Source organism: Hibiscus syriacus, unplaced genomic scaffold, assembly GCF_006381635.1.
Source record: "Hibiscus syriacus cultivar Baekdansim isolate YM2019G1 unplaced genomic scaffold, ASM638163v2 tig00110163_pilon, whole genome shotgun sequence".
NCBI lineage: Eukaryota > Viridiplantae > Streptophyta > Magnoliopsida > Malvales > Malvaceae > Hibiscus > Hibiscus syriacus.
Genome location: NW_024062610.1, coordinates 1,178,207 through 1,322,385, shown reverse-complemented (window position 1 = coordinate 1,322,385; position 144,179 = coordinate 1,178,207). Strand labels below are relative to the sequence as shown.

General features: G+C 35.4%; 11 protein-coding genes, 1 long non-coding RNA gene, 3 other non-coding genes and 4 pseudogenes across 16 annotated transcripts in view; 12 read left to right on the top strand and 7 right to left on the bottom strand.

The window, feature by feature from the left end:
- The window catches only part of LOC120216623 (putative HVA22-like protein g), a 2,919-nt gene extending 1,333 nt beyond the window's left edge, over positions 1-1,586 (top strand). For both annotated transcript variants that reach the window (XM_039213981.1, XM_039213980.1), the window contains 6 exons: positions 1-35; positions 127-225; positions 321-377; positions 454-517; positions 620-818; positions 1,128-1,586. The exon at positions 1-35 is cut by the window's left edge. In XM_039213981.1, the coding sequence (XP_039069912.1) occupies positions 4-35; positions 127-225; positions 321-377; positions 454-517; positions 620-818; positions 1,128-1,567 (891 nt within the window). In that variant the 5' untranslated portion in view covers positions 1-3 and the 3' untranslated portion in view covers positions 1,568-1,586. The remainder of the gene's footprint in view (positions 36-126; positions 226-320; positions 378-453; positions 518-619; positions 819-1,127) is intronic.
- Positions 1,587-10,025: 8,439 nt separating this feature from the next.
- On the top strand, positions 10,026-10,378 carry LOC120216778 (auxin-responsive protein SAUR50-like). The gene has a single exon (XM_039214110.1). The coding sequence runs from the start codon at positions 10,058-10,060 to the stop codon at positions 10,376-10,378; it is 321 nt and encodes a 106-aa protein (XP_039070041.1). The 5' UTR covers positions 10,026-10,057.
- Positions 10,379-17,587: 7,209 nt separating this feature from the next.
- LOC120216690 (filament-like plant protein 4) lies at positions 17,588-21,598 on the bottom strand. Its single transcript, XM_039214043.1, has 5 exons — positions 21,289-21,598; positions 20,900-21,119; positions 18,410-20,792; positions 18,224-18,281; positions 17,588-18,115 (listed from the first exon to the last, which is right to left on the bottom strand). The coding sequence occupies exons 1-5, from the start codon at positions 21,430-21,432 to the stop codon at positions 17,699-17,701; spliced, it is 3,222 nt and encodes a 1,073-aa protein (XP_039069974.1). The 5' UTR covers positions 21,433-21,598; the 3' UTR covers positions 17,588-17,698.
- A 4,708-nt stretch (positions 21,599-26,306) lies between these two features.
- Positions 26,307-26,951, top strand: LOC120216777. Its single transcript, XM_039214109.1, has one exon. The coding sequence runs from the start codon at positions 26,307-26,309 to the stop codon at positions 26,949-26,951; it is 645 nt and encodes a 214-aa protein (XP_039070040.1).
- Positions 26,952-42,435: 15,484 nt separating this feature from the next.
- On the bottom strand, positions 42,436-42,889 carry LOC120216776 (annotated as a pseudogene).
- A 5,102-nt stretch (positions 42,890-47,991) lies between these two features.
- On the top strand, positions 47,992-48,067 carry LOC120216807. Its single transcript, XR_005525084.1, has one exon. It is a non-coding gene; the product is annotated as a small nucleolar RNA snoR64a (small nucleolar RNA).
- Positions 48,068-48,108: 41 nt separating this feature from the next.
- Positions 48,109-48,198, top strand: LOC120216810. The gene has a single exon (XR_005525086.1). It is a non-coding gene; the product is annotated as a small nucleolar RNA R38 (small nucleolar RNA).
- A 134-nt stretch (positions 48,199-48,332) lies between these two features.
- On the top strand, positions 48,333-48,418 carry LOC120216811. The gene has a single exon (XR_005525087.1). It is a non-coding gene; the product is annotated as a small nucleolar RNA R38 (small nucleolar RNA).
- A 1,908-nt stretch (positions 48,419-50,326) lies between these two features.
- Positions 50,327-51,517, top strand: LOC120216746 (annotated as a pseudogene).
- Positions 51,518-51,543: 26 nt separating this feature from the next.
- On the top strand, positions 51,544-53,843 carry LOC120216748. Its single transcript, XR_005525082.1, has 7 exons — positions 51,544-51,674; positions 51,772-51,936; positions 52,387-52,497; positions 52,592-52,692; positions 52,816-52,869; positions 53,294-53,400; positions 53,592-53,843. It is a non-coding gene; the product is annotated as an uncharacterized LOC120216748 (long non-coding RNA).
- A 571-nt stretch (positions 53,844-54,414) lies between these two features.
- LOC120216775 lies at positions 54,415-60,114 on the top strand (annotated as a pseudogene).
- A 359-nt stretch (positions 60,115-60,473) lies between these two features.
- LOC120216629 (kinesin-like protein KIN-7J) lies at positions 60,474-61,131 on the bottom strand. Its single transcript, XM_039213984.1, has 2 exons — positions 60,931-61,131; positions 60,474-60,789 (listed from the first exon to the last, which is right to left on the bottom strand). Exons 1-2 carry the CDS (start codon positions 61,125-61,127, stop codon positions 60,474-60,476), a joined length of 513 nt encoding a protein of 170 aa, XP_039069915.1. The 5' UTR covers positions 61,128-61,131.
- Positions 61,132-61,318: 187 nt separating this feature from the next.
- Positions 61,319-63,533, bottom strand: LOC120216774 (kinesin-like protein KIN-7I). Its single transcript, XM_039214108.1, has 5 exons — positions 63,511-63,533; positions 63,280-63,391; positions 63,011-63,135; positions 62,593-62,929; positions 61,319-62,484 (listed from the first exon to the last, which is right to left on the bottom strand). Exons 1-5 carry the CDS (start codon positions 63,531-63,533, stop codon positions 61,378-61,380), a joined length of 1,704 nt encoding a protein of 567 aa, XP_039070039.1. The 3' UTR covers positions 61,319-61,377.
- Positions 63,534-63,555: 22 nt separating this feature from the next.
- On the bottom strand, positions 63,556-64,573 carry LOC120216773 (kinesin-like protein KIN-7G). Its single transcript, XM_039214107.1, has 3 exons — positions 64,393-64,573; positions 63,994-64,094; positions 63,556-63,873 (listed from the first exon to the last, which is right to left on the bottom strand). The coding sequence occupies exons 1-3, from the start codon at positions 64,571-64,573 to the stop codon at positions 63,646-63,648; spliced, it is 510 nt and encodes a 169-aa protein (XP_039070038.1). The 3' UTR covers positions 63,556-63,645.
- Positions 64,574-115,830: 51,257 nt separating this feature from the next.
- LOC120216743 (protein SHI RELATED SEQUENCE 5-like) lies at positions 115,831-118,004 on the top strand. The gene is made up of 2 exons (XM_039214089.1): positions 115,831-116,954; positions 117,416-118,004. Exons 1-2 carry the CDS (start codon positions 116,390-116,392, stop codon positions 117,781-117,783), a joined length of 933 nt encoding a protein of 310 aa, XP_039070020.1. The 5' UTR covers positions 115,831-116,389; the 3' UTR covers positions 117,784-118,004.
- Positions 118,005-123,103: 5,099 nt separating this feature from the next.
- On the bottom strand, positions 123,104-123,593 carry LOC120216637 (22.0 kDa class IV heat shock protein-like). The gene has a single exon (XM_039213990.1). It carries the CDS (start codon positions 123,557-123,559, stop codon positions 123,104-123,106), a length of 456 nt encoding a protein of 151 aa, XP_039069921.1. The 5' UTR covers positions 123,560-123,593.
- A 2,400-nt stretch (positions 123,594-125,993) lies between these two features.
- On the bottom strand, positions 125,994-127,776 carry LOC120216689 (cysteine protease RD19A-like). Its single transcript, XM_039214042.1, has 4 exons — positions 127,279-127,776; positions 127,065-127,184; positions 126,583-126,829; positions 125,994-126,480 (listed from the first exon to the last, which is right to left on the bottom strand). The coding sequence occupies exons 1-4, from the start codon at positions 127,744-127,746 to the stop codon at positions 126,212-126,214; spliced, it is 1,104 nt and encodes a 367-aa protein (XP_039069973.1). The 5' UTR covers positions 127,747-127,776; the 3' UTR covers positions 125,994-126,211.
- Positions 127,777-133,121: 5,345 nt separating this feature from the next.
- On the top strand, positions 133,122-135,162 carry LOC120216688 (protein WALLS ARE THIN 1-like). The gene is made up of 6 exons (XM_039214041.1): positions 133,122-133,369; positions 133,469-133,531; positions 133,653-133,769; positions 133,857-134,262; positions 134,490-134,641; positions 134,788-135,162. Exons 1-6 carry the CDS (start codon positions 133,146-133,148, stop codon positions 134,981-134,983), a joined length of 1,158 nt encoding a protein of 385 aa, XP_039069972.1. The 5' UTR covers positions 133,122-133,145; the 3' UTR covers positions 134,984-135,162.
- Positions 135,163-137,054: 1,892 nt separating this feature from the next.
- LOC120216687 lies at positions 137,055-139,885 on the top strand (annotated as a pseudogene).
- The last annotated feature ends 4,294 nt before the right edge of the window (positions 139,886-144,179 follow it).

Here is a 144,179-nt window from a genome sequence, read left to right as displayed (position 1 = left end):
AAAATGATTGGATCTTTTCTTACCAGAGGACTCGTGTATGTTTTACTTTACAACTGATTCTTTTTCTCAGTTTAGTATTATTTTATTCCCTTCCTTGAAATTAATCTTTTAGTTTTAATTTGGCAGGATGGTTTTTGGCTATGCATATCCAGCATACGAATGTTATAAAACTGTTGAAATGAATAAGCCTGACATTGAGCAACTGCTGTTTTGGTGCCAGTACTGGTAGGTCTTCATTTGGTATTCTTTTAAAGGCTGTGCTAATTTTATTTATGTTATAACTTTTCTTTTATTCCCACCCTTTTCTTCTCTGGTTTCAGGATATTGGTGGCTGTTTTGACAGTTAGTGAGAGAATTGGTGATGCTTTTGTTTCTTGGTATAGGACCTTAAAATAGTATGTTTTTCATGTCTGCTTTTCGATTTCTCACTGTTTTTTTCTTCTACTTTTGAAGGGTTCCAATGTACAGTGAGTCTAAGTTGGCATTCTTCATATACCTGTGGTACCCTAAAACAAGGGTACGCATAATTAGTTGTAAAGAAGCAAGTAAAATTTACTTGACCATCTACACTACATGTTGATGTTTACTTTAACTGCCCTTATCTTTTCACTTTTTCCAGGGAACTTGTTATGTATATGACTCCTTTAGACCTTATGTTGCAAAGCATGAAAATGAAATTGACCATAACTTGATGGAACTAAGGACTAGAGTTGGAGATATGGCATTTCTGTACAGGCAAAGAGCTACAAGCTATGGCCAGACAAGAATTTTTGAGATCCTGCAATATATTGCTTCACAGTCAACTCCAAGACCTGACTGTCCTCAGGTAATTACGAGATTATAACCAAAGTTAGTTTTTGCTGCCATTACCTCCTCTGTATGAGTTTTATGCAACAAACTTAGTTTTTGATGAAACCATGAAATGGGATGTTTTGTAAAAATGGATAAAAACTCTGTACAGTGTACAATCTTTAGTTTTAATATAAAAAATCGAATGTCTTAAGTAATTGAAAAGTAATTAATCTTTCCAAAAAAGTATTCTGGTTTGTCTTTTTCTATGCACACGATTATACCATATTGAAGTTTGTTTTTCTTTTCTCCATAACTCTAATTTTCTCAAACACAAGGTGTTAGGGCTCGCCAACCCTCTGGTGTTAGAAGCCGTCAATCATCTAGTAAAGCACAATCAGCAGAGCCCGAGGCTGAAGAACCACCTTCACTGACATCTAGCACATCCTCAACTCAACACGAAAAGGAAGTAGGAGAAGAGGTGGGGACTTCGAAGGTGCCTTCACAGGTGGCTAAACCAACTACCCCTTCAACATCCTCAAATGGACAAAAAGCTGATACTGTATCCGAAAGAAGTAGCCAGCCTGCAGAAACTGAAACAGAAGCAATGCAAATTGAATCAGTGCCACCTCCCCGTAATGAAGACACAAACTCTACCCCGAAAGAAACTCTCATAGAAGACAGCATTCGACTCACACGTGGTAGATTGAGGAAAACCGCTCTGCAGCCCATTGAAGTGATGGTGTTAATTCCATTTCTTTTTAGTTTACTGAACTAGCACGTAAATGGTAGGGTGTAAAAGGTAGGATGTGACTAATTCATTGTAATTAATAAATAATAATAATAATAGATAAGAGAAAACTTCTCCATGATTTCTATCCCATATATCAGCGAAATTGTAAGCAACTAAAGAGCGTTATTTTTGTTGGTTTTGAGTTTTAACAATCGTGTTTAGGGCTGTAAATGAGACGAGAAATATCGCGAGCTACTTGAGATTGACTTAGCCAAAGCTTGATAAATACTCGGATTAAATGGAATCAACTCGAGTTCATAACGAGTTAAAACGAACTACTTGCTACTCGATATAAAAAGCTCGTGAGTAGCGCGAAAATATAATATATTAAGATTTTATTTTTTAAATAAATTATTAATAATATTGACATTTGTGTTGATTTTTAAAAAAATATATATAGAGTAAGGTTTTCATACATTTAAGGTTCATGTTCGAGTTTGAGTTTGAAATCGAGTTAAGTTTAAGAATTTTTTTCTTCATTTTGAGCCTTTTCGAGCTGCTCATGAGCTTCAGTTCAGAATTTCAAGTTTGAATCGAGCTTGAAAATTTTAAGCTCACGAGTTTTCGAGTCGAGTCGAGCTCAGCAATACTCGAGCTCGACTCAACTTGTTTACACCCCTAGTTGTGTCTATAATATGTATGTATGTAGTTCATAATTCAAAAAAATTATAAATATAATGAAGAAAAATTATAAATGGTAAAATAAAATAGGCGCTACCTATTATGTTAAAATATCTACTGATTTGTTTAAATTTTACTAATAATGTAAACAGTAAAATAAAATAGGCACTACCTATTACGTTAAACTGTCTACCGATTTGTTTAAAGGTTACTAATAATGTAAACAGTAAAATAAAATAGGCATTACGTATTACGTTAAATTAGCTACCAGTTTGTTTAAAGGTTAATAATAATGTAAACGGTAAAATAAAATAGGTGCTACATATTATGTTAAATAAGCATTACATATTACGTTAAACTAGCTACCGGTTTGTTTAAATGTTAATAATAATGTAAACGGTAAAATATATACAACTTAACCGTTTGAAATATTTTTTTAAAATTCGAAAGTATGGAATTTTACTCTAAAAGTATAGATACTCTAAAGGTTAATAATAATGTATCCATACTTACTCTAAAAATATGAATATTGTTTCGACAGTAAGCATTGTCCAACTATTGTCTTGAAAAAGTATCCAACATATCTTGTATGTATCGATACTTATATTTAAAACTTAACTGGTTAAAATAAAATAGGTACTACCTATTATGTTAAACTATCTACCGGTTTATTTGAAGGTTACTAATAATGTAAACGGTAAAATAAAATAGGCACTACCTATTAAGTTAAATTATTTACCGGTTTGTTTAAATACTACTAATAATGTAAACAGTAAAATAAAATAGGTGCTACCTATTACATTAAACTAGCTACCGGTTTGTTTAAAGGTTAATATAATGTAAACGGTAAAATAAAATAGGCGTTATCTATTATGTTAAATAATTGTTTCTTATTACGTTAAACTAGCTACCAATTTGTTTAAAAGTTAATAATAATTTAAAGAGAAAATAACCTCAGTGACAAAAAATCTCAGATAATATACGATTTTGACCAACTTTTTTTGGATTTGCGAAAATGACCAACAAAATCGCAATGCGATCTCTAATTCGCATTGCGATCTCCACTATCGCAAATTCGTGCGATTTTTCATTTCGCGTTGCGATTTTTCATTTCGCGTTGCGATAATTGCGTTGCGATTTTCCAGTTCGCGTTGCGATAGTTGAAAATCACGTTGCGATTTTCCATTTCGCGTTGCGATAGTTGAAAATCGCGTTGCGATAGTTGAAAATCGCGTTGAGATTTTCCATTTCGCGTTGCGATAGTCTACAGTTGTCGTTGCGATTTTCCAAATTCGTTGCGCCTTAATTCAGTTGTTTTAAGGTGCATGATTGTTAATTGTTTCCTGAATAATCACATTGTATTGGAAACAAGTGTTGGTAATGCTCAATCCCACATAGTATTGGAAACACTATTGGGAATGGTATTTAAGGCTTGGCTTTCCCACTTTCTTGTTGAGTGATAGAGAACAAAGGGGACTCTCGCGCGCCGCCGCCGCCGCCGTCGTGGTCGTGGTAATACGTGTCTTTGACACGTCCGCGCGGATACTATCTTTTTAGAGAAAATTCTAAAGAAACAAAATCTTTTTTTAACTATCGCAACGAATTTGGAAAATCGCAACGACAACTGTAGACTATCGCAACAACAACTGTAGACTATCGCAACGCGAAATGGAAAATCGCAACGCGATTTTCAACTATCGCAACGCAAAATGGAAAATCGCGTTGCGATTTTCAACTATCGCAACGCGAAATGCAACGCGAATTTGCGATAGTGGAGATCGCAATGCGAATTAGAGATCGCATTGCGATTTTGTTGGTCATTTTCGCAAATCCAAAAAAAGTTGGTCAAAATCGTATATTATCTAGGATTTTTGGTCACTAAGGTTATTTCCTCTAATTTAAAATGCTCATAATGTGCACAGTAATATATTGATAATATTGAAAACAAATCAAGTAATTAATCTATTTTGTTATTGTCGGATTTCTAAGGCCCCAACAACTTTAAAAAGGCGCTACTTATTACGTTACATAAGCGCTACTTGTTATGTTATTATAGTTGATAATGTTTCCAGTAATTAACATATTTTGTTATTTTCGGATTTCTAAGGCTCCATTAGCTTAAACTTTGGTAACATTTTAGGCGCTAGCTAATATGTTGATAATATTGATAACAAATCAAGTAATTAACCTTGTAACATCCCAAAATACGGGTTAGTGACCACAATTGTAAAATTTCAGAATATGATGATTAAAGTATAATAGTTTAATAGTTTAATGATTTGTTCGGAAATATTTCCTAAAAGTTTATAGTAATTATCCAAAGAATTAAAGGGCAAAATGGTCATTAGACTTGAAAATTATAATTAAATGATATATATATATGGATAAGGATGGGAGATTTTCCAGAAAAATCTCTTCTCTCTTTTCTTCTTCATTTTCTCTTCTCCACGTGTGAAGCCAAGCAAAGGTGAGTTTTCTTTTGAACTGATTAGGTGCTGAAATTTAAGTTTAGTTTTGATTATTAGATGCTAAGTAAGATTAAGGAAGGATTAATTTGCTTTAAAACAACAAAATGAAGAGTTTATGAGGATTTAAAGATTTGGAGTTTTTGAATGAAATATCGAAATAAAGTTTATATTGAGAATTGAAAGTTGAATTTGACTTGTCATCAAGTTAATTAAGGGATAGGAAGTGTTAGAATAGGAATTTGAACATGTTGCAAAACTAGTATAATTTTTGAGATTACATAGGAATGACTAGATTTGAAGTTAAAGAAGTGATTATGGAATAGAAATAAGTTTAAGTATGTGTATTAAAGTTAGGAGTATTAAAGGAAGTGAAATAAGAAGGTTTGAGTTGAAAATTGATGATTTTCGAGCTTAGAATACAATTTCTGGGTAGAGGGAACCGATACCCTATGAATGGGAATCGATTCCCCCTCTTGAACGAAAAATTCCAGTATGTACAGGGGGTATCGATTCCCCTGGGGGGGTATCGATTCCCCCCTAAATGAAAATATAGAATTGATTCATTAAATCGGTTTAAGTTATTAACATCAAGTTTAAAGTTTAGGCTTCTGATAGTTGTTTTGAAATGATATATTTATGTAGATATTGAGCCTAAACAATTTCCGGAATAATCAAAGGATTATAATCGAATCAAAGCAAGGCTAAGGTGAGTGCAATTTAAATTGTACTTATGTGATTGATCAAACATTGGCTTGCGATGAGTCAATGATAGAGTTACTATGGTAAGAGGTAAATTATATAATGTTATGTGATTACTCTGTGTGCATTAGTACATAGAAATGGATGTATGTTTATATGTTACATGATTTACATGCTTACATGAAAATGCAACATATGATATTAGATATGTGCTTACACATACATTTGATATGTGATAGAAGAGAAGGAATATGTGATTATGATATCAAGGATTACACGTACATGTGATACGTGACTGAAAAGAAAAGATATGTGGTTATAAGAGAAAGAATATGAATAAGTAATGTGAACGGTCATAAATGATAATGCCCATGTTATGTGATATGAGAGCTAGGGGTATAGTTGGCATGCCAAGGGTCGAGGGTTACCTATGTTCTTCGGGACATATGGACTGTTTACCTATGTTCTTCGGGACATATGGACTGTTTACCTATGTTCTTCGGGACATATGGACTGTTTACCTAGGTTCTTCGGAATCTATGGACTGGTCCTTCGGGACATTGATCGAGCTGTGGTGACAGCATATGTGTGCACAACCTCAATATACTCACATACCTTAAGTTCTCAAAAGTATACATGGGCGAATACATGGTCCTTACAGAGAGTAAATAAATAAATTGATTTGTTACTATGTATGTTTGGTTGTGAAGTAGTATATGTGTTCCATGGTATGTAGAGAAAGGTTCGATATATGTATTTATATGATAAAAAGGTACTAAAAGTACTTGTATTATCTCATGTTATCATGTATACTGAATTATATGCGACTCGATTGAATGTTTATATTTATGAGAAATGCATTATTATTATGTTTTTGCTTCACTAAGTCTATGACTTAGCGTGTAAGTGATTTACACGTAGGTACTGAGAAGCAGAAGGATCAAAGCTAAGTTCATAGTAACAACATATCTCTGCTCAAAGACCAGATCAGAAGTAAATTACACAGTATGTATTATTATGTGATAAATAGGTTGGCATGTAAATAAAGTAGGTAAATTAGGTATTTATGCTCTGATCGAGTTTTGTAATATTCTAAACATATTTATATAAGTACAAATGCAAAGAAATGAACTGTTAAATTTTTACGAGTGTTATGTACAATTTACGAAAATCACTGTAGCAGGTTACTGTATTACTGTTCATATAGTATTTCACCGTTCATAAACACGTTTTTATCTCCAAATTTTATACCAAACATAATTGAATAATACATGATTGTATTTTCTTAACATCAATTCAAATGTCCAGTTATTTTACAAGAATAAAGGTTTTGAAAATGTCAATGTGACATCTCGGACTCGTATCCAGGTCGGGTATGGGTTGGGGTGTTACAAACCTATTTTGTTATCGTCGGATTTCTAAGGCCCCGTCAGCTTTAAACAGACGCTACTTATTATATTAAATAAACGCTACTTGTTATGTTATTATAGTTGATAATGTTTCTAGTAATTAACATGTTTTGTTATCGTCAGATTTTTAAGGTTCCAAAGCTTAAACTTTAGTAACATTTTAGGCCATACCAAATATGTCGATAATATTGATAACAAATTAAGTAATTAATCTATTTTGTTATTGTCGGATTTCTAAGTCCCCATCAACTTTAAAAAGGCGCTACTTATTACGTTACATAAGCGCTACTTGTTATGTTATTATGGTTGATAATGTTTCCAATAATTAACCGGTTATGTTAAATTCAATATTTTTTGGCGCATTTTACATACGACGATAATATTCCATATTATTACCATTATTATTACTAACACAAATAAAATTTCCGGTGAAAACATATAACATTTTCGATAGAGCTTTTAATTGGTCACCTATTTAATCAGTCACGCTGATTTTTAGACGTATATTAATCTGACTCACAGTAGAACCTCCCACATGTTGCACTATCTTTAGTCTTGAAGTCGGTTTATTTCATATGTTGCACTATGTTTATTTGATCTCTTCGTTTATTGGTTTAGGAGCTAGGCTTTACTAAAACCATGTAAACGTTAAGGAGCGTGCTTTGTTTTCAATTACATTCAATTGATGCATGATATTTAAACTCAATTGAGTTGTTTTTTTTAATGTACACATAATAATTTAATTTAAATATGACATCTCAAAGTGGTACCAAGACTTGATATTATGATTTATTTATGGATTTTAATGTTTTAGAATTAATATTGTGATTTGAATCTTGATATTTGATATTTTAATATTGTGATTTGAGTTTTGATGCTTTAATATTGTGATTTACTTATGAATATTATTTTTAAATTTTCTATAAAATATTGACTTTATTTCTGACTTTTTACTCCTATTTATAATTTTAAATTTTTTTATATGTCGTACTCTTGTCGTTCTCGAACCCTGTAATTTTAGAAATTGTCGTTTCCCTTCCCCGTATCAGTGCAGCATAGCATAGAACTACATTTCATGAAATCCGCAGTTGAAATGTAAGATGTTTTATGAATTCTGGTCACGGTCATAACTTATAGCGATTGTGAAATTGTGAAGTTGGTGTCTTGCTTTTTCTTGGCGGTTTGGAACATGCTTGTAATTGCTGCTAGTAAACGGTCCATCCTTTTTCCCTGCAATTTGCTTGTATGGGCACTTCGCAGGTAAACGGTCACCTCAAACCGTGAGGCAAACCTTCAAATGCCAGAAGCAGATAATATCTGGTAACGAACACAGTTCAATAGTTCTTGCATTCACATATAATTATGAGTTTTGAGCTGATATCAGATGGACCTCACTGTTTCGTCTTGAGAAGTTCTTGGAGTGCAAAACCTAACATGACCTTAATGTATTTGACCTTACGTTAAGTCATTTTCATCCACCCGAGATTTAATATTTGCCTGCCTCAAACCTTAATGAAAATAGTCACCATCTCTCGCTCTGTGCTTTCGGTGGAATATTTTGGACCCACCTTAGTATCAGTATCTGCTGTCAAGTTTTCATCTTCCATTCAGTAAACAAATTAATTTCTATCACAGAACACGGTGTGGCCAATGAGTTCTGCCTTCTTTTCGAGTACAAGCCCTTCAATGCAATCCGTCGAATCTGTTGACGAATTACTATCAGTTATTATGATCAGATTCACCCCACATCCACCCTTGTTATACTGCTGTTAAATAGGTACACCGACTAAATATTAAATTATACAGAAGCAGAAGCTTGTTCGGGGAAGTTGGGAATACGAGGAGATTATACAGGTATGCATACACGATATTTGTCTTGAACATTAATTAAACAACCAAATTCAGGTATTCAGGTACGATCGATGTACTGGTACATAGTTAATGCCATAGCTACCAAGTAAAAACATCACTACTAATGATGACATTAGCTACATGCACTTTTTGGTTAAAATGGAACGGAAGATTTCCAAAAGGGTACAGGACAGTGCAAGACGTACGTTCCCGTAACAAAGCATTAAACTGGGCATGACGTGGGGGAAGAAACTGCGACCACCTGTGGCTCTTTCTGGACCTTAGAACATGGGGAAATTAGGGGGGGGGGGGAGAGAGTGTCGTGCCATGGGTGTTAAGGAAGGGTTGGTATAGAAGAGAAAGTTGTTATTATTTAAGTTAAAATTTATGATCTGATTATGAGTATGCTAATAAGTGGTTGTTCGATCTGCTAGCCTAGCTCAAGGACCACCTTTACCAAAGTCCATAAATTTTCATATACCAATAGAACTTCCACAAAAAGAAACTCTTTCTGGTTATTTTCTTGATGCATGATTAAATGCAATTGGAAGAATGATAATATCAGATTCACATGTGCTCAAATTATATCGAACAACCACACGTGCTACTCAAAGTTTTTACTAGTATTTGGGGATTACGTTAGGGACAGGCAATGTCTTCTCTCTTCATCTGCCCGTATCTTTCAACACCACACGGTCCAGTGTGGCCGTTTCTGTGCTCCCAATCTCACCCTTCTTTTTAATTGCTAAGGCGTTTTGTAGAATGCGTGTACATCAAAAAGTATTCTTCAATTTTGGTAAACCAGTTTGCTATAGCACATCGGCAGCTAAGGTTGGGAGTTCCCGACATTCATTGAAACTCCGCACCAATCCCCAAGTAATAAACAACAATAAAACAGACATCAATAGATTCAGAAATTTTTTTAAGATAGATCTAGGTATATTAACAACATAAAAATAAATAGAAACAAATAAAATTTTAAAATAAGTACAACTAATAAAATAAACAATTAATTAAAGAAATCAAATTTTAGAATTTACAATTTCTCAGTCTAAATGTAAGGTGGATCGGCGCTGAAAACAGGGAAGGTTGAAGCACGAGAGATGGACCATGGTGTCCTTCGGGAGGGCAACAGCAAAACAAGTTGGGGGTAATCCCAATGAGGTTGGGTTGAGGGATGTCCTGTTGGCTCACTCGCACAAACCCCAAAAACACCCGTGGTCTGTTCGTTGTCCCCACAAGGCCACAACCTCACATGTCTTTATTTCCATCCTTTTCAAACTCTATTACGGTATTACCTAACCATATAAACATATGTGCATACATATCCCCTCCCTTTCAACCTTCATCACAACTCTCTAAACTCGTCTCTCTTTCTCCAATATTCCTCTCAAATCTAAACCCCCATAATTTTTACGCAAGCAATTATGGCTATCAGGAAATCAAACAAGTTGGGTCAAACAGCAGTTATAAAGCAAATCCTGAAAAGGTGCTCCAGCTTAGGGAAGAAACAAAGCTACGTCGATGAGGAAGGACGACTTCCTTTGGATGTCCCGAAAGGCCATTTTGCGGTGTATGTAGGTGAAAACAGAAGCAGATACATTGTTCCCATCTCTTTCTTGAATCGAACCGAGTTTCAAAGCTTGCTTCATCAAGCTGAGGAAGAATTTGGGTTTGTGCACGAGAGGGGACTAACCATTCCTTGTGAAGAAGATGTTTTCCAGTCTCTGACATCCATGCTCAGCTGATATATATATGAAAAATGCTTTGAGGGAATAATAATACGATTAAGATGAAGCTGCTTCATTGCTTCTCTGGTTCGAAGTATCTCATTGTCTTCTTTTTCGCTTTTTTAACTCTAACACGAAACCCCATAAATATTATTTAATGTATGCGGGTTTTAGACTTGTATATCAACTGCCAATGTACCCTGTGAGGGAAGGGAACTAATATCAAGGATATTTGGCGTTACCCATTGGCTCCCCTATCTTGTTTTCCTTGTATTTTTTTTTATTTTCTTTGCATCTTGGTTCTCGGATGCTCTCTCGATTCTCTCTTTTCAGGATCAGGCACGAGACCGCCAGTTTCCAGGGTTTTGTCTCCTGCTCTTGGGTTCCTTGTTTATTTTATGTTTCTGGTTAACTTAACACTCAACAGTTAAGCCGTTAACGACTGTTAAAATAACTATAACCAACAGACAGACAGATGTCATTGGAATGTTTTGGCAGAGATCATGAAACCAAATTAAAAAGCTAAAAGCAAAGGTAACAACTTGATTTGTTTTGTTACCGCACAAGTTTAGGTTAGCTAGTTTTGATCGATTCTCGTTTCTGGTTTTCCAACTTGCAATCCTAATTGTATGAAGATCATTTGATCTGTACATCTTCTGTTTAAACAAAAATCAGCGTTCAACGTCGATCTATATTGCCCACAAAGAAGAAATCTGGTATATTATATGCATATCTGCTGTTAAGTAATGACTCATGACCTAACGGTTAGGATTGCAGATGAAACTTTGTACAGATATAACACAGTACCACAATGTCAAGATCATATTCTCATGCTTAAGGTGTCCCGTTACAATGCATTCCCCTCGTTTCTGGTCCATCCTCTAAAATATGTAAAATCTCAATATTTTTAAAATTGTTTTATTATATTTGTTGCATTGGACCACCTTTTAAAAATTACTCTACTACCGTGCATTATTGACCAGACACTACGATCCCTAGATGGTAATAGACAGACATCAACCGATGCCACTTTCAAGCTGTTTCTGCCTTTTGACTCTCATTACAGAAGTGAACTGAATTCAATTCTTTTTTATCGATTGGAATTCGATTATTTTGAAAATCATTTTGATGATCAAATATTAATCACTTGAAATTTGAATATATTTAGTAATGGTATAGTTTACTCTTATACGTACTTCTGCAGTGTGGTTGGTTGATGTAAATAGTTTTGTTTATGAGACTAGGCTTCATCTATGCGGTTGGTTGAGTGTTACGGAATTTATTATTATAATACCTAATCATCCATGCAAGTAGGTTAAAATGTTTTGATTTTGTATGTTTTTATGACATGATTTTTTTTATTGTTATGATAGTTTGACGTTTCATGTTGCACTCTAAACGACACATCTCCTGATTAATAAAGGTCGATGATCTTTTATAGTTAGATACCTTTTACGATTGGTTATCGATACGTCCAGAATCGTTCGTGGAGCAACCTATCAGATTGATTCTTTTAATCTTCATGTTAACATCAATATTGTGTCTAGTTTTTTTAAAAAAGAAGAAGAAGAAGATGAGATTATTGATAGTTATTAGATTTTTTAAGAAGAAGAAGCATGTATTCAATGAATGGTTTTGATTTTATTTCCTTCACGTCCTTTGGATTCCATATTAATTTGTGTAGTCTTAATTGTACTTTTTCTTTTTTATTTAATGAAAAATTAATTTTTTTATTTTAAAATTAATTTGATAATTTTTATATAATTTTTATTTTAAATTAATTTGATATTTTTTATAAAATCCTAAGAATCAAATTATAAACTCTATTATAAAATTGCTTTTTTTTCCTGGCATAAATTTTGATTTATTCATAATTTTCTCTCTTTACAAGAATCAAAGACTTGTGGTGATGGCGGGTATAAGATGAAATGGCAGGATTGGCTATCCGAAATGAGGAACTGCAACAAGTTAGGGATATGAGTCTATAAAAGTTTTATACGAACATTTTTTTATGAGTTCTTTTTATGATTCAATTAAAAACTAAGCTATTATATATATATTTTTATTTCATGTGATATGTTTTAGATGAATGAAAAAATCGAAAATCTTTCATGAAATAACGAGTTTCATTTTGAAATTTTCAAAAACGAAACTGAAAAAATATTAAATAAAACAACAACAACAAAACCCTATTCCCATATGTAATGGGGTAAGGGGGTAGGGTAGTAGGCTGCTCCCAACGCCATGTTGAGAGCAGTTTCCGTGGAAGACCTCCGGCAGTCAGAAAATTAAAAATAAAGATAAAATACAATGCATGTATAAATAAATATATAGTTGAACAATCTTTATATACATTCTTCATATGCGCATATGTAATGGGAAGTAATCCCTGCAAATAAATCCCTGCGTAAAAATCTCTGCATATAGACAGAAACGTAAGACCCGACTAAATTTAAAAAGATGGAACATGAAAAGAATGATACACATAAATCAACGATAGCAAGCTACGAGAAGGAATAAAGTCAGTTGGTAGAGCGCTAGGCTCTTAACCTTGTGGTCGTGGGATCGAGTTCTACGGTGGGCAATTCATGATTCTGACTGCCGGAGGTTTTCCACGAAAGCTGCTCTCAACCTGGCGTTGGGGGCAGTCTACTACCTTACTTCCCCCTCACCCCATTACATATGGGAATAGAGTCAACTAATATTAAATAAAACATATATATATATATATATATATATATATATGGGTGTGTATATATATAATTTAAGAAGTGTTCAAAAAATATAAGATCAAAATAATTAAAGAAAATGCTATTTTTCAGTTCAAATTAAGAGAATATGCAAGTAAAAGGAGGAGTTTCAAAATTCAATCATAATGACGTGGATAAATAAAGGCCTTGTAAACCTAGATTTAGAAACAAAGTTTGCGTGGATGGCTGATATTATTTTGGTGGATCCATCGCCGCCGCCACATTGTTTTGATGTTGGCTTCTCCCCTCGATGTTGTAATTATTTCACTGATTTCTGTTGTGTTTCTAAAAGTATTCTAAAATTGTAGCAAGTCAGAGCTTTAGGGCAGGGAAAGGCAGCCACTTAAGTTGGGAGGTGGGCAGCACTGTATCCTGCAGGTGTAGGCCTGACATGCTGTGTAATTGGTTCAACGATATGTAGGATTTTTGAAGGGTTTTTTTTTCATCCATCCATCCATACACCATGGAAAAAGCCTCCCATTCCTACCAACAAGGATGGTTCAAAAACATCCTTCCAACAAAATATCTTGCGAGGAAACGGAACATGCCTTATTCTAAGTCTGTGTCCTCCTATTGGTGGATATATGATTGTTTCGACCAACACAAAGAAAAGGCCTTTGTTGGGGTTGCTGCACTTTTCTGTCTCCCGGAATTGGAGTGTTCTAATTAACAGCTCAAAGATTGAAAACAAGCAGGCATATGTGTATGATACATCCATGGCAGGATTAAGATTCTAATACTTAACAATGTACTTTTTAAAACTAAATGAAAGCGATCAAAACCAAAACAAGTTTGAATAAATACTTGTTGGTTGCACGCCTGCTTTTGCTTCTTTCTTTCCTTCTTTTTTTGCACTTTACGGAGTTTCGGTGCAAGTTGTCTATGCCCATTGGCCGTTGCTTTAGCTGTCAACAATTGAGCAATGCTGAACTGGAATCTTGAAGTGCGAGCCCAAGAGGACAGACGGGGACGGAATCTCTCTCATCCATGGATTATCCGACTCATTTGGGTTTGCAATAAAGCTTACTAAATCTTCGTATTAATTGTCTGTTAACACTTTTGTCGACAAAACACTTCATAAATTTGACTGGAAGGCGGGATAATAATGGAGTCTCTCTGTCGATGAAGACACAATTTAGAGAAAAAAAAGGGTTAAATACATAATTGATCAATTTTGTTTATGTTTTATCTAACTTTTGTCACTGAATTCAAAAAACATAATATTTAGTCATTTTCTTTTTTATTTAATTAAGATGTAATTACTTTCGTTTCTATTTAACTAAGATGTGGTCAACTGAGAGTTAATTATCATTAGATTTTTGAAGGATTGATGATGCGTTACGATGAATATAAAATTAAAAAGGTTAAACTATATAAACAGTCACTAATATTTGAGTAAATTTTTGTTTTACCACTAAAATTTTAAAATTAACAAATTGGTCACTAAATCATCAAATAATTTCTTATGATTCTTCTATTATCTATCTCCGTCATCTATTAACCTAGAAAAATGGGTTATAGAAATTTGATGAAGTATTTCATAATGATGGAGACAAGAATTCAAGGGTGGGAAAGTTTGAAAAATTTTCAATTCAAAGGTGTATTTTCTTTCTTTCTTTTTCATGACTTATATTTTTCTGGGCATTCGGGGATGAAGAAACCTCTTAGAGGGACATATATCAGAAAATGGTGTCGATCAATTTTTTATTTTAAAAACTTTAGCAGAAAAATAAAAATTTATTCAAATATTAATTACCATTTGTATAGTTTACCCTTTTTAATTTTATATATTTTCTGTCAAATCAACAATTTGTTAAAAGAAAACTAACTCTCAATGACTACATCTTAATCAAATAAAAACGAAATTGATTATATTATGTTTTTTAAAATCAATTAATAAAATTGGACAAAACATAAACGAAAGTGATTAATTATATAGTTAACCCAGAAAAAAATTATATGTTTCACTTCTCAGTTCTTTTGTTGCTTAAAATCATCAAACGAAATAATATTTTAAATAGGATAAATTATTCCTTTTACTACGTTTTAGTACTTAAATTTTATTTATTTTAAAAAAATTTACTTAATGTTTAGTTTAGATTTCATTATGATACTCCCACCATTAAAAAATTAACATAAGCATTTGTTTTTTGTAATGATGATACATCATCATTATTAAATTTTTGACAATGAGATACCAAAATGAAATATAAACTAAATGTTAGATGTAATTTTTGAACAAAATAAAGTTTAGATAATATGATTTTGAAATAAAATATAAAAACAAAACAAAAGTGATAGTTTGGGTTATAAACTTGGAGTTTACCCTTTTAAATATTATGGTTTAATAAAGAGAAAATAACCTCAGTGACCAAAAATGCCTTATAATATACGATTTTAACCAACTTTTTTTGGATTTGCCAAAATGACCAACTAAATCGCAATGCGATTGATAATTCGCAACGCGATCTCCGGTATCGCAAATCAGTTTCCAGATTCACAACGCGAACTTCGACTATCGCATTGCGATTTACATATTCGCATTGCGATAGTCGAAGTTCGCGTTGCGATTTATTCCAAGTTCGTTGCGATAGTCGAAGTTCGCGTTGCGATTTATTCCAAATTCGTTGTGATAGTCCAAGTTCGTTGCGATAGTCCAAAATCGCAATGACGGTATTGCATTTGTTTCTTAAGAATTTTCTCTAAAAAGATAGTATTCGCGCGGACGTGTCGAAGACACGTATTACCACGACCACGGGACGGGACGGCGGCGCCGGCGGCGAGCGAGAGTCCCCCTTGTTCTCTATCACTCAACAAGGAAGTGGGAAAACCAAGCCTTAAATACCATTCCCAATAGTGTTTCCAATACTATGTGGGATTGAGCATTACCAACACTTGTTCCCAATACTATGTGGGATTGAGCCTTAAATAGTAATATTATTTTTGAATGTTTTGCTTAAAATTGCAATAATCGCGATTGATTGTAGATTGACTTTTAATTATGGCATATTTAATCGTATAATACTAATGCAATTGGTTGTTGATTCAGTTGTTTTAAGGTGCATGATTGTTAATTGTTTCCTGAATAATCACATTGTATTGGAAACAAGTGTTGATAATGTTCAATCCCACATAGTATTGGAAACACTATTGAGAATGGTATTTAAGGCTTGGCTTTCCCACTTCCTTGTTGAGTGATAGAGAACAAGGGGGACTCTCGCGCGCCGCCGCCGTCTCGTTTCGTCGTGGTCGTGGTCGTGGTAATACGTGTCTTCGACACGTCCACGCGAATACTATCTTTTTAGAGAAAATTCTTAAGAAACAAATGCAATACCACCAGTCGTTGCGATTTTGGACTATCGCAACGCGAACTTCGACTATCGCAATGCGAATATGTAAATCGTAACGCGAACTTCGACTATCGCAATGCGAACTTGGACTATCGCAACGCGAACTTGGACTATCGCAACGCGAACTTCGGCTATCGCATTACGATTTACAAGTTCGCATTGCGATAGTCCAAGTTCGCATTGTGATAGTCGACTATCGCATTGCGATTTACATATTCGCATTACGATAGTCGAAGTTCGCGTTGCGATAGTCCAAGTTCGCATTGCGCTAGTTGACTATCGCATTGCGATTTACATATTCGCATTGTGATAGTCGAAGTTCGCATTGCGATAGTCGAAGTTCGTGTTGCGAATCTGGAAACTATTTTGCGATACCGGAAATCGCGTTGCGAATTATCGATCGCATTGCGATTTAGTTGGTCATTTTGGTAAATCCAAAAAAAGTTGGTTAAAATCGTATATTATAAGGCATTTTTGGTCAATGAGGTTATTTTCTCTTGAATAAAACCTCAAACTCAAAGCTATCACACATTCAATAAACAATTACACTGAGAAATTGAAGAGTTAGAAGGGCTAAACTCTCGAGATAACGTTCTCGAACAAATTATTTCACGAGATAATGCTCTCCCAAGATTAATTGCTCAAATAGGGTGAAATCCAGTGTTGGCCGTAAGTCGCCCTTCCGGGCGACCTACTACGTGGCCAACCATGCACGTCCCCAAGCATAGGTCGCCATGCCCTCCGGGCGACCTTGTAGGTCGCCATGTACTCCGGGCAATCTTGTAGGTCGCCATGCACTCCTGGCGACCTTGTAGGTCGCCATGCACTCCCTCCTGCTCCTCGCGTGATTCCTCTTGCCCTCGGATGCCCTCGCATAGCTCGCTCGGATGGCCTCGGTCGGATGCTCTCGGTCGAATGGCCTCGGATGCTCAGCGTGTTGGAACGTGCATGACACATGCAATCTCTCTCATAGCTTGCTGGGAAGACATGACGACCTAGTAGGTCGCCCGGATGACATGGCGACCTATGGTCAACACTGTAGATTTCATCCTATTTGAGCAATTAATCTTGAGAGAACATTATCTCGTGAAATAATTTGTTCGAGAACGTTATCTCGAGAGTTTAGCCTTAAAAGAAGAACAATAATAACACGGAACCTAAGAAACGATTTCAATTCCTCCAACTATTTATCAAGAGACCTCTTGGATCAACGAGTTTTATGCCAATAATTCTCAGGATTAATGACTATTCTTCCCTTTGGAGGAAAAGAATCTGGTAAAGCCTCGTGAATGTTTCTCCGGAGTTGGGGTAGAAGACAAAGATGAAGGGCTTGACATTGTAGGCCTGGGTTCTGATCTCGAAGGACTTGCTTCCGTGACGGATGGGCTGCTGAATGACTGCCCGGGGGACTCTGCCCCGTTTGTGCTTCCAATGCCAGAAGCAGCAGCAACACTGTCCATCTTTTTCTGATTTAAATCCTGAAAGTTGATGCCACTGGTAGAGGTATCATCGTTGTCGAAACTTTCACCCTTTTGGCTTCTCTCATCGTAGGGTGATCCCAATACATCCGTCTGAGGACGGAAAGCTTTCAACTGTTTGCCGAGAAGGAATATGGTTCCTTGACATTCTGCTAGTTTCTCAGCTAATTCTTTCTCCTGTGGAAAAAATTTACAACTTAAGAGGAGGAATGACTTGTACTAAAGCAGAAAATTAAGTGATGGAAAACAGAATATTAAGGGGAAGAAAAACAAATATAGCCTCACCTGCTTGCTCTTGAGGTCATTATCTGCTGCTGAAGAACATACAGAACACTTCTCTTTCCTAAAACCGATTGAAAACAGTTACGTTAGACATGATTTTACATAAATAAACTGTCCCGTATACTCGGTCTCACACAGCAATTAGTTGGTAGTAACTCTACATCGTACCAAAAAGAATCCAATGCTTACCTTTGCAATTGCTCTTCTAGCTCCTTACATCTGGCAAAAGCATCATGATGACATCTCTTTTCATCTTGAAGCTCATTTTCCAGAGCTTCTGTTTTTACCTGGAGAAGGTTCACCTCGGTCTCCAACTCATTTGCACGTTTTTCTAGTGATCTATAAGATTCCGTCATGCACTTGAGCTGTGTCTCAGCCAAGCTGTTTGACCTTTCAGCATTAACCAATTGAGATTTAGCTTCTGCTAGAAGCTGCTTGGTTTCATGTAATTGAGAATTGGTCATCTCCAGATTTTCAGCGCATCGAGAAAGATCCGTTGCCATGTTTTCTTTCTCCAACTTCAATTCCTTGAACTCTTCAAAAGAGAATTCATTCGATTGTTTTGGTTGATATTCCAAGGCCATGTTTCCATCATCAGGAACCTCCGGATTGGATGGATTTGAAATGCGGGCACTGTTATTTTGATAGCTTCCACCTGATGAATCCTTTGGGTTTACCTTTTTCTCTGGTAACGCAACCTTATCAATGCAATCAGGACTACTAATTTCCACTTCATTACCCTCGTAGCCAAGCACATTAAATCTTAGTTCACTGGCTTTGGCTAAAACAGCAGAAAGGTCAAACACGAAATCATCTACACACACTTTGCTGCTAAAGGCCTTACCGTAGGTAACCAAGAACTCATCAATTTTGTAGTTTAATCCCTTACCATCAGAAGATATGTCATCAATTGCCCTCGCTTGTTTTCCCAAGAATCGTACAAAGTCATGAATATGAGAAAATGCAATAGCTAATTCTTGACTCATAGTACCAAAAGTCACCTTATCACCTGGGGACAAGGGAATTTTTTTCTCTTCAGTTAAGCTACCATCTCCGAGATAGTCCTGCCCATTGCATGTGCCATCAGATACATCATTAACATAGTGCTGATTCAGGGTTTCACTTGCATAGTGCACAGCACGTTTGATGTCCTCCACAATTTTACGCATATCAGCATCTCTAGACGTTGATTGAAGAACCTGTAAGAGCCTTGCTCGAAGCTTCGAGACAGACAATTTGTCTGCGTCTGGTATATGATTTGTTGGTGGTGATGGATCATGCAGCTTTTCATATTCCTTGAAAGAGATCTCTCCTGAAGCATCACCATCAACAGTTTCAGATATCTTATCATTGGTACACCCTGAAATAATGATTGCACCATTTGCAGATGGATCATTTGAAGAACTAGCCAACTTCTCCATCTCAAGAAAATCGTCCATAAGGTCCAGGTGCATCGCACTATCAGTTTTGTTCGACCTTTCAGTGGTATTTTCTTTCTTAAATTGAGAGACTCCAGATATCAAAGCTATAGCCGACGATTCGGAACAGCTTATGTCATCCTGGTTTCCATATTCAGACAAAGAAGTCATACTTGGCGGATTGCTAGCGATTTGACTAGAGTAAACTTCTGTAGGAATCTGAACAATTGCTTTTGAGGGACTTCTTTGTTGGTTGTTAATGGCAAGTTGTGCTTCTAAAGTTTGGAGCTTGCTAGATGTCTTCGCACACAGATTCCTAGAAGCCAATAGTTCACTGTTAAGTATTGCCAAAGCTTCTTTCAGCATCTTTGTTTCTTCCTCCATTGCCAATATATGTTCTGCAAAACACTCATGCTCTTTATGGGATTTCTGTGCATTGTCAAAGGAAAAATCTGTCACTGTGGACAGGTGTGGAGTAGAATGCCGGAGAGGAGACCTCTTGAATCGAGTATCTCCATAATCCCGTTCAAAACTCTCAACCTCTAACTTCATTTGGGCAAGTGCAGCAGGGCCCGGCAGCTTTTTCCGCACAAGACCACGTAGTCTTTGGCACTCTGCTTCTAGCTTTGCTATCTTTTTGACACCCTCCTTATGCTGCTTGTTTGCAGCTTCTGCGGACCTCATGCTCATATTCTTTTCTTCATTACGAATTTCTAGCTCTTTGGAAAGTACATGAATCTCATACCTGAGCGAATTTATTTCCCTTTCACACGAGTCAATGTTACCCTTCAAAAGCTCGATCTCAGCCTCAGCTCGTGACTTTTCTTCACTAATCTTGATCAGCGTGCTAGAACGTTCTTGCAGAGACCTTGAAATTGCATCATTGTCAGCTTCAACCTTGAGGAGCTCTTGGTCTAAATTAGCTATCTTAGCTTCAAGCTCAAGCTTAATCTTTTCGCACTGCTTGTTTTTGCTAAGAACCACATCTTGCAATTTCTGCTCGTGTTCTTCCTTCAGATTACGGATTTGCCACATGCACTCTTTAAGAGCATCATCCAAATGTGATGCCTTATCTTCAGCAGTGAGCTTTGAAAGGGTAACAGATTCAAGATGATTTTTCAATTCCAACGCCTCTGCTTCAGCCTTTTCCCAACCTACATCAAAACCAGCACCACATGTAGAGAGAAAACGCCGGATTAATCGGAGGTACCTTAGTCTTACATTAGATCATTAGACTCGGAACATTTGAACGTATACTAACCCGAGACAGCTTCTTCTGCAACTTTAGTGTGCTGTTTCACCAGGTCTTCCTTGGCAGTGATCTCTGAATTGGCCGCAGAAAGTTTTTCATTCAAGTCATTTATCTCATTCTCCAACGCCTGAACTTGTTCCTCGTATGTTTTCACTTGATTTTCCAAGCCAGTAAGACACGAATACGATTCTACGGAATTTTGAACATACTTTGGTTTTTGTAAGGAATCCTATTAAAAAAAACCACAAAATTGATGTAAGATAAAATAGCTCAACGGTTAGACCATAAGCAGATCCAAATGTGTGCTCCAATTGAGATAATGTACTATGAATTAAAAGCCCTGAAAATTCTCAGAACAACCATGTGTTGACGTGTTTTAGTTAGGTGGGAAAAAGTACCTGATCGCCATGGGATGCAGCTGGAGATAAAGTGGCAGCGTTATCAGATGATTTTTTCTTCCAAGGCCAACGGCGATCCATTGCTGAGAGAAGACGACCGAATGATTCGTTAAGAAAAATATGCAGTGAATCAAACTGAGACATTTACATCTTAACTCCAAGTTAAGCGGTTATAGCGAAAAAGTAGAGACATGGCAGCCTTTCTCCGACCAAAAACCCATAACATATGACTAAAGGCTACATATTGCAGCCACCTGATTTAGGTCAGGTTAGGAATACTACTCTTGAAAGGATTTCCGGACCCAAATGGAAATAATTCTCACATCAATTTCAATTGCCTTAAAGGGTCATTCAAAGATCATAGACAGAAACAATGTCTGATTTGCCTCATATATTCAGTCTGGAATTGGACAACACACAAGAGTTTGAGCAAACCAAATGTCTTCACTGTTCGGATTTCAATTATTTTTTCTGGTTTAAAATTTACTTTGATCCTACATTTCCTGAGCAACCAAACAAAACATAAAGCCGGGGTAAAAAAGGCTTGCGACTACAAAATTCTCAAAGCAGGAGTTTGCAGCGATTGGAACTTATACAAAGGGAAAGGCATAGAATAAACGAATGGAGTCATATCCAATACCTTATGTATGATAAACTTAAGGCCAATGCTTTGGACTGAAAGTTTCAAACAAGTAAGATCCTTTGAATCAGATGAGAAGGTATTTTCAAGCCAGACAAGTTCATCATTTCAAATGTGTAAGATTAAATCAAAGAGGTAAAGATGTTAGAACCAAAACGTGTTTCATAATAATTAAAGGATATAAATTCCGATTGAAAACATAGAAGCAAAAGAAAGAAAGAACTGAAAGCAAAGGAAATTACTTAGTGTATTTAGATTTGAAGGAATGGAGCTGAGGAAAAGAGTGATCAAATCCTGGAACTGGAACAAGTAATAACAGAATATAGAAAAGGCTTGAAATGGAAGAAATCCGGAAACAAGAAACTTCACCGACAGAAAAGATAAAATAACAATATCAAAGGAAACATTGTACTCTGCATAAAACTGACAACTGTCTTCCGATCGAAAAACCAAACAAAAACAAACTTACTGCGCAAGTTTAAAAAAAAAAGTCCAATTTCCCTTCACTCAACTCTCCACGCTCTCACCACCAACATTCATAGTTAAACAAAACAAATCAACCCAGCGAATTAAAAAAAAACAAAGAAGAGAACAGAACTTTGAGAAATTCAGCTTTCCACAGGATGGTTGAACATTAACGTTACGAGAAACAGAGAGAAATGGCAGCAAATGGTAGGGGAACTGGTGATGTGGTGGAAAAATATTCTGGATTAAGGTGTCTTTTTGCAAAAATTCCGAAATCAATCAACTTTTTTTCTCTTTTTCCTCAACATGGAGAATATTTGGATATTTTTGAAGTTAAAAAAATGACTGTACACTTTGTTGATATGAAACCGGTTTCCATTTGTGTTTTTAGATTATGGATGTAGTCTTGTAGATAATTTTGGGACCATAGTGAAGTCGATTAGACGATATTACCCATACAGGAAGTTTCTATTCTCTCGTGGGATCTGAGCAGTCAGGGACCACGCTCCTCTCTTTTTGATAATCCATACATCCCTTATCAATGTATAGACAGCGCTACCTCTTGAGCACAGGTTTAGATTAGACCTCGATCAAAAAATAAAATGGAGCACCTAACAATGTATCTTCACAGACGTAGAACTACGAGATCGTCCCTTTCATTTTGGGGTGGCGGAGGGATCGTACCATTCGAGCTTTTTTTTTTTTATACTTTTCCCTGAGGTCTAGAGAAAAATACAATCAATAAGTCTCTCGAGCCTCCCTTCCCGAAAGGAAAAACATGAATTTATTTTTCTTTTCTGCAGGGACTAGGAGATTGGATCTAGCCATAAGAAGAATGCTTAGCTGATAAATAATTCAACATGTTTAACTACGATTTGTAATAATCAATTTTTCCTAAAAAAATAATTGTATTAAAACATTCAGAATTGAATTTAAAAAAATAAATTCAATATTTTAAATGCAAAATTATGATAATATCACCTCAGCCTAAAATAAATATTTTAAAATATTATACAATAAAATATTACAAACATATTTAATTATTATATATTGAATTATAATTTAAAATTTTAAAGTTACATGTAATATAATCACTAGCGTAAGTATATATAAGAAATATTTTTGACATAATATATAATATATATTTGAATACTATCAGCATAATTAATCATTATAGAAAACAATTGAATTAATAAAAAAAATTATCTAGATAAGAATTATATGATAGGACTTAAACTATAATAAAAGAGAAGAGTGATTATTTACTTAAATTTATCATTTTTAATTAATATAATTAACGAATCATATTTTATGCATGAATCAACTTATCTCAGTGGTTAAAGGAATTATTGTTGTTTTTAGAGGTCATGAGTTCGAGCACTAGCAATTGTAATAGGGATGATTGAATATTTATTGTCAAATAGTTGAGAGTAATTATAACATATATTACTATGTAATCATATTTTATGATTTTAATTTCATTTAATTTTTAATTTTTAAATAAATAAATTTATTCATATTTAAGAAATTAATTTATCATTTTGGAATACTTTTATTTTTTTTATTTACTTGTTTGAAAGGGTTATAAAATAATACATATTCAAAATCTTTTTAGTCATTAGCAACCCAAATAAATCCTGTAAATAAGGTTATTTAAACTTAATTTTTTTAAAAATTAACAATTCTTTTTCATTGATGTCCCTTTATGAGTTCTTAATTTAATAATTTTTATAACTTTTAAATATATGTAAGCACTGGCGGATGCATGTACATCCTAAAATTTTACTAGTTGTTCATTTTACTGAAGGTGTCAACCCTAAAATTTTATTATACTGACCATGGAATCCAAATTTCTTTATATTAGTTATTCATTTTACTGAAGGTGTCCACCTTAAATTTTTTTTTTTGTGTCTGCTCCATACAAAATATTTTTAATATTAATGCATATGTGACCACCCTGAAAAATATTTTTGGATCACCACTGTATGTAAGAATTATTTTTTTGGAAATTTACAAAATACATATAAAATTTTCAAATACTTGTTATTGATAAGGATCAATTGTGTATTTGAAAACAATCAAGTATTCAAATGTATTTTAAAAACATTGTAATTTGATTTATTAGAATTATTAATTTCTACACAATCTGAACTTCAAAAAAAATCTAAGTAACTTTATTAATTTAATTTGGTTATTTTAAACTTTATAAAATTCATATCATTGTTTTTAATTTAATTTTTTTTATTTTAATCAAATTTATATTAGAAACTCATAAAAAACTTATATTTCTCAGGGTTCAATCCGGTGATTAAACTAATGTCTCTTAACTAGGGATGGATATGGGTAGGGTGGGGTTGGATTTTTGTTCCACCCGAAATCCGAAACCCGAGAACAATGATTCATCCATCCGAAATCCGACCTGACCCGCACAATATATACCTTCCACCCGACCCTACCCGACTCAACTTTTTCAAATAAAATCCAAACCCGACCCGACTCAAAATAATAAAAATATTATTTTATTCAATAAAAATAGTTATTTAATTGAAAAATAATAATATATATAGGGGTATTATTATAATTATTCTTAAATATATAAGGTAAAATTATATTTTTTGGGTCGGGTCAGGTATTTTTCACCCTAAACCCGAATCTGACCCGACCCGAACACTATCTTTAAAAAATCTTGACCTGAACCCCATTTTTTTAACAAACCTGACCCGACTCGGATAGGGTTGAAACCCGTCAGGTTCAGGTCTCATTCCCATCCCTACGTGTAACGTTGAAATTCAATTATCGAAACAATTAATAACAAGGGAAAATTAATGTAAAAATATAACTTTGGAATGAAAATTTCGTATAATATAATTTGGGTAAACTATGTGTCTAGTACTTAAACTATCAGTTTTATTCCAGCTTAGTACTTAAGCTTTTAAAATTTTTAAAATTACTCTTAATGTTTAGTTTTGTTTCTTTTTGGCACCCGTTAAAAATTTAACGTTAAGTTTTGATTTTTTTTATTGAAAATTTAGATACTAAAACCGACAAGAACTGATAGTTTAGGTATTAAATGTTAAATTTGTAATGATAGAGTATTAAAATAAAATGCAAACTAAACATTGGATATGATTTTGAAAAATTAAAAGTTTAAATACTAAAACGAACAAAAAGTTTAGGTAGTAAACACTGAATTTACCCTATAATTTTGGAATAAAGAATACGATGGGCAATGAGTGATAAGGTAAATGTGTCCTGAAACCCAAATTTAATCAAAAGCAAAGCTCAATTGAAGTCACGTGCAAATTTTTTCTTTTATTTTTTTTGGAATTGTTTCAAAATTCTATTAATGAGAAAATTACATACCAACTCTTTATTGAATCAACAAAAACTTTAAATAAAAGTAATACTTTTTTTCTTTAATGGTAAATGGTGATTTGTCAGTCTCATTATTGAAGTTGTGCCTCCTCGTCTTTCACAAGTCTCATTACATGCAAGGGGTTGCATTGCATTTTAAAACACAAGAGCTAATTAATATATATTTTACGTGATAATAACGCTAATATACTTTTTTACTCTATTAAAATTGTTACTATTTAATTTTAGTGATCAACTTTTTAATTTTAACTATAATTATAAAATATACATTTAAAAATACTTACTTTAAAGTTTTAAAATATTTTTGACATATTTAAAATATATTTTAAAGTTCCTGTCGATAGTAAATTTTAAATAATAAAATATATTATAAAAACCTTGATAAATGACAATTTTAATGAGATGAATAAAATAGTTATGAATTAATCATCTCGCTGATATTAAAGCCAAATAGCTAACAACGTAGGTAGGAGAAAATAAAGAATGGGAAATAGAGAATAATATGTATAATTTGGGCAAGAACTCTGATTTTTGGACTATGGAGGCTAGGATCAATACAAGCTGGAGCTTTTGCAAATTGCTAAGTATGAGGAATCAAGCTGCCTCCATTTTTGCTTTTGGAACACAATCAATCAAAGACATATGGCATCACATTCGTAACAAAGATGATAAGGTTACTTGGCATAAGCTATTCTGGCTTCCTCTTCATGTTCCTAAGTATAATATTATTACTTGGATGGCTTTTCTTGACAGATTACCAACTAAAGATAGGTTGATTCGAATGGGGTTCAACATTGACGGTATCTGTGTGCTTTGTAATGAGGAGATGGAAACTAGAGACCACTTGTTTCTACATTGTACTGTGGCAAATTCGGTATGGAGTTCTGTTTTGAATCTTAATGGCATTTGCAGAGGAACTTGTTCGTGGAGTGCTCGCATTTCATGGGCTTTTGCTTCCTGGAAAGGAAAATCATTGCTCACTGCTATTATGAAGCTAGCTTGGACTACTTTTACTTACATTATTTGGGAGGAGAGGAACAAGAGAATTTACCAAAGACGTTCAAGAAATGTTAATGCCTTACTCCTTGCTATTAAAGATTCTGTTGGTATTCAACTTAAGAGTAGGGAAATAAATAGAAATGACTATGTCAATAGTGCTCTTTGTATTCAATGGGGGTATTGAACATTGATATTTATGTTCTGATGTATAGTGTTGTAAGTATAGATTTTTTTTGTAAGAACATGTTGTATTTTGAAGCAGATTCCTACTCTTTTGGATATAAAATTGATTTATCAAAAAAAAAAAATAAAGAGGAAGGGATATAATTTTGGGTCGTTTTGTGCTATTGACTTTTATCCCTTCTTTTGTTTGCGTCGTGTACATTGGAAAGCGAAAGCTAAAAATTTAAATATTTATATTATTAATAATGTCTTTTTATTAAACTATTGTAATTAATTAATTTAATGTTAATTCAGTTAAAATTTTGAAATATCGTTCATTATAAATTATTATTATTATTATAATCACTATAAATCATTTGAGTCTTCTTTCAATTCGAGTTTCCATTTCATGTTTTGAATGATTCAATTTTTTAACTAGATTTAAGTAAATATATTTATAAAGTATACGCACATTATGAGTAATGGTATATCATAATCACTATAAACTATTTTAAGAAAATGTCATAATTTAAAACAACGTAACGGTATGCTTTGATGCGGTGGTTTTCTCCCAAAGGAATGCAGTGGATGTCCTCACAAAGAATTAATGTAAGGATTAAGCAAAGTCTGGGTGTTTTAATAGTTCATTTACTTTTTTTAACTTTTCACTGATCTGTTGAAGCAGAAGCATGACCCACTTGTTTTATAGTACATTATTCAGCAAATTCTTATCTCTCAATCAATTCCGAGAAAAGTTTCCACTTAGAATTGCCATTGAAATAATAAACCAACCACTGAATTCTTAATGAAGCAGCTTACTACCTCAAAATATGTAATATTATCTGAAAATGCTTTTTCTAATTCATGAAGGAAAGAAGGGCTCAAGGGCACAACCATAAACGTCATGTCCAGCATAATTTAACAAAATTATATGTATGGCATGCAATAAAAACAACTGTTACGATACATAATTACTACCTTAGTGGGAATTTTCAAAACCCTTTTGTATTTCTGTGAATGGGAATAGGATGAAGAACAATACCACTTGACTTTACCAGCGGACCCACATCTTCCCACACTATATATATTGACAGCTTTATTGCACCTCTCTACCCTCTCTCCTTTCTGTAAAAGCTTAAATTGATTTCTCTTTGGATTCTGTATTTCTCAAGTTATCACCTGGACTTTTCTCTCTCTTTTTGGGCTATCATCATCCCTACTTAACCATATACAGGGTGGTTATCATTATCGTCATCTCGGATGCTTCCTTTCGATTGTTATTAAATTTTGTCTTATTAACCTGCTGCTTTCGGTGCAGGTTATTCTCCCTGAAGATTTAGTTACTATTTACAGGAAAGACCTGACGAATTCAAGCTTGAAGTTATTAGTCTTCACTACGTACTTTTGTTTCCTATATACACCATTACGGTGTTGTAATAATTTATGCATTATCGGTAAAATTTTAAATAAAAATTATAGAACTTTTTTGCTCTATGATTACCTGAAAATATTGCCCGTTTGAGTACAAATAAAACAATCAAGGATCACAGTTAACGGTATAGAATTGGATTTTCAAAACTCTTGCTTTCATGTAATAGTGAGAAAAAGGTTGTCCGTGAGTTTTCTGCAACATAGAATCTGGAGGCAGCGTGCGTTGTGAGAAGCCATGAGCTTTTCCTAGTCACGTATTCACTTTTACTATGTCGTTCAAGTATTGTTAGCCATTCGATGGTGGGATGTTTTCGTTTCCTTCTCAACCAAAAATAGCAGAATATCATTGCAAATTATAGAGGTGGGTCACTCATGTTATTGTTAATCAAAGCCAATTATATCACTTCTTTATCACCATCGTTCTTTCCTAGTAATAATAACGCTTTTAACGTCTTCTTTGCTTTAGGTGCAAAAGTTTTGAGGTGATAAACTGATATTGGCATGGAAAGATTATTTTGATGATGGGAAATCATCATTAGAGAAACTATTATTAATATTAAAATTTACTTAAGAAGTAACAAAAGTAATTAATAACCTCCGAACAAACCAAGTTCGGTAACCAATTAAAGGCAAAAGGAATTCGATTTACATGAACGTATTATTTTTAAAAAAAATCCTTGCTTTGGAGACTTCCTTGCTTTGCTGAAAATATAAACAGTAATTAAAAAGAACAGATTCGTAAACCGTGTCGTGGTATAACCACTGTCTTAGAAACGAATTCGCCCCGATGTGTGTAATCGCTGCAGTAGGTGGACCGTCCCCCGAGGTTAACACGGTCGCTCCGAATTCCGTACACCCGAAATCGGAGTGGATTGCCGGTGATATTGCTCTTCTTTTCGAAAAGCGCAGAAAGAATAATTGCAGAAAACACTTTGAGAGTGAATTGTGAATTTTGAGAGTGAATTGAGAAGCTGAATATAGCCCTCTATTTATAGGCTAGAAATAGAGTTAAAATCGTCCATAAAATTTCAGGATTAAATCTCTTCTTTTGTAACAGCTGAAACGTCTTAGATGAACCTGGCTCAAAAATAGTCCAGGTTCATTGCATCATTTTTCAGCCGTTATAACTCCCGAAATTATATCATGTAACCCTTGGAATTAAATCAAATAACTCTTGTAACTCCTGATATTAACAGCTTGTCCCCTCTGTACAAAGCTAGAAATCAGTCCAAATACATCTTAACGTTTTTTGATTTAATTTAGGAAAAGCTGTTTAATTTCTGATAACTCTCATAAACCAGCTGTTATCATTTTAATTTAAACAGTCCTCAGCAGCCTATAAATATCAGTTGAAATCTTTCACATTTTTCCATTTGTTTCTTTCAAAGAGAAATTCCTCAAGAATTTTCTCTAAAAAGATAGTAGCTGCACGGACGTGTTGAAGAAACGTATTACCACGACCACGACCACGAGCCGTGCCGAGCTGAGACGAGACGGACGGCGGTGGCGGCGGTACACGAGAGTCTCCCTTGTTCTCTTTCACTCAACAAGGAAGTGGGAATTCCATACTATAAACACTCATTCCCAATAGTGTTTTCAATACTATGTGGGATTGAGCATTATCAACATTCCCCCACTAATGCGAAAGAATTCTTCTGAAACTCGAAAACAAACTTTCCAGAAGAGCAATAGCGAGATTAGTTGCTTAAGCACTAGTGAACGTATCTGGAACTAGTACATAGTGATGATGAGCAATCATTCTCTTAGATAAGTGAAACTAGTCTGAAACTTTCTAAGATGGGGGTAAACTCATAGCACACAACCAACCCCTTCATCCACCTAAGTCCTCGATGTGTAAGATATATATATACAAAAGTATATATTTGGCCATCTTACCTCAGGATTCTAGTAAGTGTGCTAGAAAAATGGCCCAACATTTTTCATAGAAGGCGGCTAACCCTTCTCACTTACATAGGTTATCTCATCAAGTTTATCTCGATATAAACCACCCTTAACAGGAATATGAAATAATTAAGAGCTTTTATAAAAGCTCAACCTCACAAAGGGTAATGGTGACTTTCTTCAAGTTCATTATAAATGAACCACCCAAACTCTGGGCTAAGAGTCATTAAGAATAAATATTCAACCTCATTTATCAGTAAATTCAATAAGTCCTTCTCACTAGAACCATCCAAATACTTGGATTTGAATTTATTAAGGGTTTAACAAACTCAACCTTTCTGTCGGTAAGTTCATCATTTCTTACCTACTCACTATGGGTTATGAACTTATTAAGAATATATATTCAGCCAAAATCGGTAAATTTATCAAGTCTTTCTCACTAAGACCACCCAAAGCCTGAGGTATGAATTTATTAAGAGCAATTAAGCTCATCCTGGGCATGCACATTATTCATCATAGGGATAGGCAGTAGGAATGTGCACTACGAGTCTTTCCATGGTTTCGTTTGACCTCATGGAACTTAGATAACTAAGTTGGGTATCCTCCATGAATTCCTCAACCAATGGGCTTTAGACCCATCCCCTCGACGAATCTAGGACCAGCTTCCGACTTAACCCTTTGGTAAGCGAATCTGCTAGGTTCCTTTCTGACTTCACATACTCTAAAGAGAGCACTCTATTCTTTATTAAGTGTCTGACTGATTCATGTCTTATACGAATGTGTCTTTTCTTACCATTGTAAGCTTGGTTCTTAGCCACACATATCACAACCTGTGAATCACACAATAATGAAACCGGAGGAGTCGGTCTTCCCTACAACGGAATATATGCTAACAAGCTTCTGAGCCACTCGGCTTCTTGCCCAGCTAGGTCAAGAGCTATAAACTCTGACTCCATGGTAGAACGAGCAATAAAAGTCTGCTTTGATTATTTCCATGAGATTGCTGCTCCACCCAAAGTAAAAACATACTCGCTCGTAGAGCTTACCTCATCATTATCAGAAACCCAGTTGGCATCACAATATCCTTCCAGTACCGCAGGAAAGCCAACGAACTCAAGTTTCCAATCCAAAGTACCCTTAAGATACTTCAGTAAGCGTTTAAGAGCAATCTAATGTTCACCACTCGGATTATGAGTATATCTACTCAGTCTACTCACAGCATAAGCAATATCAGGCCGAGTATAGTTCATTAAGAACATTAAGCTTCTGATTAATTTAGCATATTCAGTTTGGGAAATGCTACTTCCTTTATTCTTAACAAGATGTATGCTAGGGTCATAAGGAGTTCGAACAGGGACGACATCAAAACTATCAAATTTCTTTAGCACTTTCTCTATATAATGTGCTTGACTTAAAGAAAATCCCTTTTCAGTTTTGGTAACTCTGACTACTAAGATTACATCAACTTCTCCCAAATATGGCATCTCAAACTTAGTGGACAAGAAACTCTTAACTTTGTTAATGGACTCGATGTTAGAACTGAAAAATCAATATGTCATCAACATACATGCTTATGATGACACATTTAGTGTCAAATATCTTCGAATACACACAAGCATCCGAACCATTCACAACAAAACCAAAACTAAAAATAGTTTTATGGAATTTATCATACCACTGTTTAGGAGCTTGCTTAAGTCAATAAAGTGACTTTTTAAGTCTACAAACTTTCCCTTCCATACCAGGTGCTTCAAAACCTAGTGGCTGCTCCATGTAAATCTCCTCAACTAGATCCCCATTCAAGAAAGCAGTCTTAACATCCATTTGATGTACCTGCAACTTATGAATAGAGGCTAGCGCAAATATAATGCACAAATCGTTGAGATTTTCGTAACAGGAGAGTATGTATCAAAGTAGTCTAAACCAAACCTTTGAGTAAACCCTTTGACGACTAACCTTGCCTTGTACCGCTGAATCGAACCATCTAGCCTTAGTTTCTTCTGAAATACCCATTTGTTGGAGATTGGTTTGAATCCCTTAGGCAAGTCAACTAATTCCCAAGTATGATTAGACATTATCGATTCTAGTTCATCATTAACAACGCTTTTCCAAAAACTAGCATCGATAGATCTTATAGCTTCTTCAAAAGTTTTAGGATCCCCATCTAACAGAAAAATTTGAGCTATAGGATCTGAAATGGAGTCTAAATCATTTATCTCAGAAATAAAGGAAGTAATAAAGTCTGGTCCAAAAGAGGTTTCAACTCTTTGCCTTTTACTTTTTCTAGGCTCAAAATCAATTTGTTCAGAAGACCTAGCAGGATTACTAGAAGAAGTTGATGGAATATATTCTATTTGTGTTTCGACATTTAATCTAGGTTCATTTAAAGGAAAGGTATTTTCAAAGAAAATAACATCTCTTGACTTACAAATAGAATAATCTTGTAAAAGCATGAATCTGTATGCAACACTATTCGTAGAATACCCTATAAACATTGCATCAACGATTTTAGGTCCAATGGTGGACTTCTTAAAGTCTGGCAAACCCACTTTAGCCAGACACCCCCCACACTTTCAGATATTGTAAATTAGGAGCGTATCCTTTCCACAATTCATATGGGGTAGAATCTAATTTCTTATGATGAACTCGGTTCAAGATATGAGTTGAAGATAGAATGAATTCTCCCACATGTTATCTGATAACCCTGAACTTATTAGTAAAGAATTCATCATCTCTTTTAAAGTTCTATTTTTCCTTTCGGCTATACCATTCTGTTGAGGAAAATAGGGGGCTGAAGTTTCATGAATTATGTCATTCTTTTCACAAATATCTTTTAAGAAATTAGATCCATATTCACCACCTCTATCAGATCTAACCCGTTTGTTTCTCCTATCTAACTGATTTTCAACTTCTGCCTTATAAATAAGAAAGAAGTTTTCAGCTTCATCTTTAGTCCTTAGGAGATAAACTTTTGTATATCTTGAATAATCATCTATAAAAGTTATGTAGTAGTGTTTTCCTCCTTTACTTTCAGTGTTTCTAAAATCTGCTAGATTAGTATAAATAAGTTCTAACAACTCAGTCTTTCTATTAGAAACAATCTTAAAGTGAGGTCTAGTATGTTTAGCTTCTACACAAATTTCACATTTGTTAAAGCTAGTTGTGTCTAGTTTAGGTAGAACATTCATATTTATCAATTTCTTTAAAGCATGAATATTCACGTGTCCTAATCTAGCATGCCACATATAAATGGATTCAACAATATAAGCAGAAGTGATAACTTTATTTTCATTAAATTGAGTTTCTATGAAAAATAAATCATTGCTTAAAAACCCTTTCCCAACATAATCACCATTTCGGGAAAGTACAAGTTTATCTGCCTCAAAAACTAACTTAATGTCTGCCTTATTCAGAAGACCACCACTTATCAAATTTCTACGCAAGGCAGGTACATACAAAACATTATTTAAAGCCAGAGTTTTACCAGAGATCAGCTTGAGTAAAACCTTGCCTTTGTCTAGCACTTCAGAGCTGCTAGAGTTCCCCATGTACACACGTTTACCTTCGTTCCCATCCTCAAATTCGGTGAAAAACTCTTTCCTTGAGCAGAAATGCTTTGAAGCGCCAGTGTCAACAACCCATTCCGAACTATTTTCCACCAGATTGACTTCTGAGACCACCGCAGCAATGATCTCGTCATCTTCTTCTACAACGTGCATCTGTGGCTTGTTGTCATTTTGGCGGTCTGAGCGGTGTTGGCATTGGTAAGCTTTGTGGCTGGGTAAACCGCAGACATAACACTTGAGTGTCTTTCCTTCAGGTTTGGCCTTTCCTGACTTTTTAAAGTTGGTAGCCTTCTGAGGTTTCGTCTTCTTGTCTTGATTCCAACGTTTCATGATCTTCTTAAATTTAGACTCAACCAGGTTAGCTCTAAAAGGTAAATTACTCATAGAATTAGTAAGCTTATCTTTTAAACGGTTGGCTTCTTCAATCTTCATATGGCCCACAAGCTCTTCAAGAAAAATTTATCTCTTCTTATGCTTAAGAGAGTTGTAGTAGTCGGACCATGACTTGGACAGCTTCTCAATGAGAACATTGGCTTGCAGCACCTCGCACATTTGCATCCCTTCGACGATGATGTCAGCGACTAGGTTCTTATAGTCATGGACTTGATCCGTTATCGGCTTGTCGTCTGTCATCTGGAATTTGAGCCATTCACCGATAACGTACTTTTTGATGCCCGCATCGTCCGCACCATACTTCTTCTCGAGAGTGTCCCATATTACCTTGGCACTCCTTTCTCTAAGGAACATATCAAATAACTTATTTGACATCTGAGAAGATGTCCTCACACCATTTTATCGTCTTTCTCGTACTTCTTGTAGGTAGCAAGAGTGGCGGCGGCAGTTGCTAAGGCATCGTCATGAAGGATCGCATCAGTATCATTACTGGCAGCAGGGGTTGGCAGCATGGTAAGTGGTTACTTGAGCAGCACGTAGTCAAGATCAAGCTACTCAAAGAAAATCAGGATTCGCTGGGACCACCTTCTATAATTCTTTCCATCAAGTGCATCGATTTTGGAAAGATCGAGAATAAGCTTACTCAAAGGTGTTGACATGATTGCAGTATATCGAATTCGTTTCTAAATTATTGGATATATAAACTGTAAAACTACACCGTTAGCACTGATTGGAAATATAAACAGTAATTAAAAAGAACAGATTCATAAACCATGTCGTGGTATAACCACTGCCTTAGAAACGAATTCACCCTGATGTGTGTAATCGCTGCAGTAGGTGAATCGTCCCCCGAGGTTAACACGGTCGTTTTGAATTCCGTACACCCGAAATCGGAGTGGACTGCCGGTGGTATTGCTCTTCTTTTCGGAAAGCACAGAAAGAATAATTGTAGAAAACACTTTGAGAGTGAATTGTGAATGTTGAGAGTGAATTGAGAAGCTCAATATAGCCCTCTATTTATAGGCCATAAATAGGGTTAAAATCGTCCATAAAATTTTAGGATTAAATCTCTTTTTTTGTAACAGCTGAAACGTCTTAGATAAACCTGACTCAAAAATAGTCTAGGTTCATTGCATCATTATTCAGCTGTTATAACTCCCAAAATTATATCATGTAACCCCTTGAATTAAATCAAATAACTCATGTAACTCTTGATATCAAGAGCTTGTCCCCTCTGTACAAAGCTGGAAATCAATCCAAATACACCTTAATGTTTTTTGATTTAATTTATGAAAAGCTTTTTAATTTTTGATAACTCTCATAAACCAACTGTTATCATTTTAATTTAAACAGTCCTCATCAGCCTATAAATATCAGTTGAAATCTTTCACATTTTTCCATTTGTTTCTTTCAAAGCGAAATTCCACAAGAATTTTCTTTAAAAAGATAGTATTCGCGCGGACGTATCGAAGACACGTATTACTATGACCACGACCACGATCACGACCACGAGCCGAGCCAAGCCGTGACGTACGGTGTCGAGACGAGACGAATGGCGACGGCAGCGGTGCGTGAGAGTCCCCCTTGTTCTCTTTCACTCAATAAGGAAGTGGGAATTCCATACTATAAATACACATTCCCAATAGTGTTTCCAATACTATGTGGGATTGAGCATTATCAAAATTACCCCACTAATACGAAAGAATTCTTCTGAAACTCGAAAACAAACTTTCCAGAAGAGCAATAGCGAGATTAGTTGCTTAAGCACTAGTGAACGTATCTGGAACTAGTACATAGTGATGATGAGCAATCATTCTCTTAGATAAGTGAAACTAGTGTGGAACTTTCTAAGATGGGGGTAAACTCATAACACACAACTAACCCCTTCATCCACCTGAGTCCTCAATGTGTAAGATATATATATACAAAAGTATATATTTGGCCATCTTACCTCAGGATTCTAGTAAGTGTGCTAGAAAAATGGCCCAACATTTTTCATAGAAGGCGGCTGACCCTTCTCACTTACATAGGTTATTTCATCAAGTTTATCTCGATATAAACCACCCTTAACATGGATATGAAATAATTAAGTGCTTTTATAAAAGCTTAACCTCACAAAGGGTATGTTGACTTTCTTCAAGTTCATTATAAATGAACCACCCAAACTCTGGGCTAAGAAGTCATTAAGAATAAATATTCAACATTATTTATTGGTAAATTCAATAAGTCATTCTCACTAGAACCATCCAAATAATTGGATTTGAATTTATTAAGAGTTTAACAAACTCAATCTTTCTGTCGGTAAGTTCATCATTTCCTATCCACTTACTCTGGGTTATGAACTTATTAAGAATAGATATTCAGCCAAAATCGGTAAATTCATTAAGTCTTTCTCACTAAGACCACCCAAAGCCTGGGCTATGAATTTATTAAGAGCAATTAAGCTCATCATGGGCATGCACATTATTCATCATAGGGATAGGCAGTAGGAATGTGCACTATGAGTCTTTCCATGGTTTCGTTTGACCTCATGGAACTTAGATAACTAAGTTGGGTATCCACCATGAATTCCTCAACCAATGGGCTTTAGACCCATCCCCCGCAACGAATCTACGACCAACTTCCGACTTAACCCTTTGGTAAGCGGATCTGCTAGGTTCCTTTCCGACTTCACATACTCTAAAGAGAGCACTCCATTCTTTATTAAGTGTCTAATTGATTCATGTCTTATACGAATGTGTCTTTTCTTACCATTGTAAGCTTGGTTCTTAGCCACACATATCGTAGCTTGTGAATTACACAATAATGAAACCGGAGGAGTCGATCTTCCCCACAACAGAATATCTACTAACAAGCTTCTGAGCTACTCGGCTTCTTGCCCAGCTAGGTCAAGAGCTATAAACTCTGACACCATGGTAGAACAAGCAATATAAGTCTGCTTTGATGATTTCCATGAGATTGCTGCTCTACCCAAAGTAAAAACATTCAGAAAACCCAGTTGGCATCACAATATCCTTCTAGAACCGCAGGAAAGCCAACGAACTCAAGTTTCCAATCCAAAGTACCCTTAACATACTTCAGTAAGCGTTTAAGAGCAATCCAGTATTCACCACTCGGATTATGAGTATATCTACTCAGTCTATTCACATCATTAGCAATATCAGGCCGAGTATAGTTCATTAAGAACATTAAGCTTCCGATTAATTTAGCATATTCAGTTTGAGAAACGCTACTTCTTTTATTCTTAACAATATATATGCTAGGGTCATAAGGAGTTCGAACAGGGACGACATCAAAACTGTCAAATTTCTTTAGCACTTTCTCTATATAATGTGCTTGACTTAAAGAAAATCCCTTTTCAATTTTGGTAACTCTGACTCCTAAGATTACATTAACTTCTCCCAAATCTGTCATCTCAAACTTAGTTGACAAGAAACTCTTAACTTTGTTAATGGACTCGATGTTAGAACTGAAAATCAACATGTCATCAACATACAGGCTTATGATGACACATTCAGTGTCAAACATCTTCGAATACACACAAGCATCAGAACCATTAACAACAAAACCAAAACTAAGAATTGTTTTATGGAATTTCTCATACCACTGTTTAGGAGTCTGCTTAAGTCCATAAAGTGACTTTTTAAGTCTACAGACTTTCCCTTCCATACCAGGTGCTTCAAAACCTAGTGGCTACTCCATGTAAATCTCCTCATCTAGATCCCCATTCAAGAAAGCAGTCTTAACATCCATTTGATGTACTTGTAACTTATGAATAGAGGCTAGCGCAAATAATGCACGAATCGTTGAGATTTTCGTAACAGGAGAGTATGTATCAAAGTAGTCTAAACCAAACCTTTGAGTAAACCCTTTGACGACTAACCTTGCCTTGTACCACTGAATCGAACCATCTGGCCTTAGTTTCTTCCGAAAGACCCATTTGTTGGAGATTGGTTTGAATCCCTTAGGCAAGTCAACTAATTCCCAAGTATGATTAGACATTATCGATTCTAGTTCATCATTAACAACGCTTTTCCAAAAACTACCATCGATAGATCTTATAGCTTCTTCAAAAGTTTTAGGATCCTCATCTAACAGAAAAATTTGAGCTATAGGATCTGAAATGGAGTCTAAATCATTTATCTCAGAAATAAAGGAAGAAATAAAGTCTGGTCCAAAAGAGGTTTCAACTCTTTGCCTTTTACTTCTTCTAGACTCAAAATCAATTTGTTCAGAAGACCTAGCAGGATTACTAGAAGAAGTTGATGGAATATATTCTATTTGTGTTTCGACATTTAATCTCGGTTCCTTTAAAGGAAAGGTATTTTTCAAAGAAAACAACATCTTTTGACTCACAAATAGAATAATCTTGTAAAAGCATGAATCTGTAACTAGTATTATTCGTAGCATACCCTATAAACACTGCATCAACGATTTTAGGTCCAATGGTGGACTTCTTAAAGTCTGGCAAACCCATTTTAGCCAGACACCCCCACACTTTTAGATATTGTAAATTAGGAGCGTTTCCTTTCCACAATTCATATGGGTTAGAATCTAATTTCTTATGAGGAACTCGGTTCAAGATATGAGTTGACGATAGAATGACTTCCCCTACATATTATCAGATAACCCTGAACTTATTATTAAAGAATTCATCATCTCTTTTAAAGTTCTATTTTTCCTTTTGGCTATACCATTCTGTTGAGGAAAATAGGGGCTGAAGTTTTCATGAATTATGTCATTCTTTTCACAAATATCTTTTAATAAATTAGATTCATATTCACCACCTCTATCAGATCTAACCCGTTTGATTCTCCTATCTAACTGATTTTCAACTTCTGCCTTATAAATAAGAAAGAAGTTTTCAGCTTCATCTTTAGTCTTTAGGAGATAAACTTTTGTATATCTTGAATAATCATCTACAAAAGTTATGTAGTAGTGTTTTCCTCCTTTACTTTCAGTGTTTCTAAAATCTGCTAGATCAGTATGAATAAGTTCTAACAGCTCAGCCTTTCTATTAGAAACAATCTTAAAGTGAGGTCTAGTATGCTTAGCTTCTACACAAATTTCACATTTGTTAAAGCTAGTTGTATCTAGTTTAGGCATAACATTCATATTTATCAATTTCTTTAAAGCATGAATATTCACGTGTCCTAATATAACATGCCACATATAAATGGATTCAACAATATAAGCAGAAGTGGTAGCTTTATTTTCATTAAATTGAGTTTCTATGACAAATAAATCATTGCTTAAAAACCCTTTCCCAACATAATCACCATTTTGGGAAAGTACAAGTTTATCTGCCTCAAAAACTAACTTAATGCCTGCCTTATTCAGAAGCCCACCACTTATCAAATTTCTACGCAAGGCAGGTACATACAGAACATTATTTAAAGCCAGAGTTTTACCAGAGGTCAGCTTGAGTAAAACCTTGCCTTTGCCTAGCACTTCAGAGCTGCTAGAATTCCCCATGTACACACGTTCACCTTCGTTCCCATCCTCAAATTCGGTGAAAAAATATTTCCTTGCACATAAATGCTTTGAAGCGCCAGTGTCAATAACCCATTCCGAACTATTTTCCACCAGATTAACTTCTGAGACCACCGCATCAATGATCTCATCATCTTCTTCTACAACGTGCATATGTGGCTTGTTGTCATTCTGGCGGTCCGAGCGGTGTTGACATTGGTAAGTTTTGTGGCCGGGTAAATCGCAGACATAACACTTGAGCGTCTTTCCTTCAGGTTTGGCATTTCCTGACTTTTTGAAGTTGGTAGCCTTATGAGGTTTTGTCTTCTTGTCTTGATTCCCACGTTTCATGATCTTCTTAAATTTAGACTCAACCAGGTTAGCTCTAAAAGATAAATTACTCATAGAATTAGTAAGCTTATCTTTTAAACGGTTGGCTTCTTCAATCTTCATATGGCCCACGAGCTCTTCAAGCGAAATTTCTCTCTTCTTATGCTTAAGAGAGTTGCGGTAGTCGGACCAAGACTTGAGCAGCTTCTCAACGAGAACATTGGCTTGCAGCACCTCGCACATTTGCATCCCTTCGGCGATGATGTCAGCGACTAGGTTCTCATAGTCATGGACTTGATCCATTATCGGCTTGTCGTCTGTCATCTAGAAATTTGAGCCATTCACCGACAACGTACTTTTTGATGCCCGCATTGTCCGCACCATACTTCTTCTCGAGAGTGTCCCATATTACCTTGGCACTCCTTTCTCTAAGGAACATATCAAATAACTTATTTGGCATGTGACTGAGCAGATGTCCTCGCACCGTTTTATTGTCTTTCTCGTACTTCTCGTAGGTAGCAAGAGTGGCGGCGGCAGTTGCTAAGGCATCGTCATTAAGGACCGCATCCGTATCATTACCGACAGTAGGGGTTGGCGGCATGGTAGGTGGTTGCTTGAGCAGCACGTAGTCAAGATCAAGCTGCTCAAAGAAAATCAAGATTCGTTGGGACCACCTTCTATAATTCTTTCCATCAAGTGCATCGAGTTTGGAAAGATCGGGAATAAGCTTGCTCAAAGGTGTTGACATGATTGCAGTATATCGAATTCGTTTTCTAAATTATTGGATATATGAACTGCAAAACTACACCGTTAGCACTGACTGGAAATATAAACAGTAATTAAAAGGAACAGATTCGTAAACCGTGTCGTGGTATAACCACTGCCTTAGAAACGAATTCGCCCCGATGTGTGTAATCGCTGCAGTAGGCAGACCGTCCCCCGAGGTTAACACGGTCGCTCCGAATTCCGTACACCCGAAATCGGAGTGGATTGCCGGTGGTATTGCTCTTCTTTTCGAAAAGCACAGAAAGAATAATTGCAGAAAACACTTTGAGAGTGAATTGTGAATTTTGAGAGTGAATTGAGAAGCTGAATATAGCCCTCTATTTATAGGCTAGAAATAGAGTTAAATTCGTCCATAAAATTTCAGGATTAAATCTCTTCTTTTGTAACAGCTGAAACGTCTTAGATGAACCTGACTCAAAAATAGTCCAGGTTCATTGCATCATTATTCAGCTGTTATAACTCCCGAAATTATATCATGTAACCCCTAGAATTAAATCAAATAACTCCTGTAACTCCTGATATTAACAACTTGTCCCCTCTGTATAAAGCTGGAAATCAGTCCAAATACATCTTAACGTTTTTTGATTTAATTTAGGAAAAGCTGTTTAATTTCTGATAACTCTCATAAACCAGTTGTTATCATTTTAATTTAAACAGTCATCAGTACCCTATAAATATCAGTTGAAATCTTTCACATTTTTCCATTTGTTTCTTTCAAAGAGAAATTCCTCAAGAATTTTCTCTAAAAAGATAGTATCCGCGCGGATATGTCGACCACGACCACGAGCCGAGCCGTGCCGAGCCGAGCCGGACGGCGGCGGCGACGGTGCGCGAGAGTCTCCCTTGTTCTCTTTCACTCAACAAGGAAGTGGGAATTCCATACTATAAATATCCATTCCCAATAGTATTTTCAATACTATGTGAGATTGAGCATTATCAACGATTTATAATAATAATGTTATCAACCACTAGAGATTTTGGTGCTTTTTTCAGCCGAAAGTCCCACAAAATAATGAGAGAATGGTGTGATTGCAAGATCAGTAGTGAGTAAGAAGTAGCCAGAAAGTGGGATTCAATATTTATATTAAGGCTTTAATTTCTTGAATTCAACAACCGGTTGTTGTGATGAATATTGTTTTGATTTGGTTTTCTTTCTTTTCATGGCTAGGAAAACGGTAGCCAATCTGCCCATTTAAAAAATGATTTGTTTTTCTTTTATGCGAAGAAAATGATTAAATGGTGTTGCCAATTTGACTCACCTCCTCCAATTCCAAACGCCCCTGGTTGAGATTGAGTTAGTGAGTTAGAACCCATATTGGTAACCCGACATCTTTATAATGGGCTTTCTTGCGGGTGTTTTCGTATGGATTTGGATTCATGATTGGAACTCGAACATCGAATATGGATAAACTATAATCCAACATTGGACTTTTTTTGTTTAACAATCACTTGGTTTTATTATCATTTTTCTTTCATGAAGTCAGCCTGTCAGTCTTTAACCTTTTTGTTTTGCGTCCATTACGATTTGAACCGGGACGACTCAGCGGATAATTCACCCGCCTTTTCAGCCATCTCCATGCGTACGGCTAATTGTTCGCTCCAGCTTTCTAGAAACTCAAGAAAGAATCAAAGCCATTGCCTCTCTCTTCCCACTATATCTTTAAGCCCACAAAGCAAAGGTGGAGATTCTGTCCACAGATCGAACTTACTCCTTCCTACGTAGTTACCTTTTAAGTCCTCGGTCTTCACGAACTTACCAGGGTGACCTGAGTCCGAGCAAGATATAAACCGGATCACTTCTTCGAAAACGGACTCGTCGCAGGGAATGGCCAATGGACCTTGGTTAGTAAAAACCATACTATTCCTCGACTTGGACAAGGAGTTTCTCAATGACCGGATGGTTCAGGTAGGTGGCGACCACCACGAATCTTCTGCAATTCGTCCCAACGCAAACTGCAACGTGTCCACCTGGAACATCGTGTGGGATTCGGCCGGCAGACATGCGAGACTTGCTCCTCCACCGCCGCAGCATTTTTCGAAGCCTCAGAATGTGGCGGATTTTACTGCACAACGCGGACATTTTACCGGGAAATTAACAGAGAAAAAAGAGAGTAAGTCTCTGCCTGTTTGAGATTGGCTTTGTTTTGAGATTACAGAAAAAATAGGCTACTGTAAAAGGGAGGAAGGAGAATTTTATAGAATAATGAGTGAGAAAAGTGACCTTCAGGCGTGTGATTATGGCAAGGCAGAGTGTCTGCTGCTGTAGATGGTTGCCTGGTTGGCAAAACAACGTAAGATCCCAATTTCCAAATGTCTTTGCTGACTATATAAAGATTACGTAAATATTTGTAGCATAATAATGGTGAAACAAACGACAAATCCCATAATTTTGTTTCAATGTATATTTTGCTTTTGATACATTGAACTCTATAAATGTTGATGTGAGCGTCATTAATTTAAAAGCCAATTTATAATTGCTTTTTTTTTTATCAATGTTACTGGACAAAACACAAGATTGATATCTTGAAATTTTTTTAATCATTGTTAAAAAGATTGCATTACAAGTTAAAAATGAGCATTTACCGATATATATGCTTATTCTAATAGTCTTTCTCTGTCTGTAAATATATTTATAATACAAGTTTAATCCAGTTGTTCACACCGATGATCTATGTCTAAACACACCACATGCATTGGTGTTTGTTTCTAAAACTAGTTGTTGAGTCAATTAAAAGATGCTTTCTTACCTCAAACATAAATAAATAAATAAAATTTGAGAACTCCATTTTGTATTCTGACCAATCCCCACGTGCGGGGGATGCCCCATCATTCCTTTTAATTTCCCAAAACCAAACTCATTGACCCTAATTAAACCCACTTAATAACTAACCATCCACGTTAATGCTTTTAAATGTGACAAAATAAATCAATCCTGATAAAAGAGCTCATCCATTCATGGGTCCACGAGCAGGTAGGTAGGGTGCATCCCCCAAACCACAAATCGATAAAAACAAATAAGAACCCTCGCTTGCATATGTCTTTGAATTTCACTGCATGCATCCTCAATGACATTGTAAATAACAATATTAACAACAAATTAGCTGAGCAAACATAAAGCTATAGTAACAACTACTCTATTAGATATGCATATATCGCATGATATACCAACTATTTTTGCCTTTTTATATAAAAAGAAGCACTTATAGCCCTGAGGGTGGCCCGAACTAGTTTCGTTGGTTCACTAAAAGGTTAATATTTAACGTTTTTAGAACATGTAAATTGTGTTAATGTGTAAAGCATTAGAATTAAGTGCATAATTTAATTAAGTGCATGGTCTCCAATCTTTCTCAAAACGACGGCGTAGATTACACCAACCAATTTAACAACTCTTTTACCAGTAAAACAACATTTTCTCCCCTTCCCTTTTCTTGGATCCATTGGAGTCATTTGGTAGCGTGTGATTAGTCGGAGTTGGATTCAAAAGCGGGGAAAAAGGGCACCACCTATAGTTGGAGAATTTATTTCAACTGTGGGGGCATTTTAGGTACAACGGTTTTATGCCACTAACATATACGCATCGGGAATAAGAGCCTACGCCTATTCTTCTTCATTTTTTTAAACAATAGAAAGGTAAACTTTCCACATCTTTCCCAATTATGCCCAATCAACCGTCTAAAACAGTATTTATGCCACTAACATATACCCAAAGTGGTACATAGACTACCACTTAAAGAATCTGCAAGGCTAGTATACACACCCGTAAGCTTTATTTTAATGATTCTTTGAAGCCATTTATAACTTGTTGGAAGAGTGCAATTTCGCTCCAGCCATATCTGCTAAATATGCGCATTCCAACATAATCTCAACAGAGTTCAAATGAGAAATCTTCCCTTCAATCTTCTTGTTTCCCATCTTTCCAGCATTGAATAATTAATGTATCAAATAAGCTTTTGTTTTTAAAATTTGAAAGGTCCAAAATCTACATGCACCACTCAGAGAGATATACTCGCGGACCACCGTCTATGCCTTTGCGGTCCCTCGTATGGTTATCATCTTCAATCTCCTAAAAAGTATGGAAAAATCAATTTTAATCATCTTCCCCCTGGCTCGCCAGTTCTTCCCTTCATTGGCTACTTACATGATGTTTGATAACTCAGTCTCTCGTGTTTTTCTTTGGGAGCTCTCTCAAAAGTATGTCCTCTCGTGTCCTTGCGATTTGGATTCAGGCCAACCCTTTTAGTTTCTGCAGCAAAAATCGCTAAAGAGGATTTTGACTGGAAAAACAAGGTTTTGTAAATGGAGATGAAGCCAGGATAAAATATACGTTCAGATTGCAAACAACAACCTCATTGTTAGTGCCACGAGAAACGTAGGGTGTAATTTGTAAATCAACTGGACTTCAGCACATACAGTTGTATTTGTGTTTATTTTTTTTTTTTTAAGATGTTCATGTTTGACTCATCTAATGTTTTCAAACATGTTCCCTTGGTGAGTATATTTCTTTTATTTGTAAGTTATATAAAAAAATAGTAAAATTATACCACTGTTCTTAAGTTTTTTATATTTCATAATTTGAACTTCAAAGTATACCATTTTAGTCTCTATCTTCGAGATATTTAAAATAAAATAAAATAACCGAATAAACGAGCTTATAAATGAACCGATAAACGAGCTTTTAAAATAGTTTTTTCAATAGCATAAATGAAATGAACACGCATATATTCATGTTTATTTTTTTATTAAATGAATATAAATATTTATTCATATTCGTTTGTTTAACTTAATAAACAAAAGTAAATAAATGTTATATGAATAATTCACGTACAGTTTATCGAATGCTATGCACATGGGAATGCAAGGAAATAATAAAAAAAAATCCTGAAGGTTGGAAAAAAAACCTAAAAACGTTTATGTCCTGAAAGATTGACAGGCACTGCCCTCTATCGATAAAAAAGGCTACACTTTGAGCTTGTACCATTTGGCGCGAGTATAAGGATTTGTCCGGCAATGTATATGGGAGTTACAGCTGTCGAGTTCGCCCTTGCTAGTCTTCTTTACAAGTTTAATTGGGAAATGCCATTAGGAATTAACAAGGAAGATTTAGACACTAATACCTTTACCTGGGGTCACTACACATAAGAAGAATGACCTTATCTTCGTGGTTAATTAATGTATCATCACAATAACTCAGTCTGTACTTTGTAGAGTTTCATCCGCATGCTACAACATTTATCAAAGCGTTACGTACATTAAAATGGTACATAAATTAACTACTTTCACTTAAATTTTATATGGTTCACCAATTCCTTTATAAGATAAACTAATATGAAATTTCTTGTTTCTAATCATAACAAGAGATAATGGCATAACAAATCTTTAAATTAGGATCATTATTTTAAATTGGTTATTAATTTTTAAAATATCTTATGTCAAATTTTAAATTATGATAGCATTTTAAATTGATCTTTAAATTTTAAAATATTCTATATCAATCCTCAAATTATCAATATAATTCTATTTTAATATTTTGTTAGTATGTTATTAACTCTACTAGTTGAAAATAATGATATAATTTTTAATGTCATCAAAATTGAACCTGAGACCTTATAAAAAATTCTTAGATTTTTAAAAAACAAATTAATTTTTTAAGGTCACAAGTTTAATTCCTAGGACCTTAAAAATATATTGATTTTTTTAATTAGTAAAATTAAATACACATGAATAAAATATCAAAATGAAATGATATCGATAATTAAATATTGATATAAAATATTACAAAATTTAAATATAAATTTAGAATCAGATCATAATTTAGGGACTAATATAAATATTTTAAAATTTTAAAATTAATTTAATATTAGTCATGGTTTGGGACCCCCTACTAGGGTTGTATCTAGACATGGGCAAGAGGGGCACTTGCCCAGGGTCCAGAATTTCTATAATATATTATATTAATAAAAAATAGATTTATATAAAATACGGGGCTCAATTATTTTAAATATTTGTTATTGAGGATCTAATTCTATTTTAATACTTATTATTATAGGTTCATATTTCCTAATATTTATTAGTAGAGTCTATTCTTATAGTTTATTTTTCCTTAATATTTGTATTAGTGTCTAATTTTTTACCAATATTTTTTAACATTTATTATTAAGGGTCCAATTTTTTTAATACTTGTTATTAGGGGCTTAATTGCTTCGATATTTTTTTATTAGGGGCATACTTCTAAACTTTAGTTTCTTTTCTAAAATTTATTTGCTATTATTATGAGTCTAATTTTTTCAATACTTTTTGTTAGAAGTCCATTTTTTTTCAATATTTATTATTATGAGCATATTCTTAAAATTTATGTTTTTACAATATTTATTAGAGACCAATTTTTTCAATGCTTATTATATGGAGTTACCCTTAAAATTTATTTTTTTTAACATTTGTTATTAGGACCAACTACTTAAAAATGGTATGCAACCACAACAACAATCATTATGTGGTTGTAATGATATCGTCCAAAATCGCGATATCCATAATATCTATGTCCATAATATCATATGTTATTAAAAATTCACAACTACGATATTTATAGTGACTGTAATATCATCCGTTATATCTATAATAGTAATAAATACAACGCAATCGAAGATAAATTTAAACTATAATTTAAAATTTTAATTAGAGACCTAATTTTTTTGTTCGGCCTAAAGCCACCAAAATCTCATAAACGGACTGGCTCCTACGCAATTAACTCTTGCAACAAACATAGATTTTTCCTCATAAGTTTCCTAGAAGAAAGTTTACTCCTACAGAGTTTAGGCGTAGTTTGTTAGGCCCAGGACTAAGAAAGTCCGTATTCAAATGCCCAATTCAAGCTTCGTTAATTTGATGACTCTCCACTCCCCGCCCGAAACGGACCGAGAAGCGGCTATATAACGTGGTCGGCATTCGAGAAAGTAGAAACCACATCGCTGCTGAAACCCTAAATAACATTTGACCGCCTCAGCCGTCTTTGCTCTTCCACGCCTTGGCTTATGCTTTATACTTCATACTTTGTACTAGGTCTTAGGGATTCATTCAACCAACCATCTTCTTCTTTTATTTTTAATTTTTGTAGTTTTCTCCTCGTAAGTTTATTGTTTTCCGTTCCTGTTTTATGCTTTTATATCAAATGGAAGGCAATGATGAATATTATAATTGCTGAATACTCGAAAATTGATATCGAGTGTCAAGATTGGTTCATTTGAATAGGAAGATCTGATGCCTCTTTTTTTTATATATTTGTTTTTATCTGCTATTTTTAACTGCTGCGGATGAAGATAGATTGAAATATACAGTTATCCCTGTCTGATTATTATTTTTTAAGTGCTGATATCTTTGAAATCTGACGCAGAGCTTTGAATTTTTATCTTGTGTTGTTTTTTTTTCAGTCCTACCAATGTAATACTACTAGCCAATGGCTAGAGCTTTTGAAATGCAGTTCAATTGATTGTACATGATTTCTTTGAAAAACTTTTGAACTGAAACAGTTCTGTGTATGATGAGAAAACATTGAATACAGTTATCCCTGGCTGATTTGTTTCGTTGTGATGACATCTTGTTATCTGACACAGACCGACCAACTTTGGTTTTTCAGACGGTTTTATTTTCGGAACTCTGCATGTCTGCCCTCATTGCTTTTGTTTGTGCTCCAGAGAAACATTTTCAGTTTATAAATTCAGATTTTGGATTTACAGATGAGAAAAAGGCATAAACAAAAAGCCTTAGCATTCAGTCGTTCTGAAACAGAATTTAGACTTGTAGTGGTACATAAAAACTGGAATTAAGGACCAAAACGCAAAACTTGAAACATATGCTTGGCCAAATTGTCATCAAGATAAACAGGAATCATGGCCTTCAGCCCCGAGCTGTGGAAGCAGCTTGTTGAAAACGCTTTCCAATCAGACTCTGTCGTGACCACATGTTTGTTGAAATCATATCACGATCCACAACCACCACCGTCCACATCTTGTCCGGCGGCCTCCCTCTCGTCGGCTTCCTAACAAGTTCATATTCAGGCCCTCATTCTCTCGTTTCACCTTTTTAGTAGGTTTTGAGGCTCTCTCAAGTTAGATGCAATTTACCTTGTCCTCTTTTGCTCGTTTACCTTGTCTTTACTTGTTGTCATTGTAGGGCTTCAGTCGAATGCATTTCCTTTGAATAGTATGGTGTCTCGCCTATATGAGGCAGATGCTTAACATTCTGCGGTGGGTGTTGACTGTTCTTCACCCCGCTCGAGATTTGGAACCCTGGTGGACCTATGTTCTGATTTTCAAGTCACTACAACAGGTGTAAATGTATTTGAAATTTAGAAATATTATGAATTTTGAGAAACAAATCAAATCATAAACGTCTGTAACATTCACAATTGTAACATTGCAACAGATAGCACAACTGTAATTTAATGCTACGGGTGGACCAAAGATAAATGCCAACGAGTTATCCCAAACTATTTCGCTTAGCAATTGTTGCATCTTGTTGTAAGAATGACATCTCTCTAGGCAATAAAGCACTCAATTCCGTTCTTGAATTTCTCCTTCCGTTTCCTCCATTATGGCCCTTATCTGCTTCATTGATGGCTGATGCATCATCACTTGAACAATGATGACGATTTTAGCAGGTGTCAAAGTTGAACAGATAAATCACAGGGGAGATAACTCACAGTGTCATCCTGCATCAGTCCGGGAATCGTAACTCTGAGATGTTAAAAAAGGATCTTTCTGAGTCTTTCATTTTCGTGGTATTCAATCGAGTAAGCATCATTTTAGTTTAGGGGCTGAGGGTGTATATGAACTTTTGGCGTGTGCTTAATGTTGATCGTGAAGTTTGGTAGAAAATAAGATGCTAACATCATTTTTGCAGGGGTATATGAACTTTTGAGTTGCTTCCAAGAAATAAAAATTAGGTAGAACTACAAACTTCTAGAGAGAGAAAATTGAGGGTTGGATTCAGTGGATCTTCTGAAGCTTCTTCTATTGAGGCAAAAAGTAGTGTTAGGATCGATGATCAAAGGCAGGTATATGAAGCTACAATACGTGAAGTTTAGATTGATTCAATCATACCAGAACTAAAATATGTGAAAGAGAAAGGAGAATGTCCAAGTGATAGCAAAACAGCAGCATCAATGTAAAACTAAACCCTGGAATGACTAGTTTGCAGGTTCCAAGTGCTGATCCATCTGAGGGAAATTCAGAGGGAGGAAGGAAAATCATCGTTGCAGGAGTTGCCCCTGCTGGATTCACTGCTGCAGACCGCACTTGCAGCGCCAGGGATTTTATGTATTTGTACTCGAGGCACTGAGCGTTTTCTTCACAATATTTATGACTTGCCGTTTCCCTTGCGTAAAACTTGTAGAATTGTAGCTTGCACTGAGCCCACATCGACAATTCTAGAAGTGTCCGTAGCCCATTGACCCCAAATAATTTTCCTTTTATTAGCAACAAAATATTCACGAATTCTCACTCTCTTATTGATTCTGAATAGTTCTGTTTTCGATAATTTAATAAAAATCAAAGCTTTGGAGTATAAAAACGAAAGAAAATGTTGTATTGTTGAGAGTAATAATCTATTATCTTATGAACCAGTCTTCCTGTCGTTGGTCCAGCTTAATTTTAAGAAAAATGGTCGAAGAAATGAACAAACCCGAGCTCCTATCATCATCTTCGATTATAGCGAAATCCAGGTCGTTATGGCCCTCTGTGCTCCGTAGGATTCCTACTTCCACCGATCACATCATCGCCTCCGAGAAACGACTTCTCTCTCTCTCTCTCGTCAAGTAAGTGAACCTACGATTCCTTATTCTTATCGCCACCTACGATTCCTTATTCTTATCGCCTTTGTTAGGGTTCTCCAGTTTTGAGCTTGGAATAGCCGGGACTTAAATAGCAAGCTTCTTTGGATCTCAATTATTCTTTTTTTTTCGTTTTTAATTTGATAATAATTTATATTAATTATATAAATTAATTATCTTGATTTTGGAGGAAACTTCGATAGGAACTCGACAGATTTGAATGGGCTATTGAAATTTCAGGACGCCATACGTGCAAGAACTAGTGAATATAGGTTCAGGTCTGCCTGGTTCTTCAGTTAGGTGGTTTCTTTCTACGAGTAACGAGCCGAGGTTAATAAACACAGTTACCTTTGATAGCAAGGAGGGCTCTCCCACACTTGTTATGGTCCATGGATACGTGCTTCTCAAGGTTTCTTTTTCAAGAATTTTGACTATCTCACCAATCGGTTCAAGGTCATTGGTATCGATCAGCTAGGGTATGCTCCTTTTGTCTCAAGGCTATGAATTTGGCTTGATTTTCAGTTCACGAAATTGTTTATGCTTTACTACCCGGTCCTGATTTAAACAATTATCTTCTTTATTGCAATTTTGTATTTTTGCACTTGAAATCAACATTCTATTATATTGTCTTATTCTTTCTTCACCTTTTCATTCAACTGGGGTGGATCAAGTAGGCCTGATTTTACATGCACTAGCACTGAAGGTCAGTGAACAGAATGCTAATAATCCCTTTGGCCCGCTTCACTCATCAAAAGTTGATCGAACTAGCAGAATTCACGTATGGTGTGTTATGATGCAGAAACTGAGGCATGGTTTATTTTTTTGAATTAATCACTGGTATATGATATATTGACCGACTAATCCAGATCGGGTACTGCAGAGGCGAGGGCGACCTTTTCAACCCAGTTTGCTCCATTCGCAAACGTTAGGATTCGAACCCCTGACCTTGCTTAAGGGACCTAGTGCCTCATCCCACTAGACCAACTTTATATTACTTAGGCATTCATTTGGAGGATATGTTGCAGCTAAATATGTTCTCAAGGTGATTTGCCTTTAAATGTTAAATGTTTGAATGCAACAAATAGTTTGATACCATGTTTTTTATTCTAATGTTAATGTCCCTTGTGTTAATCTTGTAGCATCCGGAACATGTTCAACACTTAATTTTAGTGGGGGCTGCTGGATTTTCATCAGGGTCAGAAGAAAAATATGAGTGGGTAAACCGCTTCAGAGCAACATGGTATGGAAGGGGATAATTTTGAGTCATTTGTGGGAATCCAATTTTACCCTCAGAAGATTATAAGGTTTGTAATTGTCTGGTTCTATTTTGTTAGCCTTACTCACAAATCGAGCTTTGCTATTAAACGTTTCCCTGAATTGGTCTGCCGAAACAATATTAGTATGCAGTATGCTCTAAATGTTTCTAGTAGGTTTATTCTTTCCAATGGAAGAATTTGTTCTTTCTAAGTTGATCCTTGCTAACCTATTGCTATTGAGAAGAATCAGTGATCTTTTCGTTGGTTCTTTTGTAGGTTATTTTTCAATCATACATCTTTTGTGTAGGTTACTTCTATCTTAAACTGTTATTTGAATAGATTTGTAGATCTTCTTTGTTCTTATGAGTTGGTGTCAAGTCCTCATACTCCTATTTGTTTAATTCATTTCCATTAGTTCTCTCGTCTTTAATTGCATTTTTCATGAATTAGTTTAATTTACTACTTTTAAACATTTATTGGATGATTCTTTATGCAAAGGCTTAGGTCCTTGGGGTCCAGATCTTGTACGCAAGTATACATCTGCTAGGTTTAGTCCCCAATATTCAGCAGAGGGTGTATTTACAGAGGAGGAGTCTAGACCTCTATCTGGTATTGCAAAATTTTTTTGATTTTGTGTGTAGCTCTTATATTAACAAATAATAAATGTATAACGGTTGTTTTTCCCTGTTCTTCCTTGTTGAAGATTATGTTTACCATATCTCAGCTGCCAAAGCAAGTGGAGAGCTCTGCTTGAACTTTATATTTGCATTCGGTGCATTTTGCTCGGTCACCCCTTTTAAACAGGTTTGAAACCCTGCTTTATTAACCTCAATCATTGTTTCAACAAAAGTGTTTGTTGACCTTTTTTAAATTTTGTTCGATATATGTGACTTGCGACTAATACGATCTATTATTTCTCTGTTTTAGTTATCAAGATACCTGCCTATGTTTATATCAATCAAGATTTTGTCCAAATCTTAGGTGTGTACAATATCTCACTTTGATTTGAGAACTCAGTAGAGAGCAATTTACATATTTTTCTCCTGCTGGGGAAACACGTGCATCGTTCAAGGTCAAGATTTATCTCTATTTCTTTTTCCTGCCGAGGAGAAAAAGTAATAGAACGAACTTTGGGCACATGCAATTAGCATCTAATTGGCTTGTGCACCTTTTCGAACCTAGACCACACTTCCAAATCATTGATGAAAAAATAAAACAAATAAATGTAACGCTCACTAGTTCAAACGTATAGCACATTTTAGAATTTTGAACTGACTGATATGGAAGTCATGTGAGCCACTATCTAGAGTAGATCAGTGTTGCAATCTACTAAGAATGAAGATTCCAGGTGTTTGGAAGATATTATTGAATAACCGCATTATTTTTATAATATATTTGTGAACAGTGCATACGAGTGAAAGTGCCAACTACTTTTATATATGGGACTACCAAGGAGCCCAAGCAGCCTGCAAGCAAATGAAGGTCCCATGTGAAATTATCAGGGTTCCTCAGGTCTGTTTACTTTCGCAATATATAAGAAAAAAAAACTTGTGGGCAATCTGCCAAAGACATTTTTTTAATCCCCCCCGCCCAAAAACACCAACAAAAGAGCTTTTATTTTAAAACCTTGAATACATTAATTGTAAATCCAAAATGCTATCATTCCCGTTAGGCTCCTCATATTTATTTCCCCTCATATGCAGGCTGGCCATTTTGTGTTCCTTGAAAATAAAGATGGATTCCATTCAGCTGTGTTACATGCCTGTAGGAGATTTCTTTTACCTCACCCTGATGACGAACCCTACCAGAGGGTTTGATATCAGCATAGGAGGGAGTATGTTTTAATTTCTGCACACGAATGTTGTATTCATTGGTCAGAAAATTCTTTGATATCAGCATAGGAGGAAGTATGTTTAATTTCTGTACACGGATGTGTATATATGTACCTACTGGGTGCTGGATAGTATCTTGAATCTAATTACTGGCTTAAATTTTAAATTACTGGTTTAGGTTTAGTTCTGGGATAAATTAGACTTTTAAGCTTAAATTTAAAATTGGCTAAACTACAAAGTTAGTCACTTTTATTTTAGTTTTATAAATGCATGGTCACTCGATTCGAAAAACATAATTCGTAGTCACTTTTGTATTCTTTTAATTAAGATGTGGTCATTGAAATGTTGACTTTTGTTAGTTTGATGATGTGGTATGTTAGTAAAAGAGTTTAATTTTTACTCTGAACTTTAGATAAAATACTAATTACGAATTATTTTATAAATTCAAAGTAATTTAGGGATAAAGTTCTAATATACCCTTTTTTATATGTTTTCTTCCCAACCACATCCACACACCCCTCTCTTCTCTACAGTCGTGACCTTAGTAGACCTAATCTCACGTTGTCGGCCACCTTTCATCAGTGGTCACTACTACGAACGCAACTGTCAACGAACAAAGACTGGTTTGCATGTCCGTATGCTTACTCAAGAGATCCGTAAATCGTTGGATAGGTATAACATTTTGTACACAACAATGGTGGAGCTGTCCAAGACATTAGGTTTGTAAAACTGTGCTGTTTGGATGCCCAACGAGATCAAGACGGAGCTTGACTCATGATCTCAAAAGAAGGAACTTTTCGTATAATTTTATCATTCCCATCACTTATTCGGATGTTGCGTGGATTAAAAGAATTGATGGAGTGCATATCCTCAAGCTAGACTCAGCGCTTGCCATTTTAACGTGTGGAGAGCTTGAGCCAGGACAGGTGGCTGCAATCCGGTTGCCAATGCTTCGTATATGCAATTTTAAAGGTAGAACTCCCGAGCAAGTTCAGGCATACTATTCCATACTGGTATGTGTTCTTCCAAGAGAACAAGGAACTAGAGATAGTTAAGGTGGTTGCTGATCAGGTGGCCGTCGCAATTTCTAATGCTGCGGTTCTCGAAGAGTCCCAACTCATGAGGGAGAAACTTGCTGAGCAAAATCCTGCATTACAGCTTTCGAGGGAGAATTCTATAAGGGTAAGCCAAGCTAGAAGTGCGTTTCAGAAGGCAATGAGTGATGGAATAAGGAGGCCTATGCACTCGATCTTAGGCTTGATTTCAATGATGCAAGGTAGAAATTTGAGTAATGATTAACGGATTATCGTCGATGAAGACCAGCAATGTACTGTCGACCTTGATAAACGATGCGATGGATATTTCCACAATGGATGTTGGAAGATCACCACTGGAGAAGAGGTCTTTCCGCTTACGTTTCATGATAAAAGAAGCATCTTGCCTTGCAAAGTGCTTGTTTTTATCAGGGTTTCGGTATATGAATTGAGGTTGACAAGTTCAAGGGTTATAAAATGGGGTTGGGAAGAAAACATATAAAAAGGTAAATTAGAACTCTGTCCCTAAATTATTTTAACTTTATAAAATAGTCTCTAATTAGTATTTTATCTAAAGTCCAGATGTTAAAGTAAAAATTAAACCCTTTTACTAGCTTGTCACGTTATTAAACTAACGGAAGTAAAAATTGAAACAAAACGAAAGTGACTACGAATTATGTTTCTTGAATCGAATGATCATACATTTATAAAACTGAAATAAAAATGATCAATTATGTAGTTTACCCTTTAAAAATCAATACATGAAGAGTGCATTTACAAGCCGAAATTAAATGCTATCCATGTTCTAAACGATTTAAGATTTTAACTCGACAATTTGTTTCCTTAGCAAAACAGAGTAATCCTGCATAAACAAGGATGTAAAGCTTTGAAGAAACCCTTCTCCCAAGAATAACATGGGTGTCATGAAAAGCTTCATATCAACTGAAGAAGATTGATATAAAAAAAGAGCCAAAATTACGAAGGGCTAAAGCCTAAAGTTGTAGTGTGTCTGTAGGTAACCAGGTATATTTGAACCACAAAACCGTACCGTAGTTGCCGAAATGATCCTGACTATAGGGATGGTAAAAAAATTCGAACCCGATGGAAAAAATCAAAAATCGAATTAAACGGGGACGGAAAAAATCGTTTATGCTAAACGGGGACGGAGATGGAGAAAACCGTTTATGTTAAACGGAGACGGGTTTAGTAATTCCCGCACCGATTATCCGATTACCCGACCCGATACCCGGCCCGATAAATATTAAAAATAATATATATATATATATATATATAATATTAATAAATTTAATTTAAATTAAAATATATATATAATATTTATATATTTAATTTAAATATATATACCCGGCCCGATACCCGTTTAAATAACCGTTTATGCTAAATGGGGATATCCATTTCCCGCGATTTTTCCCGATTACCCGATGTGGATCTCCGTTTAAATCTCCACGGTTTTTTAAACGGAGACGGATACAAGTTTTTTAAACAGGGACAGAGACGGAAGACCAATACCCGACCCGAACCCAGTCCGTTGCCATTCCTACATGAGTGTAGTAGACTTGGATATGCCTCCCCCACAATGATTTTGGCTTCTTTAGATTCCGTACCAGAATCCATCCAACGCGATAGAGCCCTAATTATTAAGCTTTACTTGGGTTTCTTAAGCACGGACTAAACGATTTTGATGGTAAAGAAATTGTTATTATTTTTGGGGTTTGAGCACTGAGAACACTAAAGGTGTAAACGTTTAATGTCAAAACGGTGCGAGCCATGTCATTTCTTAAGGGAATGCAAATATCCATGATGATGAATATTATTATATCATGTTGTATTTAATATTTTAATTTATTCAAAATTATTAGATTAATTTCAGAATAAAAAACGGTTTTGTGTATAAAAATTTTAGTTTAATTTAAAGATAGTTGAAAGATTTTAGATTAGATTTGTGGAGTCTAAGGTATTTTTTCAATAAAAAAAAGTTATTGGATTTTCATTGAGAGGTTAAAAAAAGAATGGGCTGAAAATTTTGAAGTCTTACCGTCATCGATGACCATAATGATTAATCGAATTTAGAGATTGATGTAATGTAAAATTCAAGTATTGAAATAATATTTTATTTATAAATAAGGATGCCATTGAATTGTTGGATGAGAATAATCAAACTTTGATTTAAGAGGTGTAAATTCATAAAAGAAACATAGAAAGAGATATCATTGTAGATGAGTCAATTACACATGAAAGACATACTTGTTTTGTTTTCTCTAATTCAGAATGCATTTTCTGTGTGGGCAGAAGTTCAAAATTGAACAAACAATCTTATTGGTTTAAGAAATTGGTGTGTAGAGACAAAAGAAAACCCATGTTGATGTGCAGAATGTCACCCGCTAGGAATAGTAGTTGTTATTGAATAGCATTTCCCGCTTTCTAATGTACTCATTTACTCATCTTTCCTGCTATTGAAAATTTAACTCAAATCACTCATTAGAAGGACAAGTATATGGCTTTATTAAAAGGGTAAATTACAAGGACCATCACTGCACTTTGCTTTATTTTCTATTTCACTAACTGTACTTTAAATCCATTCAATTTTCTCATTGAACTTTATACATTTAACATTTTTGCTCATTATACTTAATAAAATTAGTTTTTGGGTCACTGAGTTGTTAGCCCCGACTAACAGAATGCTACGCCATCTTCCCCATCACCCCTCCTCTTTCCATAGCTAACTGAAAACTTACCCAGGGCGGAGGTAAGACGTAAGATGATAGAGCGACGGGGAAGGAACACTACCACTGGGTTTCGGTCTGAACTGAACAAGGAACTCATTGGTGAAGGTGGTGAGGTGCAAAGGAGACAGAATTAGCCGAAAATCGCAAAAAACAGCAGTGGCGTCGTTATGGGTTTTTTACGAAACTTCGATCAGTCCTCGACGGCGAATGGTGACACTTCACGGAGCGGGGTCAGTAGAGGTTATACCGGAGCATGAAGACGCTTCTGATGCCATAGGCGGTGACCCTCATCGACGAACAGTGACCGAGATCAATGATGAAGGGTGTCGAGCGACTTTCTCACAATTTGCTACGTTTTGACGATCGATTTTGGGTAGCTGACGGTTGGGGTTTACTCGAGAGGTGACACCGAGACTGCTGGTGGCGGTGGTGCAAGCCACCGTTGGCCGGAGATGATGGATTGTAAGAGAGATGGGTTTCTGGAAATGAAAGGGAGAGATAGGAGTAAAGAAGAAGAAAGAATTAATAAAATAATATTGTTTAACTAAAAAATAATTTTAAAAAACACATCATAAAGTCGTTTGTGGGGAAACTGTTGAATGATCAAATTTGTCAATTATATTAAATTTAATGATGAAATTGACTAATTTTAAAGTATAGTGAATGAAATAAGAAATAAAGCATAGTATTGATTCGTGTAATTTAGCCTTATTAAAAATGTAAGCGTTTGTACATGCACTTATTGCTCAAGCATTTCTAAACAAGAAACCTCATCTCATCAGAGATGCTGATAACCTCTTCCAGCAGCTTCAGCAGACTTAACAACTCTAGAGAACAGTATCTCTCACTATGCTCCCATTGGGAACCGTGAGATAGACTTTGCATTGGAGAGGGGTCTCTGTTCATTACTTGTAGGGGAGCTTGAAGAGTGCCGCTTGTGGTTGGGCCTAGACAGTGGTAGCTCCCCTTACAGAATCCATCTATTGTATATTTTTTCTTGGAAAATACAAAGGATGATGATGACAGATATCTTCCTGGCCTTTGCAAACTGTTGGAGGCATGGCTACTGGAGGTGGTTTTCCCCAGATTTAGAGACACAAAAGATATGTAATTCAAGCTTGGAGATTATTATGATGATCCTACTGTCCTCAGATATTTAGAAAAGCTCGAGGGAATGGGTAGTTCACCCTTGGCTGCAGCCGCAGCTATAGTGAGGATAGGCACAGAGGCTACTGCAGTTCTTGATCATGTAAAGGTTAGTTCAATTCAGGCATTGCAGAAGGTGTTTCCTCTTCGTCGCTCAAAAGAGAGCGTGAGACATCAATTAGATGGTGAGGCAAACAACTTTTTTCCTGTTGAAAACGAGGAGACTCTGAGGAAACCTGATCAAAAGGATTCTGCCATGCTAGCTGAGGTTCCTAGGATAAGTAGCTTGGAAGAAATGTATGAAGAAAAACAAACAATAATTGAGAAAATTAAAGATGTTAGTATGAAGATCATGTCTGCCGGTGTGGTAATTGGAGTGATGACGTTGGTTGGCTTGAAGTTTTTACCTGGCAGATCTAGTTCATCAGTGAATGGTAAAGAAATCAGTCCAGCTATGGCGACTGATGTCATCAATGCAGGTATGACTTGATAATACATATAGTAAACAAGTGACTAGTCAACCTAATGTAGCTTTATCAAATGCTTGAAGTTTCTTCTAAGAGTAGCTTTGGACTTGGTGGTTGTTAATTATGAATCCTTTAATTTTAGCCATGTTATTTGTATGGCTACTACTGCACCTGTTTTCTATTATATTGTCAAAGTTGGTAGGAGACAGGATTGTTTTCCCCTCTAAACAAGTAAGGCATGTCCAAGTTTGTCAAATCCTTTAAGGTTTTCCTGGTTTCCCATGTTTATTGGTGCTCAAAACTGCTTTAACCTTTGTAGGGTTAATAGATGAAAATTCTTTGCAAGAATTACCTAGAATGGATGCAAGAATTGCAGAAAGCATTGTTCGCAAGTGACAGAACATTAAATCTGAGGCGTTTGGACCCGATCACCATCTTGATAAATTGCCAGAGGTAATATGCTGTAATTTTCATTTTCTTCTATGCAAGTTCCTCGTATATAAATCTTGAAAACTGCCCTACAAATGGGACTCACTTTATTTTGGGATAGCTGGTTATGTAGAGTTTTATGTGTTAATTTGTGTGATTCAGCTGAACATAGTTAGTAGATAGCTTTCAAGGAATTTTGAAGGCTTCAGTAGGACTGTGTGTCTCAAGTTTTTTCTAACACTGAGAAAACTGACAGGTTCTGGATGGTCAAATGTTGAAGACATGGACGGATCGTGCGGCTGAAATTGCTCTTTCATAGGATGGGCAGCGAGAGTCGAAGCAGCTCTGGAGGAGTCCACACGCTTGACTGATATTCATCACCCGGAGAACAATGCCTCTAATGTACTATCCTACACCACGAAATATGAGATGTCCTGTTCCAAGTCAGGCTGGAAAATCACTTAGGATCTGTCTACAAATCTTAGGTAATAAGGTAAAGCATAAAAAAGCTGAAAGCTTCAATGCGGATATCAGTGGTTGCCTTTTTTGTAGCTACTTTTTTTAAAATTTTGTGCATTGCATTTTCCGGTCATGCAAGAAGTTCAACTTAGGGTTGAACCAACCTCCGTTTCTGGTTTTCTTGTTTAATTATTAGAGTTCGTGAGCCATTGCTATGCCTCTGGTTGAGCATGAAAATGGCGTAAGTTAGGAGTGGAAACCAAACCATACTAATTTGAAAGATATTCCTTCATTCCATTATTATGTGTTTGTTACAGAAAACAATAAAGAGCAAAGAAAGAATCAAAATGAATCTGCAACTAAAGTCTGGTTAACTTTATACACCTTTTGAATTTACAAGCAGGAGTCGGGAGGTAGAGATGAGAATATATGTTAGTCAATCTAGATTAATTCACTCTTATCTTCAAACGACTTCTAAAAGAGGGAAGGGAGGCTAAGCCTCCAGCTGTGAGATCTTCGGGATAAAAAAGGGGGCAAAAGGCAGAGGCCAACTCCCTCATTGGGGTCTCGATTCTCAAATCCTATCAACTTGGCAATAAGAGCAGCACTCTCCTTCACATGGACCATGTCCTTGGTGTCTGACCATACAAGATGTGCTAATTGTACGCTCCTCTGCTTTGTGTTCAAATCAATTCCCCACTTCTTATACACTTCCTCTCTCTGCTTAGTTGACAACTTACTCCGTATTTGCTTGCTCAACATCCCCCTCTCTCGAATCAGTTCCTTCTCACTGTCACCAGAAACAGAGAGAAGAAATCATTTCTAGCAGCATTTGCATTTGCATTGAAGATAAATCAATTCCTAAAAGCTCTTTAATTCCAAGAGCATATGCCTATGCCTGAATGTGCAGTTATGGAAATCTTAAATTTACCTTGAAGCTGTTGCGTTTGACAACGAGTCCTTAAGGAATGTCAATCTCCTGAGCTCTATCTCCAAATACAAACAATCGGAAGGATCACCTTTGAAAAGTTGGATGAAATAGCTTCTGTGGATTAATGATACATGGTATGTATCCCAAAGTTCAACTATCTTTCTCTGCTTCTCCTCGAATTCTGAGTCTGCCTTCATTATATCCTCCTTAAACATTCCATGGAAAAAGAAAACAATGTTAGTTTCCAGTTATCAAAATTCTTATTCCAAGGTCACGCATCCATTTTTACAGAATATAACTGATGAGAACCCAGTCATATAAAAAGAAGTTACTATAATGTAAGAAATGAAACTATAAAAGCTGTAACCAGAAAAAAAAACTATAAAAGCTAATATGAATGATTGATTTCATTCTAGAAATGAGAAAAATAAAATAGAGGCAGGAGGTTCATCTTCTCACCTTGTTATCAATTTGCTTTTCTGAGAGCTGCTTCGTTTCACTGCCACCAGCTGCTGAAGCAGTAGAGGTAGAAATTCTTTTCGAAGGATCATCGCTAATTGGCTTCCAAGGTGGTGGATGAAAATTAGTTTCACTGGAAGTGTCTTCCATATCTAAATCTTTAAGATTTAATGTTTCCCCATAGCCGTAGCCACTAAATGAAGAAGTTCGAGAATGTCTACTGGATATATTTTCGCTTCTGTTGTCATAGTTCACTTCAGAAAGCATTTGATGAAGGTGCCTTGATCTTTCAAGGAAGTCCTTTTCAACCCCAGTGGAAGGGGGTGTGCTTTGATTATGTGTTGTCTTCTCGAAGTAAGCTGAAGATGGCACAGTTGTGACAACCGCCCTGCAGCTTTGGCTTCTGCCCAAGTTCCTACCGCAAGAGCTAGATGTATGTGAGAAGCTAGGTGACTGGTCTTGATGTTGAGTGTTGATAAGAAAATTGACTGTCCTTTGCAGTTCCTGAATTTTTTGTTTCAAAGCCTTGTAAGTTTCATCATTATACACAGGACTTGACTGCAAATCTTCCTTTTCTGGTGATGATACTACATCAGTATTAGTAGTAATAACCATGTCTATTTTTCCTTGTTTTTCCTCAGGATCAGGGGAGAAGTCATCACTTTCATCAGTTCCCGTTTTCTGGTGAAGAACCTCGGTCGTGGTCAGTTTTCCTTCCTGTTCATCCATTGTATTTATTGAGTCTTCAATTTCAACGCATTGAACGTCCTTGCAGCTATCTTCAAATTCTTGATCCAGTTTTTCAGAGACCTCCCAACCTTTGCATGGCTCAGGCACAAGAAACTTCGGAGTCATGCCGTCAAGTAGAAAATTCTCTTCAGGATTCTCAGCTAGCCCAAGATATTCGTTGTTGGCACTAGGTGTAACTGTATCCTCGTGTTTGCTGGAATCAACTATACATGGAGCCTTGGCCACTTCTGATGAATTTGATGATTGCTTTAACATTTGAACTTCTCTAACTGACAGTAGCAAATTTGCAACTCGCGACTGAGCAAGATCACGTTGCCAAGTCAATACTTCTATCTCTTTAGCCATCTATAGATACTCAGATTAGAAAAAGAAAATAAAAAGTCCAGATTAACAAGAGTAAGCCATTTAAGCGAGGGCATGTATGAAACAGCTTTCTGAAGTTCGTTCAATCACCTTCCCAATAAGTTGCTCTTTCTCTCTCAGCACATCAGCAGTATCACCTTTAACTGAAGATGATCCCAAGCTCCTCATTTCGTTCTCGAGTATAGCCAATTCTCTTTGTAATTGCTTTACCAGTGCCTTATCCGACGTAACTGAATTGACATGTGCATTAGTTCTTACCTGCTTAGCACAGTTTGCAAACAAGAGTGTGTTTCTTGATTGCTCAACATGAACACGTTCAGGACTCATAGTACAAATGATGGCTGTTCTGGCATTTCCTCCTAAAGTGTTCTGGAGTATGCGTGTCAACTTAGAGTCTCTATAAGGTATGTGGCCAGTTCCTCCCTTACTGCAACGTATCGTGCCAGTTAATAGGTCAGAATGTCATGTTTATAACGAATTAAAGACCCACATATGTGAACCGTTCAACCTTAATTTGCGAATCACCGTCCCAAGAGTTAGTAAACTCCGGTTTATATGGCAGCCTTCTTTCAATCTTGTACCCGCAGATAAGATCTGAGAAGCTCTCTCACTTCCTGCTAAATCAACAAAATTCTATACAAGAAGACCAAGTCATTTTCCCTCGTTAAAGGTTAACCTTACTACTTACTAATTCACTCTTGAATAATGTTGCCTATGAATTCAATGTTTCCATATAATATAACTCCAATGCCTTTCAGTACGTTAATAGTATCATACCACAGAAGCTGCAAGAATGCTTGAATTTCCAGGTCCAGCATATTCACGAGCACAGCTTTCAATGGACTGCAAGATTGCATCGTTGAATATAGAAGTAAGACTAGGACCAACTCTGATGAAGAAAGTTTACTCAAGTAATCATGCCTACCAGCCGCAAAATCTGATGTGATCTTGAGCTAGTTTCATTCATGGATGTCTCTCCTATCTGCCTTTGAGCTGGTAAATCCATACCGAAATGCATAATATAATGTCATCTAGTTAAAAAAAAACCAAAGAAATCATATGCAAATGCAAGTCCATGAAAATATTTCACCTTCACATATTGCAAGGAGCTCGAGAAGATGTTCCCTGTTTCTTAGAGTCACCTCAGTAAGTTTCTCCACAACGGTTCCCCTCTGTTGAGTGACAACAATGTCGTAAAACACTTATGATCGTGCAAAACGATGACCGGGAAGCATTAAGAAGGGAGAAATCTGTTACCTCGGGATCATCTAGCACTCTTAGTGGGTAACTATCAGGGCTAAGTAAGTCTCTCACGGCTTCATTGTATATTTCCATGGCACAGAATTTCACCACAAAGTCTCTTTCCCCATTCTAACATATTAGATCAAAACAAAATGTCATCTATATATATTCTACACTCTCAAGAAACAGAACAGGTAGATTTCAAATATAAATATATATGAGAAAACGTAATGCCAAGTCTATCGTTACGTTCTCAATGTAGTCGTATATATCCGATACTGCATATTCAGTGATACCCCTCATTGTATATGTCTTTCCACTGCTTGTTTGCCCATATGCAAATATGCTTGCTGAAGGAAAAACAAAACACAATGAGCAGAAACATTTTCTCTTGATTATATAGTTATAGACACAACGAACAGGGAACAAAGAGTATTTACAATTGATGCCCTCGAGTACTGAGAGCGCAATATGTTTGGCTCCTCCTTCGTACACTTGAGCTGTATCGCTTTCACTGTCAAATACTTTGTCTGTTGGCAACAAAATTGGCAAACCAAAAAGAAAAAAGCGATACAATGATTAGAAGACGATCTCAAGTCTCAAATGGGCAAAGTGAAAACAGAAGCAAGTGAATTTGGAGATGCTTACCAAATGTGTAGGCGGCAGGGAACATGGAGCGTTCCGGCAAACTATGCTTGAAAACGATGGTGTGATTGTCAGGGCATTCCCAATCACATATACGATTCCTTGCTTTATCATTCTGTGGCCTTAATCTAATGGAAACGAAAATTTTCTCTCCTTGTTCTGGGATTTGCCACTCTTCTCCCATTGTCTCTTATCCTAAGTTTTTTGTTTTCCTCTGCAATTTGTATCTTTTTATTTCAAGGTAACAGGAACCAGACCAAAAAATTCTTCAAGCTCACCGTGACGACGGAGAGGAAATATAAGCTTTTTCCCCCAGATGTTGCTCCAACCAAACTCGGCTTAATTTTCAAATCAAAACGGAAGAAATTAAAAATATTTTGTTTGAACAAAAAACCCAGACAATTCAAGCAAACGGTTGGAGTTTGAAATGAAATGAAAAACAAAATGCAAATGCAATGAAAAAAATCAAACTTTGAAGATCTTCCCCCCGTGATCCTAAATGGAAAACAGGTAGAGAAGGGAAAACGAAGACAAACTCAATTATAAGTGCAATCTTTTCCTTTCTTCTCCTCTGTCTATCTGACGCCACACTGGGTTTTGGGAAGAGAAAGATAGCAGTACAGCATTGCAATCCAAACCGTAGAATGCAAAATGCAAATGCAATGGCCTTTGCCTCCATATCCGCCTTTCAAACATAACCGCCACCTACGAACTAAAAATTGGATGTCCGTTGCGGAGTTACTATTTTTTTTTTAACCTTCAAACTCCAAATGCTTTAATTTTACATTCAATGGAAATGTTATACTTTTAAAGGAGAGAGTCATGGTTTGGTGAGAAATTGTTAGGATTAATTAAACCCATAATAATGCATGAAGGATCTTGTTTTTTAATAGGTAAATAGTTTGCAGGATTTTTATATATTATGAATGATATCAATATAATAGTTTTTCTCGGAAATATTAATATAATAAGTAAATGGTTAGCAGGATTTTTAGATATTATGAATGATATTAATATAATAGATATATGATCGTTTATTATTTAATTATATTTTTTTTTGTAAAATAAAAGATGCAATTAGGGATAGTTATGGGTTAGTTTATTCAAATTTAACTTTTAAAAAATTCAAATTCCTCCATTCACATCTGACACAACTTGATATTAAGGTTTCATCCTATCTGAAATTTGACTCAAAATCTTATGTTAAAAGTCGCACCAAACCCAATCGGGTTCAATAAATAAACATATATATAATTCATCTTTATTGAGTCAAATAAAGATCTATTTGAAAAAAAAATAAAGGGGATGTTTGGCAAACAACTTATGGTAGCTGATTTCAATAGTTGATTTGACCAACTGATTTGATTAACTGTTTATATAGAAGTGTTTGATAAAATTTAGCTCATAGGTGATATGGGTAAAATGAAAAATAAGGGTATGATATATTTAGTTGTTAAGTACATATATATTTTATAATACTTTAGTCTTTATTGAGATGAAATTATTCAGATAAAATGCTTTTGACGATGAACTAAAAAATCCTTAAGAAAATTAGTGAATATTTTTGAAATTTTTGAATATATTTTTCAATTTAATATTTACAAATAATAATTTTTGAGATCGATACATACTATTAACTTTGTATAAAATATCAACAATGTATTTTTTTTACTTTCTTGTTTTGCTATATTTTCTTAACTAAAATATATTTGAGAATCTACAACTAAAAAATAAAATAATAAAATAAAATTTCAACCTAGATATATTAGGATGAAGGCTATTTTATTATATTTTGTTTTATAGTAAGATGTAATTATGGCAAAAAATAAGGTCAAATATATCATTTAATATTTTATTTTGCAATCAACTCTTTCAAGTTGTTGGATTTTTTAACGTTTTCATTTCAACTTATTTTATACAATAAGATTTTTCAAAAAAGTATTTACCAAACACTAACAAATGAAAGGTTTGACCATCAATCAATTATTTATATTCAAATAAACTAAAAGCTCTTCAAAAAGCTGTTTGTCAAATACCCCGTAGTACGACAATTATCTATAGACATATAAGGGTTGGTTATAATATTGTGTCGGAGAATCAAGCAAAGCAAAATCAATGTTGGGACTTGGGATAAGCACTAGATGGATGGTGGTGGTTAAGGGAACGGGTAGAAAACTTGAGCCTGAATCTGAATTATTGATTGCCACATCATTTAGTTCCACTCTGCTCAGCTTTTTAATTATATCAACTCTCTTGGTCTTTCTAAAAGTATATATTATTCTTTTCCAGCTCCCACTAGATTAGTGCTTGTTTGTTGGTAATTTCCCACTTTTTCATCAAAAAGGTCGTTCGTGATCACTGCATTTGGGAAACAAAAGCTGAAAATCTTTTCGATAGGCTATGACTGCCATGAACACATCTGCCTCGATGGATTGGTGCCCTTAGTTAACATGCTTTTTCAATGTTTCTTCAATCACCCAAAGACCTGAACAGAACTGATAATCGGGTACGTGTTAGTTATCGGAGTGGCACAGGTGCAAATGGGCGAGGGTAAATTCTGAGGCTTCCTGCATGCACTATTCACATTGTAATTTGCTGTTGCAAGTGGGGACAAAGTCTGCCCAAAGGCATCTCCATGTTTAGAACCTTTTGGAAGAAAACAGCAGCAATTGGTTGTTTTGGGTTTTCCTTGGATTCGGGGTCTGGTGGGACCAAATGTAGGTGTAGTTGCAGTAGCTTTTGATGTAAACCCGAGTATATATATAGGTCAGGACTCAGGCACGTTTAGGCAACAATTGCATCTGAGTAGAGATCGAAGGATGAGGACTTTTGTAAATGGTTTTCGGGTTGTCCTTTTTGTAGCAGTGGCAGTTGATAGTCTGAGTGGTGATGAGTTGGAAAATGGTACTGCTGCTCAAGCTGAAAGCAATACCAATTCTTCCTCAAGCTCGAAGACAATGTGGAAGTAAGTAATAAAAGTTCCACTCAAGTAGTGCCCAACAACAAGAATATAGGAGTTGGGGGGAGGAGGTGGTGGTGGTTGGTATAAATGGGGTTGTGGAGGGAGGGAAGAAACCTGGCAAAGGAAGTGGAAGAGATGAAGGCATGATTGGGAGAAATGAAGCGCATAGGAAGAGAGTTTTCAACGAGGATTATAGGGTAGGAGAGTTTGGTGAATGCATGGTTAGAACAAGGTGCAGAGGGATGATGTTGGATTGCTCCCTTCACTGTGGTGGACTTTGCGTCTATGACTGCCAACATATGTGCAAAGCTCACTGCTGACGCCCTTGAATGATCAACAGATAAAGTTAGTATCCATATGAAATATGTAACTAGATTTCTCAAGTACTTTAGCAGGCAAAAGTCGCAGACATCTTCGTCCAGTCTAAGGCGGAAAACTACATGATAAAACCAGTGACCTCATATATAATATCAACATAAATAAAGTCATAAGTTGAGCACCTGATCAACTTAAAAACGTTCCCTGGCCATCAGTCATCTTCTCGATAGAATACAATTTGCAAGCTGATTATGCTACATTTGTTATTTTCTTTAGTTCAACCCCAGCTTATCATATCTTTTCCCATGCATTTTATTAATCTAAACCTGGTTTCAACTTAAACTTGTCTGTCCATTTAAGCAAATTTAAATCGCCAATTTGCATCTTTTGCGCATGTTGTGTGGCCACCAGGCAACAATGAACCTAACTTCACTAGCCCAATTTCTTTCAATAAAGACCCAGAGCCGAATGAATACTTTTATCAGCCTCCACAAGCCCATGGGATCATGGGTTTCGCTTTTCACTCCGGTGTGTATATTTGCTAGGTGGAAACTTTCTTTCTCTCTATTATTATTTGTAGCTTCAATTCCTTTTCTTAACAACAAATTTACTATTTTTAAAATTATTTTCTCGATTTTATATTCTATTTAAATAAATTTTGACTCTATTTTTTTTACATTTTCATCAATACTTTATTCTCAAAATTCTTTCTTTAGAAAATAATATTATAATATGTTTTTATAATTTTAGATGGTATTTGATATATTAAATAACAATGTAATCTAAAAAATGATATAAAAATATTTATATATATCTTATATGATTAGAGGAAGTCAATAAATGAGAATGAATCTGTAATATAACATTATAAAATAAATATAATTAAATTTAAATAAAAACTCAAATAACTAAACTCGATTCAAAAAATTATATAAAATTATAATCGTCAATTTAATTAACTCAAAATTTATTGACTCAACTTAATCCAAAACTCATCCCTACACGTGATGATAATTATTTAACCTCACTTGAGACAATTATCTCATGCAACGCCTAATTGCACTACTAATAAAATGCTTAAAGGGTAAAACCCTAATGCTCTATGCATTCCAACCTATACATCATCTCAATCATGTCCATCACATGCAAAAGCCCAGTAGGTCCACTCTAACCCCATTTTTGAACCCACTCTAATTCTATGTTTGACACATACTAGTAAAAGAAAAGGAAAGTGTAAAAGAAAAGATCGGAGAAAAAGCGAGTTTTATAAACTCGAAAAATCGATTTGATTCGAATCAAATTTTATAAACTAGGCTTGAATCGAAAAAAATTTAAGTCAACTCTGAGTTATAAAATAGAACTCGTAAAATCGAATAACTCGAAAAATTTTTACTCGATTCGACTCGATCGAACACTCACCTGCTAATACTAGTAAAAGAAAAGGAAAGTGAAAAAGAAAAAGAAAAGAACGGGAAAAAAGGGAGTTTTTAAAAGAAATGAAATAATGCATCTCTCTCTCATTTTAATATAAATGTTCGAAGAATGAAAAGGAACTAAATGTCGGGCTTTATATTGTGGTTAGAGAGCGAAAATAAAACCATACGTTTATAATAAAATATAATAGTATTAAAAATATATTTGTAATATTACAAGAAAAATATTAACAATAAATATTTCACAATCCTCGACGAAAGAGTTTCAAAAGTACATATTTTCTATCATTCTATGGTCTTCAAACTAACAAAGAAATGTGTCGATAAAGGCTACCACTAGGGCTGTAAATAAGACGAGACAGATCGCGAGCTACTCAAGATCGACTCGATCAGGCTCGATAAATACTCGAATTGAATGGACTTGACTCGAGCTCGAGCTCGACTCAAGTTCTTAACGAGCCGAAACGAGCTACTTGATATTCGACTCGAAAAAGCTCGTGAGCAGCTAGAAAACATAATATATTAAGATTTTATTTTTTTTAAAATAAATTATTAATAATATTAATATTTATGTATTGATTTTTTTAAAAATTACAATAAAATTTTCATGTATTTAAAGTTCATGTTAGATTTTGAGTTTGAGGCTTCAATCGAGTTAAATTTAAGATTTTTTTCTTCATTTCGAGCCCTTTCGAGCTGCTCACGAGCTTCAATTCAAGATTTCGAGTTCGAGTCGAGCTTGAAAATTTTAAGCTCGCGAGTCTTCGAGTCGAGTGGAGCTTCATTTCAGAATTTTCGAGTCGAGTCGAGCTCAGTACTACTCGAACTTGACTTGGCTCGTTTACACCCCTAGCTACCACCCACCCTATCCATATTTCCCACCCATCGCACTTTAAAAAACTTCACCTAAATGATACGTAATGTCTCCCCCGGCCCTCCTTTATGGTTGAGCTGGGCGGCTTTGGTTAAGGCTAATATAGGGTGGGACTCAGCTTTGCCCGAGTGCGTGTGTGATTTTGGGAGGGACCCCTACATGTATTCTGAGCAGCAGAATTTTGTTAGTCAGCTCGTGGTTCCGGTTCACTCTTTTACAGGCAGTTTCTAAAGGCAGTCTTTGCCTACTGCTATCGTTTATAGCCATACCTCTGGATTCGTATCTATATATGCAAAATCACGTGAAACGTTTTTAGGGCTGTGCATGTTATAACTATTATTATAACCAGATCATGCAATTTTTAATTGGCAAAACATGTATTCCAGGGCTAGGCTATTAAGACTTAAGAAGTAAAAGCAGACAGGGACAGTACTAAATCACCTGAACGCTGATGCTAACCCCACTTTGCTTTTACATAAAGAGGATCGAAAGGTTTAATATGAATACTATGTATACATTTTTGTTCATAAATGGGTCAGTGAAGTTCTCCAAAAAGAGTTTTGATTTGACGATTTTTTTTCATTTGAATTTCTATACGACCTAGTTGGCACGCGGCAATTTGATAAAAAAAATCACCCTATTAAAAATAATACCTATCAAACACCATTTCCTAACTATTTCTCGATCTAACACATTTTTTTCAGGAGAGAAAAGGAGACGGACGACATGAGACGAGGCTTAGTCGGAGGGAGGAAAGGCACGTCACATGAAACGCCCTTCCATGGGTTTTATGAATGGCACGTCCTAGGGAACGCACCTCCCTCGAATGGTGCATCCTAGGGAACGCACCTCCCTTGAATGGCACGCCGTATGAAATGTGCCTCTCATGCCCCGTTAAGGGTTTTATGTTAAAGTGCTTTTAGGGTTTTGTAATGGTTTTGTAATTAGTTTTAGGGTTTTTAGTGGTTTAGGGTGTTATATTTGTATGGTTTGGGGTTTTAAAGAAGTTTAGGGTTAAAATTGATTGTATGTTAGAATGTTTATGTTTTTTTAAGTAGGGTAGGGTTAAAGTTGATTGTATGGTAGATTGTAAGAAATAAATGTTAAATATTTAATTAAAAAATTATAGAGATAGACGAAAGGGTCATCTTGTAAAATAAACAAGCTGAAATCACATCAATTGAAACTAAAAGAAAATCAAATAACATAAGTCGAAACATTAGCAAATATGATTACATGAGTGGTGGTCAACAATTACGTGATTATGAAAGAGATGGACAGTTTCTCCTACTCTGGTCAGAATTTCTACGATGGCCACATCTTAAGTTTTATCTTGTTGTCGCTCGAATATCCATATCGCAATGAATTGAAGCGGATTTTGGATGACCTGACTCCTTTAATAAGTCCGAATCTGGCATAATTAGAAGCTAAGTCTGAACCTCATTTGGGTCTTTGTCATACCTATGGGAGGAAACTCATATTCATACACCTTGAATACTTGTAAAAGTTTGTATACGAGATCCACATAACGCTTATAGCCTTGACGAGAAAATGAGCAAGTTGATATAACATGGGAGCATGGATACTTCAAAGCTTGAAAAAACCCACAGTCATAGCATCTACCTCGTCGATTAACTCTGAAAGAATTAGATTCAATCCCTTGCAGAGGTCGTGGCATTTCTGTGACCCAAAATAACTTTTGGGTGCGATAGAATCTTATTACAGACATGTTGTTCGATGCTGCAAATCTGCTACTAATTGTGGGTGATAAACATGACCGTTTTGTATCCAAGTAAGAGCTTGTCCCCCTAGCTTGGCAAAAAGTTGACCCATACGAAAATACATCGTTTTAGCCAAAGTTATTACTGGTAAAGGACGGGGCCCCTTTAAGGTTGAATTGATTGTCTCAGCCAAGTTGGTTGTCATATGTCCATATCGATATCCACTATCGTATACGTTTGTCCACTTTTCTTTGTTGATTTCACTAATGTAATTGTATCAATGTTCATTTTTTCCTTGCAATTCTTGAAGCATAACCTTAAACGTTTGAGGTGAGAGTTCGTAACCTAAGCGAAATGAAATAGTTAGTATAAAAAAGAATAAAAATAAGTGAGAAATGAAATTGAGAAAAATGTAACATACTCATGCGTATAATTAATAGTCATTCATCGTTCTTCTTATATCTGCCATGATAGTTTACAGTAATATGTCAGATCATTATTGTGGGTAAGTTCAAAAAACACTATGGAATTGGCATCGATCTCGAAGAAGTCGATCGTTATAGTAGGCATGACAAGTTTCGAAATCAACTATTGTCCTAGGATTCAGTCGTTGAACTAGGTTAAACCAACTGGGTAGTTCTTTGTAAGAAATTTCTTTCATCGTGTAGTTTTATAATGGCATTATGTTTTACCTTCAATGTTTTTTTTGTATGAGTGTACCCATATTGAGATTGTATTACAGAAAGCGTACTATAATAGGTATGTGGGAGCTTGCTCTAAATAACGACATGATGGCTTGGCAAATCACGTTTGGATGGTCCTGGTTGATCCCCTGTGTATAACATGTATCGGAAACACTATATTTTGTTAGTTCTCATCTACCGATCTTTTTCTTCTTTGAAACACGAAGCATCTAATTGCAGCCTTATCACATTGGACACAATAATATACATACTTTTCAGTGGTAGATTGGTCGACTCTGGACTGAACTGAATTAAAAATATTGTAATTTTTAATTGTCATCATTGTTTCTTCTTTAGATGTGAACTCCATTCCACGATATAAATCACCATCATTAACTGATGAATGCCTCTCATAATCTCCAAGACAAGGCATATCAAGAAATTCTGGCTCGTACATCGTATCATATTCAGTTTCACATGTGTTATAGGGATTCGTATTATACCATATTTGTAGGAACTTCATCCCTATCCTCATCAGAGTCCATGTTGAATTACGGTGACTCAAGTTCAAGGAATAATCCAGTTTCAGCATCATCTGCTCCTGGCACACGAAGAGGTTCTTCTGGAGGAGATGAAGATTATTTTGTGACTCCGGTGTTTAGTTTGAACAAGTTCACAGATGAATGCCTTCATCTGAGCTTGAAGGGATGTCACTATATGGGTTATGGATTAAGTGTTGTGTGGAAGGCATTGCCATATCGAGGTCAAAGGAGCTTGAAGATGAATTTGTTCTCCTGGAACTAGAAGGAGTTCGATATTGAGGTCGGAAAAAGTGGCAGATGAATGCATTCCTCTGGAACTTGATGGTATGCTAACAGGAGATGGGTTAACCATTAATTACGTGAAATCATTACAGATTGTTTGAGTTGGACAGTCAACTTGATCAACTGGTTCATGCAAGCCATAATGGGAGGAAAATGACATACCCCGAACTGGATGCACGTCAACAAAAGTGACATACATTTCTGTAATAGAGTTTGAATTTTTACTTGAAGCATCAACCATCATAGTAACATCATCGTTGTTTGAGAGATTAAACGATGTATATGGTAACGGAAGAATTTCGGTCAGAAATTTGTACTGCAGTGGTAGCCAGTCTTCTATTATTTTTGACACAAGCCTTCCTTAAGATTCAAAATTAAAGTGAGATTCAAGTTATATAAATACAGTTAAACAATAAATTAAAATTAAAAAATGTACCTCTCCACTAGCTTTTTGGTCAATGAGTAATTGTATATCTTATAATTCTTGTAGGATATCACGATGATTTTTCCTATTGTTTGACCACCTGTTTAATATATATATATATATATATATATATATATATATCATTCTATAATAATCAAAAACATTATTCAAAAGTAAATTTACTATTGGTACCTTGAAAGTAAAGGAAATGCATATGGCTCATTCACGATCAGGCACTAAAAAGGAATGCGATACCATGCCACGATTGGAGAATCATGAGACATGATGCCTCAACCACATACAATGGACATGGTTTCAAGATTTTTCAAGCATCAATATACCTCCATTGAGTTGTAGTATATATGTCGGGGCAAATGCTTTTGCCTCGTCCTCCGAACAATTTTTGCGCAACTCTTTAAATTCACTTTTCAGCTACTCTAATATTATTCGACCACAGTTGAAACTGAGTGGACAACTTCCAAGATACTCCCTGCATAAACCCCCTCAATCATAATCTGCCACACCACAAATGGCAGTTCCATCGACCGGGAGCCCTAGTTGTATTGAAACATCATCTAGTGTAATGGTACACTCCCCACATGGTAGATGAAACTTGTATGTCTATGGCCTTCATATCTCAATTAGTGCTGAAATTAGGGCGTGTTCAAGTTTACAACCTTCTTCAATTTTTGCTAAGTAATTGAATCCATCCATAGACAAATATGGCCAGATACACCTCGATGTTTTCATCTTCTTGTTGCGAATAAAAAATTCTAATAAACAATCATTTTTCTAACAAATAAATTCTAACCATTAAAATTTAAACTACTATTTCAAAATTATTTAAGTAAATTCAATTAAATAAATTTTAATAATTTAAATAATATATAATCTATCTCATAATATTCATAAATTTAAAAAGAATATAGTTTTGTATTATTACCGTATCGAAAAAATTACTCGAAATATGATCAACATCTAATCACAATAGCGTGCCTTCCATTTTTTAACTGCAATTAATAAATATTAACTAAATAAGTTTACAATTAAATAATAAAATAATAAAAAATAAATAATAAAATAATAAAAATTAATTACTTAAATAATAAAAATTTTAATAAATAAAATAATAAATTATAAAAACAATTATACATTATTATATTGAAAATATATAGGAATAAGAGATATTTAAGTGTGATTTATGTGAATTGGGGAAAAGTTTATATAGGAAGCCGGTTGAGGAAATAAGTTAGAGAATTTGAAGGGAAATTATGGCGGGAGGGGGAAGGCACGTCTCATGGATGCGCCTTCTAGGATTGTCAAAAAATCCTGGTAAGGCACGCCCTTAGGGATGCACCTTCTAGGGGTATCGACGGTTTTATTGGGTGTCAGCGATTTTCGGTTAAGGCGCATCCTACCAATCGCGCCTTACTCCTAAAGCTCATTTCACCAAATACGTCTCGTTCTTTCAGGTGTTAGATTAAACAATATTTACGAAACGGTAAATGACATGTAATATTTTATTTATTTATTTATTTGGTCAAATTGCCCGTTCCCACGCTTCATGTGGCCACCATTGATGGTTGTAGACACTCATTTTCGTCCTCTTTTTATACACACACACATATATATATATATATATATATATATATATATATATATATATATATATATATATATATATATATATTGTATAGTTTGAAAACATTTTTTAAAAGTATATATATAATATATAGTTTTGAAAACATGTTTGAAAACATTTATATATAATATAGTTTTTAAAACATTTTGAAAATAAATATAATATATAATTTTTAAAATATTTTTAAAAATATATATATCATATAGTTTTTAAAATATTTTGAAAATATATATGATTTTTAAAACATTTTTAAAACACATATTTATTATATAGTTTTGAAATCATTTTGAAAACTTATGTAATATATAGTTTTAAAAACATTTTTGAAAACTATATAATTTTGAAAATATTTTTTAAACTATAATATATAATTTTAAAATATTTTTAAAATATATATTATATGTGTTTTGGAAAATATTATATATATATATATATATATTATTTGTTTTTTCCTTTTTTCTGTTTTATTATTGTTAACATTTTATTTTGTTTTGTTTGTAGGTCCAACAAGGGTCCAAATAACGAGCCTGAACCAGTCCAACAGTAGATTAGGGTTTTCTGCTTAGGGGAATCGTACAGTCAACGCCGCAAGGCATGAAGACAGTCAGTCAACGGCGCCGCACAGCCAAACGGTCAGAGGGCGAAACGGTCGGCCGAAGATCCCGGGACTGACCCATCCCAGGATGACCGGCCACAACAGCAACAACCCCGCCTTTCTCGGGACTCACAACGGCCGGTGGGGGGTTATAAAAACCCATGACCATGACAGAAACGATGGGGGGTAACCCACGAGATCAACCACAGTACCAACAGAACAACGTCAACAGAATCAAGCCACAACCAAACGGTCAGAAACCAAAGCATCGAAACCAGAAAACCATCGAAGCCAACAAAAGAACCCAAACAACCGAGCATCAAAAGCAAAGAATAAACCAAAGGCCGAAGCCCCACAGCAAAAGAACAAAGTAAATACGCAAAGAAAACATAAAGCCGAAGCATCAACCGAAGAAACCACCGGAAAAGCGAAAGGTCGCCGGAAAATGGGTAATGGCCGAAGCTTTTTTTCTCAGATCTACGTCGAGGGAGCCCGATTTTGAGTGATTGGGGTTTGGATCTAGGTTCACGTTGTTGAGACGATGGCCGGCGGGCGACCAACTACCCTTCAGTTTAGAGAGAGGCCAGAGAGAATGGCTGGTTTTCTCATTTTAGTGAGAGAAGGGAAACATGCAAATAAGGGAAAATGGAAGGAGAGGAGCCTTGTTTTAGGCTTAAGTAGCCGAACCAAAATTACGTCGTTTTTGTCCCTAACCTGCCGCGTTTTTGAATAACAGGGGATAATTATGAGTTTGGTCACTCGGTTAATTGTAAGCTTTCGAATTGAGGCTGTTAATTTGATTTTTATTTTTGTTGCTCTCTTAAATTCACCCTCGTTTTATTCATTTTTTATTTTAGTCCTTTTGTTCTTTTTTACGATTTTAATTTAATTTTTTATTCTATTTTTTATTGTTTATGGTTTTATTTTTGTTCTTATTTTTTCCTTTTTATTAACTAACCTTTTATTATTATTTTTATCTTAGTATTATTTATTTATTCATTTTTATTTCTTTTTTTACTAACTCTTGTTTGTCCGTGTCATCCACTTTATTTTATTATTATACATATATACATTTTTTCTTTTTTTTTCTCCCTTCGTATTTATTTTTATTTCATCATCTAGTGTGTTTCGACATTTTCAGTGGTAAATTCAACTAATCAAAGGTAAGTAATTCGAATCGAATACTTTTAAATTTTAATTTTAATTTTAAATTTTCATAACTAAGACAACCGACAAATTAATTGGTACCGAAAGGGCAGTTCAAGGGTGCTAATCCTTCCTTGACCGTAACCGACTCCCGAACCCGACACGTTTCTAGTACAACGCAGATCAGGTGAGATGGTGTCCGACCCACCTAAATTCGTTTTAAAATGGTCGGTGGCGACTCCAAATCTATTTTCCTAAGTCGAAGCCCGATTCCGGGGTCCAACCGGAAGACGGTTCCGACAGCTTGGCGACTCTGTTGGGGACAGGTAAGTGAGTCAGGCCGAAATTAATTTTCGGTTGTCTTTTTATGTGAAAATGGTAAATTTAAATTTAAATTTATTTATTCGATTTCAATTATTTACCTTTGATTATTTTTCAAATAAATAGTTGTACTAACGTTTTTTAATGATTTCAGATTTTTTCAAAACTTTCATCTTTAGCTCTATACCCGAGCTCCGAACCCTTTTAAGTGGGGGCGAAAGCGACGCCTTCGTGTGAATTTATTCACCGTATGGGCCTAGCAAGTAACCTTCGGGATTCATATACCTTATGCCTTCGTGTGAATTTATTCTCCGTATGGGCATAAGGGAATGTTTCCTCTCGAGTTTAACTTAGTCCACACAAGCTTATAATGGGCTTAGGACTAAGGGTCTGGCAAGCCCAATGGGGCACCAACAAGGAGAACTCGAGTACCTTTTTAGAACCTAAACCGGGAGAGTACATGGAATTAGAGCCCACCCCAAAGCCTCATTCCAAACCCTATGATGCTTTTATTTCTTACTTTACTTTCTGTTCAAAGCATGCGAACTAGATAAATATGCGGTTAGGATTTGTTTGAAATTAGCATGCGGGATAGAGATCATGTCCGGATAAGAATAATAAGCATGTGGGGTAGATATCATGTGGGGTAGAACTTTTCATTTTTATCATTTTTTTATTATTATCCTTATCTCACTAACTTTTTTTTTCTTCTTGCATTTTTTCTTTGGCATTTTTTTTTCATTCGCATCCTTAAAACGAGGTGTTGATCCACCAAAAATGTGTTTGTTAAACGTAAATAATCTGCATTAATGGACAAAGGGGTTATAATACAAAGAGATAAAAAAGCTCAGAAGTCCAACCGTGATCAAAGAATACTCAGAGGCAAATGTTGCAGGGGCAAGACGAGGAAATGGTTACCGACCCGGAGAGTCCTTTCGAAAACTACGAGAACAAGATGGTGAAACCCTAGCTAAGCTGGAGACCATTATTGATGAATTTCAAAAAAACAAGTCGGCAAACTTCGGATGGAGGGCTCCAATGGCACTTTCGTTTGGAACGAGCTCGGCATAGAGTGAGGGCCGGAGATGCAGTCATTCGAGACCTTTCTGGGGCAAGCAACTCGTCACCCGCACAAGTTTAGCCAAAGGAGCTGGGATGGTTCGACAGGATATTCAACCGGTGAAAAAGCGGAAGACGAATCAACTTTCCAGAGGCTGTGCAGGATCTATACCATCAAAAAAGTTTTTTTGTCTCTTCAGACGTAACATTTTTGTCCCCAATAAGAATTATTCAGAATAATAGGCATATTTTTCGGATCAATGCCTCGAACATTTCATGCATCATGCATATTGTGCATTTTGTTATTTTTCTTTACATTCGCATTATTATTCCCTTTTTTATTACATTCACATGTCTCATCAAAAATGAGAACATTTCGATCCTATGACATATAAGGAGCTTTACCAACAGTTTTTTGATGCATACGTGGTATCACCATATCCAGAGAAATCCATGAAGCCCCGTACCCCAGGTAGTATGATGAGAATGCTCATTGCGAAAATCATAGCGGAGTCTCAGGGCGCACTATCGAGAATTACTCCACAATCAAGAGAATCATACAGAAATTACGTAACAAGAATCAGATCGACTTCAACAACTTGGGGGCATCCAAGTGAGGAAGATCATTTCATCATTTGAGACATTCTGTTTGAATCTGTTTTTTAATTATTTCTCAAGTTTTTGTAAGGACTTTTAAATAAATTTATGTTGCTTTAATGATGGCGAGCAATGAATCACATTTGCAAACTTGCAATTCTTTCAATATCATCTGAATTAAGAAACTCTGTAAATGGTTTAAAGTTACAGATCTTTGACGAAGTATCATGATTTAAAGCAATGACTTTTGACCTTACCCAGAATATACCCTCAAACACCGTACCCTGCTCTTGCAGTTAATCAATAAAACATTTTCCTTTCATATGGTGCGGACAACATGGGGCATCCTTCTGCATATGACATTACTATGCTTTTTATTTAAGACGTTCAATGATGATCACGATCTTCACAGATGGAATAGTCGACTAGGTGAATCTAGTTTAGGCCAGTTGCTTGAAAATTGAACTCTAAAGATGAGATTCCTTGACTTTCAAAAACACCTAGACTATGACAGGTTCTTCTTGATAATCTTAAAAAATTAAATCCGTAAAAACTGAGCTATTCCGCTAAGGTAATTGGTTATAGAGGAAACTTGAAAGCCCTGGCCTTATGAGTAGATTACGTTCAAACCATGACGTTGCTTGGACACTTGGCAATTCGGTGTTTGCTCCACTGCTTTTGTCAGGCTGAAGACTCTGTGATGAGATGAACCCTTCAGTTAACTTGATAAGAGTGATATTAAGTTGTCCCACTAAAGCAATTGGTTAAACGCCCCGGCTTTATGGATTTAGCTAGCCAGATAATGGCAATATTAAATAAGGAGTTTCGGTAAAAATGGACTAAGAGAGTTAAGGAACACCTGTTATAGTCAAATTCACACGAGCACTCAAGAATTTTATTTTTAGACCGATATTTCTGCACTACCTTTGTTAGAGGAGTTTACAAAGCTTGAACAAATGAAAGGTTTCAGAGAACTGAAATAAAAGGTCTAGTAATCGATCTTGCTATTGATTCCTTTGATATTCCAAGCCAACTTATTCATTTGAGCATGTTGCAATGACATTTTTTATGGTCAACCTAAAATACCAAGCCAAAGAAAGAACATGTTCCAATGACATTTTTTATGGTCAACCTAAAGCCAACTTATTCATTTGAGCATATGTCAAAGAGCTGTAACTCTAAAAGCATTAAAAGAGCTATTGATTCCGTTGATATTCTTTGAACTCACGTTTATTTGATTCAATTACGAATAATATTTTACAAAATTTTTATCTTTTTCCCTTCTAAAACAAGAAAAAGGAAAAAAACATTTTCAAACAGGACAGTCTCAAATATGAAAGGTCTGTAAAGCCAAAGCTCGAGAAGCAAATAGGGGCATGATCAACTCCATGAACTAGATTGGCAGGCAAAACACGGGACTCCAATCCAAGAGATAAATCATAATTCATTCATGTTGCATGCATCTTAGACATACCTAGGTGCATCACATTCATCATTTTAGCATACAAGATTTTTGCAGCTTTTAGAGTCAAGTTTCGACTTCAAGACGAAGGATACTCGATTCAAAAGTACTTTTAAAGAACGATGGTGGTTGCTTAACTCAGCAGTAAGAAGCTACACCTCAACCGACTTGACATCTCATAATCAATTTTATATAAGTTCGAGAACCGATTCAGAACAAGACAACACAAGCTCAACTTCATGGCGAAGGGGCGACTGACTGTCAGCGAGCAACTTCTCAATTTCAGAGCCAATTTCAACTTCACAGCAAAGGATATTGGACTCCAGACAACGCAAGTTCAACTTCACGACGAAGGGACCGCTGGTTGTCAACAAACATTTCTCAATTTCAGAGCCAATTTCAACTTCACAACGAAGGATATTGGACTCCAGACAACGCAAGTTCAACTTCACGACGAAGGGACCGCTGGTTGTCAACAAACATTTCTCAGTTTCAGAGTCAATTTCAACTTCACAACGAAGGATATTGGACTCCAGACAACGCAAGTTCAACTTCACGGCGAAGGGACCGCTGGTTGTCAACAAACAACTTCTCAATTTCAGAGCCAATTTCAACTTCTCAACGAAGGATATTGGACTCCAGACAACGCAAGTTCAACTTCACGACGAAGGGACCGCTGGTTGTCAACAAACATTTCTCAGTTTCAGAGTCAATTTCAACTTCACAACGAAGGATATTGGACTCCAGACAACGCAAGTTCAACTTCACGGCGAAGGGACCGCTGGTTGTCAACAAACAACTTCTCAATTTCAAAGCCAATTTCAACTTCACAACGAAGGATATTGGACTCAAGACAACACAAGTTCAACTTCACGACGAAGGGACCACTGGTTGTCAACAAACAACTTCCCAATTTCAGAGCCAATTTCAACTTCACAGCGAAGGATATTGGACTCCAGACAACGCAAGTTCAACTTCACGGCGAAGGGACCGCTGGTTGTCAACAAACAACTTCTCAATTTCAGAGCCAATTTCAACTTCACAACGAAGGATATTGGACTCCAGACAACGCAAGTTCAACTTCACGACGAAGGGACCGCTGGTTGTCAACAAGCAACTTCCCAATTTCAGAGCCAATTTCAACTTCACAACGAAGGATATTGGACTCCAGACAACGCAAGTTCAACTTCACGATGAAGGGACCGCTGGTTGTCAACAAACAACTTCCCAATTTCAGAGCCAATTTCAACTTCACAACGAAGGATATTGGACTCCAGACAACGCAAGTTCAACTTCACGACGAATGGACCACTGGTTGTCAACAAATAACTTCCCAATTTCAGAGCCAATTTCAACTTCACAGCAAAGGATATTGGACTCGAGACAACGTAAGTTCAACTTCACAACGAAGGGACGACTGGTTGTTAACAAACAATTTCCCGATTCCAGAGCCAATTTCAACTTCACGACGGAGGATATTGGACTCGAAACAATGCTACTTACTTGGATTTGAACTTTACGACGAAGGATATCCAATTTCAGGCTCAACTTCACGACGAAGGTAATCGTACACACAAGCATCATCCATCTTTAGATTGGATTTCAACTTCACGACGAATGATATCCAAAATCAAAGAAGGGTTATTTGCCAACCAAAGACCTTTGAGTTCGACTACGCTCAGCTCCAAGGCACATCATTTGCAGCATAGCTTAAGTCGAGAAGGGCTATCTGCCAAAGACCTTCAAGTTCGACTCCGCTCAGCTCCAAGGCATATCATTTGCAGCATAGCTTAAGTCGAGAAGGGCTATCTACCAAAGACCTTCGAGTTCGACTCCGCTCAGCTCCAAGGCATATCATTTGCAGCATAGCTTAAGTCGAGAAGGGCTATCTGCCAAAGACCTTCGAGTTCGATTGCACTCAGCTTCGAGGGCACATCATTTGCAGCATAACTTAAGTCGAGAAGGGTTATCTGTCAACCGAAGACCTTCGAGTTCGATTACACTCAGCTCAGAGGCAAACCAAGTTTAGCTCAAGGCAAGAAGAGCTATATGTCAAAAAATTGTCGAGTTCGATTCCAATCAGCTCGATGGCACCTCAATCACACTACTGTCCGGCTGCAATCGAGGTTTTCAAGTCGAGAAGAAGACCTGGTTAACCGTGCCTTAGTGACTAAAAACTATCTGTCGAGTTCGATTTCGTTCAGCTCAAGGGCATGATGGAGTCAAAGAACTACTTTCCAGTCAAATTTTAACCAAGGTCTTTAAATCGAGAAGAAGACCGAAGTTGACTACAATTTGGAAACGAGAAGCTACATCCAGATTCAAATTCCGAATTGCAGCTTCAATTCCATATCATTTCAAGGTGGACTCGACTTCGCGACAGAGGTGTCATCTGCAACCCAATTCGACAGGGAGTTATTTTTTCAACCCCACCAAACGAAAATTTGTGTCTTTTTATCTTTGTCCTATTTTTTGTTCCACGAAAAAGGACAAAGAGGGGCAGCTGTAGACACTCATTTTCGTCCTCTTTTTATACATATATATATATATATATTGTATAGTTTGAAAACATTTTTTAAAAGTATATATATAATATATAGTTTTGAAAACATGTTTGAAAACATTTATATATAATATAGTTTTTAAAACATTTTGAAAATAAATATAATATATAATTTTTAAAATATTTTTAAATATATATATATCATATAGTTTTTAAAACATTTTGAAAATATATATAATTTTTAAAACATTTTTAAAACACATATATATTATATAGTTTTGAAATCATTTTGAAAACTTATGTAATATATAGTTTTAAAAACATTTTTGAAAACTATATAATTTTGAAAATATTTTTTAAACTATAATATATAATTTTAAAATATTTTTAAAATATATATTATATGTGTTTTGGAAAATATTATATATATATATATATTATTATTATTATTTGTTTTTTCCTTTTTTCTGTTTTATTATTGTTAACATTTTATTTTGTTTTGTTTGTAGGTCCAACAAGGGTTCAAATAACGAGCCTGAACCAGTCCAACAGTAGATTAGGGTTTCCTGCTTAGGGGAATCGTACAGTCAACGCCGCAAGGCATGGAGACAGTCAGTCAACGGCGCCGCACAGCCAAACGGTCAGAGGGCGAAACGGCCGGCCGAAGATCCCGGGACTGACCCATCCCGGGATGACCGGCCACAACAGCAACAACCCCGCCTTTCTCGGGACTCACAACGGCCGGTGGGGGGTTATAAAAATCCACGACCATGACAGAAACGATGGGGGGTAACCCACGAGATCAACCACAGTACCAACAGAACAACGTCAACAGAATCAAGCCACAACCAAACGGTCAGAAACCAAAGCATCGAAACCAGAAAACCATCGAAGCCAACAAAAGAACCCAAACAACCGAGCATCAAAAGCAAAGAATAAACCAAAGGCCGAAGCCCCACAGCAAAAGAACAAAGTAAATACGCAAAGAAAACATAAAGCCGAAGCATCAACCGAAGAAACCAACGGAAAAGCGAAGAAAACATAAACCTCGTTTTATTCATTTTTTATTTTAGTCCTTTTGTTCTTTTTTACGATTTTAATTTAATTTTTTATTCTATTTTTTATTGTTTATGGTTTTATTTTTGTTCTTATTTTTTCCTTTTTATTAACTAACCTTTTATTATTATTTTTATCTTAGTATTATTTATTTATTCATTTTTATTTCTTTTTTTACTAACTCTTGTTTGTCCGTGTCATCCACTTTATTTTATTATTATACATATATACATTTTTTCTTTTTTTTCTCCCTTCGTATTTATTTTTATTTCATCATCTAGTGTGTTTCGACATTTTCAGTGGTAAATTCAACTAATCAAAGGTAAGTAATTCGAATCGAATACTTTTAAATTTTAATTTTAAATTTTCATAACTAAGACAACCGGCAAATTAATTGGTACCGAAAGGGCAGTTCAAGGGTGCTAATCCTTCCTTGACCGTAACCGACTCCCGAACCCGACACGTTTCTAGTACAACGCAGATCAGGTGAGATGGTGTCCGACCCACCTAAATTCGTTTTAAAATGGTCAGTGACGACTCCAAATCTATTTTCCTAAGTCGAAGCCCGATTCCGGGGTCCAACCGGAAGACGGTTCTGACAATGGTAAGTCTAATAGTTGACGTGACTCGACACAATCCCAATCTAAATTCTCTGTGTTTTCATTTTAACTTTTTAGGGTTCTCTTGTTTCTGTCCTACTAATATGAATTCTCCCTCCTTTCGCTTTGCACATTATCCGGCCCAAAGTAGAAATCTAGTGGGATGAGGGTTTTGATAGTTCTACTTGATTTTGATATAATAGGTGTTTCGTAGGGCTCATGGGTTAAGATCTTTTGTACAACAAAGATTTAGAGTTTATGAACAGTACAACACTTTTGTCCCTGTCTTTTCAAGGGACGGAAAGCTAAAGATTAGTAAATGAGAGTTTAAAATGAGCATATAGAAAAACTAAAGTATAATTATTGTCATTCGCTAAAAGGATGGCTAAGCTTAGCTTTGTCGAGTTCATGATGAGATGAAATGACTAGTTCCAAACCCATGAAAGCAAAAGATTCCAAATGAACATTACTTTAACTCCTCTAATCACTGTCATTAAAATATAATGCTGAAAGTAATTGTGTTTATGACCCAAACAGCGCAACGCTGAAATTATTATTTTTACTTCGATATAACGTTTTATACATGATATGTTGTAGGTGTCGAGCTTGGCCCTGATAGAGTCAACCAGGAGAAAGCAAGCGCAGGGCTCAAGACAGAAAGAGAGAGACAGAATTATTGAGACTCCTCGCACATCACTCAATCTTTGATCAAAACCAATCACTTGTTTTGTTTTTTGTCGCTCTCTTTTGGTGTGTTCTTGGCTTTCCCCCTTTATCTTTACGCTGTCATTTATACCCATTTTGGCATCAAGTCGCTTTAAATGACGGATGGTTTTACTCAAGCTTTCACTCAATTTGAGGAGATCATTATATGCAACTCAAACTTTTAAGCTGTATGATCCACTGTCATCTCCTCTCTTTTCGTTTTTTCATATTGTCATCTTGTGGTTGTGGTGTGCTTTTTGACTGTCTGTTTTCAACATATCAAATCAAACTCCGCTCTTGTTTCTTAATTTTCTTGAATGATACGAGAAGATAATGTTTAAGATTTACAAATTTGAGTGCAAAAATAGATAGTTTAAACTATCATCAAGTATGAGTTTGATTTACAAGAAGAAAAAGTTATGCAAAATGAACTCAACATATATATATATATATATATATATATATATATATATATATTATAAAGTGTTACATTTTACAATTATATTATTAAATGAATTTTAATTTAATTAGTATGATTAATATTACCAAATCCATACTTCTTTATTAGGGGACAAGTTTATTTCAAGTTTTTTCCTTTTTTTATTTTCTTTTTTAACAATGATTTATATTATTTTCATATACGTGAGTAGATATATACATAAATATTTAAAATAAATTATGCTTAATTGTCCTTTTATCATGGTGTGTATTATTATTATTATTATTATTAACGTTGAAAACATTTTTAGTAAGTTACAAATGAATTAAATCAATCTGTCCAGAAAAAAAAGTTACAAATGAATATAATTGAAAATAAACGGGTAAATGAATATAACTTAAAGAGTAAATTGAAAAAAAAGTTAAAAACACATTAAAAAAAGGACAGAAAAGGAGAGACTAGAAACAACAGTAAGACACATCAAAATCGTGATTATAAAATGATATTGAGGCTCCCAAAAGCCAAAACTGCTGAAGAAAGAAAAAAAAATAGAAGAAAGGGTCATCGTCTGGGCGGCGGTGGTGGCGGCCACCACCGCCCTCACTGTTTTTCACTCTCCTACGACTGCTTCTCTCAAGATCTCCAAAGCCCAACACAATTTTTTGTTCATTGAACAAGGAATTGGTCGGCTCTGCCCTGGCTTTTTTGGGAATTAGGGTTTGTTGGATTTCGTCCCCTATTTTGCTACTCGGTTGATTGGGTCTCTCTTCTAGCATGGTGATATTGTTGATTTCTCTTCCTTATGTGTTTTTATTCCTAGTTCTAAGTGATTGCTGGTTCGTGCTTGAGTGTTGGTTTTATTACGATTTAGTTTTGCAAAGTCTTGGTTTGTTGCGTGGGTTTCTAATAAGCTTTTGGAGTTTGATTGAGATTGTGAATTCTGCATTCAAGCTGTTTGTGCATAAACCTTATCGAACCAGTCTATTGCTCGTTTGAGAAATACAGTAGGTGGAAAGTGTTGTTGGTCTTTCGTCAGAATCTATTCATTATTTGTGGATATGTCATCTATAATCTTTTATTGGTTAAGGTTTAGGGCAGTTTGTGGGTCGCTTTGGCGAGGTTCTGAGTGTGTTTTTCATAGAAGATGTGTCGAGTAGATCTAGGTTTGGTTTCGTTATTGACGTTGGTTCTGAAAGTTATGTTTTTAAGATTTTAGCGTCTCCTAAATATATGGAGTATGATGCGTGGCTGTCACAGCTTGTGGAGGTGTTAGGTTTTGGTCTTGAGGTTTTGTCGGGGTTTTAAGAGGAGTTGGAGTAGTTTTTATATAGCAATTTAGTGTAAGGATTTTAGTAGGTTGTTTTTATTAGTCTGATTTGTTGTGGCTCAATTTTTTTTGGTTGACAAGCTGTCTTTTGGTTGATTACTTTCGTTCTTCGTTTACTATTTGGTTGGTGTGTTTGTTTAGTGACCTGTGCGTAGGTGCATGGTGTCGTTCTTCTGCCTTGGTGATCGGCCGGTTCGATTGTGTGTTGTTACTGCAGCTGTTTCGTGTTTGCTTTTGCTAGTGTTATGTTCCTTGGTGTAGATTTTTGATGTTGTCCTCTGTCTGTTCCTGGGCTTGTGTAATGCTTAGTGTGTTCATTGATGTATCCGGTCGGTGGTGGAGCGACGATTACAGCAGTAGTCGGTGATAAGTTGTTCCCTAGGTTGTAGGAGTGATCTGCTGCATATGTTAGTTTCGAGGTAACTATTTTGAAGAAAGATTCATTGTTCCACTATGACAGAAAAGTGAAGTTTGTGCCCTTAAAAGCTGGAATATGCATCAAGTTCTGTTGTGGAAATGTGGTGGTTGTCTGGTATTGTTTATTAGAAATGGCCATAATGTCGTACAATGGGTCGTCTATGACTGGCGTTCGATGTTAGTGGACATTTCTTTCGGGTGATCCATCTTTTCGTGTGGAAATTCAGATTCTGAAAGTTCGTTTGTTGTTGTTCTGGTATGAGATTCTTGGCATTTTCTGCATTTTGGGTATGTTTTCCTTTGGATGTTTAGCAAGACCATCATGTTCTTTTTATTTGGCGCGATGACGGAGTTAGGCCCTTTTGGAGTAAACAATGGCGACAAGACACTTTTCCGCAACAATTATGCATGGGTAAAGTTCTTTATCAATGAAGACAAATCAAGTGGACAAAGTGGGGTATAAATGTTGTACCTCATCGGAGATGGTGCTCTGATATGTAGGCCCCCGTGTGTTGTTCCTTCTGTGGAAAATAAGGTGGTTGTCGGGTGATTGCAAGTTCTATTTTGAGCTTTAAGGCTATTTTTTTTGGATTAGGGTCGTTTAGTGAGCTTGCTTTTCTTAGTGCATTGTTTCTAGCCAAGTTATGGTTTTTGTTGTCTTGTTATGTTGTTTAGGTTCTTTCCTCGGGTCTTGATGTATGTGTTTGTTTCTTAGTGTATCCTTTATTCACCTTGTCGGTTTGTGTGTGGTGGTCTTATTATGAGCAAGAATGGGACTTGTGAGAGGGCGGGCGTACCGTCTCAATGATGTAAGTGTTTATGTGTGTTTTTATCTTTACCACCCCAAGGTACACTCCTTTTCCTCCATTTAGGATTAGAGAGGTTTTTTAATGAGGTTATTGAGGTAGTTTACTCTGTTATTTCTAATACAAAGTACCAACTTTTAAAAAAAACATGATATTGTAAAAAGGGTCAATGGTGCAATTATTTTGTGAAATTTTAAATTCTTAATTAATTTAAATATTTTTTTTATTTTATGTTCTATTTGTGTGCTTGTAAAATTTTATATATTTAGTTTTCTTTAAAAAATTATAAATTTGACTCATTTGACATAAAATAAATACGATAATAACTCCAATAAGAGTGATATTTATTCATTTTTTAATTATCATCGTTAACAACTCTTATTACTATCTACTCTAAAGAACTCTTCGAAGTTAAAAAGAGCATAATTTAGTGCAACTTGCATATAAAAATGCTTACTTTAATGGCTCAATAAGGTCCCAAAGTACACTTCATGGAAGAACGAGTTAAACCAATTACCCAACTCTAATCCTATTAAAGAATTACATTTCAACATTGTTGGTTTTTTGGCAAATTTTGAATCCCACATTGGTTTTGTATAAGGAGGAGGATAAATTCTTTTGTTATAAATAGAGCCCTCCTCATCCTTAGTTTAGTATCCCACAAATATAAGCCTTCTTCTATATTAAAGGCTATTTGTACTCTTTCTCTTTCTTTCTAATATTTACTCTATTAGTGAAATATTATTTTAGTAGTGTTCGAGGACATAGGCATAATTTTGGTCGAACCTCGTTACATTTTGGTGTTCTCTTTTATGTCTATTTAATAGCTATTGTCGGGTATATTTGTTAATTATTGTCCTATTAAATTACTTGTCTTGGTAGTTCTGTCTAAGGAGAGTAGGTTTTAAGAGGGACCAGGGACCATTGTGACCCCTCCACTCTTTCCTGGGAATCTAATTTGGGGTGATTTTTAGTACAATCGTTTTCACACTAGTCACCTAGATAATAATTTTCAAGGTAAATTTGTTATTATTGGTGGAAATTAACCCGAATTCCACAATAATTGACATCAGAGCTTTTGGTTTATTTTAGTATGCTCTGTGGTTGCGGCTTAGCCTGATCTTCCACATCAGAAAAAAATTTCCTTGGGCTAATTGACATTCCACATTGACAGCTATTAAATAGAATTTGTAGCAGAAATGACAGACGACACAAAAACATCCATATCGTCGTCAACAACTTCTTCATCTTCAATTTTGGCAAGAAATGTTGTGACAAATGTTAGATTTGCAGTGGAGATTTTTTATGGCACCGATCATTTCGGCATGTGGCAAAGTGAAGTTCTAAATGCCCTATTTCAACATGGTCTAGACATTGCTATTGAAAGAGAGAAACTAGATGATGTTGAGGAGAAAGAAAGGAAGATGATCAATAGATTGTTATGTGGTACTATTCGATCGTGTATTTCTAGAGAGCAGAAGTATGCATTTTCTAAGGAAACTTCTGCAAGTAAATTTTGGAATGCACTGGAGGAGAAATTTTTGAAGAAAAGCAGTCAGAACAATCTCTACATGAAAAAGAGATTGTTCCGCTTCAACTATGTACCAGGTACCACTATGAATGATCACATTACTAGCTTTAATCAGCTATTGACTGATCTGATGAATATGTACGTGAATTTTGAAGATGAAGATCTAGCTCTGATGTTGATGGGATCACTTCCTGATGAGTTTGAGAATCTTGAAACCACTCTACTTCATGGGAAGGTTGATGTGTCTCTCAGTGAAGTAACAGCTGCCTTGTATAGTTATGAATTGAGAAAGAAAGACAAACAAGAAAACACAAGTGTCAAATCATAAGCTCTTGTTGTTAGAGGTCGTTCGAAGAGTCAGAATAAAGAAAGGAGAGGGAGATCGAAGTCAAAGTCCAGATTGAGCAAAGATGAATGTGTCTTTTGTCGAGAAAAAGGGCACTGGAAGAAAGAATGTCACAGGCTAAATAATAAAGGCAAACCTGAAAGGGGAAAGGTTGTCTCAGAATCAAATATGGTCGAGTATGATGATGCAGATTCATATTTCGCATTCACAGCTACGCCATCAACCAGCTGTTCCAGTTTATGGCTGTTAGATTCAGCTTGTAGCCACCATATGACCCCAATAGAGATTGATTTTTTGATTTTAAAGAACTAAAAGGTGGAATTATCTACACAGCAAATAATTACCCTCTTGACACACTTGGGATTAGTTCAATTTGCTTGAGAAATCAGGATGTATTAATCAGAACCTTAACATGTGTCCATTATGTACCAGATTTAATGAGAAATCTCATCTCTGTGGGAACCTTAGAGTCAAAAGGTTTAGAAGTGAGGGCAAAAGATGAGATTATGAGGATTATCTCTGGTGCACTGGTGATAATGAAGGTAATCCGGAAAAGAAACAATGTGTATTACTTTCTGGGTAGTACGATTGTTGGGACAACAACAGTGGCAGATTCTACTGATAAACAGGAGTCAGAAGAAACCAGGCTATGGCATATGCGCTTGGGGCATGTTGGTGAAAAATCCTTGAAATTGCTGATAGATCAAGGGTTATTGAAAGGTGCTCGGGCTCACAAATTCGTTTTTTGTGAGCATTGCATTAAAGGGAATAAGACGAGGGTGAAATTTGGAACAACAATCCATGATACTAAAGGTATTTTGGATTATGTTCATTCAGATGTATGGGGGCCTTCCAAGACAACTTCATTGGGAGGAACACACTATTATGTCACCTTTGTTGATGATTTTTCCCGGAGAGTTTAGGTGTATACAATGAAGACAAATGATGAGGTGCTAGGATTTTTCCTTAAATGGAAAATGATGGTGGAGACTCAAACAAGCAGAAAAATCAAACGTCTCCGTACAGACAATGGTGGAGAGTACAAAAATGATCCATTTCTGAAAGTCTGTGAAGAATAAGGTATTGTCATGCACTTCACTGTCAGATATATACCACAACAGAATAGGGTGGCAGAGCGTATGAACTGTACATTAGTGGAGAAGGTTCGGTGCATATTGTCTAATGCTGGGTTAGGCCAAGAATTTTGGGCTGAGGCTTTGGTCTATATTTGTCACCTTGTCAACCGCTTATCATCGACTGCTATTGGTGGTAAAACACCATTAGAGAAATGGTTTGGAGAACCTGCTACAGATTATGATTCCTTACATGTGTTTGGTTCCACTGCATACTACCATGTTAAGGAATCAAAGCTGGATCCAAGAGCAAAGAAGGCGATCTTTATGGGGATCACCTCTGGTGTGAAAGGCTATCGTCTTTAGTGTCTAGAAACAAAGAAAATAATATTCAGCAGGGATATTACTTTTGATGAATCTACCATGTTGAGAAATGTGACTTCAGAAAAATTAGAGCAGACAGATGGAACTCCCAAACAGGTAGAGTTTGAAGGAAGCATAATTATCCCAGCCAGTAAAGAAACTGATGTTGACTCTCCTATGGTAGAACATGAGTCAGATGAAGAAGAGGTTCAGACCCAAGAACCTTCACAATAACATGAATCAATTGCACTCAGAAAGGGAAAGAGGACCATTAGACAATCTGCTCGTTATGCTGATATGGTCTCTTTTGCATCACCAATTGCAATTGATGACGTTCTTGCCACTTTTAATGAAGCAGTCCAAAGTTCAGAACATAAAAAGTGGAGGATCGCCATGAATGAAGAAATGCAATCCTTTCAAAAGAATCAGACGTGGAAACTAGCTAGTCTTCCGAAAGGGAAAGAAGGCAATTGGGTGCAAGTAGGTATATGCAAAGAAATATGGATTTCCTGACAAGAATAACATCTGCTACAAAGAAAGATTGGTGGCTAAAGGCTACACTCAAACGGATGGAGTTGATTATAATGAAGTATTTTCTCCAGTTGTAAAACATTCCTCCATCAAAATTTTGTTGGCTTTGGTAGCGCAGTTGGATTTGGAACTAGTTCAGATGGATGTAAAAACTGCATTTTTACATGGAGACTTGGATGAGGAAGTTTACAAGACTCAGTCAGATGGATTCGAAGTTACTGAAAAAGAAAAGATGGTGTGCAAATTAGAAAAATCATTGTACAGATTGAAGCAATCTCCAAGGCAGTGGTACAAGTGATTTGACAAGTTTATGATAGGGCATAAATACACAAGAAGCAAATATGATCATTGTGTGTATTTACGCAAGCTACAAGACGGATCCTATATATATCTTCTTCTTTATGTTGATGATATGCTGATAGCTTCCAGGAGTCAGACAGAAATTGTGAAACTAAAGAATCAATTGAACAGGGAGTTTAAGATGAAGGATCTTGGTGAAGCGAAGAAGATTCTAGGCATGGAGATATCAAGGGATAAGAAATTGGGGAGGTTTTGTTTGTCTCATAAAGAATATCTGAGGAAGGTACTAAAACGTTTTGGCTTGAATGAGAAGTTAAAACCAGTTAGTACACCTCTTGCTCCTCATTTCAAGCTCGGTGCATCCATGTCACCTAAGGATGATGCAGAACGGGAATACATGTTAAAGGTTCTGTATGCAAGTGCTGTTGGTAGCTTGATGTAAGCAATGGTGTGTATGAGACCCGATTTTTCAAATGCAGTTAGGGTTGTGAGCATGTATATGCATGATCTTGGAAAAGAGCATTGGCAAGCTGTGAAATGGATTCTGCGGTATATTCTGAACACCGTTGATGTTGCTTTGGTCTTTCAGCAGGACAAACAAGATAGTGAGTGTGTAGTTGGGTATTGTGATTCAGACTATGCAGGTGATTTGGACAAGCGTCTATCAACTACTGGTTATGTGTTTACATTTGCAAAGGCACCGGTCAGTTGGAAGTCCACCTTACAATCAACAGTGGCTTTGTCTACTACAGAGGCAGAGTATATGGCAGTTACAAAGGCTGTGAAGGAGACAATTTGGCTTCAAGGGTTGCTTGGTGAATTGGGAATAGAACAAAAGCACATCAAAGTGCACTGTGACAGTCAGAGTGCTATTCATTTAGCAAAGAACCATGTTTACCATGCAAAGACGAAGAACTTCGATGTTCGATATCACTTTGTGCGAGAGATTCTAGAAGAAAGTGGAGTCATAATCCAGAAGATTCGGACCACTGAGAATCCTGCTGATATGTTGACAAAAGTGGTAAATGCGATCAAGTTTAAACATTGTTTAGACTTTGTCAATATTGTTATAAATTGAAAGATGTATTTGTAGACACTACTAGATTGGATTTTTGAGATATGTGTATAGAATTTGACAAGGTGGAGATTTGTTGGTTTTTCGGCAAATTTTGAATCCCACATTGGTTTTATATAAGGAGGAGGGGAAATTCTTTTGTTATAAATAGAGCCCTTCTACTCCTTAGTTTAGTATCCCACAAATATAAGCCTTCTTCTATATTAAAGGCTATTGTACTCTTTCTCTCTCTCTGTAATATTTCTTCTATTAGTGAAATATTATTTTAGTAGTGTTTGAGGACATAGGCATAATTTTGGCCAAACCTCGTTAAATTTTGGTGTTCTCTTTTATGTCTATTTAATAGCTATTGTCGGGTATAGTTGTTGTTAATTATTTTCCTATTAAAATTGCTTGTCTTGGTAGTTCTGTCTAAGGAGTGTGGGTTTTAAGAGGGACCATTGTGACCCCTCCACTCTTTCCTGGGAATCTACCTTGGGGTGATTTTTAGTACAATCGTTTTCACACTAGTCACCTATATAATAGTTTTCAAGGTGAATTTGTTATTATTGATGGAAATTAACCCGAATTCCACAATAAACATCTAGCGATAAGCATGATGTAGTAAAGGGGTCTAAATTATCTTTATCAATAAACCATCAAACCATGCCATCAATAATAATCGTAGGATTTTATTATGGTAGGGGAAAATATTTAAAATTTAAAAAAGAAACAAATTTATAAAAATTTCAAGGGATAAAAATAGATTTTAAATAAAATATATAAAAATTCTAAAATATATAATAATCTTAAATTTTTGGAGACGAATGCCACCTATCCTTCTACCCCTGTACGGCATGAAGCAACAAAAACCCTAATTTCTCAACTAGTTTACGTTTGATAGTGCTCCATTAACGCTCATAACAAAGTTACATGCAATATAAGAGCATATATATAATGAAGAACAGTTAAAGTGGAACAAAAAGCTAGCTACGTTTCTCAAAGTTTGTCTGAGACTGGTGCTTTGGTGCTCACAAGAAACCAGACATATCCTTCTCCTTTTGCAAGACAAAGACTGCTTTAATTCCGAAAAAGGACCGTAGCTTTCATCGTACCTCGAAAGAGGATATATAGTGCACAATATGAGTAGTTATTTTCATTCATGTTCAGAAAAAGGACAAATTTAGTGTCCCTGTTTTATCAAAATCAATAGGAGATCAGATCAGCTTCTGCCCTCACAGATTTCATCGAAGTTAGGAGCACCATGTCTGCTACTGTATTCTAATTATGATTCTAATAGGCTATGTTAGCCAATAGTCAACAGTAAAAGCATTAAAATAAAAAGGGTTCATCGCCTCGGGCCCCTAATTACAATCGACATTAAAATTAGTACTCTTTTCCCTTTGTTTTTTCAGATTAATGACTAATTATGATGATTACTTTATTATAATAAAAGTTTGATTAGGCATGGTACGACAAATATTGTTCTGTCAAAGCGGCTGTTTCTTGTACATTGGGACTGAAGCCGCCGCCCGTCCCGTTATTAATCATAATTATTAATTAATTTAAAACTAATGATGTTAAACGGAAAAGAGAAAAATGTAGACAATTCGATTTTTGTTGATTTATCAAAAGAATAATACTAATTACTAACGAGGTTGATTCAAGTGGTAAGCAGTTTGACATTATTTGGGCAGGATCTCTTGTTGAAGTCCTTGTGTACGCATAAAATCATTGTTGGGAGACTCACTCACCAAAAATAGTATGCGACCCGAATTTGTCTAGATTAATGAGGATTAAAGGCAATGAAAAAGATAATACTAATCGTGATTGAGAGAGAAAAACACCAAAGTGTTTTTTTTGGGTATAAACGATGGATGTCTTAACTTATTCATTTAAAATTTTAAATAAAAATTAATAACAATGAATAAAATAAAATAATAAAAAATTTCGTCTTCAAATATTTAATTCTACTAACATTAAGAACAGCAAAATAGATTTTTGTAGTCATTAATTAAATTGCAGCAATTAGTGGGCTAAACTCACGATATAATGCACGAAAAATAAATAATTCACGAAATAACGTTCTCCCAAGATTATTTGCTGAAATAGGGCGAAATCAACAGTGTGGCCGTAGGTCGCCATGCCTTCCGGGCGACCTACGACGTGGCTTCCGACGAGGGTCATGTGCATGGGAATGATCGTGTGCATCGGACATGCACAACCCAACCATAGGTCGCCATGCACGCCCGGTGACATCCCCTGCTGCATGCTCGTCTGCTCGCGACCTTGTCTTTGGCCCCTACTCCACGCTGCATGGTCGCCTGCTCGTTGCATTATTGCTCGCCTGCTCCCGCTGCTCGCTGCATTATTGCAGCATAATTTTCGCTGCTTCATGAAGCAATTATTGCTGCAATCCACGAGAATCAACGGCTCGTAATTCTTCAATTATTGGTGCATAGCGTGATTCTTCAATTATTGGTGCATGGCAGCCGACCCTTTAATATATAGGGGGTATGATATGGGGTTAAGGAAGCATAAGAAAGAAAGGGAGAAGAGTGTCGAGAGAAAGGAAACGAAAAAGAGGAAGAAGAAGAAAGGGAGTACGGCAAGCAAACATCGAGGTAAATTTTCATTTTATTTAATTTAAATTAGTTTATTATTTTAAATTATTAGTTTGTTAGTTTAGGGTTAGGGTTAGTTTAGGGTTAGAGTAAAAAATTTACTTAATTATTTAGTTTGTTAGTTAGTAGTTTATATAAAAATATGTAATTAGTTTGTGTTAGTTAAATAGTTAAGTTGCCATATGATTTGTTGAATTTATTTTATATAAAAAAATTAGTTAATTAGTTTTTTAGTAGTGAATTATAATTAAAAAATATTTTATTAGTTTAAGTTATATTAAAGAATAGTTTATTAGTTGAAATTATATTAAAGAATAGTTTATTAGTTGTTTAAAGAAAATTCACGTTTAAGTTATATTTTTAAAAGTTTAGTTTGTTACTTTATAAGTTTATTATATTATAAGTTATTATATTAAATTTTTTCGTTGGGTTGTAAATTAGTTAGTTAGTTAGGTACTTAACACTAGATTATATTAAATGATTTTTAAATGCTGTTGTTTAATTTTTTTTACAGATTCATTCCAATGGCTGGCCAAATTCCACTGCTGAGACTTGACAATGAACATATTTCAAGTCATTTGGGAATAATGGTGAAAAAATATTTGTTTAATGAATTATAATTAATAAATATTTTAATATTATTTTATGGTGATTGTGATAAATATTTTGCATTATTTAATTGTAGGAGGACGAGCAGCGAGTCCTTCGTCTTCGGCTACATAAAGTGCCCAAGCCACACAGATTGATAGAAGAAAACTTGCAGGAGGCTGGATTTTGGTATGTAACATTTGTGCGAGATTACAAGTTGGTCCCAGGTTTGATCAGTGCCTTGATTGAGCGTTGGAGACCAGAAACGCACACGTTTCATTTGTCGTGTGGCGAATGTACGATAACTCTGGAGGATGTAGCATTGCAACTCGGGGTCCAAACAAATGGGATGCCAGTGGTAATGTCACATGAGTTTAATAATGTGGCACAACTTTGTAGCTTGTTTCTTGGGAAAACGCCCGTACCACCAGAGTGTAAAGGGTGGTGTGTGAGGTTGTCATGGTTGAAGAATTAATTTCAGCTTCAACCAAATAGTACGGAGAACGAAATTATATATGCAACACGAGCATATATATTACAGTTGATTGGGGGTATTTTAATGCCGGATAAATCCGGTAGTTATGTTCACACTCAATATCTTCTTTTTTTAAGAAATTTTGAGAATAGTAGGCAATATAGCTGGGGATCGGCGATATTGGCGTTCTTGTATCGTGAGATGTGCAAGGCGTCATTAGTCGTGAATGATAATAATACAACAAAAATCGGTGGATGTCTGTTGCTGCTACAGTCATGGGCTTGGCATAGACTTCCGTTTCTGACACCGATTAGTCGGACTGCGGTTGACTTTTCGCTTGCCGGAAGGTAATATGAATTCTCTATTTTAATATAAAATATTAATTATAAAATAAAAATGATCATATTTTTGTTTTGATTGATATACAGATGGAGGCATAAAATTGAAGGCACGGGGTTGGTTCACAACAATATTAAAGAGTTCAGGCTGAAGATCGACATTAAGGCAAAAAATGAGGTATGTATAATCTGTTTTTTTTTAATTATTATTTAAATTAACTATATTATTTGATTTAAATAAATTTTATTGTTTTTGTAATTTTACAGTTTAATTGGAGACCATACATGAATGAAGAAATACTTGCGTTGATACCGCACGATATTTTAGATGGGTTTCAATATTGGTGTGTTGTTACACCATTGATCAATTTTGCGTTTGTTGAGATCCAATTTGGGGATAGAGTGTTGAGGCAATTCCACTTCCACCAACCTATTCCGCGGAGTCCATGGGATCATGACCTCCTCCAAATCTTAGATGGTCGTCGTCAGGTGAATTGAGTTGAGACGCATGACCAGCTGCACAGATTTGATGGTCGTCGTAAAGAAAATGTTAATTGGTTTGAGAAGCATGCAACCTACATTAATGCTTGGAACAATAGGGCTTCATTCATGCCAACTCTTGACGACATTCAAGACGACGACTTTAATTTTGAGACTTCGGCTTACCTTGGTTATTTTTTGGATAATGGAAAGCCATTCTTGACAACAATTGTAGAGAGTCGACAATTTTTGAGGTTTAAGAAAAGATTTGGTAAAGATGAATACTCTCTACCAAGTGGGAGTGGGAGTTCATCTCAACAACCTGAAGCGGAAATGACCGATGTGGATAATAGCGCACCACAACCGTTCGGCGATGCATACATACCAGAGTTTGTGCAGCCTGATGCATCCATCTACTCTCCCATGTTTTCGTCGACATATGACTTTGAACACATGACAGTTCAAATGCCCCCAACGAATGAGGAGGATGAGTACCATACTCCTGAGCAACCGCAATGGCCACAACGCATCAGACGTCCGCCCCAACATTATCATTCAACAACACCCCGACATCGGCAACAATTATAAACTAGTTTGTTATTTGTTACAAATTTAATATTGAAATTAGACTAGTTTTTTCAAACCTTAACAAATTCGACATATTTATAATAAATCATTACTATCAAATCATTACTAAATCATTACTATCAAATCATTAAAAATTAATAATAATTTAATTATTACTAATCATTACTAAATCATTACTATCAAATCATTAAATATTAATAACAATTTCATTATTACTAATCATTACTAAATCATTACTATCAAATCATTAAATATTAATAACAATTTCATTATTACTAATCATTATTAAATCATTACTATCAAATCATTAAAAATTAATAATAATTTCATTATTACTAATCATTACTAAATCATTACTATCAAATCATTAAAAATTAATAATAATTTCATTATTACTAATCATTACTATCAAATCATTAAAAATTAATAATAATTTCATTATTACTAATCATTACTATCAAATCATTAAAAATTAATAATAATTTCATTATTACTAAATCATTACTATCAAATCATTAAATATTAATAACAATTTTATTATTACTAATCATTACTAAATCATTACTATCAAATCATTAAATATTAATAACAATTTCATTATTACTAATCATTACTAAATCATTACTATCAAATCATTAAATATTAATAATAATTTCATCATTACTAATCATTACTAAATCTTATAAATACATAGAAATTCATAGAAATACATATATCATTACTAATGATGAGGCATATATCTTGGTAAATTAGGACAATTATTTTTTGAATGGCTTTCACCCCTACATAATCCACATCTATTTGCTTGACCTCTCTCTCTAGCATGGAAATCCATACTGGTATGAATTCGAGTGGACTCAGGTCGACCCTTCGGACTTCTCCGAAGCATTGGATTTGGTAGCCATTCATCATGATCTTTTTTGGGCCAATATGATTCATTCGAGATCTGTCTGAACGCATAGCTGTAGACATTTAATATCCTACATAGGTGGAAGCATTCATCAACATAAGTGTATGCGCTTACACCAACATACATACATGCAGCGACTACATGAGCACATGGATATTTCCATGCCTGAAAACGACCACAATCACACCATTTGTGTCGTAAATCAACTATAAATGTTTTGTTTTCTCCTCCGACTTTACGGCGTATGCACGACACGACAAAAGTATGACCAACTCGGTCGAAATTATGAACAACCATTGATGTTGCCAATCGCTCATTTGCTTCCATTGATTCCACCACTGTAGGAGCCCAAGTTTGACCTCTATTTATGAGACTCTCAATTTCCTTACATTTGTCCGACCAAACTTTAGCCAATCTAAAGTATGTCTCTTTCACCACACTCGCTATTGGGAGATGGCGTGTACCTTTTAGTACCAAATTAATGGCCTCAGCAAGGTTTGTGGTCATATGTCCATATCTCTGACCTTCATCGTATGCTTGCGACCATTTTTCACGCGGTATTTTTGAAGCCCACTTCCAAACACGCTGATCATCGTAAAATACCTTCAAATTCTCCAATCTCTTGTCAAAATTTGGTCGATGTAGTTCGTATCCTGTTCCATAATATATTTTTTTAAACCGTAATTAAAAAAACCACGTAAAAAATGCACAAATATTGTAAATAAAACTTACCCATGCTGACTATCTCGCTACGAATATGTGCGTTATGAAACTGATCGATACTATTCTTGTCAATATGACGGATACAAAATGTCGGATATGCATACGGAGGTATCCAACGACTTCCTGGTCGTTCAATTGTCGCCAAAATACCCGTTCCTCTATCGGATATCAAGCAAACTCCATCTTCACGAACGACATATTGACGTAGATTAGTCAGAAAGAAATTCCAAGCCTCTGTTGTCTCTCCCTCAACAATAGCGAATGCAATTGGGAAGATATTTCGCTCACCATCTTGAGCAACTGCCATCAAAAGTACATGCCTATATTGACCATACAACCACGCACCATCTACTTGGATCATACGTTTGCAAAATGGAAATCCTTTAATACATGCCTTGAATGCCTAAAATAGTCTATGAAATATTTTCTTCCCTCGCAGAAGTTGACCTTCTTCGTCATATGTGGGCATGGTTTGGGACTTCACTATAGTTCCTGGGATAAATCGCTTCATTGCTTGTAGAAAATGTGGTAGCTCATTGTACGATGTATCCCAATCTCCATACGTCAGCTTCATTGCCTTCATCTTCGCATTCCACACCTTGCCATATTTTACTTGATATCCAAATTGGCTTCGAATAGATGCAGCTAACACTGAACAAGATATCCTTGGATCCTTTTCAACCATCGCCTTCACGTATTCACATATTACATCGGAGTCCAATAGTCGGTGGTCTTGTTCGATGGAGTTTCGCAAACATGTGTGCGGACCATTGTACCTCGTGATGACCCAAACATCGTGCCTTTGATTTTTCGACACTCTGATCTTCCACTTGCACTCTGGGCCATATTTTATACACTTCGCGTATAGGGTTTTCTGGTTAGACTCTGCAACATGGACATCAACATGGCATTTGATTCAGTACTCTTTAATCGCCAGCGTAGCTTCATTTTTTCCTCTGAATTGCACCCCAACTGAAAATTCACCAGAATTATCGAATGATTCAATCATTTGGTATGGAGGTAAATGTGGCATGTCTGGGAATTCAGGTGCCCTCATCGCATCATAGTCTATCTCGTACATATGAGGAGTAGCTTCATACGGTGTCGGAACTTCATCAATTGCACCTCCACCAAAAATATTTTCGTCGTCGTCCAAAACGGGTTCTTCGGTTTCTTCATCTTCGCTTGAATCATCGTGAATTTCTCCCCATCGATTTTCAGCGTCAATATCAACAACCAATTTCGGTATGTTTCTCGTCTCATACTCTGCTGTTGCAGATGTCCCCCCGACTTCATTTACACTTTCCAATAGTGCCATAAAACTGTTCGGGAACCAGTATGTTGGCTCCTCAAACTGACTATATAAAGCCATTTCAGATGGATTTTGAGCCACACCTCTTGATGACCCATGAACATCACATATGTTACGCACATCAACAAATAACTCAATAACTGCTATATTAGTTGACTCATGTAATCCAACCATGGTTCCAATATCATCATCTTCTTCAAGTGGAACTGCAACATATCTGACTGGGTTGGGGCATATCATAAATCTATACCTCAAACCATCAACTGCAGCTTGAATTTTTATTTCTATCTTATGCTTCATTTATATAAATGTGATGTCTTTTTTGAACATCATATTTATTGGTTTTTCAGACTGAAAAACTACTCCGACCTCATTTTCCATAATCTGTCCATTATAATGGACAATCGTGAAAAAGTTGTTGCTCATTTTCTCTACAAATAAAAAAATAAATTAATTTAGATTAAAATATTAGATAAGATAATTTCATAAAAACATTAAATCATTAAATATAATATAATATACTATTATATTAATGATCAAATAAAATTTGTTATTTAACTTGATTAATTGATTGATTACTAATATTATTAATAATGATTTAATAATTATTATTAATCTAATGATTTGATATTTAATGATTTAATAATAATATGATTTAGTCATGATTACTAATAATTATTTATTATAAATATTTAATGATTTAGATTTGATACTAATCATTTAGTAATTATTACTAATAATCATGATTAGTTTGATAATATTTTTTATTTTTTTAAAATATCAAACAAATTTGTTAGGCAAAATATCGTGATAATGCGTTGGCCGGATTATTTCATTCAATTAATTTTTACTCCTTACTAATTTACACATACAATATAAATAAAACAAAATATTTTTTTTAAAACAACACTAAATATTTTTAAACACAATATTTTTTTAAACAAAAATTATCTCGCACAAATTAGTTTATATAATCTAATATAAACTTATTATCTAACTAATTTACACATACACAACAACAAAAAATGGACAACAAAAAATAATAAATTACTCACGTATTTATGCCTTCCTCCTTTCCTTTATTTTCCTTCTTTGTTTCTTTATTCGAATCAATTTCAACATGGGCAAATGTTGTGGAATAATGCCCTGTATGTGTAAACCGTTTAATTTATTTAAACAGCAATAGCTCCCACAAATTAATTTTATATAATCTAATATATTATAATATAACTTAAACTAATAAATTATTTCTTTATTATAATATAACTTAGTTAAAATAACACACTAATTAAGCACTAATTAATTTTTTTATAATATAACTTCAACTTCAATGAACAATCTAATATATGTTTAAAGACACTAACAAATTAATTAATATTTTTTTATATTTAATAACTTAAACTAATAAACTAATTAACTAATTTTTTTATATAATATAATATATAACTTAAACTAACAAACTAATAATTTATACTAACAAACTAATTAACTAGATTTTAGTTTTACCCTAAACCCTAAACTAACAAACTAATAATTTCATATAATAAACTAAATTAAACAATAAAAAATTACCTCACAAACTATGTTTGATCCTTTATCTTATTTTCTTCTTCTTCCTTTTCTTTCTCTCGGCAAAGTTTATATGTGCTTATGCTTATGCTCCTGGTTCTGCTTCTGCTTCTACCCTAAACCCCATATCATTTATATAAAGCAAAAAATCGTTGTACAGAGTCATTAAAATTTGACTATTGAATAAAATAATATTAGGATTGAATCGTATAACTATTGAGCATTGAAAGTCTTCAATTGAACAACAATATTTGCTGCATTTAACAGCTAAATTAACGCTGCAATCATACAGCTATGGATGCAACGCATGCAGCTACGGATGCAGGAATCTCCCAGCTAGCTATGGATGCAACGCATGCATGAGTGATAGGGTTAAAGCTTGGTCGCGATACAGGAATCTCCCAGCTATGGATGCATGATGATGCAGATAGGGTTAGATGAGGGATAGGCTTAGGACCCACCATGTCGCCGGGACTCCATGGCGATCTACCATGTCGTCGGGACTCCATGGCGACCTACCATGTCGCCGGCCATGGCAACCTATGATAGAACCGATCCTTGGTCGCCCCGAGTGCCCCATGCATGAACCGATACTTGGTCATCCTTGGTGCATGGCCCATGCAGAGGTTTGCCGAGATCAGACCACGTGAACAAACCGCAGCGCGACCTATCCCATGCCTCGTGCATGGGCCATGCATAGCACCAAAGCAGCATCAGCGGGCAACAGCGGGCAAAGAACCAAAGCAGAGGGCAAAGAATGTTGGACGCCGGGCGTGCATGGCGATCTTATAGGACGCCGGGCGTGCATGGCGACCTATAAGGACGTCGGGCGTGCATGGCGACCTATGCTGTCACTGTAGAATTTACCCCATTTGAGAAATTAATCTGACCAGTGCATCATCTCGTAAAATATTTTTTTTGAATGCATTATGTCGTGAGTTTTGCCCAATTAGTGGCTACAAATTTTACGCGTTTTAGACGTGATTGTTTGGTCCTGAGGTTACTTTTAGTATAGGGTCAGTGAAGTCATTTTCTTAGTTAACCTTTATTATGACTTTCATTTTAGTATTTTTTTTACTTAGTATATAGTCTCTACTTTAATCTATGTACATATTAGGTATAATCATTACTTAAATTTAAAAGTTTTGACATATTATCACCTATATTAAAATAAAAAAGAAATTAATATCGTGAATTAATAAAATATTAATTCAATTAATAAATTCATCTGAAAATAAATTAATTCAAAGTTAAAAGTGGATTATATATAATATAATATAATAAATACAATTATTCCAAAAAATTTATAAACTGTGTTGTTTCATCCATCCATCTCTCGTTCGATCAGTAGAACATGAAAATAAATAGAAAATGTGTTTTTCTGGCATATGATAAAATCTTTATACGAAAATTTTAAGAAAAAAATTAGCCACCGACGGAAATAAAATACACGCACGAGGCAGGCAAATAGATCAGCAAAAATTTGCAAACCAGTGTAGAGTGCCCAAAGTTCGGCTTGGAGAGGAGAAGCATATCCAGTGGTTTTATTGAAGTCGAGGATCCAGTTGCCGCGATTGTCACGAATAAGACCACATGCATAAGCAATTCCAGAGGAAGGAGAAACTCCCCCATCCACATTTAAACAATTGTTGAATTGGGTTGATGGTGTCCGTTGGACAGTCCGCCTGGGAGTAGAGGACGTGGGGGTAGAACACATCGGAGAATCATTACAGTAACGAGCCCATGTCAGGCTTTGATGCAGGAGGGGAAGCGGTTGATCGAAACAGCCATTGAAAACCCAAGCATTCCTGTTTTTCCGTATTTGTCACAAGGTAAAGATGAAAATTAATTGCCAAGGAATATTAGAATTAGGGAGGGGCTACTTGCAGAACATGTTGACAGAGAGCCAAGTCTGAAGAGGTTGAGCGTTGAAATATTTTTATTAAACCATCCAAAGATCTCTTAGGAGACAGTGACATGTGTTTTCATTTTAAATATTTTCTTAAGCTATAATAGAAGGTTTGAATAGTATTAATGATCAATTGTAGATCGATAATTTTTTTTAGGATAAATACACATATGTTAAAAATATAAAATTTTTAAATGGGATGGGATAGTTATCACGTCTTTGTTTTGCAGATGATTTATTCATCTTTTGTTATGGTTTCACCGACTTTGTGATTGGTGTTAAGAATGTGCTTGAGCATTTTCATGTGATGTCGTGTAATACCCCAAATTTTGGTTAGTGATTAAAAAGCAAGCTTAGAAAGTTTAGTGGCTAAAGTATAAATTTATAAAAGTTTAGGGACTAAAAATATAATTTTTAAAAGTTGTATATTTTGGTATGTAAATGAATATATTTTCCCAAAATAAATGTTTTCATAGAAATCAAAATTTTGATTTGGGATTTGTACTAAAAGTTATAAAGCATTAAAGTTCGGTAACAAATCGGATAATCGGATCGAACCGAAATTTTACAAAAATTTGAAGGATGCTAGATAAAGGTGGGACATATTATTTTCATATTTTAAAACAGTGAAATTTAATATGAATAAGTGGAATTGAAGTTAATTTTCCTTATTTAGCCGAAATTGAGAAAGTTTGGCGATTAAATTACAATTTTTGAAAATTACAAGGACAAAGTAGAAAATAAATTATAAGTTGGTTCATCTTTGACTATGAGATAAGATATTTCAATAGTAAATGGTAATTATCAAGATTCATTAATAGCAAATTTGAGATTTCTCATAAAATGAATTTTAAATTCATTTAAATTAGGATAAAGTCGTGTGTTTAAGTGATAATTAGGAAGAAAAAAGAAGAGGAAATTTTCAGCCTTCTTCCTCAAAGTGTGAACTCCATGGAAGGTAAGGAAAGGATTTTCAATTTCATTTTTAGGCTTATTTAATTGATTTTTGGATGAAGCTATTAGACAAAGAATTAGTATCATTGAAATTCTCTATCATTTGATATAAAAAGTTCATGGAAACATGCTTGGATGATGAATTTTATGATTTGGGTGGTTGAAGAACAAGTTGGGTTTTGGTGATTTAAAGCTTGATTTTTATGTTATTGATGTTGTAGATTAATTTATACGTCTTGGTGATGGAATTTGAATAGTCTCGAAAGTTGGGACTTAATTATGAATTTTCAAATGTGATGATATTATTTTAGTATGAAATGTTAATGCAAGAAATTTTAGTAATTTATGTGAAATGATCATAATGGTGAAGGATCATTATGAATTAAATAGAAAGGTTGATATGAATTCAAAAAGGGAATTCATAATTAGTGGTTTAATTGTGAAATTTGCAAAAGTTGAAGGGAGGATGATGAAAATAAATATTTATGGAATCAAATAAATATTTTGGGAAGTTGAAATTATTATGGATTTATGATTAGTTTTGTATCGATTAAGTATCGATTTTATTTCTATAGACTTTTATATTATTAAGTTTAGATTATGTTAGTATGATACTAATATATAGTTTGAATATTTTATGTTATTAAATGACATTGTCAGGCCACGATAAGTCTAGTGATCCAAGTGACTTGAAAGGGAAGGAAAAAGTGAGGGATTGAGAAGAATATCGTAGAAAATGTTCAATAATGAGGCAAATGTGAGTGCGTATTATGTTTTCGAACGAAATTTGACTTACGATGAGCCACTGACGAAGTCACTATGGTAAGAAGTGACTCCTAAATATTATGAGATTTGTGATTCATGTATAAATGTTCATTTGGTAAGCTAATAGAATTATAGAATAAACTAAGGATGTTAATTAGGGAAAGCTACCTAGAAATTATGATTTGAACATTAAGTTTAGAAAATCACCAAAAAGTATACAGAAGTGATTAGATGATGATCTCTATACTATTGGATTTTTATATCAGTATAGTTTCATTTAAAATAAACGGCTACTGATTTCGAGGTGTACACAAAAAGATATAAACTTTTAATAAAGGATAGATAAGAAAACAGGGTTGCAGATTCTGCTCAAAATAGTTTCTGTAAGTCAACTTTAAAAATTTATTATAAATTGTACAAGTTGAACTAGAAGAAGTTCCTTATATGGTTAGATTTATATTTGAGTCTAGTTTCTAATGGTACAAACAAAATAATTTTTAAGTATATATATTAATACATAATAATACTTATTTGAAGGTAGTGCAAACTGTCAGAGTATGAAATTTTGATAAATTATGTAGTTGAAGCAATTGAAAATAAAGGATTAAATCTAAAGCTTAGTCAGACTTATATTTTGACTTATGAATAAAGTATCAAAGTGAGTGCAGTTTATTTATTTAATTATTCTAGTCAAGGAAGACTTGTGATAAGTCAACCTCCACTACAGCAAAAGTGTTCTATAGCGGCGTTTATAATCAAAACGCCGCCAAATGATACTTTAGCGGCGTTTTTCCAATAAACGCCGCAATAGAGTGGTAATTTAGCGGTATTTATGGCATAAACACCGGTATAGAGTTATTTATAGTGGCGTTTTGTCAACAAATGCCATAAAAGAGTAGTCATTCAGCGGCGTTTTTGTACAAACGCTGCTATAGAGTGGTAATGGTGCGACGTTTTTTGATAAACGCCGCAATATGGTTGTTTATAGTGGAGTTTTCAATAAACGCTACAATATGCTTCATCAATATGTGATACTTTAGCGGCGTTTTTTGTACAAACATTGCAATTTAGTAGACATATAGTGGCATTTTTACAATAAACGCCGCAATAGAGAAGAAATTTTGCGGCGTTTGAGCGTTTTAGCTCAAACGCCGTAATATAGTGGTAATGTAGCGGCGTTTATATCGAAAACGCCGTAATAGAATGATAAATTAGCGGCGTTTATACCTAAAACGCTGTAATGAATAGTAATTTAGCGCCATTTTTAGATAAACGCCACAATAGTGTTAATCAATAGAGGCATTTTTTCGTATAAACGCCGTAAAAAAATTGTGATATAGTGGATTTTTTCAAAAACGACGCAAAATGTTAAATATATGGTCCTCCTTTTTCTCTTACATAAACCTTAAAATCATTTCAACTCTTCTTCCCTCAAAGCTTCCTCTCTAATACAACAACAGGCTAAGCACGATTCCAAGCGACGTCGTCTTTTGAATGTCCTGGCGACCAAATCGGCCCTCTGACCGACGAACTATAACACAATTGCACGGTTTGATCCTTCTTATCACTAATGATATTTTTCATTTTTGTTTTTGTGGGTATTCTGAAAATGAGAAAAACCCAGAAATCTAACGTATTAGAGAAAAAAAGGAACAGGTGTTGCCTTGAGTAAGAGAAATTATCGTCGGAATGTCTACGTGGCGTATTTGCTCTGACGATGGATCATATTATCGTTGGTAGGCTATCGGTCCGGTCTCACCATCGAAACTCGATGATGACTCGAAAGGAACTCCTATTACTCCATACCCTTCCATGGCCGATCTCCTACTTGAAGGTAATAATCTATGAATCTTTCAGCCGCTATATTTTGTTTTTGTACGCTCACTCAAATTTAATAGATTGTATGCATGTAGGATCTTCAAAGCTTATTGAGAACGATGATAGAGGAGTGTATAAATACCCGATGTTTAGAACCGAATTTGGTAACTCCGTGGCGTTGAAATAATCTTCAATTGCAAAAGCAGTATCGATCCTCAATGAAGACGACGTTGCCTCTACTGTTACTCCAAGTATACATTTATATCATCTATTTAAATTTATTTAAATGTTTGATTCAGTTCCGAAGACACCTCCAATCAAGTTTCATACTGTAGGTGGAGGGTCGTTATCTGTTTCAAGTGAAGCACTGAAGCGCAATGAGTCTTCTTAGTGAACCAGAGGTAGGGGATTTATTTGGTGAAATGGATGAAGAGTTTGTCCATATAGAGTTTACACGGAGGAAAAACTTAACGATGAGTCGTCAAACAAGGAAAACAGCTTTCCTACATCCTTTCCCCATGAAGGAGCAATTAAGACTAAATTATAGTGAACAATATGGGTGAAGACTATTTATACATAACTTTAATGTTTCTAAATTATAATGTATTTTGTTGTTAAGTAGTTTTATGCATAACTTTTGTCTTAATTAAAAAGTATGGTTGTTGTTAATTACATAAAAATATATGGTACTAAATTTAGTTTATTTAGAGAAGAAATGAAATATTTAAAATATGTTAATCTTATATAAATAAACGTATTTAGCGGCGTTTGTATCCAAAACGCCGCTATATACATGAAATTTTACGGCTTTTATCTCAAAGAATGCTGCAATAGGTTCATCAATAGTGGCGTTTTTACAAAAAAATGCCGTAATAAGTATATCCATACATTTAATTTAATGTTTATCAAATAGCGGCGTTTCTTCAAAAAGCACCGCGATAGAGTAGTAATATAGCGGCGTTTGTAGCACAAATGCCGCAATAAGGTTAGTTTTAGTTGCGCTTTTCCAATAAACGTCACGATAAAGAGTACTTTAGACGCGTTTTTTATACAAACGCCACAGTAGGTTTCATTAATAGTGGCGTTTGTATCTAAAAACGCCGCAATAGCTTTATTCATAGTGGTATTTTTGTAATAAATACCGCTATAAAGTGTAATTTCGCGGTGTTTTTCTCCAAACGCCGTAATAGGCTTTATCAATAGTGGCGTTTTTGTTAGAAAACACCGTAAAATAAATGGTCTTTTATATCACAAAACCTATATCTTTTTCCTTTTTCACGAGTACCGCCCCCACCCTCCTGTTTTCTATCTTTCAACCCCGCCGCTGTCCACTCATCCCATCTCTGTCATCATTCGTTGTTAAGGGTAAGGTCCTCGGTCTTCTTCCCTAAAGCCCCTCACGTTGTGACCCTTATTTTCGTTGTCGTTGGGGGCTATTTTGGAGTGCGAAACCAACAACTTTGGCTCACAATCACCGTCGTTGAGGTGTTTTTAGGCCGATTAAGGCTATTGTGGGGTTGGGTTTTCGTCGAGGTAGGGCTTAGCTGACTTGGTTCGCGGCTGGTCAGCTCTGGTTCGGCGTGGGAGCCTCTGGAGTTTGCTTTCTACTGACATTGTCGGTGTTGTTGGTCGTTTAAGGTCACGGCAACGTTGGCCAATTTTGAGGTATGTTACCACAAATTTCTATTATATACTATTTTCCCCCTTATTTTCCATTTTATCTGGTTCCAATTTTGGTCCAGCTCTAGAAATTGAAACTGTTTACTTGTTTCCAAGTTGTTCCATGCATAAATACAACACAATTTCAATGGGTTCGGGAGGACGTTGATGAAGATATTTATGACAACTGACATTACATAAGATGTCGTACGATTTTATATGTTCATTTATTTATTTATAATGTTATAACCTTTAACATGTTGTCTTTCAATATATTCATTAATTAGTTCATTTTTATTACATATGTTTGTTTATTACAGATATCATGCCGAGGAGAAAAATAACTGATTTGTGGGTTATTCGAGCTTTTGAAGACCATGAAGAAAGAAATAACGAGAAATCGAATGCACCTGAGTCTTTCAAAGTTCCTGAAACTGTTGAAGAAGAAGTAGAAATTGAAGGTAATCTTCGAAACTTTATTTACTACTTTGTTCATTTTCAAAGCTGACATTTAATAATTTCTTATATAGTTGAAAATCTTGGAAAGCGCAAGACTCGAGGACGTACAACTTTGAATAAATTATATCAACTTCCTCCTGGGCATCGTGTCAAAGTTTCAAGAAACAATGTCGGTCAACATATTGGCCCAGAAGTACGTCTTCTAGCAGGTTTCTTAGGCATAGTTGGACGTAATGCGAATCTGCTACCGATCAATTATGAGTCATGGAGCGAAATGCCTTATAGTAACAAAAATCAGGCGTTGGATTTTGTTAAGGTAATAATGTCATTATTAGTATATACTCTATAGAAATTCAATACTAATGTATACTTACGGTGCACACTTATTTACTGTATAGGAGAAATTTTCTTTAGAGGTCTTTGACGATTATATGAAGCAAGCGTTAGGGAAGAGATGGAGGGACCACAAGAGCTCCTTAAAGAAGAAATACTTCAAGAATGATCTCAGCCTTGAAGAGAAGCTGCAAACAGTCCCACCTGGAATGCTCAGGTACCAATGGGAAGATGCAGTCAGATTTTGGAGTTCACAAAAAGGACAAGTATGATGTATTTTTCAGAAATAATTGTAACAAATTATAAATCATCATTAAAAGTGGTTGTTTGACATTGTAGGACCAAGAGCATGTTGGTGTTGCTAGCAGGCAACATTAAAAGTTTACGCACACGGCTGGATCAAAGAGTTTTGCTTGTATAGCTAATGAGGAGGTATTATAGATTATTGACATTGTTTTTTGTATTACATGTACATACTAACTCATAGTAATTATATTCTGGTACATTGTAGGAAAATACATCCGGTTCTAAAGTTGGCCGAATCCAACTATTTGACATGACACATACGAAGAAGGATGGCATTCCTATGACTACTGAAGCTGCAGAAATTATGGTACGTTTATTGGGTAGATGTTTTTAATTTACATGACTTTATTTATATTTGTACCATAACATTTTTTAATTAATTATTCACCTTATTATTAGGAAAAATTGAGGGAGAAAAGGGCGGAATATCATACTACTAGTTCGAGTCAAGGTCTTGTTAATGATGATGACATTGAAAACTGAGCTATTAATGACGTTTTGGGTCCTGAAAGATATGGCCGAGTGCGTTGTCAAGGATCAGTTGTTACTCCCACAAAATATTTTGGATCCAGTTCATCAAAGTACATGTCATCACAATCTCAATCTTCTCAATTAGAAGTTAGTCATTTAAAACAACAGTTGGCTGAGATGAATCAACAAATGGCTAACATGAAAGCGAAAAATGAAGCAAGGGAAGCAACGACAGCACAGAGAAAAGCAGCATATCAGCAGAGATGTGAAGAATTTAAAAAATGACTCAATGATATAATGCATATGATACAGAAAACTCAACCTCAAAATCCACCATCATAGTCTCAATTTTGTCATGAGCATTTTGTTAATGTTACTAAACCGTGTTTAACTGAATTTATATTACGTTAATGAAAAACTTTTATTTATTATATTGGATTTGATGTTGCTTGTTATGGATATAGAGTTTGATGTTATTGTTGTCATGTTTGTTAGATAATGTAACAGGTTGAAAAAACAGATTTGGGGTAATCGACAATAATTTTTGAATTGGTTAAATTATGTGTTAATTAGCGGCGTTTGTAACAAAAAATGCCGAAATATATCATACATTTAGTGGCATTTGTATCAGAAAATGCCGCAAAATATTAATACCTATTGCGACATTTATTGTTACAAACGGCGCTATATACCAACCTTTCGCGGCATTTGTATCCTAAAAACGCTGCTATATACCAGACCTTTAGCGACGTTTCCCCTAAGAACGCCACTATATACCAGACCTTTAACGGCATTTATATCCTAAAAACGCCGCTATATACCATACCTTTAGCGGCGTTTCCCCCCTAAAAACGCTGCTAAATCTCAAAACCTATTGCGACGTTTGTAAGAAAAACGCCACTAAATATCATAACCTATTGCGGCGTTTTTCATTAACAAACACCGCGAACTTTAGCTGCACTATTTTCAGGGGCGCTTTTTGCGGCGCTTTTCATAACGCCACAGGTTATTTTTTCGGCGCTTAAAAACGCCGCAAAAAGGCAGTTTTGTTGTAGTGCTCATATTATTTGTTAAAGGATGATTTTATTATAATTATAGAATGTTTCCATAATGCTTGTTTAAAAGTTTTACGAATGTTTTTGGGTATGAACTACCCAATTTATGATTTTCATGATGATAAGTTGAAACGATTTCGTTTGGAAATGTTGATTTTTAAACAAATATGTTATTTTATGAAAGCCCATTGTATGTTGCATTTAGAGTTATAGGTACACTTGGCATTCCATGAAGTTTATTAAAGTTCAAGTTAAGTTATGGTACATTCGTGAACAATACGTATTGCACCGTTGGTGCACATGTTATGATTTGCACTTAGAGTGCATCTTACTACGATGATTGGCACCGTAATGTGCCTAGTGCGCACCTTATGTTATACTCACGTACCTTGTATTCTCTTACATATATATTGGGCTCTAAAGGTAAATATGAAAGTTATGATAAGTATATGAAAGAAAAGAATATTTAATGAAATGAAAGTTATAAAATATGTACGAATGAAAATAATATAAAATGTTTGTTATATATGATGTTGATTTACATGATTTTTGATAAAATCATGAGATGGTGATTTTCAGGTTTTCAAGAGGAAAACAGCTAGAATAGATGGTTTGGAAGTTTTAATGTTTTTGTTTAAATTACATATTTATGTTTATAATACATTATGAAAATTTTGTTTTATCTTGCTTTAATTATGTTGACGCCTCACTAAGTTTTACTTAGCGCGTGATAATTTTTATACGTAGGTTCAAATAAAGAAAAAAGGACTTGGAGTGAGAAGTACTGAGCGGCATCTTTTATTAGGAAATCCTACTAACTTACAATATCAGTAAAACATCTTTAACTTATTAGTGACATGTATATTATAAATGTTCTGTTGTTCTAATAAAACCGTTTTAAAAGTTTATTGGTTTATTTTTAAATTAAGCAATATTTTGGCAGTTTATATATGTTGAGAAACAACATTGAACTACCTAATTGATGTCTAAATTCATATTAGAAATTTGACGATAAAATATTATTTTATATTTTTAAGCGAATGATTAAATGGATTTTAATTGATAATTTGAAATTTTAAAATGAAACAAAATTTTACAGGTTATCAAGTAAAAACATATAAAAAGTCAATGTGACATCTTTAACTCGTATTTAAGTACGTACACGGGTTAAGGGGGTTAAGGGTGTTACATGTCAGGGTTGAAGTTGAATGCTGCCAAGACTAAATTTTTTGCTAGTGTTGTTAATGTTCGGGAGCTTAGAGAAATTCAGGATGCTATGAGTTTCAAATTGGGGGTTTTGTCGATGAGGTATCTTGATGTGCCATTAGTAACTAGGAAGCTTTCTGAGAATGATTGTTTTTCCTTGTTGGATAGGGTTCGAATTATGCTTGGGGTGTGGTCGAGGAAGACGTTTAGCTATGGGTGTCGGTTGCAACTTATTAAAGTCGTGTTGTTTAGTGTGTTTAATTATTGGAGTAGGTAATTGATTCTCTTTAAGGTTGTAATTCGGAGGATTGAGCAAATGAGCATGCGATTTTTTTGGAAATGGTGGGATAAGTATGCCAGAATGGCTCGAGTTAGTTGGTCTCAAGTGTGTTTTCTGAAGTCTGAAGGGGCCTTGGGGGTTAAAAGGTTGTTGTGTTGGAATAAGGTTTGTAGTCTTCTTTTGGTAAGGAAGTTTCTAGCTCGGGAGGGATCCTTATGGATTGCATGGGTTAGGGAGTATGCTTTCAAGGGTTTGGATTTTTGGTATGTGAAATGAAACCTCATTTCAGTTGGACCAGAAGGAAGCTGTTGAAACTTAGAGGAGAGGCGGAGGACTTGTTTTGGGGAGTTGTTAATTGGGATTTGGTTAATAGTAAGTGGATATGAGATGTTGTTAGGGCGAAGAAGGAGGTTGTTGATTGACAGAGGATTATTTGGTTTCCTTTCTATGTTCCAATGTTTTCTATTATCGCTTGGATGATTATTTTAAATATATTGCCTACAAGGGATAGATTGGCACGTATGGGTATTAGAATGGATGGGCTTGTGGGTTGTGTGGAGTTGAGTTCAAGACAAGGAACCATCTTTTTTCAAAATGTTATTTTTCTTGTATAGTTTGGGCAGGAGTCTTGCATTTGTGTAAATTACAGCTGATGCAGCTTGGTTGGTGTGATGGTCTTACGTGGACGGTTAGAAATTGAAAAAGGAAGTCTCTAATTGTTTGCATACTTAAGATTACTTGGACTAGTTTTCTTTACTACATTTGGGAGGAATGGAATTATAGACATCTGAGAGATGTTTTGCGCTGTATTGACGATTTGATTTGTTGTATTAGGATGTTTGTTGGTTACAAGCTTTCTAACTGTTGTATAGACATGGTTGATAGGAGGAATGTATAGTTGAGTGTTGAGTGGGTTTTTTTTTTGAGGTCTTGTTTATTGGTTGTATAGCAACCATTGTTGTTTTCCTTGATGTTATTATATGGTCGTACAACACTTATAAAAAAAATTTAGAGGGACACCATTAGTAAAATAAGTAATTAATCGAAGAAAATTCAGATTTCAGTACCCACCCTCATTAAGCTTAGGCTATGCCACTATTTATGGTCGATTAGTTTAATGAGATAATATATTAACTTTTAAAAATAAATATAAAAATTGAAATTATGGTATGATAAATATAATAAATGTAAAAAAATTAATTTTATAATATTAATATAAATAAATCAATCAATAATTTGAATTTTGAGAGGTAATAGATAAAATAGAATAAGGAGCATAGGGAAAATATCAATCTAATTACAGGGACGGTCAGAAAGGAAAAAAAGTATAGCGTGTTTTCCGGTGCAAGAACGAATAAGGAAAAGCTGATGCTGTGCCACGTGGAGAGAATAGGGAACGTACGATGTACATGCAACGGCAGAGATTCAAACCTTTGGTTGAATAGATTCATTGAAACCGAAGAGAACTGTAGAGGGTAGAGAAGTGCCCAGAGACATATTTTCTTGCATCTTTGCGTTTTCTTTTTCCTGTATATCTGTCTCTGTCTCACATTTGCATTACTCATCAAAACCCGGAGATCTATAGCAAGTTGTTGTTTTTGTTATAATTTAAATCAGGGATGGAAGAGGAAGGAAGTTATTTGTCCTAAATGAGGAGAGAGCGGGGTGCAGTTCTCATGGCGGCGTTGCAGGGGATCTAATTCCGTGCCATTATTGCTGGGAATTGAAGGAGAAAAAGAAGAAGCCATAATCGTTTGCAGGAAAAAAAAAGGAAACCCCAAAGATCAGAAAGGAAATTGAAACTGGCTAGTGTATTAAATTTTCTGGTCATTGAAGGTAAAAGATCGGGTCAAACCCCCCTTCCTACAAACATTCACAGACTAACAGTGGCCTTTAAAAACTGAACAGGAAAAGTTTCCACAGTTGAAACCCATAAAGACCCCAGGGAAAATCCTACCAGCTCATCACACTGGTGATCTGGCGGTGAAGTGGGGGCACTAAATAGGGTCATTCTGCTATGGAATTTTGGTCAAATTTGAGATTGGTTTCAGCTCTTGGGTGCAACAAATGGCTGGCTTGATCTATCTAGGTGGACGAGAAGGAGGAGCAGCTGCAAACAAATCACAAGGTGGAGATAAAGAGGAGAACTTCTATCTTTACAGAAACGAGGAGATCTACAACAAAGGGTTTGAGATATGGCCTCAGTGTTATTACCAACAGCAAAACGTCAACAACTTGCCGTTTGGAGTGGGTCCTAGTCGAAGAACCAGCGGCTTTAGTTTCTCCGATGAGTCGTCCTCGAGAACAGCAGGGTTAACGATTATGAAACCAGGAGGTATGAACTGCCAAGATTGTGGGAACCAAGCTAAGAAAGATTGTCCCCATTTGAGATGCAGGACTTGTTGTAAAAGTCGAGGGTTTCAGTGCCAAACTCACGTTAAGAGCACTTGGGTCCCTGCTGCCAAAAGGCGAGAGAGACAGCAACAACTCGCTGCTTTGCAACAAACCCAGCAGCAGCAAAATCAACAACAAGAAGAACAACAACAGTTTCGAGGAGAGAATCCTAAAAGGCCGAGAGACAGCCATGCTTCTCCTTCTCTTGCCTGCACTCGTTTATCTCCCACCATGTCAGGTAAAGTTGAAGTACTGGTTTACAACACAAGGACAGAACCAAAAGAAAGAAAAAACAACATCAATGCAAGATTTTTGGGTTCTTTGAATTGAAATCGTGTAAAGGGTCTATGATGGAAAGTTTTCAAAAACCGCGTATTGTAAACATAGCTCGAGAAAGATTAAAATGGTGAGAGCCAATGAATTCCAGTGACTGCCAGCAATACAATGTCCCAACATGACCGTACCATTTGCTTGTATGCTAGTCCACCTCCTTTGTCACCCAACCAACTCCTTTTTTTCTTTTTCTTCTTTTCCCCATTAATTCTGCCGCTGTTTGCTGGTAAAACTGATGTTAAAGTCCCATAAAATCGGGAGAAGAATCAAAGAAATATTTATTTTCTTTACATTTTATTAAGTTTGAATATTTTAGATACCGATATATTGTCACCGTTAATTATATTGTCTGACTTTGAAAATTAGGGTTGGAACTGGGCCAATTCCCTCCGGAAGTGAGTTCTTCAGCAGTCTTCCGTTGTGTAAAAGTAAGCCCTATGGACGATGTAGAGGGGGAGTTGGCTTATCAAACTGCTGTGAACATCGCTGGGCATGTATTCACGGGAATTCTTTACGATAGAGGCCCCGAGAGTCGATATGCAAGTGGCGGGGAATCCTCTCAGCCATTAAATCTCATCACAGCTGCTTCTTCCACTGCAGCAGTGGCCACAACGACAACCACCACCGCTACTACAAGCAATCCTGGCTCAAGTATGATTGACCCTTCTCTTTATCCAGCTCCACTTAATGCTTTCATTGCCGGCACGCAATTCTTCCCGCCTTCAAGGTCTTGATTTACTGGGATGTCAACAATTATTCCACAGTCCACACTGATCTCTATGAGAGCGGATCCCTTCCGGCAAAAAACACCCATTTGTTATTAGCGGTCACTTTAGTTATGTAGTTTGTCAAATCTTATTTAACACCCATCCAAGAACAATAAATTGGAATGAGAATTGAAACTTTTGAGGATGCTTATGATATTGGGGGACGTTGGTTATTGTTTTCGGATTTCGATTCAGAATTCCTGTGCATGATTTTGTGCGGATCGATAATTAGTCTTTGTTTTTTTATTTATTTCAACGTTGTTATTGTAGCATGTGAATGGGTGCTTTTTTTTAGGGGCGTGAATTGGTTTTTTGTTTCTTTATCGGCTTTCTTTAAATATAATTTTTCCCTTTCTTTTTGTGGGTTTGATTGATCTTGAATCTGCTTTCTGGTTGGTGTTGAACTCGAAGCCGCTTTCCCCATTTATCCGACTGCGTGCCGGATGGAAATGGGACGACATGGTTTCGTGTTCTGCTAAGCAAAGAATTTTAATACTATCACTTTCTTTTTCTTTAACATTTAATCTGGTTAAATAATTCCGGCAAAGAGAGAGAATACAAAAAGAAAGAAAGAAAGCCCATGAACCAGCTTTACAAGTCTATCATGCATTGGCGTTCCATTCCAAAAAGCAAAGCTATGAAAGATGTCATCCTCCATCTCCCTCTCTGCCTTTTTGAATGAGAATGTACTTTATTTTATACGTACAGACATCTATATTCTTTATTGGCTGATCTCTGCAAAAAAATGTAGATAGACCTGCATGGATATGACCCTCTGCTCGAACGGAAACGTTGGTCATTAGCTAATAAGTTATAACGCTTCTCCGCATTGAGGGTCTAATGTGAGGTTTTATCACCATGAAGAATAATTTTTAGATTATAGAGCATGATGAGTCCTCAACGTCTTGAAATGGATGTAACTTGGAGAGAGATAAGAAAAGAGAACAATATGCATCTAAGTGTGTTTAAAGTCATGCTCTAATGAAAACAACAAAACTATTTCTTGTTTTAGTTTGGCTCTTGGAAGTTTGAACACATCAATAGAGAAAATATAATTTAGGGTTTCCCAAACAGGTTGTTGTTTATAGAACATGACTTTACAAAGCAATAAAACTTTAAATATAAAAGCATATATATATATATATATATATATATATATATATTCCGGAAAACACAGTGATTTGAAGACAAAATTATGGCTACAGTATGAGAAGAGACTTGACAAGGGAATTATATCGATAAATCTCTAAAAGGGATTTTGCATGTGCGAGGTCCAATGGGAAATTTCAAATTTTCTAACATCGACCCCAGCGAATGACAGCATTGCTTGTTGTCTTCAGCATGATTTCTTATATGTAATTGATAGCACCGTAAAAAATTCAGATGCGTCCGAAGAATGTGTACCTAATTCTTGAACGCGAAGCAAGCCTTTACTGCACCAAAAGAAAGAGAAAGAAGAGGAAAGCAGCTAGACGATTAACCAGTGTAGGCTGACATTTAAATATAAATATATTATTTTAATATTCATGTGTAATCCTATCTATCTTCCATTTAATTTGCACGACAGAATCTTTTCTACTATGAACTTGACAGTTATTAAGCTTTGACAATCTGCTTCTCGAATCCATATAATATTCCAGCTTCTACCCAACTGTGTTTCCTAGTTTACGTTGTCAGCAGGTAAGTTGAGCTTAGGATCCGTGTCATTAGTAAATAACAAAAACAAGTCATAAATGACAAGATTTGGGACAAGAATCAAATCGGAAAAGACGTTTGTTTGTTTGTTTTCAAACAGTGATCGAGACTGTTGAGATCGGAGACATGAGCTTTGTCTATGGAAGATTTTCGAAACGGGTTTATATTATTTGTTAGAGTATTAAAAATGTTATTAAAAATAGACTTAATTAAAAACTGAATTATTAGTAAAAAATTTGGCGTACTCTTATGCTCCTTTACGGAACATCCCAAGATATACGAATTGGCAGCTGACAGTACAAATAAGAGCGTTGGTCCCGACTTATCCTTATCAAGGGGGGAATACCAGATCTGAATACTGCTAGGGTTTACTACTATAGGGTCGTGAAATATTGGCTGTGTTGCAGGTCTGCGGCAAATTTGTTGTCCAATAACTGGATTGTTGTGACATCCATGCCTAAAGAAATTGCCGACCTGCTGAACCTAAGCTATGGCTAACTTCAATATTAGCAAAAAGGATTTGATTAAATGACGCGCCGTTGTCAGTTTTCCTTTACTGATTTCAGGCTACAAGTAATTCTAATACCAATATTTAAAATAAAAAAGTGCATGGATTTTACGTGAATCTTTAGAATTTTTTTTTTGTTTTTTTTTTGGATAAGTTAGAATTTTATTACCTAAAGCAAAGATGTACAACCAATCAACCAATCAACAAATCAACTGTCACAATAACAAAAGAAAATACAAAAAAGATTGGTTAGACTATACCCCAAACATCACAAAGCTTAAGATTAGTGCTATCAAGTCTATTAATATTAGTGCCCTAAGACGGATCCCAACAACGTTTTTAACTTCCTTGAGCAAGCATTCCACCGTTCTATGACGTCCCAAGAAGATTCTTTGATTTTGTTTCCTACCAGATGAAGTAAAGAAATGCAGTTCAAGAAATTTTCAAAATGGTAGTATGGAGAGACTTTCCTTTCCATGTAGAAGAAGCCTTTGAAACCATTTCAACCCATGTCATGGAAGATGAATTCATCTCATTAAGCTTCAGAATAGCATTCCAGAGAGCTGCTGCCAGTGGGCATTACATGAAGAGGTGGTCCCTTGACTCCATATAAGTGCCGCAGTTTACACAGTGGAGAGCAGTGCAAATTCCCATTGTATTGAGTCAGTCTCTAGTTGGCAACCGGTTGAGAATAATCATCCAGGCAATCAAACTTAACTTTGGAATGTGTAATGAGAACCAAATTAATTTGTGCCAAGATACTTTCTGTTCTTTGAATCGGATCAGGTCCCATATGTCCCTTGTTTGCACAGGATCGGCTGAAATAATTGGTGAAGCTTCTGTCCGCAATTTCAAAAGCCTTCTTATGCTCCAACTAACGTTTACACCTGCTTGAAACTGCCAGAATTCGTGATCCTTGAAAACATAAGCTTTTAGCCAAACTACCCATAGAGAACCATTGCCCGCAAGAATTTTCCGAATTAGACTCAGCAGTCATGCTCTATTCCAAGTTTTAATATTTTTCAGTCCTAATCCTCCCTTGGATTTAGGAAGGGTAATTTTCCCCCAGCTGATTCTTGCACCTGCAACAAATTTATCTGCTCCTTTCTAGAAATACCTAGAGGAGATTTGTTCTACCTTTTTAAGGATTGAAGCTGGCAAAACAAGTTGCCTACACCAGTAATTGCTAATATTGAATAAAACAGATTTTATGAGTTCTAATCTCCCTGCATAGCTGGAAATTCTCCCGGACCAGATGTGAAGCTTACGTTTAATGTTATCAATAAGAGCTTGGCAATCCTTCTCGGTAAGCTTGCGGGTAACTAGAGGAATTCCAAGATAGCGAACAAGTAAAATTCCGACTCCTGTGATTTGTTTTACCTTCTCAATGGTTCTAGCATGAATACCCGCAGAAAAAATTTCACATTTGGAAGAATTCAACTTGAGTCCAGAGACTTCATAGAATTGATCAAGAATACTAAGGACTCCAACCACCGATTCAATATTTCCTTTGCAGAAAATAAGAAGGTCGTCGGCAAAAGAAAGATGAGTAAGACCAATTTTCCTTGTTTTTGGATGAAATCCAAATATACCTCTTTCCGCTGCCAAGTTAAGCATTCTTGATAAGATATTCATAGCAAGCACGGAAAGGTAGGGGGAAAGAGGATCTCCCTATCTTAGTCCTTTAGCGCCTTTAAAATATCCAATAAGAGTCCCATTAAAAGAAATCGAGAATCTTGCTTGTGTGAAAAAAGCTTTGATCCAAGCAATGAAAGTGTGTGGAAGATTAAGAGCTTTGGGAATATCATAAATGAATCCCCAATGGATGGAGTCGAAAGCTTTATGCAGGTGATAAAATTTTAATAAATATATTTTTTGGATAAAATTTAAGTTTAACCCCTTCTTAATTTTGATCAATTAAATTTGTGATGCAATGATAAATTTTAATAAATATATATTTTTGGATAAATTTTAAATTTAATCCCTAAAAAGGAGGGACTCCAGGGAAATCAAAGAAAATACCCGTAATAAACTTATAATCCATAACTTATAAATATATGAGAGAACAAACATAGACGGATAAACAACTTGAACGATACTTACTCATTTAATTGACATTAAATTTAAATTAACATTATTTTTCAAATTAATTTTGAAATATTATTCATATTCCGAAGAAAGCTTATGCTTGATGACCCACTTACTAGTTAGCAAGATATTAACTTGCCACACAAAAAAAATCAAAATCATTAAAGCTTAAAACATATGAGCAATGAAAATCATCATACACTTGGCTTTTTGCAAAAATAAAAAGCAGGAAATTTAATGAAAAATCATTGGGTAGCCTTCTTGGGCCAGCATTTCAACAGCTAATTGGGTCATGAGAAAATATGTCCACTCTGTTTTGTAAACTTCTCTTTTGCTAAAAGTTAAGGGACCAAACCACACTGGAACATTTGCAAACGACATCGTGCAGTTGTTTTCCATTTTCCAAACAATCCACCAACTAAAATCGCGTGAAAGCGACAGTGAAACTGAAAACGACGGGAGCCATATCAACTCTGTTTTCTAATGCTTAATAAATCTTAAAATAAATTATGCGTTTAATATTTAAATTATTATTTTTAATTTATTTTATTATTTAAACATTTAATTTTAAAAAAATTATATTTAATGTTTAATTTTTTATTTTAATACTCGTTAAGTTTTTAATGTTAAATTTTTAAAAAATTTAAAAATTTAAGTATTAAAATACACCAAAACTAATAATTTAAATACTAAACATGTAATTTATCCTAAATTTTATTATAAAAAAAATAAAAAGAGACGAAAAAAAAAAAACCAAAAATTACCCAATGAACCCAAAATTAGAACTATGAAGTTACATACAAAAAAATATCATGCACCATTTCATCATGATGAATAAGCATAAGATAACATCAACTTATTGTTAATCAAAGCCATCACATAAAACGAAGACGCATCATCCACATGCACTGCTGGGCAGCCCTGGAGGTGGTGTCAACATTCTCACCAGAAGCAGCCGACGAACCAATGATGATAACCTTAGACTGCTTCTTGGCCTCATCGGCCCCCATCTTCCAAATGAGCCTTGATGTGATGCAAGTCCGCATTCCCAGGCATCCTGAACTGCCTCCAGAATTTCCCATTCGTCCTCTCCGCACTGTGCCATTTCTCACCTTCCACCCCCTCTTTCTCCTTTCTTTTACTGCTGATCCTCAACAGACGGTTGTCTTCGACCTGGATCTTCAGATCTTCCTTCTTCATCCCGGGGATGTCGACGGCGATTACGTGGAACCGCGGTGTTTCTTTCCAATCGGCACGAGCCAATGCCACCGCCATCGGCTCCGTGGCTTTCGGGACGGCAAGCGGTATGTGTTCGAGGATTCTAAACGGGTCTTGGGGGATCATCACGTCCCATAATGACCTTGGGTAGGACATTAAACCATTCACTTGGCTTGCCATGATGGTTGCTGCCATTAGGCAAATGATGGCTCTGGTGAGGTTTTTGATGGCCATTTCTGGTTAAGGGAATTCTGCAATGGAACGAAAACGTTAAATTCTTTAGGATAATTGGAAATTTTGCTTAGCTTTGCTGGTGATTTCTCAATGTGAAGTGGTAGTGTTAATGATACTATATATATATACACGTTTGAACGTTTGAAAGGATTTCTCTATATTGTTGTTGTTTCGGGAATTTTCTAGGAGAAAATTAAAGTTTCCGGATCATAATGACGACACGTGTTGCTCTGGGCGACTGCGATCACATTCAATGCTTAATAATTCCATTTTGTCTACAATAAATTTTGATGATATTTATTTTCAGTTTGTAATAAAATAATTATTTTTATTCGTTAACCATAAACTCAAAATATTAAGATATTACGTGAGATTAGATGGGTCTTATGGGTCTTATTAGGCATGTAAACGAATCAAACGCATATAAACGGATGTATATTCATGTTAGTTAATTTAATAAATAAATGAACATGAACATAAACGAACAAAAAGTTTTTTGTTCATGTTCGTTCATTAAAGAATATAGCTTGTTCATTTTCGTTCAAGTTCGTTCATTTAAATGATAAACGAACACAAACGAACGAACATAATAAATGAACATAAACGAACAACACAACACAAAAATTAAACTTATTCGTACACAACAAATGAATGTAAAAAAAGTAAACAACAAGAATAACAACTTAAAATTCTTTAATATAACCTACAACTTTAGAGTTAATTTGTTCGAATACGACAAAAACATACATAAATCATAAATAAGCTATATGAGCATAAGTTAATTTGTTCAACAAAACAATCTTCTTGAAATCCAAACACAACTTTAGAATTAATTTGTTCGAATACGACAAAAACATACATAAATCATAAATAAGCTATATAAGCATAAGTTAATTTGTTCAACAAAACAATCTTCTTGAAATCCAAACAACTTCAATAATCTTCGTAACATATTCAACTTGACATCTGTTCTAACATAAATGAACATAAATGAATGAACATAAACAAACATATAATCGAACTTTCACGAACGTAAATGAGCGAACGAGTCATTTGTTCGTGTTTGTTCATTTAATTAAACGAACGTAAAATCTTGTTCATGTTCGTTCATTTAATAAATAAACAAACTTCTCGCCGTACGGTTCATGAACGGTTCACTGAACGTTCAGTTCATTTACAGGCCTAGGTCTTTTAGAGCGAGAACCGGCTTGGCGACATTTGGGGGTGTTGTTGGCCAATGGCCATCACGAGAGAACTTGGATTTCGAAATTTATTAAATTTATTCACGGTTGTAAATTTTTTTTATTACTCTGGAATAAATATAATATGTAATATGTTAATAACTCTTAATTATTTTATATTGAACGTTTACTCCCTTGATATTTATAATGTTTGAATCTTAGATCTAAATGAAAAACAATAATTTTCTTATCACTGTGATCACTCGGTTCATGCTTGTTGTATATTTTTTTTTATTAATTTGAGATAAATATAAGATAATATCTGTTCAAAAAATAACTCTTAACCATTTGACATTAAAAACTCCTAATATTCATAGTGCTCAAACTCGAGATCTTAAAATAATAACAACAGCTATTTTACCAAATTCGTTTGATTCGGCCCGTTGTACAACTTTGAACGAGGAGTTGTGAGACATTTTTGAAGGTTTGATGTTGGCATGAGATCTAATGGGTTTACCCGTAGAAACGGACAGCAAAAAAGCCCCTTTTGGTCCTTAACAATAGATCAAATGAAGGAGTCGTGCACCAATGATTTCACATATAGCTGAGCTTCTCAAACAAAACTGGAGAGTAAGATTATACTACATCCCAATTCCCACACGAATGTAATCGAGTGATAGATATTATGACAAAACTAGTATGGAGTTGATCCTTTGATGTACACTTTGTTCATGAAAAAAATGGTACCATAATAATTTGGTCAACAATACACATTTATGTTGCAACTTCCTCTCAGATTTTGCTTGTTTTGAACTCCCGTACTAATAAGTCAATAAACTAATATGTTTTTATCAATAATCTAGAGAACTCCTTTGGAAACCAATTATAATGATCGAATCTGAAAGATTTGTAAATCTTCCTTCTTTTGAAAATATATTTCTAGATCCACCTAATTTAAATGGATTCAGATTTAAATACTAAAACTCGTAAATGTTGGATTCTACTGATTTTGTTTCATGTTCTAATATCTCCCAAGCCCAAACCACTTTCCTTATTAGGCCTATACACCATATTCCAATTTACTTCCCACCCCACCCAATTAAATCAGTGTATGTTAGATGAGTATTGACTCATCATGATCTTGTAAAATCTTCTGGATCTTTGAAGATATAGTTTAGTTGTTAGTTAATTATGGAAATTTATTGTAGTTCAACGTGATACCGTATCCTGCAGGCAAAATAACAAGTCTTGTAGAATGCAAACGCAATATAATTTTTATAGCAGACACAGGTCTTAAGATTAGTGATATCCCAAGGAAAAGATTATTCAGTTACAACTTTCAAGCCATAGCATTGCTGGAAAATGGAAATAGTACATACTGATATATGTGTTTGAATACTGATTACTACTAGTGTTGCTTATCATTTAGTTACAAAGCAAATCTACTGTGGCTGCTACTGCCTTTTTTTTGTTAAATATGCAAGGCAGATACACTTGATACCATGGAGTCCACGCCACAAACATTCTTACCCCTACAGATCTTGTAATATCCGTTTTCTCCCCAATTTTCTCCCCATGAATTCTTTATGATCCAATAAGGCTTGTTCTTGAATCGGATCGGGGCGTAACCAGCATCACCGTAGCCTACGAGAAGGACTCCATGATCCAAATGCTTCCCACAAATGTACGGGCATGAAACCCCGTGCATGTATGTCTGCATAAAAGCAGCATTGATGCCCACTGCAACAGCCAAAGAAAGAGGATTATATACGGATTCAGCCATTCAGGTTACCAAGTTCGGACTCCAACACTCAAAGGGAACTATCGAATATCAAAATTTACCTGCAAGAGGACCATGTTTAACCAAATTTGCAGCGATTTGGTCCTCGTCAATAGATATAACACTGAAGTTAGAAACAGAAGCTGCAATTTTGGTCTTGTCAAATTTGCAGGGAGCACGGTCATTCCCAGTGTAAGGATAGTCGTTCTCCCTCTCAAGTCCACCAGCCTTAAGAGTGTACTCGAAAGCAGTGGTCATAAGCCCACCATTACACCCCGAGTCGCACGCACCATATTCTTGTGGATCACACTGCAAAAATACCCAATTCTTATCTTTAATCGACGTGATGTTCGATATATGAAAACACCCAATATGATTTTTATGGCAGTAATCATGGGAACAATCATCAACGTCAATAGTTTTAAGCAAATTTTACTACTAGAATTGGATAAAAAAAATGCAAAACACAACAATAAATGATCTTTTTAGGATAACATTCATCAACAGACTGCTGTTAATAAAATAAAGAGAAAAAAAATGAAACCTCGTGATCACACTCGACAAGCTGCTGTTCGCTCAAGCTGACAAGCTCCCCTGTCGATAAATAATGGGCTCCCTCCAAAGCTCCTGTGGTACTAAAGGCCCAGCATGACCCACACGATCCCTGCATATCAAAGGGAAAGTTTCTCAGTCGTCACAAATAAAGTAGGGCAGTTTTTATTTTCACTAGTACATAAAGCAAAAAAAAAATTTATTACTTGATCTTTGACGCCGGTAACAGCGCCGTGGTCGCGCCAGTCAAAGTCAACGGGCAAATTTTCAGTGGGAAGAATAGGAGCCTTTTCGGCATCGGTTGGGAGTTTGAGCGATTTCAAGCCAAGGAACTTGTGACGGAACTCCGATGGAGTTAAATCGGAGAACTTAGTAACGCCGTGGAAGGCAGTAGGGTCTAGGAGCTGATGACGCTTGGCGCGGCGCAAGTTAGCCTTGAAGACTCCCAATCGGTAATCGTGTTCGTCCTTCGTGGCGTAAGTCTTCCCGAACTTGGATTTGAACAGCGTGAAATGGTGCTCGGCGTTGAGGAGTTGATCATGAAAGTCTTCCTCGGCGACTCCTTCGGGTACCACTTGACGGATCAGAGTATCGTCGTTGCTGATAACCTCCGCAACGACGGCGGAAGCAACGAACGATGAGAGGAGCAGAAAGAGAAGCGATAGGCGTTCCATTTTTTTGGGCAAGTAGATTGGGAAATTAATGCGTAGAGCAAGAGAGGAGATATAATATATTGTGACGTCCATCGTAGATTGTTGCAAGTAGGTGCGTGGATAATGAGGCTTCGACACGTTTTGTATTTTGATTGGTTAGGCGTCTCACAACTTGAGCTTACTTTAGAAATGAAAAACCTCTCTTCGGGAACAGATGATTCCTAAAAGGATAAAGTTCACCTCATAATTAGTTACTCCTATATGAAAATTAATAATTATTTTTAAAATATAATTAGTTTTCCATTTTAAATAAAAAATATAATTATTTTTTCCTCTCAGTTTTCACATTTTAATTTTAACTTACATTACGTATATATAAACACATATCGTAAACAATAATTGCAATAATTTGTTTTTTTATATGTAAAAGTTAAGGGAAGGAATATCCTCTTATCACCGTTCATTGGTTTATACATTTTCACTTGTTTTATATTGTAATGAACTCTACATTACACGTTAGCTGTGGGAATAAAAAGAGAGAGTAAGTACCAGTGGTCCACAACCAATAATATCATTTGTCAAACACCATTTTGTTCCTTTCCTTTCTTTTCAAATGTTATTTTCAGCTAGCTTTGCTCATCAATGATATCATACAATCCAATAAAAAATTGTATTTTGAGTTGGTAAAATCAAGATACGATATGAAGGGAAAGGTACTCGGCCCATGAGCTGAACCAAAACCATTAGGCCTATAACACTTGTCCATTACCTCGGTTATGGTCCAATTCTCCACACCTCAGCTACAATTTACTGTGTCAAAGGAAGAGGTCGCTGTCTTCGAACGAGATGGGAGAAAACTGTCTGGAGACGTTATAAGCATCGACAAATAATGAACGTAAATGAGATGTTCTTTACTGTTTACAGAGGCATATATGTTTATAGTTGTAATTGATCTCTCTCATAAAGAATAGACGAATACTGGGAGGTCATTGAATATGCATATGGCTTAGCTAAGGCAATTTTGTTTACAGAGGCATATATGTTTAGTAGTGACTGATACCATGTTGAAACTAAGTAAATGTGAAAGAATACCTCTGTTTCGTATGTTTTATAAAATTATAAAGTCACATACCTTATTTATATAACACCTCTAAATTAAGTGCATAACAAATTTTAAACTAACACTTAACGGATTACAATCATATATTTACATCTCTCAACAAGGTTAGTGATTGACTCGATTTCATCCAATCCAAACCTACTTCAAGAAACAGCCTCTAAACAATGAAATTAGTCATTTTCACTCTCAAATACATAGAATTGGAAGAGTACCAATTGTCTTTGAGCAGCATAGGAAGAAAACAATGCCACTTAAACAACCAGGCATGAAGAAAACTGCAAGGGATCGTGGGGAACTGGAAAATATAATGTTCAAGCTGCTTAAGAGAACCAAAGTAGACTTCAAAGCAACTTGTCCAAGAGACTGATCGTCCTTCTGTATCCATCTCACCTTTCTGCTTTCACCGTCTCTTCGTGCTTATCTCCCGAGCTCTCTTTCTTTTGTCTCTTCCCCAATTATCATATCATATGGTGATTCCATTAGAAAATTGCATTTTGCTTATTGAATGAAAAGTAGTTATTGGTTGCAAGTTGAAGTTTATCCCTGTATATTTCAGCTGGGTAGTTGTAAACTTGTCTTTTTGGTGTTGATATCCTTGTTTTTACCTTATGCAGTCGGGCCCTGTATGAGCTTAGGTATCAGTTTCTTTGTAAATAGATAATGGATGAGCTTTTCGTCTACAATTGGAGGTGCGCCAACCAAGGAGCCTATGAGCTTAAAGCCCTAACCATGGCTGAAGCTCAAAGTTTCTTTCAAAAAAACCACTTTTTCTATTATTTAATTCCAAATTCGTCTCTGAAAGTTGGTTTCCTTTACCTTACCTAGTGCAACGTAAAGAGAAGTGGTAATGGAGACTTTGTCACTCCCATGAACGTGGATGCTGAAAGTGGGAAGTAGATGAAAGAGGGAGAAAAGTAAGATATTTTTTTGAAAGAGAAAAGTAAGATATTTAACCAAACAGTCGAATATGGTTTTATTAGGAATATTTGAAGCCGCGGCATTGCCTGCTACCGTATTTTCAAGGATTAAAAACAAATTTGTATACTTGATACTGAATTCTTTATTTCTTTGTCTGTCTTTTTATATATGTTTTCTGCGCATATTCTACTTTTTGTATGCTTTAACTAAACTTGTCAAGAAAATCACTGCATCTAAAACTTCAAATGATACTACCATCAGATTTATACCATGCAAATGTCGTTCAAAAAATCAATATTCAATATCCTAAACCATGCATGCAAGACAATAACCTAAATTCAAATTCACAGTTCCCATTTACAAAAGGTGTCTCACGTTGGTAGAAATGCATATTAGTCGAATAGCAATACATGTGTGTGTGAAACTTGTGCTTTCTGAGCAGCCATGCCCTTTACCTTGGAATCCATCTTCACATGAGTCTAGTTTTCCTTCCCTTTTTCGTACACCTGTGTCATGAAATTGCTGAATTATTTGCATAAACGTGGGGACAATTAGTGCTGTAGTTGTAGATATTACTATTCAGAGTAATCGATAACAGCCTTGAAAAATTTTCATTAACTGATAGATACACACATACCGGGGGAGGTAGAACCTGGGTGGGGGTTGCCATCTTGTATGAGTACGATCCCTTTAATGGAAACACTTTTTGGACACTTGAAATAGAGCAATCAGTAGCACTGCATGCCTAATCAATGCCTAATGGGAACATTGATCAAGCTTTCAATTAATTGGACTAGGGCACACGACAATTTGTAAAATTAGATGATATCATATCTTATCATGTTGGGGATGCCTTAAAGAAAGCGTATGGAAAATTTTGCTGGTGGAATCACTTTATGGGCCAAGTAAAAAAGAAATAAAAAGAAACATGACTACTGATAGGAGGCAAACATCATAAAAGATATCAGGGGATATTTCCAAAGGTGTTTCAGTCTCTCAAATCTCAATTTCATCGAAGCTAGAATTTCTTTGGATTATTGTCGTTTGCAATCTCCAAAAGTAAAAAAGTTGAAATGAAAGTGAAGGTGAAATTTTGCTCCTTTTGAAAGTATGAGTTAATGCAAAATTCCCAGCTTTGATGATACACTTACTGGATTATCTTGAGTTATGATGACTTGGAAGTTTGTTTGTGAACCGAGTCATGTTTCATGATTTAGCTGGACTCTAAGGTTAGCAAAGCAACTCAACTAGGCCAGCTTTTCATAGGATGATGAAGGCCAAATGAGTCTATATAGACATGGTCTCAGCTCTCAAAAGCTTTTACTGTTTGCCAGGGATAAATATTCCCACTTTTTATGCATGCTCCGTGCCGAATACTGATCAGGTATCACACGTAGAATTGCACTCTAACAATGACCCACGTCCTAGTCAATTGAACCACCCTGGTTCATCTAAAATCAGGCAACAAAGCTAAAGCAGCACATGCTGTCTATCTTGAATATGAACCTTAGACTTCAAGAATGTAAGCAAACTGCAATGCATGGTTAGATTCATTCAATAAATGAATACGACTAAACAATAAAAGTGATCAAAGGGGATCGGTCAACTACTGATCTAACTACCAATTAGCCAAAGGAAAAGAGCTAAGATTCCTGAACTAGACCGAATACGACTTAACAATGAGCATCCAAATTCCAATGTGATGAAAGCACAACTGTCCATGTAGATTAGTGGGAGACATGACATGACCATGGGAAATGAACAAAAGAACTTTCAGGTTGTCTGGAAAGTGTTCAACATCAAGAAAGGAATGATATCAAGGCATTTCAATCTTTCAACTTAATCGATTCCCATGACAATTCCCCACCTTTAACATTCTTTAACCATGAAGTTTTCACTGGAGTTAATTCAAGTAAATCTGTAAAAAAAAAACATACCACATTTGTCACCCTGCAAAGATTAATAGATTTTAACCAGTTATCTCGTAAATTTCCTTATCAAATATTATACCATAAGTCCATAATTGCTTATCAAATATTATTATTAATAATTTATGTTTTAGTTAGGAGCTCCTGCATGCTTATATTGATTAGAAAATAATGAGTCCACTCAGTCCTCCACTGGAGTGGCATTGAAGATTCTTCCGTGCAAACAAAATATAGTACAGTTGTCAGTCCTGTACTGATTATTCGACTCCAAAGCCAGAATGAAGAAGCTACATCAACTGAAATTAAATATCAAACCTGGATTGGTGTCCGACCGGTTCAGATAAGACCAAGTTCTTATATTTCCTTGGCTCACCATGAATCCTTATTAGTAAAGGCTAAAGCATTTGCTGTGGGATGAAAACATTTTTTTTAAAGATGAAAAAGGGTCATAACATTATTTTATTTTTCAGGCAGGGCCTCTCCTTTTGAATTTTTAGCATGATGGTGGTCTCGACTGAGGGGGGCCAACGTGTCTCTTAAAACAAGGGAGAGTTGAGATAAGAACACAACCCACAATTGACGAATTTGACCAAACTTTGGGCATGGGAACTATAGTGGAAATACTCCATACAAATTCTTATAAAAATAAATTTATTTTTTAACTAATAAAATTGTAATAAATTTAATTTAATTATTAATTAGAATTCGAGTCTACAGAATTATGTATAGTAAGTTCATTATTTGACTTTCAAATGAAATGAGATCGTTTATTGCATAAACACAAACAAGCGGTTTGCAGTTTGATCGTTCAACAATTGGTTTACTTGGACAAACTTAGTTAGCAAACCAAGGCTGTTTGTTTACAATGGGTAATCAGGTAGCAAATCAAGGCAGTTTGCAGTCTCCATTCCTGTACAGAGAGGAGGAATTGATTTATTTAAATGTCAGGAACAAAGCAAAAGAAAAAGTGATTAATTATAAAACTAGGCATTAAAGTAATGAAGAAGCTACAAAAATACAAGAAATATAAAGCTTAGCATGCATGTGTGGGGTGGTGAAGGGTACACTGCGCCTATTTATCAATGACGGCTTACACTTGTTCACCTTCAATTACCGTCATTAATGGCATGAAGCCAAAACAGGACCTGCTATATAATAGTGTAGTAAACATACACCTCTTTTCCTTTCACCTTTGAAGGAGGTTATAGTACGATTGGGTTGTCTCGAAGAATGAGGGGGACAACCAAAAACATTCTGGGTTATTAACAGTTGACACAACGCTTTGTAGGCGCATTGTGGGCCAAACCATGTACATCAAAACCTCCATTTTTATATTTCTCCCTTCCTTAAAATGTATATTTATACCACCATTCCATTCCCTATCTTCGCCATCCTCAGCTTTGCTTAATCTCTTGTGATAACCATTTCTTCACTTCTCTGAAGTCTTTGCTTCAATGGCTGATGTTAGAGGCTCAGCCTCTGCGAACGGGATGTTGTGTTCGGTTCCTGAAAGGCTACAGCTGCATATGGCCATGTTGGCCTTGCAGTTTGGTTACGCACGGTTCCATTTGGTCTCCAGAGCTGCCCTTAACATGGGAGATAGCAAACTTGTATTCCCAGTTTACAGGAATATCATTGCTTTGCTTCTGCTCCTTCCCTTCGCATATTTTCTTGAAAAGTAAATCACACAAATCATAAGTTATAGCTTCATTACTCTATCGATTTTAAAACCCTTAGATGTACTTAAACCCTAACGTGTGTTACATTCTTTATACAGGAGGGCGAGACCTCCTATTACTCTAAATTTTCTGCTACAGTTCTTCCTCCTCGCTCTTGTAGGGTAAGCATGATATTGATCCCTCTAAAACCCTAAAATATATAGCGATGATAAAGGAACTCATCAAAGTTCAAAGCAAAAATTAACAGGTTCTATTTCCTTCTTTTTCTTATTAACGAGACAGAATAACAACAAATCAAGGCTTCTACTTGCTGGGCTTAGATAACACATCACCAACCTTTGCATCGGCAATCCAAAACTCTGTCCCAGCCATTACCTTTCTCATGGCAGCCATACTACGGTAATTAGCAACTTTTTCCTTTTTATTACATTCATTAATGAAATGTGAGTTTGACTGTATTCGTTTGCATGTTTCTTGTACTTTCAGGATAGAGAAAGTGCGGCTAAATCGAAAAGATGGGATATCAAAAGTCATGGGAACAATCTTGTGTGTGGGTGGAGCATCAGTAATAACTCTATACAAAGGTCCAACCATATACAGTCCAACCCCACCACTGAATAGACCCGCCCCGATGTTTGTTTCACTGGGAGATGCAGAGGGAAAGAACTGGGCCCTTGGTTGTCTGTATCTGATAGGCCATTGCCTGTCCTGGTCCGGTTGGCTGGTATTGCAGGCACCCGTTTTAAAGAAGTACCCGGCTAGACTCTCCGTGACATCCTATACATGCTTCTTTGGTCTTATTCAGTTCCTCATCATTGCGGTAGTTTTTGAGAGAGACTCTCAAGCTTGGATTTTCCACTCTGGCGGAGAACTCTTCACTATTCTCTACGCGGTCGGTATTTCTTCTGTCCTTTACTCAAACCGTTCACAGATCCTTCTTGTTCATCTTCCACATTTGAGTCCATGTTCATGGGATACAACCCTTAATTTATTCTATATGATTTCTTATCTTGTAGTTATTAAAAAGTATATTAGAAAAGTGGTTTAGACAATAATGTGGGGGTGGTGGGGTATTGAAAATGAAACGAGACCAAAACATTTGTGTGGGGAAAAATGCAGGGAGTGGTGGCATCGGGGATTGCATTCGCTGTACAGATATGGTGCATCGACAGAGGTGGCCCTGTCTTCGTTGCCGTTTATCAACCTCTTCAGACACTCGTTGTCGCCATTATGGCTTCCATTGCTTTAGGGGAAGAGTTTTATTTGGGAGGGTAAGTTGTAAGTGGGTCCTTTTCTTCTTCTTTTCCTACATTATATATCTCCACATCCCTTAGTCAAAACTCATCGAACACCATCAACAAGTGACATTAAGCTTGTGATTAATTTGGCATGAACACCATTTCTTTTTAAAGCGCAGCATCATTGGGGCAGCGTTGATCGTAGTAGGATTGTACCTGGTGCTATGGGGTAAAAGCCAAGAGAGAAAGTTTGCAGCTCAAGACAAGGCTGCTGCAATTCAGTCTACATCGGAGCACACCAACATCAGAACATCAATCCATATCAAGTCGTCCCTCACGAAGCCGCTTCTCCCTCCTTCAACCGAAACTGTTTAACTAGAAAACCCCCAAAATTTTAACCACAGTGCAGGCTAGCTGGGGAAAAGAAAAAACGAAAACAACAAATGTGAGGCTACGCCACTACCTATATCAGAAAGTTTTATGTGTGATTTCTCTGTCATTTTCCAAATTTTCATTAGTCGATGGCTTTCTCTAAGTAGGAAAGAGAGTTAAAATAGAAGCGTTTTTTAAGGGATGATGATGATCAGTGACAGACCTGTATGGCCTATGGGAGCATGAAATCCCTTGTGTTCTCCTTGTTATAATTTTATGGCGTGCATTCAGATAAAATATATTCAAATTTTGAAGTTAATGCTAAAAATACTATCCATGCATGATGTGATATTGGACCTAAACATTGCAACATGAAGTCTGACTTTCAAATTGAATAATGATTTCGGTTATGTGTGATGGAAATCAAAACTAAATTATGGAGTTTGATCACTTAATCTGAACTATAACTCTTTCAAACCTAATTCAACTACCGCTAGGGGCAGGGGATTTGAATTATGTTTGTCAACACACCATGACCAAGATACAACTCATGTCGCGACAAAATATAGATAAAAAAAGCAATTCCTGGTCACAAAAGCACATCTTTTAGATTCAATGGGCAACGCTAGCAGATCCAATATGGGTCAACTACTTTCGGCAGTAGGGCTAATTTGGGGTTTACCATGAGATTTAGGGTACTCCGAACTGGTTTGGGGAATCTTGCCTATGCTCCTAGAACTAGGGATGTAAATGGATCGTTTAAACGTTTGTATTCATTTGTTTATTTTAAAAAAAAATAATGTTTAATTTATATTCGTTTAAATTTTAATATCTTATTTGTCTTTATTTTTTTATTTTTTATGGTGTTCGTGTTCGGTTCATTTAATATTCACAAATATGCTAGACTCCTAGTTTAATTGAGCATGTTCATTTAATGTTTGTTAACGTGTTTGTCTAACGTTGGTCAACATATTCGTTTAACGTTTACAAACATGTTCATTTATATATTCTGAAATATTAACTAAACAAACAAAAAATTAATTAAAATAAAATCAACTAAATTGTAAAAGTATGCCACTAGTCTATACCTTTATCGATATTTAAAATATAAATAAAATAAGACAAAAAAGTATAAGAGGTCTTTGTATTTTTGGGGAGGAAAACTCTAATGCGGCCCTTCAACTCAGAAAATAAATCAAATATGTCCCTTTAACCAACGTTTTTCATATTTGACATGTACTGTGCTGATGTGACATTTCTTGATTCTGACGTGACAGTCCATAATGCTGACATATTAACGTGGCAAATGATATGATAAATTGACTAAATCAGTAACTCAAACATGTCATATGAATTGTCACGTTAGCATCGTGAACTGTCATGCCAATACCGTAACGGTCAACGACAGAAATGTTGGTCAAATGACCTTATTGAGTTTATTTTCTGAGTTAGAGAGCCACATTGAGAGAAAAAATAATACGATGAACACATTGATTTTTTTTTCAAAAATAAAAGGACATTTGATGCCTTTTTGCCAAAAAAATAAAAGTAAAACAAGAACCAGATAAATGAATTTGTTTGTAAACATAAACGAATCGAACATACATATATTCGTATTAGTTTAATTATTAAACGAATATGAAAAATTTTATTGATATTTATTTAATTTAATAATTGAGCGTAAATAAAACATGAACAATTCACGAATAACTTGGTAAAGGGTAACTTCTATTCATTTACCCCTGATTAAAACTACAATACCCGAATGAAACTGGGCTCTATATGGGTATGGGCGTATGGCTGATTGAGATAAATCTGTACTCGAGATAAGTAACTGTGTACGCAAATAACCAAGATATTCGGTCCCAAAGAATGGATATTCCATTTTGAACGAATTTAATTGGATGCCTTCCACCTACCGAACGGTCTAATCCTTTCGTTTAAAGTACGAAACTGACCGAAAAAGTGTCAAATCCCTTTCTGTCGGCTATGCCTATGCAAGTGATACAAGCATTCATGTTTTATACGAAACTATTAACGAAACAACTGTCAGTCTCTTTCGTCATAAAAAAAATTGAAGTCTGTGCAAAGCTGGTGCACGGATAGGTATCTTCCTTTGAATATTCCCCTGGCCGCCATACTAAAACCGCGGGAGGTTCTTCCGTTTTCCTCTGTGTCTGTGAGTCTTTTTGTTGTTTCTGGTGAAACTGATTTGGAACCAGAGATGGTTGCTGTGAGGTGGGATTGTTTTAGTTTCGCCTTGGTTTATGCGGTGAGCTTTATTTTAAGTATAGCTGAGGTTTGCAATGGTGGAAGAACAAGCAGTTTCGTGAGGAATGATCAACTGTCTCATGATATGCCATTGAACAGCGATGTGTTCCGGGTGCCCCCAGGTTACAATGCTCCCCAACAGGTGTGTTTTTGTGTGTGGTTCTATTCCCTACTCATTTCTGAATAATCATTGATGTGGTTTGATTAGTTTTAGAAACGATCCATCTCTTGCTTTACTCGGGTTAATGCTATTTTATGACCTATTGTTTGATGATGTAACTGAAGGTTCATATAACACAAGGGGACCATCTGGGGAAGGCTGTGATCGTCTCCTGGGTTACTCCAGATGAACCTGGTTCAAATTCAGTCCGTTACTGGGCTGAAAACAGTAAACTCAAAAATAGTGCAGAAGGCATTGTTCTTACTTACAAGTACTTCAATTACACTTCTGGTTACATTCACCATTGCACCATCAGGGATTTGGAGGTTTGTGCTGCTTGTGGCTTGTTTATGCAGGCTAACTTAATTTTGCAGACATTCTTTTCATTATATGGAGTATATGACATGAAAATATATTAGATTCTACATCCGATGTACTTAATTTCATTACCTTTGCAGTTTGATACCAAGTATTATTATGAGGTCGGGATCGGAAAGTCGTCGAGACGATTCTGGTTTGTAACTCCCCCTGCAGTTGGCCCTGATGTACCATACACTTTTGGTCTCATAGGTATTGTTAATGATTTCGTAGGAAGGACTTGAGCCATAAAGTAACTAGTTCCAATTGTATTCTGGTCTTACAACGATTAGCATTTGAGCAGGTGATCTGGGGCAAACTCACGATTCAAATAGTACAGTTACCCATTATGAGTTAAACCCTTCACAAGGACAGACACTATTATTTGTGGGAGACCTATCCTATGCAGATGCCTACCCATGTCATGACAACACGAGATGGGATACTTGGGGAAGGTTTATTGAGCGAAACACTGCGTATCAACCTTGGATATGGACTGCCGGAAACCACGAAATCGATTTTGTTCCTGAAATAGTAGGCACATTTCTGCATTTCCTCTTTGTTTTTCCCCTTATGACTCAATGCATGAAACTGGTTAATTAGAGTTCTTTTCCTTGATCATTCAATTAATGTCGTCTTCACCTACAGCCATGATGAGCAGAAGTGAAGTTATTAAGCATTGAAAATTTTATTTCAGGGGGAAGATACACCTTTCAAGCCATATGTACACCGTTATCATGTACCATTTAGAGCATCAGGGAGTGCATCTCCTTTCTGGTACTCCATCAAGAGAGCTTCAGCATATATCATTGTCTTGTCTTCTTATTCGGCTTATGGTAATGAACTTAGCATTTAACTTACATGTGGGTTGTCAAATATGGCTAGCAATCTAGCGCTGTTGACTTAGGTTTAGATCTCTTTGCCACTACGTCCATTTGGGGCTCATTTGGTAGTAAATCCTCATTATTTATGCCTCTGAAACTTTATAGACCTGCAAATAATTATATGATGAGCATATTCCATTCAATGTTTGAACAGTTTTCACTAGAACATATGGTGATTCATCTTATTATTTTAGTGAAATGAATTTCATGAGAAAAGGTGAGCTGATTGTTTGCTTCCTCTTATTCCTTGTAAAACAACCAAGTTGTACCGAGCAGCCTTAATTTTACTTATGCAGTTTGAATTGTTTGTATGCTGTAGCAGAGGAAGGTATCAGGAAATATCTCAATAATTTACTGAAAACGTTTATTGCAGGAAAATATACACCTCAATACAAATGGCTTGAAAAGGAGTTCCCAAAAGTGAACAGAACAGAAACACCATGGCTCATTGTTCTTATGCATTGTCCTTTTTACAGCAGTTACGTACATCATTTTATGGAGGGGGAGTCCATGAGAATAATGTACGAGCCATGGTTTGTCGAGTACAAGGTTGATGTTGTTTTTGCCGGACACGTCCATGCCTATGAAAGATCCGTAAGTTACACAGCCTTTAATCAATAATTTTACTTGTAAAAGTAACTTGGCAAGCTATTACGGTTAAACACAATCCATGGTTCAATAACAATATGTGACACATTGCTTTGATTTGATCTTTTACACTTCAGGAACGCATATCAAACATTGCGTATAACGTTGTTAATGGATTGTGCACTCCCATAAAGGATCCATCTGCTCCAGTATACATAACCATTGGAGATGGAGGAAATCTGGAAGGATTAGTGACAGAGTATGCAATCTGGCTTGAGATTTGTCACCTTGAATAAAAAATCTTTTTGTGATTGTCATCATTTATAAGCGTTGGTGTAATTGGACAGGATGACGGAGCCACAACCGAGCTACTCGGCTTATCGTGAAGCCAGTTTTGGCCATGGAATATTGGATATAAAGAACAGGACCCATGCTTATTTTGGCTGGCATCGAAAATCAAGACGGTTATGCCGTGGAAACTGATTCCCTATGGTTGAAGAATAGATACTGGAGTGTTTCAGTGTCGGAAGAATCATCTTTATACAGCATTTGATTTTACCTTGCATTGGTTTAGCTAGTCAGCCTAATTCTGTCATTCAATGTGTTTTTTGGTTAACTAAAGGGGGTTAAGCCCTTATATTATTACATCACAGATTTCCACAAAACAAATATGCTTTTATTCATTGTAAAACTAACAACTTTTACTTCCCATAAATATAAGGTATTGGGTATAAATGGCTAAAAATTGAACTTAAAAGGGTTTATATAGTTAAATAAAATTAAAGATTAAAGGAAAAAGTGTCTAGGCAATAGAGAGCAAGTTGATTGAAATGTTGGGAGTCATTGGTCTTCAATGATTGCCTGCGCATCGCTACAGGAGGCCATAGTTGAACCGCCCATTACTTATTTCATTCGTTACTTTTGCTTACCGCTATAATTATATTTATATCAAAGTTAAAACTAATAAACAAACTCTTTTCTCCGGTTATATTGTGTACACCTCTCTTCAACTCTGCCGTTTCATTCTTTTTGGTCATGGTTTCATCATAGAGTACTGCATGATTTATTATGATCCAAATCCTAATTGACCATTTAAGAACAGGGGATCTTGGTCGAACGCATGATTCAAATGTTACACTCACCCATTATGAATCAAATCCAAAGAAAGGGCAAACGGTCTTGTTTCTGGGGATCTCTCCCATTCGAGTGACTATCGTCCAAGTTTACTCTATGGTTTAAGATTGTTAGCAAGTCTTTTAAGTAGAAGTCTGATCAGATTGCTGTGAATTAACTCCTTTGAAGCTTCGATTGAACCGATGCCAACACCTGCCCACAAAATGGCCTCTTTTCCCACAGCTTATCCGTTCCCCTAAACCGATCTCCATTATACTATTCTGACCCTGCTCCATGCGAACTGTTACCTTGTGATCCTCGTGAAGTCGGTACGACCAGTGTTTATCGTATCACCATTAGAATCAACACTGTATCGAGTGTTGTTAATTCCAATTGGAAAGCGTAGTGAATCATACAGTATGGATTCAGCACCAATAAGGACCGAAATTACTCCATCTAATGTGAATGCTTCGCGACTGGAAGTAATGACGACCACAAAAGGCCTGTATTCCAGCGGTAATCCATTTAGGATCGTAACAATGTGTTCAACATCATTGACCTTATTACCACTCATTGCTAAAAGGATCAGTTATCTCCTTGATTTGCTTTGTAAATTCCCTAATACACTGAGTTCCTTTCTTCATGGACAGAAGCCTGCAGTGCAGACTAGGCACCGTTGCAAACATCTTCAAATAGAGCGATGAGTTAATACTCCAAATTTTGATTAGTGACTAAAATGTAAGTTTTGAAAATTTAAGGACTAAAGTATAACTTTTGTAAAATTTAGGGACTAAAAATTTAATTTTTAAAAATTATATATTTTAGTCAGTAAATGAACAGATTGGCCTAAAACAAAGATTTTCGTGATTTGTGCTAAAAGTTATAAAGCGGTAAAATTCATCATTGAAATGGGATAATCAGATCAAGCCATAATTTTACGAAAATTTGAAAATTGTTAGAAAATGGTTGAAAATAGTTTTTTCATATTTTATATTAAATAAATTTGGCTTAGAATAGTGTAATTTTTCATATTTGGTTAAACAGTTGAAAATTAGTGACTAAAATGTAATTTTGAAAATTGTATTGCCAAAGTAGAAATTCAAAGCCAAATTGATTCATCTTTGACCAAGGAATATTTTAATAGAGGAAATGACAATGGAAATTGGTAATTTTTTAAGATTCATTAATGGTATTTTAGAATTTCTCATAATTGAATAAAAAATTCAATTATAATAATTTAAAGACAAGTTTAAATTTAATTTAATGCTAGAATAAACAAGAAATTAGCCATTTTCATCTTTTTGTTCTTCTCTTGCCCGAACCACCTTGCTCAAGGTAAAAAAAAAATTTGTTTTGATTTTTGAAGTTATAAGCTTAATTTTTGGATTAAGCTATTAGATAGAGAATTAGTCTACATGAATTTCTCTATCATTTGGTACCAATATTGTAACATCCCAAATTATGGATTAGTGACCAAATTGTAAAGTTTCAGAATTTGATGACTAAAGTAGAAGAATGAAATAGTTCAATGATTATTGGATATATATGATGAAGGTTATTTAGTAATTATTAAAGGAAATAAAGGGCAAAAAGGTCAATTGACCAAGAAATGAATTAAAAATGGGATTGGTAAGGATAAATACACGTGGAAAGGGAGAGAATTCTCCAGAGTTCTCTTCTCCTTTCTTCTTCTTCTTTATGTGGAAGCCAAGAGCAAAGGTAAGTTTGATTTAGCTTTTGATTTCTTGAAAGTTTTAAGTTGGATTTGAGTCTTTGAGGGTTATATAAGCTTAAGGAAAGCTTATATAAGTTTAAAACACTAAAGAGAGAGAATTAGAATGGAATTTCTATTAAGGGTTTATAAATGAACTTTTGTTATAGAAAGGTTTTTGAAGTTCTAAAGTTGGTTTTGACTTGTCAAGGGTCTAATTAAGAAGTTAGAAACAATTGAATGGAATTTGGAACATGTTAGAAATTGAGTATGATTCTTGAATTTCCATATGAAAGATGGAATTTAGAGGTTAAAGATGAGATAAATGAATATTAATGAGTTTAAGTATGTATATGAAAGTTAGGAATATGAAAGGGGTTGAAATATGAAGGATTTAATCCAAAAAGAATGAATTTTCGGGTTCAAAAAGAGGTTCTGGGCAGAGTGCATCGATGCACATTCATAGTGCATCGATGCATCAAGGTTAAAACCCAGAAATCGTTTGAAGGTGTATCGATGCACAGGAAGTGCATCGATGCACTCTTTTAAAATAAATACATCGAATGCAATTCGTGCATCGATGCATAAGTAGTGCATCGATGCATCCCAGTAATAAACAAACATCGAATGCATTTTATGCACCGATGCATCAGTAGTGCATCGATGCATACCTTCATTAAAAGATGAAATTGCCTTTTCTCTTAGTTTAAAGAGTGAACCATTAGAGTATATTAGTTATAATACTAATATAGATCTATGTATGATGATGTAGATATAGAACGTGATCCCGTTCCGGATCAATTGAAGGATTATAATCAAATCAAAGCAAAGCTAAGGTGAGTGCACATTCTCTAGTATATGAGGTTCAAGGGAAAATAAGACTTGTGATAAGTCTATTTCCAATAGTGAAAAACATGAATTCATAGAAGTATGTATTTGTTATGATTTATATGTGTGCATGAGTATATGTGTTATTGATATGAATATGGTAAGTAAAAGGGATTAATGGTGATGATAAGAATAATAATAAGGATAATGGAATGATAGGTATATGTGAATATAGGTATTGATGTGTTTTGTATGTATTGTAAGATGATATGTTTATGTGATAACATGATAAGATGACAATGATTTACATGTCATATGAACACATGAGAAATGTTATGAGCCATATGAAAGAGAAAGTATATGTGATACATGAGGGTGAATCCTATGTTTATATGAATATGAACTCATATGAGAATTGACATGAACTACGTGATTACATGTATATGTGAATAAAACCATGATCTTATATGAATATATGATATGGTTACATGAATATGTAAAAGGTGATTACATGTATATGTGAATAAAACCATGATCTTATATGAATATATGATATGGTTACATGAATATGTAAAAGGATATAAAAGATAATGCCCGTTATGTCATGAGAGCTAGGGGTATAGTTGGCATGCCAAGAGTCGAGGGTCTATGTGGTCCTTCGGGACATATATGTATTCTTTGGAACATGTGTGTGTGATCCTTATGGACATTATTATATGGCACTCCGGTGCAATTCTAAGCGGCACTCCGGTGTAATTCTACGTGGCACTTCGGTGCAATTATATGAGATGTGGTGACAGCATTAGTGCACAACCTCTATGTATTCGCATATCTTTAGTTCTCACATGTGTATCATGGGCTATTAAATAGATAATATTAATAAATTGATATGATAATATGTTTGTTTCCTTGTGGAATTTCATGTGTGATATTGATTGTACAAATGGTAACTTATAAGACCATATGATGAAAGGAATCAATGATAGTGATAAAATAAGAAAGAAATGAAGATGATAATATAGTTGCTTGGGTGTACGTGTTTTATGATAGTATATCTATATGGTTTACATGACATGATATGTATATGTGCAATTGGTTATGATATATGTTATATGATATGGACATAAGATATCATAGGAACATGAGATAAGAGATATGAATGATAATGACATATATATATGCATATATTTGTTACATGTAAAAGTATGAGTGGTATGAAATGATAGTAGTAATTGTTTAGGTATGATTATTAGTTACCGTTTATCTTATATGTTTATATGCCTCACT

Coding starts and splice junctions, on each gene's coding strand:
- LOC120216777 (XM_039214109.1), top strand. CDS start 26,307: ATGGAGGCTAGGATCAATACAAGCTGGAGCTTTTGCAAATTGCTAAGT.
- LOC120216629 (XM_039213984.1), bottom strand. CDS start 61,127: ATGAAGGCAGACTCAGAATTCGAGGAGAAGCAGAGAAAGATAGTTGAA. Junction 60,790..60,930: donor TCAAACGCAACAGCTTCAAG/GTAAATTTAAGA, acceptor TTCTGGTGACAG/TGAGAAGGAACTGATTCGAG.
- LOC120216743 (XM_039214089.1), top strand. CDS start 116,390: ATGGCTGGCTTGATCTATCTAGGTGGACGAGAAGGAGGAGCAGCTGCA. Junction 116,955..117,415: donor TTTATCTCCCACCATGTCAG/GTAAAGTTGAAG, acceptor TTTGAAAATTAG/GGTTGGAACTGGGCCAATTC.
- LOC120216637 (XM_039213990.1), bottom strand. CDS start 123,559: ATGGCCATCAAAAACCTCACCAGAGCCATCATTTGCCTAATGGCAGCA.
- LOC120216778 (XM_039214110.1), top strand. CDS start 10,058: ATGGCTATCAGGAAATCAAACAAGTTGGGTCAAACAGCAGTTATAAAG.
- LOC120216688 (XM_039214041.1), top strand. CDS start 133,146: ATGGCTGATGTTAGAGGCTCAGCCTCTGCGAACGGGATGTTGTGTTCG. Junction 133,532..133,652: donor TTCCTCCTCGCTCTTGTAGG/GTAAGCATGATA, acceptor TTAACGAGACAG/AATAACAACAAATCAAGGCT. Junction 134,263..134,489: donor TCTTCACTATTCTCTACGCG/GTCGGTATTTCT, acceptor GGAAAAATGCAG/GGAGTGGTGGCATCGGGGAT.
- LOC120216690 (XM_039214043.1), bottom strand. CDS start 21,432: ATGTCTCAGTTTGATTCACTGCATATTTTTCTTAACGAATCATTCGGT. Junction 20,793..20,899: donor TGCAGAAGAAGCTGTCTCGG/GTTAGTATACGT, acceptor GTTTTGATGTAG/GTTGGGAAAAGGCTGAAGCA. Junction 18,282..18,409: donor CTAGAAGAGCAATTGCAAAG/GTAAGCATTGGA, acceptor AATCGGTTTTAG/GAAAGAGAAGTGTTCTGTAT.
- LOC120216773 (XM_039214107.1), bottom strand. CDS start 64,573: ATGGGAGAAGAGTGGCAAATCCCAGAACAAGGAGAGAAAATTTTCGTT. Junction 64,095..64,392: donor CCCTGCCGCCTACACATTTG/GTAAGCATCTCC, acceptor TTTTTCCTTCAG/CAAGCATATTTGCATATGGG. Junction 63,874..63,993: donor TATACGACTACATTGAGAAC/GTAACGATAGAC, acceptor CTAATATGTTAG/AATGGGGAAAGAGACTTTGT.
- LOC120216774 (XM_039214108.1), bottom strand. CDS start 63,533: ATGACATTATATTATGCATTTCG. Junction 63,136..63,279: donor GCATTCTTGCAGCTTCTGTG/GTATGATACTAT, acceptor CTTCTTGTATAG/AATTTTGTTGATTTAGCAGG. Junction 62,485..62,592: donor AAGAGCAACTTATTGGGAAG/GTGATTGAACGA, acceptor GAGTATCTATAG/ATGGCTAAAGAGATAGAAGT.
- LOC120216689 (XM_039214042.1), bottom strand. CDS start 127,746: ATGGAACGCCTATCGCTTCTCTTTCTGCTCCTCTCATCGTTCGTTGCT. Junction 127,185..127,278: donor TTACCGGCGTCAAAGATCAA/GTAATAAATTTT, acceptor TTTGATATGCAG/GGATCGTGTGGGTCATGCTG. Junction 126,830..127,064: donor TTGTCGAGTGTGATCACGAG/GTTTCATTTTTT, acceptor GTATTTTTGCAG/TGTGATCCACAAGAATATGG.